Source organism: Pinus tabuliformis, chromosome 2_1, assembly GCF_031772625.1.
Source record: "Pinus tabuliformis cultivar Carrire ecotype Pingquan chromosome 2_1, CPIR1, whole genome shotgun sequence".
NCBI lineage: Eukaryota > Viridiplantae > Streptophyta > Pinopsida > Pinales > Pinaceae > Pinus > Pinus tabuliformis.
Genome location: NC_142299.1, coordinates 705,394,332 through 705,516,227, shown reverse-complemented (window position 1 = coordinate 705,516,227; position 121,896 = coordinate 705,394,332). Strand labels below are relative to the sequence as shown.

Below are 121,896 nucleotides of genomic sequence, written 5' to 3'. Positions count from 1 at the left end.
AGTGATATTTTCTCTGAGTCTGTAAGTCCGAGTCGTGGTTGGTGGTAGTAAGAGTAGGCTCTGTAGCTGTGTGCGCAGAGGCCTGGTAAAGTCTGCAATTGTGTGCATGAACCCCTGCAGCTGCGTGTGCAGGGTGGAATTGGATTGTACTAGAACAGAAGGTTAACGAAAGATAAGTTGATTCTGGAATATTGTGCATATTATTTATTTGTTTATGTTTCGGTTACATCTTTGCATCTCTTTATAGCTTATGCTTGTGCGCACTAATTATAAAGGTTAATTGAGTAATTAAGAATATGCAGCACATAAAATTAAGTCATATCTATAATAATAACATACTAAGGGTAAGGGATCTAGACAACGCCTCTTCGCGCTCGATACAAGGGCTACGCGAAGGTCGAATAGCTGCGCGGAACACTACAAGTGCACCAGATCAGTTCGCAAACTTCCCAGACCTCATCAAGACATCCCTAGGGTGTGGAAACCTGGTTCCAGCATCCTCCCATACTACCTTGGGTGAGACTTCAGTCCACGCTCCATGGACTGTTGCCAATAGGGCCGGTAGTGTAGGATCTATTTGGCTAAAACACTTTTGAACCTGGCTTTAGATACTAGCCTTCGGGAGCCTGAGGAGGAGGTTGAACATGATGCTGAGAACCCACAGGATGGTGAGGAGCACATCGATATACCAGGTGTGGCACAGGAGTCACCTTTAATAGAGACCTCTTTGATAGCTCTAGTTGACACCTTGGTGGAGAAGATAGAGCCTACACACATAGAGCCATCTGTTGAGGAGGAGCCACCCATGGACGAGATTGCAACAATTGTTAAGGTATTTGGAGCTATGGCAGAGTTTACAGGTGATAGAGGCCCACGACAGTTCCACTAGTTTTAGGCCGAACTTCTAGCATTAATAAGGAAGGTCACATTAGTGCGTGAGGCTATTTTGCATTAGAACGAGGAGCTGGTGGGCATGAGAGTAGTTTATGTCGAGTCCATGGCCAAATTGACTCACATTGGGGAGCGGTTGAATTCCCTACTGGTGCAGCTAGGGTGCACATTGGAGCATGAGAGCTTCCCTCTTTGAGCATACATAGACAGGGCTAGAAATAGTGTTAGGTTACCTTGGCCCGTTGGATAGAGAGAGACAGAGTTACCTAGTCGGATTTTATATATTGGCCAGGATAGCAAAATGAAATGACCTACATGCTGGGTTGTTCTATGTGCAAGAGTTCATGCATTCGATCCCTCTCTTAGGGTTGGGTGGCAAGAGATTTTGAGTTGGTATTCAGAGGAGTGGGATATGGAGATGGTAGTGGACCCAAGTGGAGCTCAACAGGAGTTTCCAGGCATCCACCTATAATTTCCTAGATATACCTATTGACTATGACCTAGAGGGCATAGTTGACCTAGAAGTTGTGAAAATTCCTAATCCTCAAGGAACCCCTACTGCAACAAATCTAAATCTACTTCACCTACTTGATTTTAATATACATTCATGAAGTTATTCTTTGGAAACTGAAACAAATTACTTCTATAGCCTACACTACTTTAATATTTGATTACATGAAACAAAAAAACTAAACAAAGAACAAGATACATAGGACACCATTATTTTTGGACAAAATAGTCCCTAGAAAAACCCAATGTGGGAAAACCTGTGCAACAACTCTGTGGGTTTATTATTATGCAGGAGAAAATTCTAAATACAAATCTAGGATGTTTAAATAACAATCCTTACAGAGAAAATATTGGACAAAAGACTGGTGAAATGATCTCACCCTATCACTAGAGAATCAATGACTGATCCTTAGCTCTAGGAGACTCTGTGTCACCTTGTGATGGCCTTTGCATCAAACTGTGTCACCCTGGGTAGCTTCTGCATCACCCCTACTAGGTATTATGCTGCCTCTCTACTCTGGATCTTCTGTTGGCTGAGAAATCGACTTTCTAGCCTCCAGTCTCACACCCTGGCTTTCGGAAAATGAAATTTGAATTCCCTCTGCAGCAACTCGACTTCCCCTCACTGACTGCGATGCCTCTCCATCAGCACTACGTAGGCCAACATCATCCCTCCTCTGGACGTCATTCCTTCCTCTCTCTATGTTGTATTCTATGGAAATTCCTTCTCCCCGATTCTCACTGCCCCTCTGCTACAATATCTCCCCAAACAATCTTCCTCCTGAGAACTTCTCACCTCAGAAAATCAATTTCCTCAATCTCTCTATGTATTTCTAAACGAACCCCAAGCCTCCTTCTTATACTTTTCCTGTTGAGACTTCAACGACTTAGATTAAGTCTCTAATCAATGGCTAAGATTAAAACATGACTTGATCTGCCTCTAGATCATCCTCACCCATATTTTGATTAATACCAGTGTTCCACAGGGACTTGCCCCCACCCCTAGGGGTCTAGTTTCCTAGATCCCCAGTGCTCCAAGGACTTGGGGACGAGAAGGGGTCATTTCCCCACGCTCCCGAAAAACAAGGTACGCAGGGGGATGTGCTAGGGGGACGTTTCCATGTGCTGAGGGGTCGTTTCCGAAAAGGGGGTCGTGAGGGGTCGTGGGGGGTCGTGGGGGCGGGGTCGAGGGGGGATGTGGGGGGTCAAGGGGGGATGAGGGGGGATGTGGGGGATCAAGGGCGGATGAGGGGGGACATGGGGGGTCGAGGGGCCCGATTTGTTTAAATAAACTTTTGTTTATAATTAAAATTTAACATTATTTTTAATACTTTAGGATTTCAATTCGTTTTCTTATAAATTGAATTCATTATTCGCAAGATGATCCTAGTTCCTCTACAACAGAGAGGAATTGGTCCACATATAGCTTCATCCACTCTATCAAGAGGAACAAACTTACCTCTAAAAGAGAAGAAAAGTTAATTGTTGTGCACAGTGCCCTACGTCTTGAGCATAGGAAGACACCTGAGTATTTGAAGGGACCAACAACACAATGGGATGTTGATCCAGAGGATGATGCACATGTAGATATGGAGGAGAGACTTGATGAGAGACAGATGGGGTTGGTTGGTGTACCACTTAGCATGTTTGAGAATGCTAGTGATTCAAATTTAGCTGGTGATATGGTTGATCCTTATTTATTCATGCAGTAACTTGATGCAGAGACTAGCATGGCATTACCTTGAGGCTTGAGCAAAATTATGCTCATTTATCTTTCGATATGTTGATGTTCTTATGTTATTCTGACTCTATAAAATTTTGACTCTTGATGTATCATACTTGACTTTTATAATTTTATGGCAATATTCATTGTTCAGTATTCAATGTTCATAGTGGGAAGTGGAACACCAATATGGTTTAAACTTTAATCATAATGTATGATGTATTATTATAAATTAGAATTTTAAATTTATATGATATTAGATAATGATATTCCTATCAATGATCATGCTTTGTATCTTTTCAATTCAAACCCAATTGTCATAGTGGATTCAATTTATAAATTATATTTTATATTTATAAGCTTTTAAGACCTTGACATTCCCCCCACATTTCCTAAAAATTGGCGGGGAGCTTTTGCATAGGCCGCTCTCACGTATCCTCGCTCCCTCGCCCCCTCATCCTGAAACCTTGGTGGAACATTGATTAATACCCATTAATATTTTAATTTTCCTAAGTTTAGACTTAGGAACCCCATTAAAAATATTAATTATTTCAATGAAATAAAATCCAGGTGGCATTTCACCAAACGGTTTCTGGGTTCTTTAGAACTCATGTTCCTTAGCCTCTCCACCAATTTTCATGGCTAGAGCATAACCGATGCTACCAAAAACTAACACTCCCTCTTAGCGAAGAAAGTGCTCCAACAACAATGTCCAACTACATGTTGCTCTATATTTGAGGCATCTCCTTTCTAGATTGTTGCTGCTGCTACTCTACTGCTGCCCATGACACTGCCGCTGCCACTGTTGCATCTGTACTACAACTCCCTCTCAAATGATGCATCTTCTATGTTGCTAGCACTACATTCGTACTGCAACTCAGTTGCTAAGAGAAGCAACTGAAAAACATCCAAAATTAACTAAACTTAACTGTGTTCAGCATAAAGCCATGAATGTTGGAATCTGACTGCCTTAGTTTCTGACCCTTTGAATCTTCTACGCTGCTACTGACTTCTGCATTGCTGCCAACCTTACTCTGCACTGATTAGTCTCTGGTCTCCGGCTACTGCATCTGTCTTTCCAAACAATCCATTGCATCATCTAACACTAATTCCATCTTGCTACTACTGAATCTCGGGCTCCCGTAGCAAAGAATTGATCCAAAAGGTGGACTCCTCAAGGATCCTGCCCACATGTAGTCCTCCCGACTACAGGTCAATATCGCCCCATTTCCCTCCTGAAGATGCGTGGCCACTCATGGCAAACTCATCTTCGTCAATCTTTGTTGGAGTAGTGTTAGGATCATGTTTCTCATACTTATCCTTTTGTTTTAAAGGACACTGGGATGCAAAGTGGCCTATCTCGCCACATCTGAAACATTCCACCTTCGAAATATCCTTCTTCCACTTTTGCTTCTGCTGTCCCTTTAATGCTAGAGTTGTGTTCTCCTCCTCCTCCTTGGTCTTCGTGTCACTCTCACTGTTTCCGTTGAGTTTGACCTCAACTAGGTCATTCCTTAATTCCTCTTGTTGAAGAGTCGCCCACATCTCCTCCCATGAAGGTAGTCTTTATGTGCCTAATATACTTTGGACGAAGACTTTCCATTCATCTGAGACTCCATTTAGGGTTGTCCTTAGCATTGCAGTAGACTGAGAAATAGACCCCACTATAGCAAGTTGGTCTCTAGTGTCTTGAAGACATTGAATATAGGAGAATTCATTGAAGATAGAAGTTAACTCCTTCTCCCTTCTTACATCAATGTCCGCTACAACTTTTATTCTAGGTACATCTTCCGATGTTCGGAAGAACCTTCATACAGTGAAAACAAAGCTTCCCATATCTCTCTGGCTATATCTTTTCCCTATAAGTGTAAGACCACATGATCTCGAATTCCATCGAGTATGAACCTCTTTGTCTTCCCCTGCTCAGCCTTGTACATCTTCTTTTTATCATTGTCAATGGGAATAGCCACAACACTCTTGATGTAGGCTTTGAGATTGTAATCCTCCAGAATATCTAAGATTATGGTCTTCCATATGACATTGTTGGAAGCTCTTTCCAACCTGTCCTGATCTCTGAGCCCATGCAATGCCATATCACCCAACTGTCGAACCAACTCCTCTAGTCACTGCTCAACACTGTTGCTTGACAAGTGATAAATTTGAACTTTTGGCGAGAAAAGATCTCTGAGGAGAAAATTCCCCTTTTATGTGTCTTCGCTCTTTTTCTGATGGATTTCTGGCCCCACAGAAACTGCACCCTTCAAGCACTACATTGAGGCTCTATGCCACTCCCTCCGCCTCTACAAACTCACGAACTGGAAATCGTACCTCTATGTCAACTCTCTCAGAGATTTCCTCGAAATCTTTGCATCCCGGCAAGGACTGCGCAATCCCTTCAAGGGGATTCGAATTACTGTCAAGTGTAGCTTTTGGCCTCTCTGCTCAGCACTGGAACTGTTCTTCCTGTTTCAAAATCAATGCTCTGATACATTGTGAAAATTCCTAATTCTCAAGGAACCCCTACTACAACAAATTTGGATCTACTTCACCTACTTGATTTTAATATACATTCATGAAGTTATTCTTTGAATACTGAAGAAAATTACTTCTACATCCTACACTACTTTAATATTTGATTACATGAAACAAAAAAACTGAGCAAAGAACAAGATACATAGGACACCGATATTTTTGGAAAAAATATTTCTCGGAAAAACCCAAGGCGGGAAAACTGATGCAACAGCTATGAGGGTTTATTATTATGCAAGAGAAAATTTTGAATACAAATCTAGGATGCTCAACTAGCAATCCTTACAAAGAAAATACTGGATAGAAGACTGGTGAAATGATCTCACCCTATCACTGGAGAATCAGTGACTGATCCTCAGCTCTGGAGGCTCTGCATCACCTTCTGATGGCCTCTGCATCAAACAACATCACCTTGGGCAACTTTTACGTCACCCCTCCCGGGTATTACGCTGCCTCTCTACTCTGGATCTTCTACTAGCTAAGAAATCGACTTTGTTACCTCTAGTCTCACACCCTAGCTTCCAGCAACTGAAATTCAAATTCCCTCTGAAGAAACTCGACTTCCCCTCACTGATTGCACTGCCTCTCGGTCAGCACTACGTAGGCCAACGTCAGCCCTCCTCTGGACGTCTTTCTATCCTCTCTCTATCTTGTATTCTCCGGAAATTCCTTCTCCTGAATTCTCACTACCCCTCTGCTGCAAGATCTCCTGAATCAATTTTCCTCAGAACTCACTTCAGAAAATCGATTTCCTCAATCTCTTTGTGTGTATTTCTAAATGAACCCGAAGCCTCTTTCTTATACTTTTCTAGTTGAGACTTCAACAACCGAGATTACTCTAATCAAGGGCTCAGATTAAAACATGACTTGATCCGCCTTCTAAATCATTCTCACCCATATTTTGATTAAAACCCATTAATATTTTAATTTTCCTAAGTTTAGACTTAGGAACCCCATTAAAAATATTAATTATTTTAATGAAATACAATCCGAGTGGCATTTCACCAAAAGGTTTCTGGGTTCTTTAGAACTCATGTTCTGTAGCGTCTCCACCAAATTTCATGGCTAAAGCACAACCAATGCTACCAAAAACTAACAGTCCCTCTCAGTGAAGAAAGTACTCCAGCAACAATGTCCAACTGCATGCTGCTTTGTATCTGAAGCATATCCTTTCTGCATTGTTGCTGCCAACAACACTGTGTTGCTGCTGCTACTGTACCGCTACCCATGACACTGCCAATGTCACTGTTGCATCTGTACTACAACTCCCTCTAAAATTTTTCATCTGCTATGCTGCTAGCACTGCATTCATACTACAACTCAGTTGCTGAGAGAAGCAATTGAAAAACATCCAAAATTAACTGAAATTTACTGTGTTCAGCATAAAACCATGAATGTTGGAATATGACTGCTCTAGTTTCTAACTCTCTGAATCTTCTGTGTTGCTGCTGACTTCTGCACTGTGCCAACTGCACTGGTGTCAACCTTGCTCTGCGCTGATCAATCTCTGGTATCCGGCTACTGCATATGTCTTTCCAAAAAATCCACTGCATCATCTGACACTATGTCAATCTTGCTACTACTAAATCTCGGGCTCCTGTAGCAAGGAATTGATCCAATAGGTGGACTCCTCAAGAATCCTGCCCACATGTAGTCCTCCTGACTACATTTCAATATCGCCCCATTTCCCTCCTCGATATGAGTGGGCACTCATGGAAAACTTATTTTTGTTAATATTTCCTGGAGCAGCCTTAGGATCATGTTTCTCATCCTTATCCTTTTGTTTCAAAGGACACTGGGATGCAAAGTGGCCCATCTCGCCACATCTGAAACATTTCACCTTTGAAATGTCCTTCTTACGTTTCTACTTTTTTTGTCCCTTTGATGCTAGAGTTGCATTCTCCTCCTCCTCCTCCTCGGTCTTCATGCCACTCCCACTGCTACCATTGAGGTTGACCTTAACTGGGTCCTTCCTTAATTCCTATTGTTGAAGAGCCACCCACATCTCCTCCCATGAAGGTAGTCTTTCCCTGCCCAATATACTTTGGACAAAGACATGCCATTCATTCGAGACTCCATTTAGGGTTGTCCTTACCATCGCGGTAGACTGAGGAGTAGACCCCAATGCAGCAAGCTGGTCTCTGGCGTCCCGAAGACATTGAAGATATGAGTTAACTCGTTGAAGATAGGAGTTAACTCCTTCTCTCTTCTTGCATCAATGTTCGCTACAACTTTTGTTCTAGGTACATCTTCCGCTATTCGGAAGAACCTTCATATAGTGAAGACAAAGTGTCCCACATCTCTCTGGCCGTATCTTTGCCCTACAAGAGTGAGACCACATGATCTTGAACTCCATTGAGTATGAACCTCTTTGCCTTCCCCTGCTCGGCCTTGTACTTCTTCTTTTGATCATTATCAATAGTAATAGCCACAACACTCTTGATGTAGGCTTCGAGGTTGTACTCCTCTAGAACAGCTAAGATTATGGTCTTCCATATGACATAGTTGGAAGCTCCTTCAAACCTGTCCTAATATTTGAGCCCATGCGATTCCATCTCACCCAACTGTTGAATTGACTCCTCTAGTCACTGCGCAGCACTGCTGCACGACAAGTGAGAGATTCAAACTTTTAGTGAGAAAAGTTCTTTGAGGAGAAAATTCCCCTTCTATGTGTCTTCACTCTTTTTCCGAGGGATTTATGTCTCAGTAGAAACTGTGCCCTTCAAGCACTGTGTTGAGGCTCTGCGTCACTCCCTCTGCCTTTGCAAACTCACAAACTGGAAATCGTATTTCTCTGTCGACTCTCTCAGAGAGAGATTTCCTCGGAATCCCTGCTTCTTAGTAAGCATTGCACAATCCCTTCAAGGGGATTCAAATTGCTGCCAAGTGCAGTTTTTGGTCTCTCTTCTCAGCATTGGATCTTCTCTTCCTATTTCAAAACCAATGATCTCATACATTGTGGAAATTCCTAATCCTCAACGAACCCCTACTGCAGCAAATTTTGATCTACTTCACCTACTTGATTTTAATATAGATTCATGAAGTTATTCTTTGAATACTGAAGCAAATTACTTTTGTTGCCTACACTACTTTAATATTTGATTACATGAAACAGAAAACTGAGCAAAGGACAAGATACATAGGACACCGTTATTTTTGGACAAAATAGTCCCCGGAAAAACCCAATGCGGAAAAACTGGTGCAATAGCTCTGAGGGTTTATTATTATGCTGGAGAAAATTTTGAATACAAATCTAGGATGATCAACTAGCAATCCTTACAGACAAAATACTGGACAAAAGATTGGTGAAATGATCTCACCCTGTCACTGGAGAATCAATGATTGATCCTCAGCTCTGGGAGGCTCTGTGTCACCTTCTAATGGCCTCTGTGTTAAGCTACGTCACCCTCGTTAGCTTCTATGTCACCCCTCCTAGTTATTACTCTATCTCTCTGCTCTGGATCTTCTGTCGGCTGAGAAATCGACTTTCTTGCCTCCAATCTCACACCCTGGCTTCTGGCAATTGAAATTCGAATTCCCTCTACAGAAACTCGACTTCCCCTCACTGACTGCACTACCTCTATGTCAGCACTGCATAGGCTAGTGTCAGCCCTCCTTTGGACGTCTTTCTGTCCTCTCTTTGTCTTGTATTCTCCAAAAATTCCTTCGCCTGAATTCTCACTGCCGCTCTGCTGCAAGATCTCCCCAATCAGTTTTCCTCCTAAGAACTTCTCACCTCAAAAAATCGATTTCCTCAATCTCTCTGTGTGTATTTCTAAATGAACCCCAAGCCTCCTTCTTATACTTTTCCTATTGTGACCTCAACGACCGAGATTAATACTCTAATCAACGACTAAGATTAAAACATGACTTGATTTACCTTCTAGATCATTCTTACCCATATTTTTATTAATACCCATTAATATTTTAAGTTTCCTAAGTTTAGACTTAGGAAAACCATTAAAAATACTAATTGTTTTAATAAAATACAGTTTGGGTTGAATTTCACCAAACAGTTTCTGGGTTCTTTAGAACTCATGTGTCTTAGCCTCTCTGCCAATTTTCATGGCTAGAACGCATCTAATGCTACCAAAAACTAATAGCAGTCGAGCGTGCACCTTCGCTAGGAGAGTTTTTGTCAGCACCAGTGGTCAACCAGTTTATGGACAGGCTTCTTAGGTTAACCTGGTACGATGTTTGTACATAGGATCATGGGGTGATCAACACACTCTAGTAGGAGTTTGTCGGAGGAGGTGGCATTGGAAAGCCACCAAATGGTGCCTTATATAGAGTTGGGGATTCTTCACTTTTGTTTGGGATACAGACGATGCAGAGGAGTAACGCAGGGGTAGCATCACTGCTGACACATAGGGAGATTCAATTCTCAAATCACTCAAGGAGAATTTGGAGTGAAGATCCATTCACCGAAGGGTATGATGATGCAATGATGGAGGTGATGATACCAGTCGGGTGTGGGTCGACGCATAGGGATGCAACTTTAGGCCATCTCATTCAGGGATGGGTAGCAACATCTAGCATGGAGCATTGGTTTGCAGATGGGCATGGAGACGCATGGGGGAGTGCCTCACATCGCATTGAGTACATGAGGGGAGTGATCGGTGCAGTGACACAGGATGGTACAGGATGGCATAGCCATAGTCAAGGATATCTAGTGGTGTATAGGGACAGGTTGCGGCATACAGTGGCATGCCGAAGAATGCGGTGTTTCTTGGTGGTGTGCAGTGACGCATGGTGCAACTGAGCGAGCTCTTCAAGCGTTCCTCCAAGGAGACATATGGACAAGGGCATTAGGTGTGCCATTGGATCCATCTCACCTAAGATCGACGAGTACATTGTTGAGCATCTAGGGACACCATGCTTGGCGGAGACAAGGCTTCGAGGGAGTTATCAGCAGACCTGAGGCGGAGAGAGTGTCGTTTGTAGGATCAGTCTTGGGCATTCTGACAAAATTTTTATCATACAGTTTGGGACATACCCACCCATCATCCTCCAGTGTTGCTTATAGTCATAGAGTGTTTGGTTGTTTCCCCTTGAGACCCTCCATTCAGGCAGTAGGGTATGGGAGGCTCACCCTAGATAGTTGGTGTTGATTTGGGTAGCATCAGATGTGCTCTAGCTCCAAAATTTTGTGGAGGGGATAGAATATATGAGATCTTTAGAACCCAAAAATCGTTTGTAGAAATTCCACCCAGATCAGGAGTTATTAAAATAATTAATATTTTTATTGGATTCCTAAGTCTAAACTTAGGAAAATAACATATTAATGGATATTAATAAGAATATGGCTGAGAAAATTCTAAGTGACAAGGATCAAGTTTGTTTTAATCTTAGTTGTTGATTAGGGACTTAATCTTGGCCATTGATTCATCAACAGGAAAAGTATAAGAGGAGGCTTGAGGGTCAATTCGAGATACATTGGTGAGATCAGAGAGTTCGATTTTTTTGGGGTGAGGATTGCTGAGAAAATCAAGCTAGTGATCTGAGTTGCAGTGAGAGGGGTATTCAGAAGAGGGACTTCAGTCCAAGGCCGAGAATACATAGTAGAGAGGCAAAGCAACACTAGGAGAGACAGTGCAACTCCAGAGAAGGTGATGCAGAAGCCAGAGGGGCTGACGCAGTCATTTAGAGGTAACACTAGGGTTTCTGTGAGGCAGAGAGAGCAACAGTTCAACATATTGATTTCTTAGCAAGGAAGGCTCACTAGGAGGGTGATGCATCTCCTAGAGGAGGTGACGTAGTTCCAGCGCAAAGCTTGGAGCAACCATCGCTGCCCAACACTAGGAACAACATTATCATCTTTAGAGTTTGATCATCCAGTTGTTGGATTTGCCAAAATATATGTCTCCAGATAGAGGTACTTCTGCGAGGTTTATTCTCTGTTGGGTGAGCCAGATTTGGCACCCTAGTTGTATTTAGAAATCTGCTTAATAATACAAACCCTCTATATGTTTCACTGGTTTTCCCAAACTGGGTTTTTCCACGGATGATTGTCCAAAAATAATGGTGTCCCTTATGTGATTGTCTCATTTTATTTCAGTTCATAATCTGTATGTTTGTGTAGTTTGCAATAGTGTTTTCATCGAATTATTGACCAGAGAATCCACAATATGAACATTTTTATTCCAACGTTTCAAATCCCAAATGGGATCCATCTTCAGGGTATAAATGATCCCATTTGGGATTTGAAACGTTGGAATAAAAATGTTCATATTGTGGATTCTCCGGTCAATAATTCGAAAGATACAAACCACAAAAGTGTTTTCATCGATGTTTAAATAGTTTAATAACTTGATGAATGTAAAGAACAAGCAGGATATGATAAACCAATGATTGCAGTATGATTTCTGATGTGTAGATTCAGAAATTCTCACATGGTATCAGAGGATTGTAGATCATAAGAGACTGTAGACATCGGCAAAGAGATCCAAAGAATTTTCTGCAGAGAAGTGGTTGTCCCGAGTGACAACACTGTTTCATGGGCAGAGGAGTAGCTACAAGAGTGCCGCAGAGCCAGAGGAGTGACACAGAGGCTCACATAGTGCCTACGTCAACATTTCGAGCCTGCAGAGGGTGACTTAGAGCTAGAGAGGAGCCCAACGTCAACTCTCTAAGCTAGTGCAGAGCCTAAAAGGTTCAAATTATCCAGTTGCCAGGGTTAGAGGAGTAGAGCAGATTTAATTTGAGGAGCTGGTTGGACATTGTTTCTGAGAAAATTGAGCTAATGATCTGAGTTGCAGTGAGAGGGATAGTTCGGCAGAGGAACTTTAGTCCAAGGCCAAGAATACATAGCAGAGAGGAAAAGCAGCACCAAGAGAGACAATGCAGCTCCAAAGAGGGTGACATAGAAACCAGAGGGGTTGACACAATCATTTAGAGGTAGCACTGGGGTTTCTATGAGGCAGAGAGAGAAGTAATTCAGCATATCGATTTCTAAGCAAGGAAGGCTCACTCGGAGGGTGACGCAACTCTTAGAGGAGGCGAAACAGTTCCAGTGCAGAGCTTGGAGCATCCATCATTGCCCAGCACTAGAAACAACATTGTCATCTGTGGGGTTTGATCATCCAGTTGTTGGATTTGCCAAAATATCTTTCTTCAAATAGAGGTACTTTTTCTAGGTTTATTCTCTATTGGGTGAGTTGTATTTGGCACCCTAGTTGTATTAAAAAAAATTCTTGATAATACAAACCCTTTATATGCTGCACCAGTTTTCCCGAATTAGGTTTTTTCGGGGATGATTGTCCAAAAATAATAGTGTCAGTTGTGTGATTGTCTCATTTTATTTTAGTTCATTATCTGTATGTATGTGTAGTATGCATAGTATGCAATAGTGTTTTCATCATTGTTTAAATAATTAAATAACTTGTTGAATGTAAAGAACAAGCACGAGATGATAAACCAGTGATTGCAGTAGGATTTCTGATGTGTAGATTCAGAAATTCTCACATGGTATCAGAGGATTGCAAATCATAAGAGACTATAGACACAGGTAGAGAGATCTAGAGAATTTGTTGCAGAGAAGTAGCTGTCCCGAGTGACAACATTATTTCAGAGGCAAAGGAGTAGCTGCAGGAGTGATGCAGAGGCTCACGTAGTGCCTCCATCATAATTTTGAGCCTGCAGAGGGTAACGCAGAGCCAGAGAGGAGCCCACGCAGTGACTGCATCACCTCTCTAGGCCAGCACAGAGCCTGAAAGTTCGAATCATTCAGTTTCTAGGGTTGGAGGAGCAGAGCAGATTCAATTTGAGGAGCTGGTGGGATGTTGTTTCTATTGGTGTAGAACAATGTCTGTGGAGATAGAGCCAAGGTAGAGGGAGTCATTGCCTTGACAAATTTCTAGACAAAGAAATCTAGATTTTGGGTTGCAGTGACAAAGGGGGATTGGAAAGAAGTGATTCAACATTTGGCTGGAGGATTTCCATGAAGGAAATCAGAACTCAAAAGGAGTCTAGAGGAGCTTGTTCCTTAGAGGGTTTTGTGTGCAAAATAAATCCAGATCCAAGTATTGCTAGATTGACAACAAGAGAGGGAGAAGAGAACCAGTCCTATTTTTTTTTTAGCAGAGATGGCAGTGAATGGGTTGAGGGCTCAGGACAGATTGGATGGAGCATTCCATTTTTTCATCTAGAAAGTTAGGATCCTAGCAATCCTAGAAAACAAATTGCATCAACGACTATGACTTGAAAGTAGTTGTTGTTCCGGTTGATGTTGATCCATTAAATAAGTATGAGGAGGCCTAGGCGAAGGCCAAGTGCATGATCTGAGACAGGGTAAAATATCATGTAGCACCACATATTGCCGAGAAGGAAACAACAAGGGAAATGTGGGAGTTGTTGACCACCTTGTACCAGGCCTCTTCCGTCCAATGGAAGATGCTATTAGAAGATCACCTGAGAGAGTACGAGATGCAGAAGGGAGAGGAGATTGATCCCTTCCTTCTCAGGTTGCAAGGGATTCGTGACCAGTTGATTTCCATGGGGTCTACACCAGATCCTGAGTTCATGGTCAGGACTACCCTATATGCAGTTATTGAGGACTGGGAGACTTTTGTCCAAAGCATCTTGGGCAGAGTGACTCTACCCAGTTGGGAGGAGATTTGGGCAGCACTTCAACAAGAAGAGCTCGGGAGGATCACCAAAACAGGGAGTAGCGGCAAGGGAGCCTAGGTCAAGAAGGAGAAGGAGGATTCAGCTCTCGCATCATCGAGACAACAAGGGCAGTAGAAGCGAAAGAAGAAGGATATTTCCAAGGTCAGATGCTTCAAGTGTGGGGAACTTAGACATTATGCCACTCAGTTCCCTCAGAAGAAGGGCGAGGAGGAAGCTTTTGAATAGAAGGCTACTCCAGTGAAAGATGACAGGGAAGGCAGGGATGACGATTATGCCATGAGTGTTCATGCGCCTACGGAGAAGAGGTGGGGCGACATGGAGTTGTAGTCGAGAGGACTACATGATGGGCAAGATCCCTGAGGTACCCAAACTCTTTGATCACATATGGCTATGGGAGCCCTTAAGAACAATAGAAAAATGATGGGTGTCAGTTGGAGCAAGGTGTGATGGAGCGACAGTGGTAGAGCTAGAGTGCCAAATTCTGAGGCAATGTAATGGATGTTGTAGCAGTGCGAGAGGCACATAGCAGTGCAGTAGCAGTAGAGGGTTAACACAGATTAACAGTAGAGGTAGCTTCAACATCAAGAGGCATCCATACTGACCAACGTGTCAGTTTTTGGGTAAAGTTTCAGTTGCTTACTTCTCAGCAACTGAGTTGCAGTGCAATAGTTAGTAGTGGCATTGCTATGGGTAGCATGATGCAACATATTGAGAGGGAGTTGTAGTACAAATGTAACAGTGGCAGTGGCAGAGTCATGGGCAGCAGTATAGGAAGCAACAGTGCAGTGGATGAAGGGCAGCGGGCCAAGCATCAGCAGCACAGAGGACTGATGTCATGGATCAGTGTGATACTTCTGTTGTGAAGTATTGCTAGAGCATAATCCTCGCTAAGAGGGAGTGTTGATTTTGGGTAGCATCGGATGTGCTATAGCTCCAAAATTTTGTGGAGGGGCTAGAATACATGAGATCTATAGAACCCAAAAATCATTTGGAGAAATTCCACCCGAATGAGGAGTTATTAAAATAATTAATATTTTAATGGGTTCCTAAGTCTAAACTTAGGAAAATAAAAATATTAATGGGTATTAATAAGAATATGGGTGAGAAACTTCTAAGTGGCGAGGATCAAGTCTGTTTTAATTTTAGCCATTGATTAGGGACTTCATCTCGGCCGTTGATTCATCAACATGAAAAGTATAAGAGGAGGCGTGAGGGTCACTTAGAGATACACTGGTGAGATCAGAGAGTTCAATTTTTCTGGGGTGAGGTTTGATGAGAAAATCGTGCTAATGATCTGAATTGCAGTGAGAGGGCAAGTTCGGAAGAAAGACTTTAGTCCAAGGCTGAGAATACATGACAGAGAGGTAAAGTAGTGCCAAGAGAGACAACGCAACTCCAGAGAGGGTGACGCAAAAGCCAGAGGGGTTGACGCAGTTATTTAGAGGCAACGCTGGGGTTTCTATGAGGCAAATAGAGCAACAGTTCAGCATATTGATTTCTGAGCAAGGAAGGCTCACTGGGAGGGTGATGCAGCTCCTAGAGGAGGTGACGCAGTTCTAGCGCAGAGCTTGGAGCAGCCATCGTTGCCCAGCACTGGGAACAACATTGTCATCTGTGGGGTTTGATCATCCAGTTGCTGGATTTGCCAAAATATTTGTCTCTGGATAGAGGTACTTCTGCCAGGTTTATTCTCTATCGGTGAGTCAGATTTGGAACCCTAGTTGTATTTAGAAATTTGCTTAATAATACAAACCCTCTATATGCTGCACCAGATTTCCCGAATTGGGTTTTTCCAGAGACGATTGTCCAAAAATAACATTGTCCCTTGTGTGATTGTCTCATTTTATTTTAGTTCATGATCTGTATGTATGTGTAGTCTACAATAGTGTTTTCATCGTTGTTTAAATAATTAAATAGCTTGTAAAATGTAAAGAACAAGTAGGAGATGATAAACCAGTGATTGCAGTAGGATTTCTGATGTGTAGATTCAAAAATTCTCACAGTTGGATGAGACACCACGTACCATGAGCCAGGAGGAGGCTCTCCAATTGAGACCCTTGGTAGGTGCACGAGTTGTCAAATAAAGGCTTAGGGATGACATGGTTGATAGCCGAGGTAGCATATATTCTGCCCCTGACCTCACACTTGAGGGACGGTGGATGGTAGATTTCATCTATAGGAGGGTACCCAGTCTCTGAGCAGTGTCGACGTGTATCATCAAGAGTAGGGATAGTGGATTCCATTGCGTGGTTTGGCAAGAGCAGGGTAGGTTCACAGGCATGAGACCTATTCCTTATACTTTGGGTCCACCCAAGGAATACATACAAGGATCGAAGATGAGGGCCAAATGGGTTCTAGCTGGTAATCACGTTATGTAGTGACATCCTGTGAGTTGTGGGAGTTATGAGATTCCCATATGTTTGGGGAATCCGGTTAGTGAGAAGATCACTCCACTTTGTGACGAGCAGGTTCATGGCAGAGGATGATCCAGTTCACTTTGGGTTTGACACATGGGGGATCACTAATACCTCCACTGCATGGTGAGGTAGACTTGTCTTGTTATGGCTCAGAGTTGACATTTGTAGTGGAGGGGTAGATATTGGCATCATGGAGATGCTTGGGCAGGATGAGCTTGACTCTGACATATTTTTCGCCACTAGGCTTCAAGAGGGGAGGATATTGTTTGCGCACGATGGGGATTATGTCATAATCAGAGTAGCGTACCGTCAACATAGTGGAAGCACTTCGGGACTAGCAGTGAACTGGGGCATCACAACCCTTCACAACTCAATAACCTTTAGGGATGTGCTAGCTACTACATGGGGGGATCACACGGATCTTCCAGTGGGCTTTAGTGAGTCACTGATGGAGTAGGGGACTTTTGGTACTTGCATTGGGCAGGATAATGAGTGGAGTGAGGGGAGCTTCATGTTGGACAGGATGGCCAGGGATCTTGGTATTAAAGGATTCTTTCATATCAGGACAGTGCAGAGGTCAAGCATGATCCAGTGGCACATCTGGGACCCTAACACATTTTGTAGTGAGAGTGGGGAGCAACAGTTAGATAGGATGCATGCTTAGACATTACTTGAGGACAAGTGATTTTTAGTGCATTCGAGGAGCTTTCCGGATGAGGATGTTACTTGGGAGGGTGAGCGCATATTTGAGCATCCAACAGTAAAGTTTCTTGGGGACAAACAACATTTGGGAGGGGAGGACTGTAATGTCCCTTCCTAAATTATTTTGGAACATGATTAATTTCTACATTTTGGGGCCGATTTTAGAGGTGATGGGCCCATTAAGTTATTTTGATGTGATTAATTTGTACGTGGGGGCCATCCACACTAGGAGAATACACATTCTCTAGTTCGATTTGCATGGAGGGGAAATCAATGGTTAAGTGAGGGACTCATGATGGAGGGAAAATAAGCTCCACGAAATATATATAAGGAAGGCAAATCTCCTCATTTCAGCATCATATATTTTGACATATTGAACTCAATCTTAGTTGCACGAGCTGCTTAGCCAGGTTACTATGTTGTTTAGCACACGAGTGTTTCCGAGCGGAGGTCTCAACCCTTACTTCGGTGGACTTTGAGTGCCATCCCTAGAAGGGATTTCTTCTTCATCTCAGTTCGTAGCAGCAACAAGGAGATGAGCTACAACAACTGTAAGTTGAGTACCAGCGGCAGGGGGAGTAACAACAACGTAGGGATTGCACAGTCACAGTGTGAGGCACTTCAGAAAGTTGGGGAGATAGGGGCATCCTCCATCATTTTCAGGAGTATAGATGGTAGCTACAGACAAGAGGGCCATCCTACACGCAACTCTAATTTCGTCACATGTAGGAGTGCGTTATCTCCTCCATGAATGCGCAATCATTGGAGTGAGACTCTTTGGAGTAGCACCATCCAGAGGAGTTTGGAGCTGAGAGGTTGGGGGATCATTTGGAGGGCCATTTGAGGAGTATTTTTGGAGTTGGGAGAGAATAGATTTACAAAATCAATCACAACAACAAAATTTGAAATTGGAGGAGGGTCAAGATATGAAGGGTCAATTTTTGAAGTTTGGAAACAATGGAAACCCTTTCTGTGTTTTTTTGGGTTTTGGGCAAGGATCACACTCCTAATTTTATATAATTTTCTGGGCATATCAAGGGGTCAAACAGGGGTCCCAACTCAGCTAGCAGCTAGAGGAGCTAAGGGGAATTTGGGCCAAAATTTCGAGGTCAACATTTGGCCAATTGCTTCGTGGGTTATTCTGGGTATTTGGTGGAGAGGACGGGCTTAATTTTCTGTAATTTTTTGAGCACCGGAGGTGGTGTTTCCAGCAGAATCTTTGTAGCAGATAACACAGTTTCACAAGGATAGCATATGGCATCATTGCAGCAGTTATTTGTGCCATATGGACTTGACATATTACCACCTGGGCTTGATCACGCTTGCCATTGAGGCAAGCCTAGGTGCACCACTTCCATATTATTGTACTTTTCTCCCAGATTATAATAAAATGGCTCATCTGTTGGTTATTCCTGGACTTTTTATGTGTGTGCACTGAATGTTTCAATTTTATGGTGTTGTTTTTATTGTTTTCTTTGCATAACACAATTTTTCCTAGTTTGGAACATTACATTTTTCATGGTAGTGCTTTAAAGCTTGTATGCTTTCTTCTTCTAAGCTTATATTCCATCACAAGAAGTATAATTTGGCACATGGAACCTCATATTTCACCATTTTTTAGCAATTATGTTCATTTTTCATATCTCTATAATTATTTTTATTTTTATTCAATTCATTGAAATTATCTACTGCAGAGTAATGGTTGTTGGTTGTGTTGTGATTGAATGGATGTTATTCATTGTTTGGTAGATCATTGTATGTTTAATGCTTTTTCTTTTTATATTTCTGTTACACTTAGCTATTTTGGCCGCCAATATATGAACATTATTGAGGATTTGTGATCTTATATTACTGGAGCATTAGCCATAGTAAGCTAAAATTAAAATCAGAGTTAAAAATAAAGCCTGCTTTTTTGAAATTATGCCAAATTTTAATGAGTTTTATGAAGTGAAGAATTGTGTTGCATGATGATTTGATAAAATTTGTTGGATTGAAATGATTAATGCTTCATTTATAAAACCTACAATATAGAATTAGGGCCTTTATTTTCAACCTAAAGAGTGCTCCTCCCCAGAGAATTAGGGACTTCCTTTTGAGTTTAATGTTTAGTATTTTTTATTCTGCATGGTTTCCACTCTTTTGTTTTTCCTTCGATTCTGATTTCTTTTCCCTAATTTAAATTTATTGTTTTTTGTATTTACAGAATCATGGAAATGGGTATGATTAAGCCCATGAAGGCTGGACTTGAGGACCCAAGGAAGAATTGTACTGAATCAAGATTACTTTGTCTTCTAAAAATGTAAAGAATCTTGAAAAAGGTATGCACTTTTACTATAAACATTTTACTATGTCGGCAAGATAGATATAAGTTGCTTGTAGAACTTGTAAGGCATTCACACATTGATTATTTTTGTGATTTTTGAGGCACATATAAGCCTAACCCAATCTGATCTTGTGCATGGTGTGAAAGACAAACATTTGAAGGTCAAGGGACCTGTCAGAATGCCAACAAAGGTCCTTAATCATACAATTTAAAAGTATCCTTGTGGAGAAGGTATTGTCTTTTTATATATTTTGTTTGAAACTATTAGTTATGATATCTTTGTTCTAAGAGCTAGCTCCTATAGAGTAGTTTGTTAGATTTAATCTTAGATGATAGTGAATGTGCTTGGACATAACCCCAAGGGTGTAATGTGAAGGGGATGAAGTATTTCAAGCTCTCAAAACTCTATGGTTGTATTCTTTTAGAAAAAGAATATATATTTATTTTTGAATCTTGATTCCCCATACGAGTGAAGGTGCTTGGGCTTTAAGTAGATTAGATACTGCATAACGAATGCAATGAGGTGCTTATGTGATGTTTGTTATTTGTTGAAATTCATTTTTTGAAACACAATGAAAACTGAAAGAAACATACATTTGTTCTCTCCTTGAAATTTAGAACCTAACTAGCACTAGTCTAGTATGCATAATCTAAATTCTTGGCATGAGGTATCTGATGAAGCCAATGGCTAGGTTATATGTTGCTAGTGTATGTTATGCTAAATTATTACTTTTGTTTTTGGTTAGAAACTGGGAACTTCACCACAACATCATACTAGTATGTAAAATCTGAATTACTTGCTGTGAGAAAACCAACATCTAGGATATCAGCTAGGCTTGAGTAGCAAGGGTGACCTTAAACTTGAATGACCTTTTGGATTAGGTCTAGATCTTTTTAGGGAATTCTTCAAATAGAGCCTTTATATCTTTGATCATGCCTTCTTTACTTTGCCATGTGAAATGGAGATGTCCCTGCAAATTTGAAAATGCGGTAGCCACTACATGTTTCCTTGAAATTGTTTTCACATATAGATTGGCAACTGTTAACTGTTAATTGACATCTTCACTGTAGCAAGGAAATATTCTGCTAATGGAAAATTTTCATTGACATCTGTTGTCAAGGTCCAAGATTCCTCTCTCTCACATTGCTTGAACAAAATATAGTCAAATGTTTTCCTTAATCCAGATTCCAGAATCTATTATTGCATTGTCATGGATATTAAAAGATGGTGTTAAGGGACTTGATGTGAGACTTGAAAGTAAATTGTGGGAAAATGTTACTCTCTAGATTCTAGACATTGGTATAGCCATCTCCATGCAAGCCTGCCAATTCCACCCATTTTTTCCATGAGGATCAACATTGACATCATTACATTTTCTTCTCTTGTATAGTTATAACAACCACTGACACCAAACTATCAATCACTTTTTCAGACCTCTCTTATTGGGTAGGTAGACAATAACATGGAGAAACTAGCTAGATATGGATAGTCCATCACAACAAGGTTACTATATGCTGATCTTAGCCAAACTTTGTATTTTGTCTATGTTGTTCATATCGCTTCTCAAGTGAAACTTCTTGCTAATATTTTACAACCCTTCATCTCTTTCACCATAAGTATCCATTTCCTTCCATGGTTCCTATATCATTTTGAAAAAATTCTCCTTTTCCTGCTTGAAATCATTGGAAATAAGATCATGGAATATATCAGATGGTACAATGCCTTCAAACTGCAATGGTGATGCAGCTAGTGCACCTGTGGATATTTCAATCTCATCCAAGCAGCTAACATTCCATGTAAGAACCATCAAACAATGAAACTAGACAAGCCTTAGCAGATAGGTTCCTTTTTATGTCTAACATTGAAGTTGCAAAATAAGCCAGTGCTTGCTCATCTGTACATCTAAGTACATCTTCTGCTGCTCGGAAGTACCTTGGTATAGCGTGGAGAGAGTCTCCCACATTTCTTTGGCAGTATCTTTGCTAGCTATATGTGAGACGATATGATCCCAGACACCATCTAGGATCAAATTCTTTGCCCATGCCATCTCTTTCTTGTACTCTTTCAGCTGATTTGCATACGTGGGAACTGCAACAATATATGTTTTTGGGCCAAATTCATCTAGTAGGAAGGACATCCTTGCCTTCTAGATGATGTAGTTGGAAGCTCCATCTAACCTATCTTGATCACGAATCGTAGTAGTGGCCATCTCAACGAATTGTCAAAAACTTCCTCTTTCTTTCTGCTCAACTGTTGATCTGCTATTCACACTCCTTTCTGGAGTGAGAAGATCTGCTCACAGTGACTGCTAATTTGCAAATAAAAATTGAATTTCTTGAGACTAGGAGTTCCCTAAGGAAATATTTCCTTCTGTGTGTGCTCTTCTTCCTTCCGCTAAATGTTGGCTCTTCTCTAGCAAATTGCTACAAAAACACTATGTCCAGCTAGAGATTTGCCCAATGAAAGATCTGAATTTCTCCCTCTGCCTCTAGAATCAATCGATCTGGTAGGATCGAATTTTTCTACCCCTCACTCAGAAAAATCGATCCTCCACAATTAACTTGGCCTCTTGGAAGAATGACTGTGTTGCCCTTGGGAATTTCGGCCAGCTACCCACACTGAGCAATGAAATTCCTTCTCTTTTCATCTCTGAGCTCTTTGGATGATCAACTGTGCTCTGATACCATGTGAAAATTCCAAACTGGAATCCTACTGCAACAGCTGGAAATTATTCTCCTAACTGTTAATTTTATTTAACATTTTTTTTGTTGTTGTTTGCTACGGCGAATAATGAATAAATCACACTGCAATCTACACAAATAAAATTGCAGAAGAATAAATGTTGGAAGAAATGCTAGCAAACACACATAAAAATAACATAATTATTTTTGGACAAAAGCCCTTGGAAAAACCCAACTTGGGAAAACCGATGCAGCAAATGAGGGTTTTAATATTATTCAGCAGTGAAAAATTCGAGTACAATCTGGATGCTTGTAACTGGAAATCAAAGCGATAAAATATGGGCAAAATTGATCCGAATTGGATCCATGAAGATTATTAAAGAGACATGGCTATATCAAAACCAGATAGACTTTGAATTATGAGCACAGAGCATTCAAGAAGACCTTCTGGACAATGGCCATTTGCAGTCAGTGAGGAACGACCAGGACCTCGGTCAAAGCGCACTGATTGAGGCCCATGGAGACCGCGCAGGAGGCAAAACTTGCACTTGGGAAGTCCGGATTGGGAAACAGAGGGTATTTCTGATGCACGATTAGCGTTGGGAAAAACCCCTCGAGAAGGAAAAGCCCCGAAGCACTCGGTCACATGGAAGCTGGGAAAACCGTGGGGAAAGCACTAAGGAAAAAGGTGGGTCCTGCGCTCCAAAACCGGCAGTATATCAGGGGCATCCTCGGGTGCTAAGCGGATTTGGAGAAAAACGAGAAATTCCATTCAGTTCCCGATGCGTGGCAGCGGATGAGAGAGAAAACTGCCGCTCATCACCTGCTAACAGTTGAGCAAGTCAACCACGCGAAATGAGCGAATGTCGTAGGATCTTGGGGCTCCAGATCTAACGGTGGAGATTATGCCCAATGAAGAAACCAAATTTGACAGGGGAATTAAGCTGCAGCATAAAGAAGTTTGACGTTCGATTTGACCACTGAGTTGGCGGATGACTCATTCCACAATGTAAATGAAAAACTTAACCGTTGAGGAAGAGCTGGCACAGTTCATAAGAGGACAAGTGGCCACTCCTTGTGAGCCATTGATGAAGACACAGAGGCAGGGAAATCCAAGCGAATAGCAGCAGGCGAACTGAAGGGGTGGAAGAGGAAGCGAGCAGCCATGAGAGAGATTTGCTTTAAGCCATGAACAGACAGGGAACAGAACACGGAAGGAAGAAAACAGAGACAGAAGAGACAATAAAGCAAGAAGCAGAAAGACAGAGAGCCGAGCTGACCTGCAGCATAAGGCAACATCGAGCAGATAGAAACCTTGAGAGGTTCAAGCAATCCCTAAGAGGATCTGTCAGGAATTGAGCACCACATTGGGCTCCTCCCATTAAAGACCAGAGAGGTTGAGACTTGGATAGGAAAAGAGTCTGTGTACTCTAGTGGCCTGGGGAATCCAAGAACCACCCTGCCAAGCATCATTTCTGTTTTAGGATAGTCAAATTGAGCTCCTCATTGTAAATCTCCACTTTAAAGACACAATAGACACAATAAAAGAAGGCCACCATTGAAAGTTGGACCGGAGATGTAGCCCTAGAGAATAGGGTGAACTACTTATTAATTGTTGTGTTCTTGCATTTGCTTACTGTGTTTTCCTTACTGTTTTCCATTATCCAGTGTTTGTGTATTTTGCAATCTGATTGATCCGTTGCCTAAAATAACATAGACACACACCAACACATGAGTCTGTAATACCTTCATTCAATAAATATTTAACTGAGATAACTCAAGGGTGATTTTCAGATCAAGTGGTATCAAAGCTCTAGGCGGTTAAGGTTAGACAAGCTTGTGTTGGTTTAGCTATTGAATGCTAACTAGATCAAAGCTCAAGTTAGGAGGAGAGTTGGTTGAAACTAATCCTGAAATTGGGAGAGTCTATCCTTGGAAGACAATGTCAGAAGAAGGTTCTGTAGGACCAGACCCTCAATTCATAGATAGTTTCCTAGCCATAAAGTCCATGGTAGAGGAAATGTATAGGGACTTTAGAAAACATAAGGAGGAAGATTCATCAGGCTTCAAGCAAGACAAAGGAGAAGATGAGTCTCACTTCCATGACCACTCAAAAGGAAAAGGGAAAGAGGAAAGCTTTCTCACACCTCCTAATAGCCCTGAACACAAAAAGAAAGCATCTTTGATCAAACTAGATGTTAAATTTGATTTACCTATATATGATGGAGAGTTGAATGCAAAAAAGTTGGACAATTGGATTAGACAAATTGATGTTTATTGTAGAGTGCAGAGTATTGATTCAGACAAGAGCAAGATTCAGCTGGCAAGCCTACGCCTTGGAGGCACTGCCTTGGTTTGGTGGGAAGGTAGGACCCAAGCTGACATGAAGAGACATGGTAAGACTATCTCTGTCTGGAGTGAATTTGTTTCTGCAATCAAAAAGCAGTTCTATCCATTGGCCTACATGCAGCAAGCCATGATGAGTTGGCAAACTCTTCGATAGTTGAAAGGGAAAAGTGTGCAAGGGTATACTCAAGAATTTAGAAAGAGAGCATTGATTCTAGGAATTTCATTAGACTCACTTGAGACTCCGTTGAAGTAGGTGGTCTACACAACTACATGAGGCACACTATCCTCATGTTTAATCCCACTAGTATAGATGAGGTATCTATACAAGCTACTCATCTAGAAGCTAGAGGAAAGAATGGAAGTCCAGAAGTTGGGGGAGCATCCCAACCCACTGTAAGCAAGAATAAGGAGAAAAGAAAGTAGAAATGGAAAGCAAGGAAGGCTAACACTACACAGAAAAGCAAGGCTTCATGCACTCACTGTAAAAAGGATGGGCATGATGATGAGCACTATTGGATTCTGCATCCAGAGTTGAGACCTAAGAAGTTTTAGGGAAAGAAGAAAAAGACTGTTGTAGCTATTCAGAAGGATTTGGGGTCGGACTCAGGAGATGAGACAAATATTGCAGCCACAGGTATAAAAGTTAAGAATTCGGAAGCATCTACTAGTTATTCTGCACAATCTATTATTGATGAAGAAAATGAGAGAAAAAGACATGAGCTTTTCCATATTCGAGTTATTTCCAAACATCAAAAGATTGATACTTTGTTTGATAGTGGCTCACAAGTAAATTTAATTTTTGAAGCAATTGAAAAGAAGTTGGGATTAGTAACTACACCTCACAAGAAACCATACCGATTAGGATGGTTGAATGACAAAGAACAACTACAAGTGACTAGACAGTACAAACTCAAGTTTTCTTTTGGGTCATAATTTGTAGATGAGGTTGAGTTAGACATAATTCTTTTGGATATATGCGGAATTTTTTTAGGAAGTCCTTACTTGTATGACAGAAAAGCTATTTTCTATAGAGCTGAGAACAAGTATCTACTTGTTAAAGATGGAATCAAATACATTGTAAGAGCTCATAAGCTCAATAATAAGTATACTCTCATAAACTCAAGGCAGATGAAACGAATGATAAATTCATGGAAGCAATTCTTACTGATGGTTGTAAAGGAGAAGAAACCTAACAAAACCAATGCATTTGAGGCCTGTAATGCTGAACAGCAAGCTGATTTAGAAAAGGTTGTTTCAGAGTATGATATCTTGTTTCAAGAACCTAAATGTCTGCCACCTAAAAAGGAAATAGTACATGATATTATTTTGTAGCAAGATGCTCCATTGCCTAACATTGGAATGTATAGGTTGTCTACTTTAGAGAATGTTGAAATCAAGAAGCAGGTGCAAGAGTTGCTTGAGAAAGGGTTCATCAGACCTAGCACATCACCTTGTGGGTCACCAATCGTTTTGGTGAGAAAGAAAGATGGCTCGTGGAGAATGTGCATTGATCACCAAGCACTGAATAGGATAACAATAAAAAATCGTTATCCCCTTCCTCGCATAGATGATCTTTTAGATCAATTGAAGGAAGTTGTTTATTTTTCCAAGCCAGACTTGCATAGTGGATACCATTAGGTCAGAGTTGCAAAGCAAGATGCATGGAAGACTGCTTTCAAAACAAAGCAGGGATTGTATGAGTGGCTGGTTATGCCTTTCCACTTAACTAATGCTCCTGCTACTTTCATGAGATTAATGAATGATGTACTCAGACCTTTTCTTGATGATTTTGTTATTGTGTATCTGGATGACATTCTGATATTTAGAAAAACATGGGAAGAACACTTAAAGCATGTTAAGCAGATACTATATGTTTTGAAAAGAGAAAAACTTTATGCTAAACTCTCAAAATGTGAATTTGGCAAAACATCTCTGAATTATTTGGATCATATAGTAGGGGGTGGTGAATTGAAGATAGATCCCTCTAAAGTGGTAGTCATTGTGAACTGGCTTAAACCAAAATCTGCTACAGAAGTTAGAAGCTTCTTAGGAGTAGCACAATATTGGAGGAAGTTCATTTCTAACTTTTCCTTAATTGTAACTCCCTTACATGCTTTAACAGGATTGAACAAGGTGTTTCAATGGGGAGGCAAACAACATAAATCCTTTGACACCTTGAAAGGAAAGATTAGTACAACACCTGTACTAGCATTGCCTGATCTTCAAAGACCATTTGAGATCCAAACAGATGCTAGTGACTATGCCATGGGAGCAATGTTGACACAACACAGTAAACCCATATGTTATCATTCTGAGACATTTAATTCTGCAGTAGTTAACTATCCTACATATGATAAAGAATTGTATGCATTAGTGCAGAGTGTGAAAAAGTGGAAACATTACTTAATGGGCAAAGAGACAGTAATACATATTGATCATCAACCATTTCAATATCTACACTCCCAAACTAAGTTGCACCAATCAAGACACTATAGATGGATGGGTTTTCTACAACAATTTCATTTAGTTATCAGATATAAAAAGGGCATACATAATAAAGTTGCAGACATGCTATCTAGACCCATTATAAGTGCATATACTATACTTAAGCATAATTCTGTGTTACATGAGATTTACATTCAACAATATGCTCAAGACATAGACTTTAAAGATGTATATGCAACTTTAAGTCAAGGCAGAAGAGTAGAAGAATTGGACTATCATGTAAAGTACCGAGTCTTATACCATTGTGGGGAGTTATGCATTCCACAAATTGAAAGAGTAAAGATAATTCGAGAAGCACACACTTCTCTAATATCAGGTCACTTTGGGGTAAGTAAAATAGTTGCACAGCTGCAAAGATTTTGTTATTGGCAAAAAATGAATGAGACAGTTTCTAGATATGTAAGAGGGTGTACTATGTGTGCTAAGAGCAATCCCAGCAATAGAAAACTAGGCTTGTACACTCCATTACCAGTTCCTTCTCAACCTTGGGAAAGTGTTTCCATGGATTTGTTTGGAGGACTGCATAAATCTAGGAAAGGTCATGATTATCTATATGCTGTTGTGGATAGGTTCAACAAAATGTGTATTTTGATACCTTGTAATAAACAGATTACAGCTGAACAAACTGCAAAATTGTTCTTTGAACATGTATGGGTTTATTTTGGATTACCCACTTCCATTGTATCTGATCGAGACACCCGATTTGTGGGGAAGTTTTGGTCAAGTCTGTGGTAATTGATGGACACCAAACTGAAGAAAAGCACAGCTTTTCATCCACAAACTGATGGCCAGACAGAAGTAGTTAACAGGACAATGATCCAATTACTCAGAAGATATTGCAGCAAACATCCTAAGCTTTGGGATGAACACTTGTGTTATGTGCAACATGCTTACAAAAGAACAAAACACTCTTCTACACAGAGATATCCTTTTGAGACCTGTTTTGGTTTCACACAATGGTCTCCTTTGGATTTTGTCTTTGGTAAAGACACCACAGTTGCGGGACACAGTGATGTGGACAGGGAAACTAGGTTCATTGAACAAATCCAAGAGATCCACCAGGCAGTACAGGAATAGCTGGAAAAGAGCCAAGCCAAATACAAGGCAAGGCATGACAAGCATCGGATGGAACATAATTTCCAAGTTGGTGACCAAGTCTGGCTATACATCAACAAGAACAGGATGTAAGGTGAAGGTAAAAATCTAAAGGCCATCAGGTATGGACCTTTCAGGATACTTGAGAAGATTGGTGAGAATGATTTTTGCCTTGATCTACCAGCTTACATGCACATCTACTCAGTCGTAAATGCAGATTGCTTGAGATTGTTTGAACCTTCACTAATTGAGGATCTCGAAGAGCAAAGTCAATTGCCTTCTATTAATGACCTGCTACCTGAATATCTTAATGAATTGCAGGAAGACACAGTTCTAGACAGGAAGGTGAGGACAACGCACAGGGGAGATGTTGAGTACCTCAGAATTGGGCTCAAGGGTTCAAAGCCGAGCAGTGAAAAGTGGATAGAGATTGGACAAGTGAGACAATTGTACCCTCACTTAGTCGATGCTTGAAAACCAACTTTTGGTGGTCCAAAAGCTTCTTCAGTGGGAAGGTCGTGATCCAAATTAGATCCATGAAGATTATTAAAGAGCCATGGCTGTATCAAAATAGGACAGACTTCGAATTATGAGCATAGAGCGATTAGGAAGACCTCTGGACAATGGCAGTTTGCAACCAACGAGGAACGACGAGAACCTCGGTCAAAGCACGCTGACCGAGGCCCATGGAGATCGCGTAGGAGGAAAAACTGGCACTTGGGAAGCCCGGATTGGGAAACAGAGGGAATTTCTGATGCACAATTAGCGCTGGGAAAAACCCCTCAAGAAGGAAAAGCCTTGAAGCACTCGGTCACATGGAAGCTGGGAAAACCGTGGGCAAAGTGCTAAGGTGAAAGGTGGGTCCCATGCTCCAAAACCATTAGTATATCGGGGGCATCCTCGAGCGGTAAGTGGATTTGGAGAAAAATGAGCGATTCCATTCAGCGCCCGACACATGGTAGGCGGATGAGAGAGGAAACCACCGCTCATTGTACGCTAACAGTCGAGCAAGTCAACCGTGCGAAATGAGCGAATGTTGTAGGATCTGGGGCTCCAGATTTAATGGTGGAGATTACACCTGATGAAGAAACCAGATTTGACAGGGGAATTAAGCCATGGAATAAAGAAGTTTGACGTCCGATTTGACCGCTGAGTTGGTGGATGACTCATTCCACAGTGTAACCAAAAAACCAAACCATTGAGGAAGAGTTGGTGCAGTTCGTAAGAGGACAAGTGGTCACTCCCTGTGAGCCATTGATGAAGACGTAGAGGTAGGGAACTCCAAGCAAACACTGGCAGGTGAACTGAAGGGACGGAAGAGGAAGCGAGCAGTCATGAGATAGATTGGCTTTAAGCCATGAACAGATAGAGAATAGAACATGGAAGGAAGATGATCCAAATCGGATCCATAAACGACTGTCATAGAACCATGACTATATCGGGACAAAACAAATCACGAATGAAATCCAAAAAAGCAATCGAAAATACCCTAAACCAGTGGCCATGGCAGCCGGCGTGGAACGACGAGGACCTCAGTCAAAGCGCGCTGACCGAGGCCCATGGAGACTGCGCAGGAGGTCAAAATAGCCCCTGGGAGCCCCGGATCAGGAAAAGGAACTAATTTTCGATGCTAACGCGCATTGCTGGGAAAATAGGGCCAAAAAGGAGGAGCCTTAATCACTTCGTCACGTGGGGGAACCAGAGGATCGCGGGCGGAAAAAGATAAAGGCGCTAAAGTAAAAAGGCGGGACCTGCGCCCTAGAAACCGGCGATATTGATCAGGGTGCCCTCGAATGGTAAGCGGTTTTGGAGAAAGCGGAGCGATCAAACTCAGTGATCAACGCGTGGCAGTGGAGGTGAGAGAAAAACCACCATGATTGCGTGTTATTGGTCCAGAAAGTTAACCGCGGTCGATGTGCGAATGACGTTGGATCTGGAGGAGCCCAGATCAGACGACTGAGATTGCGCTCGATAGACAGAGCGGAATTGACAGGGAATTAAGCCACGATTTAAGGGGATTTGGAATCCGTTGACCACCACGGTGGAGAAAGAAACAAATTGACGAACAGGCTGGCGCTGTTCCGATGGAGACACATGGCTACTCCCTGAGCGTTCATGCTGATGCTGAACAGGTAATTCCAATCACGCAGGCGGCAAGCGAATCGACATAGGCAGGAGAGGAACTGAACAGGCCAAGGATCGAATGATTAAAACCATGAACGGAGACAGTCGAATGCAGATCGATATTTTAGGGGAAGAATCGTGAAGAGTCCGAGCGACCAAGAGAGGAAGTGAACAGTGAACCCTGAGAGGAGGACGAAACACAGAGAACAGTAAAGCGAGCAGAGGAGACAGAGGGCCTAGTTGACCACAGGCAGCATCGAGCACCAAAGAGCTTGAAGAATCAAGCCTTCCCATAGAGGAATCTGTCTGGATTGAGCATCACAGTTGGCTTTTTCCACTGTAGACCGAGGGTCACAGAGCTGGTAGGAAGAACAAGAGTCTGTGTACTCCAAGTGGCTTGGGGAATCCAAGAACCACCTGTTGTTGGGAAAAGTATCCAATACGGAATGACCCTATCCCACTCTAAGGGTGATAGTACCTCAGCAACAATCGAAGCAAAGCTATCTAAGATTTCTTCTTTATGAAAGTAAAATAGGGGAGAAAGAGATCCACTAACCGATGTCTTCCGCTAATGGTTGATCCAATCTTCTATCCTTGCTGCTTGCTCCCAGCTCCTTGCTCTTTCACTGGCCCAGCTACACCAAGATCCTTCAAAATGGCAAGAGAGGGAAACTACAAGAAGCATACATTCATAATTGATTCAAGGATTAGAATAAATCAAATACACAAGTATAACAATACATCATTGAGACACATGCATATAGAAGAACCTCAAATGCTTTATTAATGGAAGAAGTAAAGTTCAGGAAGTGATACAACCATAAAAGGCCCAATCCAGCATCACCTCCCAGCAGAAAGAAATCTCCTCTTCACCTCCTTCAAAGAAAATCACCCAATAGTTCTAAACTCAAACCAACAGCACTTCCTTACATTCACAAGATTCCAGCCTCCCTAGACCTCAAGAGAGAGATCTATATATAGGAGTTTTGGAGAAAGGATGAGTCAGCTTGAGAGCTGACTAGTGTCCTCTCCCACTTCAGTTATTCTTTAGTTCTTGAGTCCACTTGGAGGTTCTTGCTTCCACTTGGAGATCTAGACCCTCTTACTCATCACCAGTCGAATTCCCTGACCCAAGTGTCATTTTGGAAGCTTCCTGGGCATTGACACCTTCAGGAATGACTGTGCCACTTGTCCAAACTCGCCCAGCGCAGGTAGCCTTCTTTGTAGTTGACATTCAGCGCAGGTAGACAGTGGAGCAGTTGACATTCAGCGCAGATGCTCAGTGGAGCAGTTGACATGATCCAGAATTGCCTTGTTTTTGAGTGTTTTCAGGTGGAGAACTGCTATTCAGTGTTGTGGTTTGCTGACCTTGTTCCTCTAGGGGTAGGAACAACATGTTTAGGGACTTTGGATCCCTTAGATTATGGACATTTCATGCTTCATGCTGTAAGGCACAAAAATGTCTATAACAGTTGCCCCCTAAAGTATGAGGTCGTTTATTGGGTGAAATGCTTTATCAGGAGGATCCGAAGTTCATTCAATCGCTGAGAGGTGACCTGTAATAAAATACAATACAATACATTATTTTTAATTCTGTTTTCATGATCTAGCTGAGGCGGGCATTCCCATGCTCAGCTTTATAAATTCATTTTGGTACATAGAGCAGACGATCGTCTGATGGTAGACTGATAATTCTCTGCTGAAATTATCATCCTTTGAGTAGGATGATCATCTACTGCAATGATGTACATGTCAAATGTCTTTATATTTCCTGAATATATATCGCAGCCCGGATGGATGAAACTAGATCCGGGGTCTTCAAACTCGTTCAATCTTCACTCTAAGTACAAGTCGATCCATGTGAGAATTGCGCTGAAGTCAAACATGGAAAGACATCGCTTGATTACCGGTCAATGATGTAAACCGTTAACAAGCGCGAGAGGAATCACCGATAATGATAATGACCCTCAAGGTACTGCAGTACAATTCACGTGGTGTGAATATAGGACTTGGCGTCGAACACCACGGAAAGTCTTCTGGTCGAAGGTCATTGATGTATACCTGTCGCCGGAAGTGAGCAACTTGCCATTGAGGCATGCAAGCTTCAAAGTACTGAAGAGGTTGTTCCTAGATCAAATTCTTGGATAATGAGCTGAAGTCGACAAGAGGTGATCCGTCAAAGGAGGGCCTTAATGAATCAAACATCAGTGACACGGAACGGAGCTAATGATTTTAATGGAGATGAAAACAATCTGTGACATATGATTCAGGGTGGGGGTCATGGATGGATGAAGGATAATGTATGGCAGTGGATGGGACACGGTTGACTCTTTCTGAACAACATCTCTTGAACATATAACGACACTGATGCGATGGAACGGTAACATTACCCCAAATGCAGATGGTTTGGTGAGACCATGGTGATGACACCGGTGAATGAAACAACCCAACCCGATGTGATACGGAGGAAAAGTGTAATGTTCAAGAGTGACTTGCTACCATTAAAGCTTTGAGGTTCTCCCAATTTTTCCCCAGTCATTTCTGACCAATACCTCTTTATTTTTGTCAAACTTGAGGAGGATAACATATGCTTGTTCTATAACCTGCCTTTCGGGCAAGCCCATCGCTATGTTTTAACGAGCCTAGCGATAGGGAAACTCGTTCTTGTCTAAAGACAAGTTTGTTGCCATTTAATCATTTTAACGAGTCTAACGACAAGGAAAACTCGGTCCTTTTCATTTTTAGAGAGTCTGAAAAGGTACAGAAAGTTAACTCCAAAATTCCTTTTTCGTCATCTAATCCCTTAAGTCTGAAAAATTATAAAACAATACAGAAGGGATGAGTTTTCGATAACTTTAACGAGGCGAATAAAACAAGCGCTCGACCTTTTTGTGCAATAATCCCTCAGGTCCAAAAAGATTAAAACCTAGAGGAGGGATAGCTCTTTCGGTCACTTTAACGAACTGAAAGGCCAAAACTCGGCAAACTTTTCATATTTTACGAGTCAATTGAAAAGAGCTCAAAGAAGACTCGTCTTTTGAGGAACGAGTGATAAACGGGGATAGCAGCAGATTCCAAGTACAGGTTGGAATTTTCCAATCACGGCAGTGTCACAAGGATGGCTAGGTGAAATCACTCTTCGCAGTTGTTCCTCAAAATGGGTAAACAATCATATGGAGGTGAACGATCTGCCAAATGACAGTGGAGGTGGCAGGTGCAAACACAACCAAGGCTTTTTATGGCTGATAAATTTACGATCACAGAGGTTATTTACCGGAATAGGTTCATTTTTTATGTAAAAATGAGCTTAAACTCTGGGGGAAACATTGCTCACTGCTTTTATTTATTTTTTAACGAGCATGAAGACCGCATTAAAACTGCTCGGATCTTGCGTTTATTTTTTAACGAGCATGAACTTTATGCTAAAACTGCTCGATATACCAGTCATAAGATAAGAAATGTCTCCTGTGAGATCTCTATTTTTTAAGGAGTTTCATCTTCACTAAGCTTTACTCCATATCCTTTCTTTATGCAAGTTCGGAAACGACTAATCCAAAAAACAGATAAATAACCGCTCTTTGCTTGCACTCCAAAAGGTTTGCATGCTCCCAGGTATAAAATACAATTTCAAGGCTGCCCCTACTTATCCATCAAAACATTTGTTTTAAAGGGTGAGGCTTACCTCTTTCTGGTTACCCAAAGATTGTTTCGTTAATCTTTCAAACAAAACATTTCCTCGGCACTGTCTACCGAAATAGACAAGGGTGAATGACTGTTGTCAAACACGTAACCTTGACAAGAGAATCCTATTCCAGAACAACCCCTCTTCCATCCACGGACGGGGTACAGACTAGTCATATTCTCTCGCGGAAATTCTATCTTACACCCAAAGTTTTCTCTGCCCTAAGCAGAGCAGGATGCATGCCCCCTGGGTTCCATTCCCATCTTTCTGAATCACTCGCACTCATCGGGAAGGAGGACTGGGGGTGGAGACATTTCTTGATTGAATAGACCATTCAAGGTTGGTATGTGACTATTTGCGATGCGTGATCCCGGAAATGAAAGTTGGTCTACGAGCTTGATCATTCTTCCTTCGTGTGGAAAACACATTACTCTAAAGAGTGAGGAGACTATTGCTCCCATGCAATATATATAGTCTCGTCCAAGGAGTAGGTTATAATCCAAGGGTCCTTGAACGACCATCATGTTCATTTGAACGGTCTTCCCTTTCAATGTTATAGGCACATTGGGGAGGATCCCTAATGGTCGACTGGTTCCTTTATCGAAACCCGAGAGATTTCTTATCTCAGGCAAAAGCGTCGGGGAACCCAGTGCTTTCCAAGCAATAGAGGAAAGGATACTCAGAGATGCCCCTTCATCAATGATAGTGCCAGCCATTACCATTCTGTATATTTGGACCATGATTCTGAATGGTATACTGGCTGGCAACCGGGGTCTACCTATTTGATTCCAATCAAAGGATACAACCAGGTTGCTTGGTGGTGGGACCGAATATACGGCCGGATATGACCCTGACGATGTTCCTTCCTGCGATAAAGGAATGGGCGCATTGCCCTGATGCTCATCAGAGTCTGTGTTGATGAAAAGAATCTGGATGGTGTCATCCTTATTCTCTTCAGTGAGGGTGTCATTTGAAGATGAAACTTCTGAAGGAAGAACCGGGTCAACTGCCGTTTCGACCTTTGGAATTTCGTCCGATCTGGATTCAGTAGGTTCATTTTCAATGATTGATGCTTTAGCTGACCATTTGAGCGGGCCAGCTGTATTCTCAACCAATGAAGAACTCGGTATGAGTTTTTTGTATCCAGGAGGAAGTCTCAACGGTGAAACCGGACGATCTTCCAAAACTCTCTTCGCTTCGTCTAAGAAGGGACAACGGTAGATGGCGTGATCGCCTTCACACAGTCTGCAGGGGGATCTTGCTCCCCCTCTTTGTCTTGAACCTTCACTTTCGCTGGTTGACGGTAAGCATTCAACATGGTTATCAGAGGTTGATGCTCCCAAATTGTGCAAACGAGGGGACCAGTCCCTTAGTATCCGGGGAATACAGGGACAATCTCTATGGAAGTGGTCTCCTCTACATATGACACATGGCGATTTAGGCCCGGTCTGTGCTGTGTGTGGATTTTTGTCAGATGTCTTTTGCTTGCCCCCAGTCGCCTTAGGCTCCTTCTTCTTCTTCTCTCTCTTCTTCTTCTCCTTCTTCTCCATGGGAGCTTGGCTTTTGTCGGCTCTACCTTACGAAGACGAGGGATTGGAGGAAGAGTTATAGGAAGTAGAAGGCTGGTGGACAGCTCTAGACTGATCTAACTGTTGACTCGACTGTTCAGGAACCATGGTGTTTTGAACTACATTAGTTGAGAATAGCCAAATTGGCAGGCCAATTGTCAGTCCTGGAAGCGACAATGTGGCCATGTGGGGCGCACCAACTTCTCCCCAAGAGGAGAAAGGACTAGGATTTCCATCATGGGGAATTCCTTGGTTGGGTCGTTCCATGTTCTCAACCTACAGATCAACGTGGGAATAGGAGGTGATTATGTTCCGTTTAAAATAAATTTTATAACGACGCTTTAGACACAACTTGCTTTTTCACTTTTTAAGAGTCGAGAAAAAGCTAAAGATGATTCTAGTCTCCTTCGATGTTTTAACGAGCCCGAAGTGAAAAATTCTCGGCCGGACTTTTTCAGTTATAGAGTTTGAAAAAGGCCAAAAGAAACTGCTCTGGAGATCTAGGCAGAGGGTGTGCCAAACTTTTCGCAAAACCACAGAATACGTTTTACGGTACGGGTGGTCGATCTTCGTGAATGTTGTGTTCACTGCATTGCGATTAGTAGGGCGGCCGACATGGCTTCCTTTGGATAAAGGCTTTGTTCCTATTGGGGTCTCCCAATATATACGTGACGGTACGTGGGAGCACAAGTCCGTATTGATACTTATCGCTTCACCGTGGAGGAATCACCCAACCACTCAACGCTAAGATATCACGTTTAACGACACCGGAACATGTCTCTAGCTTAGACCTCTATGTGTTTGCGTTATGTTTCAAAGCATTGTTATGTAAATTCAATTCATTTTAAGTTGATCTTGTTTAGCAGTTTGCCTTTATGGATCACCACGAGATGTATAATACAACTTCCTAAATGCAGTCTAAGATGATAAGCAAGCTTTTCAATCTTTCAACTTTGAAAATCTTAACTACTGAGGGAAAAGAAAGACATCATCTTTTCACACAGATCATAGAGCACACACTAATGCACTTTTCCCTAAATCAACATACAAGTTGTCAAAATGCACATGCACAATGCAGGTATTTCTTTTCTCTTTCTTAATGTTGATGTATTACAAAAAGAAAGCTGTTGTATAATTTTGAATTCAATTTCAAGTGAAAGCAAACAAGATTTGTCCAAAATCAAAAGACACCTTAAGATTTACTTGTGTCAACACTAGAAATGTATAAATTCAAACCATATGACGAAAGAAAAAGCTCAATCAGCTATGAACAGCAAACAAACTAACTCTTAAGATCAAAACGACACTTATCACAGGTCTAGATCTAAGAGGCCACAACAAGACTAGTTCACTTTCGTTATGGGAAACTGCGATTGATATAAGAAATACACAAAGAACAAATACAGTTTCTTTATACAACCGAGGCGGAATAGTGGCAAAGAAAGGTGGTTTCAGATAGGTACATTGACTGATAATAGGCTGCAAAAACAAGAATGAAAACAGGGCAATAAACAGCAGGGAACCCCAGTTGCACAAGACAAAACTGGTTCAGCGCAGGTAGTACACTGTCAGTTTGACATTCAGCGTAGGTAGCCCCTTCGGGACCTGTGATGAAATGCAGACTGCCTTCACAGTGCCTGCAATGAAGAGAGAAACTCTCGTTTCTCTTGGTTTCCGGGTTACAGATTGCTCAAAAATTCACAGTTTTTGGCCAAATCAAAAGCTATCAATCAAGTACACACTAAAGGGTAATTAGGAGGATGAAAAGCTATCACTAAGATCTGTTCAAAGTCCTTGTGGATCAGCTCTTCAAATCATAAACATGCCCAGAAATTGAGCTAGAGTAGCTGCCCTCTACTTTGCATTTGAAAGATCCAAATGCAGTTCGATTCGGTACTGCCTGTGTTTAGGAAATGAATAGAAAAAACACAAACAACCAACAAGATACGATCCCCAGCGGAGTTGCCAATTTGTTGTTGGGAAAAGTATCCAATACGGAATGACCCTATCCCACTCTAAGGGTGATAGTACCTCAGCAACAATCGAAGCAAAGCTATCTAAGATTTCTTCTTTATGAAAGTAAAATAGGGGAGAAAGAGATCCACTAACCGATGTCTTCCGCTAATTGTTGATCCAATCTTCTATCCTTGCTGCTTGCTCCCAGCTCCTTGCTCTTTCACTGGCCCAGCTACACCAAGATCCTGTAAAATGGCAAGAGAGGGAAACTACAAGAAGCATACATTCATAATTGATTCAAGGATTAGAATAAATCAAATACACAAGTATAACAATACATCATTGAGACACATGCATATAGAAGAACCTCAAATGCTTTATTAATGGAAGAAGTAAAGTTCAAGAAGTGATACAACCATAAAAGGCCCAATCCAGCATCACCTCCCAGCAGAAAGAAATCTCCTCTTCACCTCCTTCAAAGCAAATCACCCAATAGTTCTAAACTCAAACCAACAGCACTTCCTTACATTCACAAGATTCCAGCCTCCCTAAACCTCAAGAGAGAGATCTATATATAGGAGTTTTGGAGAAAGGATGAGTCAGCTTGAGAGCTTACTAGTGTCCTCTCCGACTTCAGTTATTCTTCAGTTCTTGAGTCCACTTGGAGGTTCTTGCTTCCACTTGGAGATCTAGACCCTCTTACTCATCACCAGTCGAATTCCCTGATCCAAGTGTCATTTTGGAAGCTTCCTCGGCATTGACACCTTGAGGAATGAATGTGCCACTTGTCCAAACTCGCCCAGCGCAGGTAGCCTTCTTTGCAGTTGACATTCAGTGCAGGTAGACAGTGGAGCAGTTGACATTTAGCGCAGATGCTCAGTGGAGCAGTTGACATGATCCAGAATTGCCTTGTTTTTTAGTGTTTTCAGGTGGAGAACTGCTATTCAGTGTTGTGGTTTGCTAACCTTGTTCCTCTAGGGGTAGGAACAAAATGTTTAGGGACTTTGGATCCCTTAGATTATGGACATTTCATGCTTCATGCTGTAAGGCACAAAAATGTCTATAACACCACCCTGCCAAGCAAAATCTTCTTTAGGAGAACTCATATTGAGTCCCTGCATTGTAATTTCTCTGTTGAAAGACACAATAAAACAAGGCCACCACTAAAGATAGACTGGAGACGTAGCCCTGGATAATAGGGTGAACTCCTTATTAAAAATTGCTTGTGTCTTTGTGTTGCTCACTATGTTTCTCTGTTGTCTTTCCATTTAAAATGTCTGTGTATTGGAAATCTGATCGATCTGTTGTTTCAATAACACAGAACACACACACCAACACATGAGTCTGTAATACCTTTTGTTTAATAAATCTTCAACTGAGGTCACTCATAGGGTGATTTTCAGATCAAGTGGTATCAGATCTCTAGGCTGTAAGGTTAGACAAGCTTGTGTTGGTTTAGCTGTGAATGCTCACTAGATCAAAGCTCAAATTAGGAGAAGGAGAGTTAGTGGAAATTAATCCTGAAATTGGGAGAGTCTATTCTCGAAAGACAATGTCAAAATAAGGTTCTATAGGGCTAGACCTGTTACAGAGTAATTTGTCACCGTTTGTCACCATTCCTGTTACCCCTCTCCCGCACGCTGGAGGACTCATTCCGGGACCTGTGAGAAGTGACATGACCTGAAACGACTTGAATTATATTCCTCTAAGTGTGAGCTTCATATGCCCTGAAGACATATCCTGTAGTATACCCATAAACACATCCCTTTTTGCATTAGCGCGGGTCCACAGTGTATTCCCACGCCAACGAGGGAAATCCTCTAAAGAGGGCGCGCCAGTTGGCGCTCTGTCTCAGAGTCGCACTCGCGCCAACCCAGTTGGGTAAAGTTTTTAACAAACAAAATTCCGAAGGTTCTCCTTAACCCATTCACCAACTGAATCCGTGTTGAGTTAGGATGGTTTGGCTTTGAATCTCCATAGAAGGGAAGTGGTTTGCCACCTTTCATGGAAGCTTCTAAGTGATAAAGCCAATCCCATGGAAATTGTGGTTGATCCTATCTCCTTCCCCTCTATCTATAAAAGCTTGTTCTTTTGCCTTGAGCAAGCTAGTTCCAGCATAGTGATAGAGAATTCCAGGAGTTCAAGAGTTTGAAGCTGCAAGAGCCTTCTTTGCACCCATAAGGGCAAATCTAAGTGAGGAGATTCTTGTCACCCAAGAGAGAGAGGCTTGTTTCCCATCCCAACAAGCTTTGCAAGACTTGTGTAGCTGACCACCCAACCAAAGGAGGATTTGACGTCAGAACTATGGTTGTATTCTTCTTTGTTGTTTATCAATAATAGATGATCATTATGGTTCCACTCTCATTGTCCTTCGTAATGATTGATGTTGAGTTATATCTTTTCTGACTGATATATAATTGCATCTATTGGATTTTATGCTTGTATTTGTGTTGTTCTTTGCATGTGCAGGTGTCCAATCATGGAGATCGTGGGGATCGTGACCGGCCGAAGCAAAGGAACGAGAGCAACATCTCTTCTACGAATACTAGCGTTGGAATCCAAGTAGGTTCTCATCATCCACCTTTAATTTTCAATTAGGAACTTGCGTGATAGCATTGTTTGATTATTGCTAGACCCGGTCTGGGATAGTAGGGATCGTCTCTATCCGCAGAGGGGATTTACCTCCACCAAAATTTGGCGACTCCGCTGGGGAGTTAGCTTGTTGTTTGATTTGTAAACAACTTGGAGTTTGTCTTGTCTCTTTGGTTTCTCTTGTTTTGATTGCTTAGATAGCTTTACAAATCACACTTGCATTCTCAATTCTCTTGCATAGATCACACTTGCATAATTAGAATTCTCATTTTTAGGATATGAATGAAAAGTGTGCATAGATTACATTTGCATACTTTGGGTGTTTTCCATTTTCCACCGATTTCACATTTTAGCCCTAGGGCATCTAGTGGCTTTGTGCATCGAGCCTTCCTTAGGAGTTTTGGTCTTTTGTTGGTCTAGTCAACTTTTTGGTTACTCTCTTGCACTTGTTCAGTGATTGTTAAACTTTTTATTGCATTATTCAAGTGATTCTCTTCTTTTTGCTTGGATTTCGCTTGGCTTCATTTGGGCTTAGATCACATAGCTCATAGAGGTCTTTGTGTTTTCTTTCTGGTTTGAAGGACTGCCTTGGCGTTTTGGGGACTTGATTGCATTCTCATTGAGCGAAGTTTGTCTCTTTTACTCGGTGTTATTATCTCTCAAAATTTGTTTAGTGCACTTTGCCATTGAAAAGAAAACGAACAGTCTCTTTTGCGTTGAACTAGTTAATGGAAATTAGAGCTTTTCAAAGATTTGTGACTTCAAAGAAAAGTTTCGTTTATTGCCATTAGATGCATTAGAGTGGTTCTTGATTGTTTATGGTCATTTTGTTTCATTGAAAAGTTCTCAACTCTCTCGTAGTTAGTGTTCATCGAACGAAATGATACTTTTTGGCATATAGCTTGCATGTAGGGAATTGTTAGAGATTACATACGGTAAGGTCTAAAAATTGAAACCTAATCAAAGATCAACCGTAAAATGAACTGAATAAACTTAACAATGCATTGGAACTTAACGCACACATCTAGAGGTCTAGGCTAGAGACGTGTTCTGGCATTGTTAAACCTAGTCACTGTTGTTTCACATTATGGTTGGGTGATTCCTCCTTTTGTGACTCGATAGTGGTCTAACACGGATTTGTGCTCCCACGTACTGTCGAGTATATGGGGAGACCCCACTAGGTTATCATCCTTGATCCACAGGAAGCCGTGTCTGCCGCCTTACAAGCCGTAACGCACCGAACACAGCATTCGGGAAGATTGACTGCCGTACGGAAAGTCCTTGGTTTTCATATGATTGCCAAGGTGTATATGCAGTTTTACAGATTTTTTTGGTAAACCCTTGCCTAGTTTCTCCAGAGTAGTCACTTTTGATCCTTTTCAGACTCCTTAAAAGAAAAGGCTTACTTGAGCAGTTTGTCACTTTGGGCTCACAAAACATTCGAAGGCAACTAGAGTCACCTTTTTGTCCTTTTCTCAACTCTTAAAACATGAAAAGGTCAAGTTCAGTTCCTTTGTCTTAAAATTTATTCGGCCACGTTCAGATTTACCTGTTTAGATCTTGTTTGCGTTAGCTTGATAGGCTTCTTTTTCATTCTCGATGGCAACTTTTCCAGGGTTCACCAACCCAGGGATCCCCTTTGACGAGAACCCTGGTCATTTCGCTCCTTTTGGAAATGTTGGTGCTCCTTATATGGCAATGTTGTCCATCCCAGGGTTAACTGTTGGGTTGCCGGTTTGGTTGTTCTCAACCTCTTTGGTCCCTGCCGTCTCACCGTCTAGTCAATCCGTCCCTCCACCTGAACAACATCATGTTGATTCTAAGGTGGATCTCTCCCCTTCTACGCCCACTTCTACGTCCTCATCTTCTACTTCACCTGGTGAAAGTCTAGATTCGAGTAACCAGGTGGCTAAGAAGAAGAAGAAGAAGACGAAGAAGAAGAAGGCTCCTAAGGGAGAGGTTACAAGTGCAGCTACCCCCTCGAGTACACCTGAAGTCGGGCCCCCTTCCGCTCCTCCGCGGAAGGTCAAGTTTCCTTGTCGATTATGCAAGGAGGACCATCTTCTTCGCGATTGTCCTGGCATCCCCAGGGTCTTAGAAGTATGGTCTCGTGATCCGACCTGCCCCTCATCGTCCACTGAGGCTCACGGCGATGTTCCCTTATCAACTCACAAAGGTAAGGAGAAAGGGAAGATTCGAATCCCCTGTAGACTTTGCGACGGCAATCATCCCCTTCACCTTTGTCCGCTCATGGATAAAGCCTCCGTTGTCTTGGAAAGTCTTACAGCTCCTTCACCCCAACTACCCATTGGCTATCAACCTCTCTCTGCAGCCGCAGATCATCTCCCTGCTGACAACGAGATCATTTCAAATCCTTCTCGTGTCCAGACTTCTCTTCCCAAACCTGGCTGTGCCCAGCCTATTCCGAATCAACCATTGGTTGGAAAGAGTGTCGACTCGAGTTCACCACCCGTCGACCACTCTGTTTCGGAAGAGCATCACTCCCATCTTCTTCTTGTCTCCTCAGATTCTACTGAGTCTGGAAATGACTGTCCTATCCCAGCTGCTCCTGAGAGTCCTGCATCAGTTCCTTTAGTGCAGGGGGTCAATCATATGATTCCCCCACCAAGTAGTTCAGTCGTTTCCTTCGACTGGAGTCGTTTGACTACCTCCCCCCTTCCATCCCATGTGCCTTTTTGGGTCACGGTACATGCCGATAATAAGGCGCTCCATGGCACTGCGTTGGATGAGGGAGCATCGGCTAGTCTTATGCCTGCCACTACTTGGCAAGCCTTGGGTTCCCCACAGCTTGTGCCAGTCGCGCTGAATCTGACGGCTTTTGACGAAGGAACTAGTCAACCATTAGGGATCCTTCAACAATTCCCTGTTACTTTGGGAGGCAAGACCGTCTATATATATGTATCGGTTACCCAAGGTGCTTTAGACTTTAGTCTTCTCCTTGGCCGTGACTATGTTTATGCCATGGGGGCCCAAGTCTCTTCACTTTTCCGGGTGGTTTGCTTTCCACACGATGGAAGAATCGTGACGATAGATCAATTATCGTTCGTCCGTCCTCGGGTGCCTCCTGCGCAGTTGTACTCCCCTCCTGGTTTTCATCCACCAGTTGCATCTGCCCCATCACAGATCAACTACGTGGCCACCTATCCCATGCCTGGATCTAGTGATGCTGCCATCGTGCATAGTGTCCTGGGGGCATTGGGCCCTGACTTCCAAGATGTTTCCCTTCCACTGAGAGTGGCAATCTTGGAAGCCCCGACTTTCTATTCATTATGATGAAGTACGGGTGGAGCATAGTTCCTTTTCGGTGTCAAGCTCCTTAGGAAATGAAACTAGGTTTGGTCGGAGCATAGTTCCTTTCCTATGTCAAGCTCCTTAAAAAATGAAACTAGGCTTGGTTGGAGCACAGTTCCTTGTCTTGTGTCAAGCTCGTTAAAAAAAGAAACAAGGGTTATGAGGATAGTTCTTTTACTGTGTCAACCTCATCAAAAAATGAAACAACTCCCTTTCCAAATCGAGTCTTTGATTAAGATCTCGTAAAATACAAGTCGAGTCTTTCATAGATCTCGAGAGTGAACCTTCATTCCATCCACTTTGTTGAATGCAATGAAGCTTGGGGGGCATGTACCTCGATTTGCGTATTGACTCGTTAAAGAAAATAAAAATGGAGGTCTACTTTCAGCTCTTTTCCGACTTTTTAAAGATGAAAAGATTGCCGAGTTTTACCTTTTAACTCATTATATGGAATAAGAGGCAGTCGCCTTTAAGCTCTTTTCCGACCGTATAAATGCGAAAAGATTGTTGGACCCTTGTTGTTTCAGGTTCGTTAATGGTTACGAAGCGACGTAGTTTCGATCGCTTTTTTACTTTTTCAGGTCGAAATCACTACTCATGAAAAGTACTCCTCGATCGTAATGGTCGGGCGGTTCTTTCGAGCATTGTTTTATACTTTTCCGGGCTCGCGAGACACAACTTTACGAAAAAGGACACCCTTGGAGTTTTCTTTTCTGCTGTCTTTTCAAACTCTCTAAACATGAAAAGACGCCGAGTTCTTCCTCTGTCAGACTCGTTAAAACTTGATGACATTGGAGTCCGTCGAGATGATGCTTTACAAGCATATGCTATCCCCATCAAGCTTGTTAATAAAAATAACTGGGGTACTCGCCAGAAATGGTGGGGAAAATGGACTCATAATTATTGTCGTGTAGGCAGTATGTCGCTTTTGAACATGGCACTTGTCTGCTTTCGTGTCTAGGTGGCGACATCTCATCTCGTTTTTCACTAGCCTCCGTGGGTTTTGGGTGATCTTGTTTCACCTCTCATCTACTCATTGCCTCGTCACCATGACCTTTGATCCGTTTATGTCAAATACTGCCAAGTCCACCGTCGTGCCGCCGATATGTTCAGGAGAAGTTGACCTCTGCAGAATTACAACCTCCCTCTGATACCTCACATAATTCTGATTCACCACAACATTCTTCCTCTATCTCGTGTCAATGATGTGGGAAATACTGTGGCCCACCTTTGATCAAGGTCACTTCCTGTCGACTTCAACTCATTATCCAAGAAGCTGATCTAGAGACTCCCTTCCGGTGCCTTGGATCCTGCATGCCTCAATGGCAGGTTCTTCGTGTTTGACGAGAGGTTTTCATCATTGGCCTCTGATCGAATGATTCTACGGGTGTTCGACACCAGCTCACTTATTCGCACGTCGTAGATTGTACCTATAGTACCTTGAGGGCCATTGTCATTATTGGTGGTACCTCTCGCGTCTGTTAACAATTTTCACTATTGGCTGGTAATCAGACGATGTTCATGCATGTTCGACTCCAACTCATGTATTCGCATGCCTGAACTTGTACTCTGTTCGGGTTGAGATGGAGCGCAAGACCCTGGATTTTGTTTGTTGGAATCCAGGCTGCGATTTGTGGCTTATTATGATCATTACATGACTCATTCACTGGATGGCTGCAACCATGCCTGAGTCTCTTTATCGATCCTCACTGGATGGCTGCGCCCATACCTTGGATCTAGATTATTATGTACTCTGTTATGGATTGCTGCGCCCATACTACATATCATGTACTTGAGATATTAGTTGTACTTCTTTACGCAGGTTCTCCGACGGCAGTGTTTTCAGTTACGCATGTTCTTGTAAAGCATTTCACCCCTCTCTCCCTCTGTCAGGCAGAAAGAGTCAATTGTGTGGACACAACCAACCTCCCTAGGAGCCTAAGACTCTCTAGTGAAAAACAAGACAAACAAGAGCAATCCTTCTCTAAACATGCATTTACTATACGGGAAATCAAGTGTTTAGATCCTACCTGTAATCCAACGCTGTTGTAGCAGTCCAGCTCCGTTGATTCGGATGAGCTCCTCCTTCACTTTGAAACCTGCATACACTAACAATCAAACGATTAAATAGCACTTGATAATCTCATAGAATAAAACATATTTAACACATAGACCAAGGAGTACATGAAACAACTCATAAATAACAAGTTATTGAGAAGAATGGACTCATTTGCATTAATAGGTAACAAAAGGAACAAATACAACTTGAGCCTTGGTGTTGTGCAAGTCCCTCCCAGGGTCCATCAAGAATTCTCCTTTACTTTGACAAAGCTCACCCACTTCCAAATAGAACAAGCAAATATGGAAATCTCTCCTCACAAGCTTCCAAATGGGAGTCCTAATTCCTGCAGCATTTACCCTTAGAAATGTATAGCTTTTAACCTCTTCTCCTTCTGGCCCAATGCCTGTATTTATAGTGCTCAAGAGGAAGTTAATCAGGTCCACCATCAATGGGATAATCCCCTCTTTGAATGGGATAGCTCCCCTATTGATGGGATAAGTTCCTCTTTGGTAGGAGTGCATGAACCATCTGGAGGCGCTCAATACACGTCGAACAACCTTCTAGAATGCTCTAGAAATGACCACAAGTGACTTTTTAAAGATGAAACTTGCGCATTTTAACCTTTACAGGGGGACGCACCTGCCCCTTTACATACAGAGCATCCAAAGACGCGGCTTCTGTGAACATTGGGTGCATCCCCACAGGTAAGGTTGAGAGAACCTGCGTCCTCAGCGATAAATACATTTAGAAAGACTTTCTCTCTTTTTTGGAGTTTGACATGGAGAGCAGAGGCATAAGACTTGCCTAAGAGGGTAGCATGACTGTTGATAGAGTCATCCTAACTGTAAATAGTCATGGTGACATTTTTTAGTGTAACAGATTGCCCCGTAAAGTGTGAAGCCTGAAATAGATTAGGGTTTTGTATTATCTAGGAAGGGTGAAGCGCTTTATCATTTCAAGGATTATCTCATGGAGAGCCTGGTCAGAACCTGCAATTTTCAACACAAAATACATGTATAAGATTATATCATTACTGAGGTAGGCATTCCCATACTCAGATTAAAACTTTAACTAACAGGCTAACTACTCTGATACAGGAATGATCTTGCAGTACATCATAATCATAGACTTTTGTAGACACAGTATGGGCGCAGCCATCTGTTTATGATTAGTCTACTTAGATAATGAATACAAAACTCCTTGCAGCCTGGATGGTGGAAACTAGATCCAGGGTCTTCATTTCTACTTCTCGAATTGGTACGATTCTAGCCATGCGAATAAATGAGTTGATGTCGAACATGGTAGAAACCACTTGATTACCAGTCGATGATGAAAACTGTTAACAAGCGTGAGAGAGACCACCAATAATGTCAATGGTTCTCAAAGTACCCAGTACAATCCATGAGATGTGAATGAATGAGTTGATGTCGAACATTTCACGGAATCCTTTGATCGAAAGTCAATGATGTAAACTGACGTCAAAGGCGAGAAACCTGCCATTGATGCATGCAGACTTCAAGGTACTGACGATTTCTAAGTCATCTCTCTAGATAATGTGCTGATGTCAATAGAAAGTGACCTGTTGCAGGCAAGCCTGCAACACGAAATCATTGTTCAAGTTGAAGAAATGTTGCTGTAAGGACTGACTCAGGGATGGTCAAATGGATGACAAGTATTTTGAAGATGAAAGTTTTTCTTGCAGACCTCTTGAACACATGACAACACGACAGATGGCTTGGTGCTGAATAACTCAAAGTTAATCCCCGGAACCCGGCTGAAGACTTTCAAAGTGGTTTGATCAACTGTGAGGTAAAGGATTTCCCAACCCAGGTGAATAAAAAGTGTCGTGTTCAAGAGTGGTAATAAAGTTTCTTCTGAGACAAAAGGTAACAAATAGGCTCATTCTTCTCTCTTTTCCCCCACCATATCTGGCAAGTACCTCTTTATTTTTAACAAGCTTGAGGAGGATAACATATGCTTGATTATAAGCTCATCCTTCGGATGAGTCCAACCTAGTTTTGATTCGAACCCTAGGAAGGAGTGGTTCGTTCCTGTTTGTAATTGAACAGGTCCTTTACTGTGAAATGTTTAACGAGCCCAGTATAGGAGAAACTCGGCGTTTTTCAATTTTAGAGAGTCTGAAAAACTTAAGAAGACTCCAAGTTGAACTTTTTCGTAGATTTGTGTCCCTCAAGCCCGAAAAAGTATAAAATAATACCTGGGGGAACCGCTTGATCTTGCGACCAAGGAGTACTTTCATAATTAGTGTCACTGACCTGAAAAGTAAAAAGCAATCAAGGACACGTCGTTTTATTTCCGTATCGAGTTTGAAACGACAAAAACCCGGCAATCTTTTCCTGATTCTACGATCAGAAAAGAGCTATAAGGGGACCGTCTTTTAATTCCATTTTAACGAGTGTAAAAGAAACGCTCGGCAATCTTTTCATTTTTAGGAGTTAGAAAAGGGCTTAAAAGATGACTCTGATATTTTGGTTCGTGAAAAATGAAAATTTTCCCTCTAAGTCCCTTTGTCCTGCACAAAAACAACACATTACTCATACCTGTTTAAGATAGGAAAAAATACATCGAAAAACATCCTTCCATGGTGAAAAATGAACAAATTCATCCAAAAAACCTATAAAAAGACTTTTTACCATGTCATTTTCACCATTTTACTGTTGAGGTTGAAAAAAGGGCTTTTGGCAAGAAACTTCCCGTGGTCGCTGTGGAAAATCCGACCGTCAGAATCGAACGCCGTCTCTTCCAGGTATTTTACAACATCCTACTCTTCAATTTCATTGGATTAAAATTGTATTTTAGGTTTTAGTTTTGTTTTTTGGGGGGGGTTTAGGTTTCAAAATGTGCTCTGCAGTGGACGCAGGTGCCCTTCGGGTGACTTGCGTCCCCTGAATTTTTCCTATACAGGAAAATGGTCGGGGGACGCAGCCCACCTTCAGGCCAGCTGCGTCCGGACGCCCTGTGTTCTAAACGCGGGGTGCGTCCTCCGTGGAATGCGGAAATTGAAACCCCAATCCTCAGAAACAACCATTCAAATTTCCCCAAATTAATTCTAATCATTGTTTCTTGGTGTGTAGGGCACTCACCATGTTGGATTGGAGAGAAAGAGAGCATGAGGACGTTGATTTAGCTGCAATTGAACATCAACCTTCCATTGATGCCCTAAAAGCATGCAGGCTATATAAATACTGGGCCATACCTGGCATGAGGGCTCAGGTGAGATTCTTAGAATGGCTGGTTGAGAGATGGAACGTTCAAGAGCAATGCTTTTACATAGGAGGGCACCAGCTCGAGATAGAGCCCTCTGATGTATACTTTCTCACTGGCTTGCCAAATAGAGGCGAGCAACTCAATCTAGCCGGGACTAGGCCGGGTGGCCAATCCCTTGTTAGTCTCCGGGAAGATTGGTGCACACCCAATGCACACCATGCGAAAGGCGTGGAAATAAAACACATCTCTCTGCGTGAACTCAAAGTTATAGCTTTCACGGTTACCAGAATTTGCGGCGCAGCTGCTTTACATATTGCTTCCGGGTCCCAAATGCGGATGGCGATTGACTGTTACCAAGGCACCATTTTCAACTGGTGTGATGCTGTGTCGGCTAATATGAAGAGCCAACTGACTAAGGCAAAGAACGGACGACTGAAAACTTTTGGATATGGGCCTTTAGTCGTGAGCTTTGCCTTAGAGAGAGTTTCGATGCTGATCCCTCAGCAACTCACTGTTGATATCTTGGGTCCTCGGGAGCCAAAGATGGTACGATGGGTTGCGGTGATGGCCCCGCATCCTGACGAGGGCGCGGCGGTTGTTCGATTCTCTGATAGTTATTTTCACTGGTTAGAGGACCAGGTTTTTTCGATCCAGGACTTTCCATATGCCAGAGTAGATTTTCGAGGTGATCCGGACACGGTTCTTCCACAGGGAGAACAATGGGACGACAGAGGTACTTTATTTTTCACAAGTTTTTAAATTATGTATTTTTTTTGTTTTTTATATATATCGTCTCAAAACTGACAGTAAAAATTTTCAAAATGCAGATGTTGGTCCACAGCACCCAGCCAACCTCCGGCCTTTTGAAAGGAGACATCCAGTTGCACCGGTACCGGCCCCACAGGACGCGGCTGCAGAGGTACTAGTTGAGTTGGAGCATGATCTAGAGCGTCTGACGGCGGATATGCCTTAGACTACTATGGATGATATTCCTATCAGGCTTCAACACTATGTAGTCGCAGTCCCTGGACCGTTTAGGAGATTTTTGCGTAAGGTAGCCCGTGCAGTGGTGTCGTATAGGGAGCACCACCAGTGATTGGTTAGTCACTTTGTAGACACATGTGACATTTTTGACTTTTTGTACTTTATCATTTTTGCCGATCATAAGGTATTTTTCAACCTATGATCGAAGACGATGTATATTTTTTGACACACTCCTATCTATATATATATCACTATTACCGGCTTATCTTGTTTAACATATGTGATGAAATGTTTTTAAATTTACTTGCATGATTATCATAAATGTCTGTCCAACACTCGAGAAGCAATTGCATCTGCTAATGTATTTAAAGACCTTGGAATATGCTGATATTCAATGTAATCAAATTCACGTTCCAAGAGACGCACTCTCAAAAACAACCTTAATAACACAGGATTTCTAATGGCATAAACTCTATTAAGCTGTAATACAACAAGTTCAGAATCTAATCTCACTATCAAACGTCGAATTCCAAATGAAATAGATTCGGATAATAATTCAACCACTGCACTGTATTCTGCAATGTTGTTTGTTGTTTGACCGAGGCTTACCCCATGCATAGAAACTAACTCGTCAGAGGGTGAATAGATAACCCAAGCTGCGGAAGAGATATTCCATGTATTACGACAAGCACCATCAGCAAATCCAATGTATGTTTGGAGAGGCGTCGACATCTGCAATATCAAGAGTAAAACCAAGATAAGCCAGAATAACGACGAAAAACACACTCGCTAAGCTAAGCACACTGACTAACTAACAAACATACTAGCTAGAAAGAAAACCTAACCTAACTAAAACTTCTCCATACCCACCATTTAAGCATAATACCTCTTTAGGTAAAGTCCATTTCTGGGTTTACCCAAAGAGTCCCCATCAAAATCTACCAGCTCATAAGCCCCTTTTGCTAGCTTTCGCTTTACAATATAGGGTCCATGCCACATAGGAACAAATTTTCCAGCACCTAGCTTATCGTTAGCTTGATCATATAATAGCACTAGGTCTCCCTCCGAAAAACTTCGAGGGGTCACATTTCTATCATACTGAGCTTTCATTCGCTTCGCGTGAGTCTCGATTGCCAATGCAGCGTCACGTCGAGTCTCATCTAATTTAGCTAAGTACAATAAACGTTTCTCCTCTTCGGAAGTAGCTGGGAGTAATTCGACAGCCATTTGAAGTGATGGGATTTCGCATTCAATGGGTAACACAGCTTCCAAGCCATAAACTAGCTGGAAAGGAGTGAACCCTGTTGAAGTTTTCACTGAGGTTCGGTATGCCCATAGTGCCGAAAATAACATGTTGTGCCAATTTGACCGATGAATACCAATGGTTCGTCGGATCATGATAACCAAAACTTTGTTGATAGACTCAACCAAACCGTTGGCTTGCGGATAATAAGGAGTAGAGCTATCGTGGCGCAAACCAAGCTGGCTTGTAAGCTCAGTCATCATGATGTTTCGAAAATGGCTCCCATGGTCAGTAATGATTGCTTGTGGGACACCAAACCTAGTTATAATATGATTGAATACGAAAACTGCAGCTGTTTTGCCGCTTGCGTCGAATGTAGGCATCGCCTCGGCCCATTTAGTGAAATAATCAACCGCGAGGATGATATACGCATGCCCCCCGGCCGAGTGAGGGTTACAAGTAATTAAGTCGATACCCCATTTGGCGAATGGACCAACGGCAATTATAGGGTGGAGAGGAGCAGGTGGTGCGCGCATCTTTCGATCAAACACTTGGCAGTTGTGGCACTTCCGGACTGCAATGATACAATATTTAAACATAGATGGCCAGAAGTAACCAGCGCGCAACACCTTCTGAGCTGTGGCATACCCAGACATATGACCGCCACATGCTCCAGAGTGACAATCATTCAAAACCCTCTCAGCCTCTTCGTGAGTTAAACAACGTCGAAAAACTAAGTCTGCCCCCCGGCGATAAAGTGTATCTCCAATAATTTTGTATTGCTGGGATTGAAACCGAATTTTTCGACGTTCCGCCTTTGAAGCTTCAGGCCGAAAGGTTTGGGTTTGGAGATAGATGATTATATCCCCGTACCATGGATCTAAAGTACTGATAAGAAACAAAGATTCGTCCGCAATGGACTCCTCTGCCACAGTCCCTGTGTCAGCACGCGGGAAATCACACATCAATTCCGCAAAAACTAAGGATTTCTTAGACTTGGACTTCTCGAACTCCAAGTCGAACTCTTGCAGGATAACGATCCATTTAGAGTACTTGCCCCCTAGCAGTTGTTTTGTCAAAATGTAAATCATAGGGTTGCAATCCGAAATAACTGTAGTTTTACGGAGAAGAATGTAGTGACGAAAACGCTGGACATCTTGAACGGCTGCCAGGGCCAATTTCTCCACATGTGAATATTTTAGCTCAGTGGGATTTAAGGTCCTACTGAGATAATATATCACATGTTCCGCTCCGAATTCATCTTCTTGAACTAACACCATTCCAATGGTGGAATGCGAAGCTGCGAGGTATAAGAAGTAGTCCTGGTTGTAGTTGGGAGGATGCAACAACGGTGCATGGGTCAACGTGTGTTTAAGTGCATCAAAAGATTGTTGGGCAATCTCGTCCCAAAAGAATTGAGCGTTCTATTTCAACAACCGTGTAAAACCTTTAGTGACCTCGGCGTAGTTTGGGATGAATCGGCGTAAAAAGTTCGCTTTCCCTTGCAAACTTTGGAGTTGGCGCAAACTCGAAGGAGGAGGCAATTTGATGATAGCTTCGACTTTCGAGGGATCGACGCGAATGCCAGCTTTTGAAACAACAAATCCCAGCAATCGACCTGTTTCTATACAGAAAACACATTTGTGGGGATTCAACCGAATTCGATAATGCCTACACCTCATAAAGATTGCGCGTAAGTGGACAAGGTGATCAGCTCGATGTAATGAATGAGCAGGCAAATCATCGAGATACGGTTGCACAATGTGCTTGATGTCATGAAATGCGTAAGACATTGCCCGTTGAAAAGTGGCCCCGACATTCTTAAGCCTAAAAGGTAATTTTCAATAAGAAAATGTCCCCCATGGACAAATGAATGCCGTTTTTGGTTGGTCGACAGGTAGAATATTGATTTGATTATAGCCCGAAAAACCATCCATGAAGGAAAAAATTTGACTTCCGACACAATCATCAATAATTTGATCGATATAAGGCGTAGGATAGTTGTCTTTTGGACAAGCTCGATTGATATCCCTATAGTAGATACAGATTCTTATTGTTCCTTGTTTCTTATTGACCGGAACAATATTCGATACCCAATCCGTTAACGGGATCGGATAAATGAAACCTGCTTTCAACAACTTTTCGACTTCTGCTTTAATCGCAGCCGCTTTTCGAGGGTGAATCTGACGCAAGCGTTGCCGGACGGGTTTAGCATCCGGGTAGGTATTTATTTCATGAACAACAATGGCAGGATCGATTCCCGACATTTCCTCGTAAGACCAGGCAAACACATCGTGGAATTCTTGGAATAGGGCCTTGTAAGTTTGGATTTCATCTTCTGTACATGCGGCACCTATATGAATGTTCTCCTCAATTTCGGGCTTCACTGAAATATCAATGGGAATAGTGCGAGAAATATTCCCTAAATTCAACTCTGAATCAGAATGTTTCGTTGGATCCTGAGCGTCTTTGACATATTCAGTGGTAAAGATAGATGAAAAATCATTTTCAAATGCATCATCCTTAGGTAAAAACGAAGATCTGTGATGGAGATCTTCCCATGGTAGATCGTCTACACTTAGGATTTCGCGAAGTTGTTCGTCAGATGACACGACTTCGGGAAACGCTATCCGTTCTAAGGTTGAGGTGAAAAGTGATTCTTCACTGACCACATTCATTTGGTCGATCTCGGTTGAATGAGAGTCGGTAAAAGACATGAGAGCTTCATAAGCAATTTCATATGGACTCAAAGGCATAGCATCACCGAATGAGTCTATCTCAGAGTCAGATGGGACAATCCAAGGATCATCATAAATAATTTTTTCTGATGTAATCATATGAATTGTTGCAAATGAAGGTTCTATGCTGAGTGGAGGGAGAGGAAAAGTTCCTAGTAAACCGGAATCCTTAACTAAACCTACACCAACGTCCCTATAAGGGATTGTCGTCTTACCGACATGCTGGATACTCTCTGAAGAGGCTGGGTCGGATGAAAAGTATGTCAGCTGATCAATAGTCACGATCTTGCCGTTATGTGGAAACTTAATTACTCTGAAGACCGATGAAACGACCGCCGTCATAGCATATGACCAACTTCGACCCAAAAGAAGGTTGTAGTCTAGAGGGGCATCAACCACTTCCACATCCAGACTAACGGTTTTACCTTCTACCCCTATAGGAAATTCCTGTAGAATACCAAACAGACGGAACCCACGGCCATCAAAGGCCTTAAGGATGGTGGGGGATTGGTTCAACGAAGGAGAACCAAGGGATCTCCAACATTGAATCGACATAATACACGTAGAAGCTCCCTCATCAATCACAGTCCTATGAATAGGCCTGTTTTTTACTATCATTGGAATTTGGAAAGCCATTTGATGGGGGAGACGAGGTGTACTATTTTCTAGATCGAAGATTATTAGATTCGGGTCCTGAACATCAATAGCTCCTATAGTCGACAAAAGCAATTTTCGTTGTGTTGGGCATGATTGCAACACTTCTAATGCCGACATTACTGAGGGTGAAACAGCTACGTCCTCAACAATGTTGTAATTCTGGGCTGCTCTCGCATGTGGATTGAAAGCAGACCTTCGAAGTACACCCTTGGCGGGCAGTTTAATTACTAATTCCGGGTTAGGTTTCTCGATCTGTAGTGGATCGGAACCAGGAGCTGAGGTTGATGGGTTAGAGTGAGAAGATTCTGCTTCCTTACCATCAATAGGATTCTTACTACCATAATATTGCGATCGAGTCGCAATCCTTACATGAGACATCATCAAAATGGGTTCTTCACTTGCATTCGAGGAAAAACCTATCATCTTATTCTCCTGCTCCGGAAATGGATTTTTTAACACAGCAGGAGTGGGAGAACCTTTGACTATTTTCACAACCTCGGCCCGATGAGGGAAATCTCTCGTAAAATGATCCTCTTCACAAATAAGACAAGGATATCGAGGTTTGCGCTTTTCGTCATTGGTTTCCGACTTTTCTGTTTTCTCCTTCGGAGCCTTGTCTGCTTTAGTCTTCTTCTTTCCTTTCTTCTTTCCGCCGTTTTTTTATTTGGCCATAGATGACTCTACAGCGTGAATATCGGCGGTAAGTTCAGGAGAAGACTCTCCTGTCGGGGAATCGGGCAAAGTGATAATAGGAGTAGTTGAAGCCTTGGAAGACTTCTTCTTGCTCTTTGTATTCACGATACCAATCATACCATCAGCGGCATGAGATCCCGAAGGAGCAGCAGCGATTTGATTCGACTTTGGAAGATCCTGAATCTTCTCGTGTAACGTACCCGACTGAGTGTAAACTAAGTCAAGGTATTGCGCCTGAGCAATGACTTGCTCCTCAGTAACTACTCCGGCCTTAGCTACATCTTCAGTAATCTTCGGTAATAATGATTTAACAAACCATTCAGCTAAGATTTGGTCCGGGATAAAAACTTTCACTAGCCTTCTTCGACGTCTCCACTCATGAATGTGATCAGAAATATACATGGACGTTGATTGTTTTAGTGAAGTTAATAACTCCGTGCCGTTATCGTATCTGACCGGCAACTGAAAGTGAGTTAAGAACGAGGTAGCTATCTGGCTAAAATTGTAAAAAGAGGCCCATGGTAACTCAATGTACCACTTGGTCGCGAGACCAATGAGTGTACGCTGGAAAAGATGTAAGCGGATCGAATCATCCGAGATAGAATTTGAAGCACACCAGAGGTGGTAAGTCATCACGTGATTGGACGGATCCTCTCCAGACTTACCTTCGAACTTGGGTATATCGCTGGGCAACTTATTTGGCATTGGCGGCCAGAACGGAAGATATTGAATTGGATCGTTCGTTAGGCGCGTCAAGTCTGGTAAATCCAAAGTTGCGATAAACGGTAACTGCTGGTTAGGATCTCTAAAACTCTGGGTCACAATACCGGCCCCAGGAGGAGGATATCCAGGATAACTAGGAACAGGAGTCGCATTTGGGATATTATATCCTCCTGGAAAACCAGGATTAACCGGACCGTACTAGGGTTGTTGAGGTTGTTGATAAGTGTACCCAGGATACGGTTGATACTGGTAAACCGGTTGTTGGACAGCTTGCCCAGGTTGGTACTGTCCCTGGTACGGTTGGTGAACAAATTGAGTTTGAGTAGTGACAACCGTACTTATACCAGGCTGGCCTGCAGGCATCTGGACCGTGGTTTGAATCGTAGATCCAGACAACGGTAAAGATGTCTGAGGAGTGGTTACAGAGACAGTAGAAACTGGAGCCGTCAATACTCCAGAAGTAAGTATGGTAGATGTAGCGGTAGTTGCAGCAACCGTTTGAGATGGAGTACTAGGTGCAATTGGCGGCTGAGTAACTACCGAAGTTACAGAAGTGTGAACACTTGACTGGATAGGTTGCGGTTGCTGGGGTGGACCAGAAACTATGGGTTGTCCAGCTTGAGGTACCAACTGTATACTTGGCTGCAACACCTGTTGACCCTGTGACGGATCCCACACTAACATTCCAGGGTATTGACCCGTAACAGGTTGAGGATACTGAGATCCATAGCCGAATTGAGGATAGGATTGATAATTGTAAGGTGCAGTTCCCATACCTTGACCATATGATTGACCTTGAGGTGGTTGATAACCTTGACCTGAGTATTGACCTTGAGGTTGATAACCTTGAGGTAAATACGGATACTGGGGTTGACCTTGACCTTGAGGTTGGTACCCTTGAGGTTGATACCCTTGGGGTTGCCATCCTTGAGGTTTCCATCCTTGAGGTTGATATTGATACTGAGGTTGACCCTGGGGTACATATTGAGGTTGGGGTTGTCCTTGAGGTATGTATTGCACCATAGGCGCATACTGACCTTGAGGTTGCCCCCCAGACACAAATGATGTACCTTGAGGTTGCCCCCCAGGCGTTAACTGAGGCTGCCCCCCAGGCGGTAATTGGCCACCTTGAGGTTGGGAAATGGGAACTGAACCTGACATCATGTAAATGTCTCCTACACCCAATGGTATATTACCACTGTTTCCAACTAATAACCCATGATCAACGGGTTGAGGAGATGCCCCCGCAAAGGTACCAGAAAGAGATTGATACCCAGTGGGAACAGAAGGACCACCATGTAAAAAAGATTCAGGACTTTGAGAAAACACGGACGACGGACCAGCCATATTTACAAGAGTGTGAATACCTCCAGGTGGAAAAGGAGTACGAGGTGTAGAAAAACCTAGCCCAAAGTTGTCTAAATAATTGGATAACGAAAGGTACCAAGTAGTACTTCTAGGAGGACTGTAAAAGATAGATTCACACTCCCTTAGATCAATAGTAAGTTGATCTTCAAGGTTAGAGACGCCTATTTCTTCCTCTCGAGCAAGTTCTTCGATAGCAATCAAACCAGTAGGAAGATTTTCGGTGATAATTCTTTCTATTCTCGGTGAATCAGGAACACTAGAAGTCGGAGTAACAGGTTCAGATATTCCTGGTTCTTCGCTTGTATCACTAGCAGATGAAAAACTACCAACAAGCTCAGAGACTGTAATAGCTTCGGGATTATAACCTGTCTCTAAGCCTTGGTAATCTGAATGGACTACCAAGGAAGATTCTCCTTCTTCAGGTGAACCTACTCTACTGCCACTAGGAGGAGTTACAAGGACCTTTAAACCTTCTATATTACCTAGGTCGTCTCGAGGAGGTGATCCCCTAAGCCTACGGGATCTTCTCAACAATTCGGCCACAGAAACAACTTCAAGAGACTGGCCCCGAAGTCTACGGGACTGTCTCGGTAATTCCACCACAGCTAAAAATTTTTAACTAATACACACGAAAACAAAATAAAATTTCAAATCAAACCACCTAAAGTCTCTAAAGAACCAAACAAATTTGAATCACACGCCTAAAGAATCTAGGGCGTCAAACCACGCATGAACAGTAGCCTTCCAGACCGAAAGCGCTAGTTGGTGATGAAGCCCAACATCGCTGGATTCAGTACAGAAGTGGTGGGTGGAACAGTTACCCCGAAAACCTGCTTAATGAATAGACTGGACCAAGTTCCTCCACTTTAACCGTCTCGAGTGAAGTGAACCCCCCAGAAAATCCAAGTGAGTCTAGCCAACGTCTGCTCCAGGTACAGTGGGACCTTCCCTCCACCGTCACCTCGGTAGAATCCTAAAGATAATGGTCACTAAGGTTACCAACTGCAACAAATGCACTTGGGGGAACAGTCTAAACTCCGACAGCACGCAAGGGCAGAGTAGCAAGCTCAATCCCCTTGCCGGCTCCTTGACAATAATCCAAGGTTTACCGACAAGTGACCCCTGGCTCCTCGACAATGGTTAATCCGAGGTTTACCGTTTGTAATACGTGCGTTTCTGGCGTCGTTCCCAACGAGGGGGGATTGATCCCCTCACTGGTTCGGACACGAGCTCGTGCTTCTCCTTTAAGAAGAGCTTTCCCAGAGTACAAGTGAGACAATTGGATTTATTCTATCACAAGATAAGCTACTTGTTTGGTTTTGTTGTCTTGGAGAGTTAATTACTCACCTACTCCAAGACACTAGCCTAATCTAAATTGGTGTTTCAGAGCCCTAGTAAATAAAAGTTACTACGTCGATTTTACTTTAAGCGTCAATTTTATGGTTTTTCTTAAAGACAAAAGGTAGCGGAAGTGAAACCAATGGTGTGTAGACTCGACTCAAACCACTACAAAGATGCACCTAAGATGATTTACGCTACTTTCCTTTTTCAATGAAATTCTTAACTAAGAGAGTTGAGAGATGCAAATTTTATAGAAAACCACTTCCTTAGAAAAGACAATCAAAGAAACAATTCTCTTTATCTTTTCAAGCATACAAACATGACCACTCCTTACGTGCACGAAAAAACTCTTTTTCTTTCAAAACTTTTCAAAGCTACTTGAAACAAAACTTTTCAAAGGAGATTTTTTTGTATTTTCTCTTTTTAATTAAGCATATAAACCTATCTTAACAAAAAACAATCTCAAAAGCTATAAAATCTATGAAAACTGGACTCACAAGCAAATCAAAAGGGAAATTACTCTAAGCAAACCTAACAAGGCAAAAGCTCACAAAGATGATTCTAGGCTGTTTTACTTGACCAAAATCAAATCAAGGACCAGCTAATGCGGAATCAAAAGACTAGTCAAAACAAAACTCAAATCTTTTTGTTCTTTTTGTAAAATGGAATTCAAGACTCAATCAACAAGCACTTCAAAATTTGCCCAAAGAGACAACTCAATGGTAAGTTGCTCTCACAGGTAGACTTTATGACAGGTTTGACTTCTTAGAATGCTGACAAAACCAGAGATATCTAAGGCTTGACAACTTCTACCGCCAAAGTCACTACAAGACCTACATAAAATCAAACCCTAGGGCTTACACTTCGATGAAATCCACTAAAACACTCAATTCTATCGAAATAAGTTCAGGTGAAGATATTTGACAAGGGACTAATGAATCTGGGCAGTAAAAAGTAAGAAAAAACAAAATCTAAGAGCAAAACTGCAAAAAATGGGATTTTCTCAAATTTTAGTAGGGGACGCAGGCGACCCGTTAGAACAGGTGCGGGCTCGCTCTGTGCACACAGCAACAGTGCGTCCAGGGACGCACTGTGCAACACTCAGAGGGTGCGTCCTACTAAAAAACTCAAGAAAAACCAAAATGAATCTAATCCTAAGCTAACCCACCCAAAGACAAAGTCACAAAGTCAAAACCAGAAAAATAAACCAATTTTCTCAGAGCAAAGTTCACACAAAGGAAAAGAATTTTCACATCAATGGAGTCCCCAGTATGGTTGCCAATTTGTCAAGCGGAAAGAGTCGATTGTGCGGACACAACCAACCTCCCTAGGAGCCTAAGACTCTCTAGTGACAAACAAGACAAACAAGAGCAATCCTTCTCTAAACATGCATTTACTATACGGGAAATCAAGTGTTTAGATCCTACCTGTAATCCAACGCTGTTGTAGCAGTCCAGCTCCGCTGATCCGGATGAGATCCTCCTTCACTTTGAAACCTGCATACACTAACAGTCAAACGATTAAATAACACTTGATAATCTCATAGAATAAAACATATTTAACACATAGACCAAGGAGTACATGAAACAACTCATAAATAACAAGTTATTGAGAAGAATGGACTCATTTGCATTAATAGGTAACAAAAGGAACAAATACAACCTGAGCCTTGGTGTTGTGCAAGTCCCTCCCAGGGTCCATCAAGAATTCTCCTTTACTTTGACAAAGCTCACCCACTTCCAAATAGAACAAGCAAAGATGGCAATCTCTCCTCACAAGCTTCTAAATGGGAGTCCTAATTCCTGCAGCATTTACCCTTAGAAATGTATAGCTTTTAACCTCTTCTCCTTCTGGCCCAATGCCTGTATTTATAGTGCTCAAGAGGAAGTTAATCAGGTCCACCATCAATGGGATAATCCCCTCTTTGAATGGGATAGCTCCCCTATTGATGGGATAAGTTCCTCTTTGGTAGGAGTGCATGAACCATCTAGAGGCGCTCAATACACGTCGAACAACCTTCTAGAATGCTCTAGAAATGAACACAAGTGACTTTTTAAAGATGAAACTTGCGCATTTTAACCTTTACAGGGGGACGCACCTGCCCCTTTACATACAGAGTGTCCAAAGACGCGGCTTCTGTGAACATTGGGTGCGTCCCCGCAGGTAAGTTGAGAGAACCTGCGTCCCCAGAGATAAATACATTTAGAAAGACTTTCTCTCTTTTTTGGAGTTTGACATGGAGAGCAGAGGCATAAGACTTGCCTAAGAGGGTAGCATGACTATTGATAGAGTCATCCTAACTCTAAATAGTCATGGTGACATTTTTTAGTGTAACACCCTCGGGCCTCATGCTTTAGGGGGCATCTGTTACACAGTAATTTGTCACCATTTGTCACCGTCCCTGTTACCCCTCTCCCGCACGCTGGAGGACTCATTCCGGGACCTGTGAGAAGTGACATGACCTGAAACGACTTGCATTATATTCCTCTAAGTGTGATCTTCATATGCCCTGAAGACATCTCCTGCAGTATACCCATAAACACAACCCTTTTTGCATTAGCGTGGGTCCACAGTGTACTTCCCGTGCCAATGGGGGAAATCCTCTAAAGAGGGCGCGCCAGTTGGCGCTCTGTCTCAGAGTCGCACTCGCGCCAACCCAGTTGGGTAAATTTTTTAACAAACAAACTTCTGAAGGTTCTCCTTAACCCATTCACCAACTGAATCCGTGTTGAGTTAGGATGGTTTGGCTTTGAATCTCCATAGAAGGGAAGTGGTTTGCCACCTTTCATGGAAGCTTCTAAGTGATAAAGCCAATCCCATGGAAATTGTGGTTGATCCTATCTCCTTCCCCTCTATCTATAAAAGCTTGTTCTTTTGCCTTGAGCAAGCTAGTTCCAGCATAATGATAGAGAATTCCATGAGTTCAAGAGTTTGAAGTTGCAAGAGCCTTCTTTGCACCCATAAGGCCAAATCTAAGTGAGGAGATTCTTGTCACCCAAGAGAGAGAGGCTTGTTTCCCATCCCAACAAGCTTTGCAAGACTTGTGTAGCTGACCACCCAGCCAAAGGAGGATTTGACGTCAGAACTATGGTTGTATTCTTCTTTGTTGTTTATCAATAATAGATGACTATCATTATGGTTCCACTCTCATTGTCCTTCGTAATGATTGATGTTGAGTTATATCTTTTCTGACTGATATATAATTGCATCTATTGGATTTTATGCTTGTATTTGTGTTGTTCTTTGCATGTGCAGGTGTCCAATCACGAAGATCGTGGGGATCGTGACCGGCCGAAGCAAAGGAACGAGAGCGATGTCTCTTCTACGAATACTAGCATTGGAATCCAAGTAGGTTCTCATCATCCACCTTTAATTTGCAATTAGGAACTTGCGTGATAGCATTGTTTGATTGTTGCTAGACCTGGTCTGGGCTAGTAGGGATCGTCTCTGTCCACAGAGGGGATTTACCTCCAGAACAAGACCCTCAATTCATAGAAAGTTTCCTAGCTATAAAGTCCATGGTGGAAGAAATGTATAGGGAATTTAGAAAGCATAAGGGTGAAGATTCATCAGGCTCTAAGAAAGATAAAGAAGAAGATGAATCTCATTCCCATGACCACTCCAAAGGAAAGGGGAAAGAGGAAAGCTTTCTCACACCTCCTAATAGCCCTGTGCATAATAAGAAAGAATCTTTGATTAAGTTAGATGTTAAATTTGATTTGACCATATATGACGGAGAGTTAAATGCTGAAAAGTTGGACAACTGGATAAGACAAATCGATGTGTATTGCAGGGTACAAAACATAGACTCAGACAAGAGTAAGATTTAGCTGGCAAGCCTACACCTAGGAGGCACTGCCTTGGTTTGGTGGGAAGGAAGAACCCAAGATGATATGAGGAAGCATGGTAAGACCATCTCTATCTGGAGTGACTTTGTTTTTTCCATCAAGAAGCAGTTATATCCATTGGCCTACATGCAACAAGCCATGATGAGTTGGCAAACTCTTCAGCAGTTGAAAGGGAAAAGTGTACAAGGGTATACTCAAGAGTTCCGAAAGAGAGCATTGATGTTGGGTATTTCATTAGACTCACTAGAAACTCTTTTGAAGTACATTGGTGGTCTACACAACTACATGAGGCATACCATCCTCATGTTTAATCCCACTAGTATAGATGAGGTATCTGTACAAGCTACTCATCTAGAAGCTAAAGGAAAGAATGGAAATCCAGAAGTTGGGGGACCATCCCAACCCACTGTAAGCAAGAGAAAGGAGAAAAGAAAGCAGAAATGGAAAGCAAGGAAGGCTAACGCTGCACAAAAGGGAAAAGCTTCATGCACTCACTGTAAAAAGGAGGGGCATGATGATGAGCACTGTTGGATTCTGCATCTAGAGCTGAGGCCTAAGAAGTCCGAGGGCAAGACGAAGAAGACTGTTGCAGCTATTCAGAAGGATTTGGGGTCAGAATTGGGAGATGAAACAATCATTGTAGCCACAGGTATAAAAGGTAAGAATTCTAAAGCATCTACTAGTAATTCTACTTAATCTGTTATTGATGAAGAACACGAGAGAAAAAGACGTGAGCTTTTCCATATTAGAGTTGTTTCCAAAAATCAAAAGATTGATACTTTGTTTGATAGTGGCTCACAAGTAAATCTGGTTTCTGAAGCAATTGTAAAGAAATTGGGATTCGTAACTACCCCTCATAAAAAGCCATACCCATTAGGATGGTTGAATGATAAAGCACAACTAAAGTGACTAGACAGTGCAAACTCAAGTTTTCTTTTGGGTCAGCATTTGTAGATGAGGTTGAGTTAGATGTAATTCCTTTGGATATATGTGGAATTTTTTTAGGAAGTCCTTACTTGTATGATAGAAAGGCTATTTTCTATAGAGCTAAGAACAAGTATCTACTTGTTAAAGATGGAATCGAATACTTTGTAAGAGCTCATAAGCTCAAGAATAATTATACTCTCATAAACTCAGGATAGATGAAAAGAATGATAAATTCATGAAAACAGTTTTTACTAATGGTTGTAAAGGAAAAGAAAACTGATAAAACCAATGTATTTGAGGGTTTTAATTCTGATCAGCAAGCTGATATAGAAAAGATTGTTTCAGAGTATGATGTCTTGTTTCAAGAACCTCAAGGGCTACCACCCAAAAAAGGAATAGTACATGATATTATTTTGCAGCAAGATGTTCCTTTGCCTAACGTTGGGATGTACAGGTTATCTGCTTTAGAGAATGCTGAAATCAAGAAGCAGGTGCAGGAGTTGCTTGAGAAAGGGTTCATCAAGCCTAGCACATCACCATGCGGGTCACCAATCATTTTGGTGAGAAAGAAAGATGGCTCGTGGAGAATGTACATCGATTACCAAGCACTGAATAAAATAACGTTAAAAAATCGTTATCCCCTTCCTCGCATAGATGATCTTTTAGATCAATTGAAGGAAGCTGTTTATTTCACCAAGCTGGATTTGCATAGTGGATACCATCAGGTCAGAGTTGCAGAGCAAGATGCATGGAAGACTGCTTTCAAAACAAAGCAGGGATTGTATGAATGGCTGGTTATGCCTTCTGGCTTGACCAATGCCCCTGCTACTTTCATGAGATTAATGAATGATGCACTCAGACCTTTTCTTGATGATTTTTTTTATTGTGTATCTGGATAAAATTTTTGATTTTTAGTAAAACGTGGGAAGAACATTTAAAGCGTGTTAAGCAGACATTAGATGTTTTGAAAAGAGAAAAACTTTATGTTAAACTCTCCAAATGTGAATTTGGAAAAACCTCTCTAAATTATTTGGGTCACATAGTAGGGGGAGGTGAGTTGAAAATAGATCCCTCTAAAGTGGCAGCGATTGTAAACTAGCCTAAACCCAAGCCTGTTACAGAAGTGAGAAGCTTTTTAGGAGCAACACAATATTGGAGGAAGTTCATTTCAAATTTTTTCTCAATTGCAGCTCCCTTACATGCTTTGACAGGATTGAACAAGGTGTTTCAGTGGGGAGGCAAACAGAAGAAAGCCTTCGACACCTTGAAAGAAAAAATTAGTACAACACCTGTACTAGCATTGCCAGATCTACAAAGACCATTTGAGATCCAAACTGATGCCAGTGACTATGCCATGGGAGCAGTGTTGACACAACATGGTAAACCCATATGTCATCATTCTGAGACTTTTAATCTTGCAGTAGTCAACTATCCTACATATGATAAAGAATTGTATGCATTAGTTCAGAGTGTGAAAAAGTGGAAACATTACTTAATGGGCAAAGAAACAGTAATACATACTGGTCATCAGCCACTTCAATATCTACACTCCCAAACTAAGTTGCAACAATCAAGATATTACAGATGGATGGGTTTTCTACAACAGTTTCATTCAGTCATCAGATATAAAAAGGGCATACATAACAAGGTTGCAGACATGTTATCTAGACCCATTATAAATGTATCTACCATACTTAAGCATAATTCTGTGCTACATGAAAGCTACATAGAATAGTATGCTCAGGATATGGACTTTAAAGATGTATATGCAACTTTGAGTCAAGGCAAAAGAGTAGAAGAATTGGACTATCATGTAAAGGACTGACTCTTATATCATTGTGGGAGACTCTACATTCCACAAACTGAGAGAGCAAAGATAATTAGGGAAGCACACACTTATCTGATATCAGGTCACTTTGGGGTAAGTAAAACAGTTGCACAGCTGCAAAGTTTCTGCTATTGGCCAAAAATGAGTGAGATAGTTTCTAGATATGTAAAGGGGTGTGCTATGTGTGCTAAAAGCAAGCCCAGCAACAGAGAACTAGGCTTGTACACTCCATTGCCAATTCCTTCTCACCCTTGGGAAATAATTTCCATGGATTTTGTTGGAGGACTGCCTAAATCTAGGAAAGGTCATGATTATCTATATGTTGTTGTGGATAGGTTCAGTAAAATGTGTATTTCGATACCCTGTAGTAAACATATTACAGCTGAACAAACTGCAAAATTATTCTTTGAACATGTATGTGTTCATTTTGGATTACCCACTTCTATTATATCTGATCGAGACACCCAATTTGTGGGAAAGTTTTGGTCCAGTCCATGGGAACTAATGGACACCAAATTAAATAAAAGCATAGCTTTTCATCCAAAAAGAGATGGCCAGACATAAGTAGTTAACAGGAAAGTGATCCAGTTACTAAGAGGATATTGCAGCAAACATCTTAAGCTTTGGGATGAGCACTTGCGTTATGTGTAGCATGCTTACAATAGAGCCAAACACTCTTCTACACAGAGATCTCCTTTTGAGACCTGTTTTGGTTTCATACCAAGGTCTCCCTTGGATTTTTTCTTTGGTAAAGATACCATGGTTGATGGAAACAGTGATGTGGACAAAGCAACTAGGTTCATTGAATAGATCCAGGAGATCCACCAGGCAATACAGGAACAACTGGAAAAGAGCCAGGCCAAGTACAAGGCTAGGCATGATAAGCATCGTATGGAGCATAGTTTTCAAGTCGGAGACCAATTCTAGTTGTATATCAGCAAGGACATGATGCATGGTGAAGGCAAGAAGCTAAAACCTATCAGGTATGGACCCTTCAGGATACTTAAGAAGATTGGTGAAAATGCTTTTCACCTTGATATGCCAGCTTACATGCACATCTACTCAGTCATGAATGCGGATTGATTGAAGATGTTTGAACCTTCAATGATTGAGGACCCTGAAGAGCAGAGTCAATTGCCTTCTGTTGATGACCTGCTACCTGAATATCTTAATGAGTTGCAGGAAGATACAGTGCTAGACAGGAAGGTAAGGACGACGCGCAGTGGACAGGTGGAATACCTTAGAATTGGGCTTAAAGGTTCGAAGCCGAGTAGTTCGAAGTGGATTGAGATTGGACAAGTGAGACAACAGTTTCCTCACTTAGTCGATGCTTGAAGAAAACCAACTTTTGGTGGTCCAAAAGCTTTTCAGTTGGGAGGCCATGATCCAAATCGAATCCATAAACGACTGTCATAGAACCATGACTATATCGAGACGAAACAAATCTCAAATGAAATCCAAAACATCAATCGAAAACACCCTAAACCAGTGGCCATGGTAGCCAGCGCGGAATTACGAGGACTTCGGTCAAAGCGCGCTAACCGAGGCCCATGGAGACTACGCAGGAGGTCAAAATAGCCCCTGGGAGCCCCCGATCGGGAAAAGGAGCTGATTTTCGATGCTAACACGTATCGCTGGGAAAACAGGGCTAAAAAGGAGGAGCCTTAAGCACTCAGTCACATGGGGAACCAGAGGACCGCGGGTGGAAAAAGATAAAGGCGCTAAAGTACAAAGGTGGGACCTGCGCCCTAGAAACTGGCGGTATTGATTAGGGTGCCCTTAAATGGTAAGCGGTTTTGGAGAAAGCGGAGCGATCACACTTAGCGATCGATGCATGTCAGCGGAGGTGAGAGAAAAACAGTTGTGATCGTGCGTTATCGGTCGAGAAAGTCAACCGCGCTCAACGTGCGAATGACGTTGGATCTGGAGGAGCCCAGATCGGACGACTGAGATTGCACTCGATAGACATAGTGGAATTGACAGGGAAATAAGTCGTGATTCAAGGGGATTTGGAATCCGTTGACCGCCACGGTGGAGAAAGAAACGAATCGACAAACAGGCTGGCGTTGTTCCGATGGAGACACGTGGCTACTCCTTGAGTGTTCATGTTGACTCCGAACAGGGAATTCCAAGCACACAAGCGGTAGGCGAATCGATGTAGGCGGGAGAGGAACCAAACAGGCCGAGGATCGAATGACTAAAACCGTGAACAGAGACAGTTGAATGCAGATCGAGATTTCAGGGGAAGAATCGCGAAGAGTCCGAGTGACTAAGAGAGACAGTGAACAGTGAACCCTGAGAGGAGGACTGAACACAGGGAACAATAAAGCGAGCAGAGGAGATAGAGGGTCGAGCTGACCACAGGCAACATCGAGCACTAGAGAGCTTGAAGAATCAAGCTTTGCCATAGAGGAATCTGTCTGGATTGAGCATCACAGTTGGCTCTTTCCACTGTAGACCGAGGGTCACAGAGCTGGTAGGAAGAACAAGAGTCTGCGTACTCCAAGTGGCTTGGGGAATCCAAGAACCACCCTGCCAAGCAAAATCTGCTTCAGGAGAACTGATATTGAGTCCCTGCATTATAATTTCTCTGCTGAAAGACACAATAAAACAAGGCCACCACTGAAGCTGGACTGGAGACGTAGCCCTGGAGAATAGGGTGAACTCCTTATTAAAAATTGCTTGTGTCTTTGTGTTGCTTACTATATTTCTCTACTGTCTTTCCATTTAAAATGTCTGTGTATTGGCAATATGATCGATCTATTGTTTCAATAACATAGAACACACACACCAACACATGAGTCTATAATACCTTTTGTTTAATAAATCTTCAACTGAGGTCACTCATAGGGTGATTTTCAGATCAGAAGAAAACAGAGACATAAGAGATAGTAAAGCAAGCAGTAGAAAGATAGAGAGCTGAGCTGACCTGCAGCATAAGGCAGCATCGAGCAGATAGAAAGCTTGAGAGGTTCAAGAAATCCCTAAGAGGATCCGTCAGGAATTGAGCACCACATTGGGCTCCTCCAATTAAAGACCAGAGAGGTTGAGACTTGGATAGGAAGAGAGTCTATGTAGTCTAGTGGCTTGGAGAATCCAAGAACCACCCTGTCAAGCATCATTTCTATTTCAGGAGACTCAAATTGAGCTCCTCATTGTAAATCTCTACTTTAAAGGCACAATAAAAGAAGGCCACCACTGAAAGCTGGACTGGAGATGTAGCCTTGGAGAATAGGGTGAACTCCTTATTAATTTTTGTGTTCTTGCATTTTCTTACTGTGTTTTCTTTACTATTTTCCATTATCCAGTGTCTGTGTATTTTGAAATATGATCAATTCGTTGCCTAAAATAACATAGACACACACCAGCACATGAGTTTGTAATACCTTCATTCAATAAATATTTAACTGAGATCACTCAAGGGTGATTTTCAGATCAAAAATACTGAAGGGAATTTCCATTCTCCCACAAGCAATCTCTGGCATGACTTTCCTTCAGCAAACTGGCCGTCCAAACCACAACGTGAGCCCTTCTGTGTTGTCTCCCACATGTGTGGCTCAAAACTGCCTTTGATGAAGTTGTTCTACCTCCAGCTATTGAGGAAATCGTCTTTCCAGCTTTCTGGAACCTTTGCTCGGCCTTTGGAACTGAGTACAATTTTTCTCACCATCAAATCGATCTGCCTTGTTGAAGCTACCGTGCAGAGCCTCTACACTACCACTCTAGGATAACTCGGCCCTTTTGCTGCTGCCTCTCCGGATTTGGAAATCTTTCCTCCAAACTCACTGTTTCTGCCCCTCTCACACTACTTCGATCTTTAGCTCTCTCTTCGACAACTGACCGATCACTTCTCTTTGAAAATATTTTGTTGATTTGTTGACTTTTGTAAGGAATTCGACTCTGTCATGAGAGAGGCTTTGTTTTAGAGGTGATACGGCATTGGATTCTATCATGAAACTATATGAGTCTATGCTTGGTCATTTCTGTACTATCCAGATCTTCTTAGACTACCTTTGGAGTACTGTAGAGGTCAAATAGGAATTCCCTCTCTCACTAATTCTCTTTGGGTTCTATATCGATGAGATAGATTTCTTTCTTAGGAGCACATATAAGATGGTGTTGATTGTCTTCTACCCGATGTCTTGATCTCCTTTCTTTTAGTTTTCAACAACATGATCCTCTTGGCACCTCACCTAAGGGGTTGTAGAGACAAATTGATGCCTTATCCAACTCTTGTGATCTTTGATAGTTGACATTTGAACTTAGTAAGACTAAGGTTATGATCTTCAGCATGTCTCAGCATGCTCTCTTTGACTACCATTTTTACGTTGGAGGGGATGGGATTGAGATTACTACAACCTACACATACTTGGGGGTCAGATCTTAGGAGTCTAGCTTAGCTTGAGGCATGCTTTCTAGCCCCAAATTAATAAGGAATATGGTTTTCTTGGCTAAAGAGATAGTGCTCTAGGACATCTTTTTACGATGCTCCTCTTTGGACATGATCATTAGAGCCATGACCCTTTATGGCTTCAAGGTCTGGGGACCTGACTTGCTTTGGGTTGATTGGGCTAGGATAGAGAGATTCTAAACCCTTATATTACAATGCTTCATCTGCTACAAACATGCAATTCCTTAGTCTATCATCTAGGTGGAGTTCAGGGTATTGCTTCAATAGATCCCTGTTGGTGTAATTGTTGTGGGTTATACTTTATTTCTTCAGTTAGTGGCCATTTCTATCAATCAACTTGCCCTTTTTACATAATCTTTAGGCACTCTAGGTCAGTTCCTACTATCTAAATGAGACTTAACCTAGGAGATTAGAGAGGATATCTACAATCTACATCCAAATCACTTGGATTTCCCTCCTTGAAGGCGTAAGGTTGAATATCTCATTTTATTATTTTGAGTGTTTTATGTAGGTAAGTGATTCTTATTGTTAGGCCTATCTATATTAATAGACAGTGGATGCACAACCTTAGGATTCCCCTTGGTTCATTCAGAGTGGGTCCCACTAGCTTTGGTTTGAGATAGCCACCACATTACACACCTCAACAAGAATTTTCAGCTATGTGACTTGCAAAAGATCAAGTTGGAAGAGCACATTGTCTTCAAATGTTCCATCTAGTAGGAGATAGTGCTGTTACATATTTATTTGATCAATTCTTGACTGATAACACTTTCTGTTTGGTTATTTTGTCATGACTTGCATCTTATTCATCCATTTTAAAAATTTTTTTGTTGCCTAGAGCCTATAGCCCAGGGAATAGGCACTAGGTCTTGCCTAGCATTCCATTTTAAATCTTAAAAGACAAAAACGATATCATTTTGCAAATCTATTTTTTTAGCATTTGAAGGACAGATCTGTAAGCTTATCATGGATTCCTCCCTTGTGTTGGAGGAGAGATAGCCTAAAGTGAGAAGGATGATCACCATGGTGACAATGGTTGATGTTCTTAACTATGGGGTTTTTTAGTTGATAATTGAATATATATTTTGAAGCACAGATTTTAGAGGTCGTAATGAACTGATTTTCTCCTTGGATTGATGGAATGAGTTTAAGCACTTATTCCATTTTTCACAAACCATCATTTGGCTGATGTTATGGCTCTTTTGCTTTTGAGGAAAAAGATGCCGCAAGATATTTGAAAGCTTGTGGTTGCCTCAAAGGCTAGATCAAAGGAGGAGATGGAGCCACCCCTGCTCAGGGAAGTCATGGATGACCCTCAAAATAGAGAACTTGAGAGAGAAAACATAGCTCTACAAGATGTCGTTTCTATTAATTGTAGGATTTGAACAATCAAATTTATCTTTGACATGATATTTAGCTTTGAACAATATGCTTAATGTAGGTGCTTTTTCGTAAAGTAATAGCCTGCAGTATTTTGTATTAATTGGGACATTGCTACATTCTATAAGTTAAAAAACTTTCAGTTATTGTGGCACTCCTTTTTACCATTTAGAAAGACATAAAAACTAAGGTGATTAGACATTTGTGTCAATTGTGCCATTTTCCTGAATGCATATATTTGTGATATGTTGTAGTTTTCATCTGTAGTGTGCTGATGGTCTTCCACTCAGTGTCACCCGGAAAGGGATCAAATTGTCAGTTCTGTAGTCTAAAATAAGCCATTTGGAAGGATATGAAAATAATAACTGGTTTTCATATGTGAGAACCATTGCAACAAAAACATCTTGTTCTTGTTTCTATTTGGAACCTTTTCTTTGTAATATTGTAGATATTTTCTCAGACATCTGTATTATTCAGGGTTTAGCGTGCCCACTAATTTTGATCATCAATAGTCACAAGGTTATCTACATGGTAAAATTTCATGCTAGTATGTTGTGATAAATACAAATCTTAACAACATTCTTCATGCTTTATAGTGATAAAAGTACTTCTGTAAATTTTTTGTGACACTGATTACACTATAACTTTGTTTACATTATATATTGTATTGTTGACAACTTGATAGGATGAGCTTCAATATGTGCATGATTATGTAGGGGTTAGTACAAGCATTGGGCTGACACCATCTCCAATAACACATTTCTTAGGAGTAATTGGAAACGAGAATTTTTCTGTAGGGGGTGAAATTGCTTTTGACACTGCATCAGGAAACTTCTTGAAATATGATGCAGGCTTGAGTATTTCAAAGCTTGATTTTGTTTCTTCTTTGACCTTGTAAGACTTGGTCCTTGCCATTATTGTAAACTGAAATAGTGAATTTTAGTGGGTTTTCTGGTACAATATAGGGGCAATTGCAAACTTTTTTATGAAGCATTGCATAGAAAGTTTTATGGTGTCATACTAAAAGTGACCCATGCTTTGCAGAACTGGTAAGGGTGATACCTTGAAGGCATCTTACTTGCACACTGAGTTGTCTAACAATGACTGCTATTGGAGCAGAGATATCACATAGCTTTTTAAGGAACAAGAATACGTTCACCATAGGCACTTAGCAAGCTTTGGACGCAATAACAACAGTTAAGGGGTGCCTCATTAATTATGGAAGGGCAGCTGCACTACTTCAGCATGAGTGGAGGCCTAAAAGTTTTGTTACTCTTTCTGGTGAGGTGGACACCAAAGCCCTTCACAACAGTGCAAAGGTGGGGTTATCTTTGGTTTTGAAGCCTTGAAGGATCTGTCATGGCTATGCACTATTTAGTACAGATTTAAGCGAAGGTCTATGCCAAATTTTGATTGGAGTTTTCAAGTTTTTCCTTTCAAAATAATTATTTCAGTGCCTGTGTTTTCTATTGAGGCACAGGGCAGCTAAGCACCTTGACTTAATTAGCTATGTAATTTTGTGAAATCAAATGCTGTTAATTTTTTAAGGCATATGCTCTTGAAATGGGTGTTGCCAGACATGGTTGGCTGGAGCTTCAATCTGGTTGAAAAGTTGTGAAACATTTTTGGTTTTAGGTAATGGTAAGATTATTAACTGAGCTCTTTAGTATTTGATATGGGTGGGGTTTTGTTCAGGCCCTTTTGTAAAAATGCATACTAATCAAGAAGGGAGCTCTAACAACCAACTCCATATCCCAATCAGATTTCTCTCTGCACCTACTACAACAATATTTCTTCTTATAATCAGTTTAACTAGAAAGAGTCTAAAATTGTATATATCATGTTTTGATGTAAAAGGTGTTTGTTGATAGATAGTCAGGGTCACTATCATCATATGCTTCCTTCAGGATTGAATTCCACCCTTAAAATATTTGTTCTTTGGGAATTCCAAAATCTACTATGCTTGCTCTCATAAGATGGTTTAACAATATATTGGCGGAATTAATGCTATGATGCACAAATAGTGGTACAACCCCATAAAATACTCAACTTTGACTGATCAACTGCTACAAGCTGGCAAAAAAAACCTGATTTTGGACCCATTTAAGGAATCATTCAGACCTGTAGATACAATTAGCTAGCATGATAGGAACAAGTCTCAGAGTGCATGCTTGGCTGATCCAACAAAGGCAATACGTCAAGCCCTACAGGAAGCCATTTTAGCATTTTCATCTTCCATAGTTGATGCCATTAAAAGCCTCTGAAAAGTCTCAGCTTGGTCTCCACCTCCAATATGCGCATCCTAATCACTACACTGCTAGAATGAATGCCCCAAAATGCAGATGCATTTTGACGAGTAAGAGGAGGCTTCCTTTGACGCTTACCCCAGTTGTGAGAATTTCTGAATCTACACATCAGAATCCCTACTGCAATCACTAGTTTATCATCTCTTAATTGTTCCTTACATTTAACAAGTTATTTAATTACTTAAACAATGATGAAAACACTATTCCAACCTATACATACATACAGATCATGAACTAAAATAAACTGAGACAATCACACAAGGGACACCATTACTTTTGGACAATCGTCCTGAGAAAAACCCAATGCGGGAAAACCGGTGCAACATATAGAGGGTTTGTATTATTAAGCAGATTTCTGAATACAACTAGGGTGCCAAATCCGACTCACTCAACAGAGAATAAACATGATAGAAGTACCTCCATCAGAAGACAAATGTTTCGACAATTCCAGCAACTAGATGATCAAACCCCACAAATGACAATGTTGTTCCCAGTGCTGGGCAGTGATGGCTGCTCCAAGCTCTGCACTGGAACTATGCCGTCTCCTCTAGGAGGTGCGTCACCTTCCTAGTGAGCCTCCCTTGCTCAGAAGTCGATTTGTTGAATTGCTACGCTCTCTGCCCCACATAAAATCCCAGCGTTGCCTCTAAGGGATTGCGTCAGCCCCTCTAGCTTTTGCGTTACCCTCTCTGGAGTTGTGTTTTCCCTCCTGCTACTGATTTGATTCTCTGATATGTATCCTCGGCCTTGGACTCAGGTCCCTTTACCGAAAATCCCTTCACACTGCAACTCAGCTCACTTAGCTCGACTTTCTCAACAAACCACGCCCAGAAAAATCGAAATCTTTGATCTCTTGGTGTATCTCCAATTGACCCGCAAGCCTCTTCTTATACTTTTCCTGTTGATGAATCAACGATCGTGATCTAACTCTAATCAACGACTAAGATTAGAATAGGCTTGATCCTCGTCACTTAGAACCTTCTCACCCATATTTTTATCAATACACATTAATATTTTTATTTTCCTAAGTTTAGACTTAGGAACTCATTAAAAATATTAATTATTTTAATAACTCCTCATCTGGGTGGAATTCCTTCAAATGATTTTTGGGTTCTGGAGATCTCATGTATTCTAGCCCCTCCATAAAATCTTGGAGCTAGAGCACATCCAATGCTACCCAAAATCAAGACCAGTCCCTGACACAATATGACACTACACCATGTCCTTATCCTTGACCTCTGCCCCATGAATTGTTGGTTTGAAAAACAGGGAGAACTCCAAACACATCTCCATTTTTCTATTTTTCATGATCAGTCCATTCTTCACAGCTTGAAGGCCTCCACCACTCACTAAGTGCTCCTTTTCCTATCTAGGTTGCTCTCATGAGTCATTACTTATTCTTGCATACTACCACCATCTATGATTTCTATGGACAACCTCTAGTGTGCATCGCTCCACTTCGTTTTTATTGTTATATATTTTCTAGTTCAACCTTGGGAGGGACATCAAGATTATGAGTGAGAAAAATCTGTGATGTGATTCCCTACTGTAGCGACTGATTTGTTGATTTGGGTGTAGAGTCCCTACTTTACACCTTATCCTCCATCATTACCTACTGTTTTCATCACTTTCCTCTCTCTTTTACCTCATTTTCCACCCAGATCATTACATTAGTTGTCATTAAACATGATCAAGTGAGCTTTGCTAATGGATAATTGTTTTGTTTAGTTTTTGATATACTTGCAGGTATTCCGTAGCTTTCTACTGATTCCGCAGCCATCTGCTGATTCCGCAGCCATCTGATGATCCCGCAGCCATTTTGTTGTTCTCAAGGTTCCACGTGCTATTTTGCAGAATGAGCCACGTGGGCATGTTGGAATATACATGCTCGAGGTTCCTATGCCATCAGTTCAGCCGGCCACGTCATTTGTACCTCCAGTCAAAGGGGGTCAAGTTTCGGTCAAATAAAGACAACTCAACGTGGATACGTAAGCTGTTTGATCACGTCGGTGGAAAAGGTGACCTGTCCATGTTTTGAAAGCCGTGGGGGACATGATCTAATGTTAGATTCATTGCCCATATCGACCAGGACCTCCAGCTTGACCACGAAGCCTATGACGTGTTAATTGCACCTTTAATACGCATGACAGTTAGTTCATTTTCTGTTTTTATGTTTACGTATTAGGCCATCTTACAGATGCCTATATATACTTGCGTCTGCGTACGCTAAGGTTACCTTTTCAGATGCTGTAGTGTATGTATTTGTGAGAATTTTGGCACGTTTTCAAACTCTGTTTTTATAAGAGTTGTTCCAGCACTTTTGGATTATGTATCTTTGCATATAAAGTAATGGAAACGTTGTTTTGAAGTCTTAAGAGCATCTGAGTTTTCTGTGGATAATATGAATGGAGGGCCCCTGTTCGTATTAGCCTTGTAAAGTATTTTCATGTTCATATTTCTGCAATTTCTTTATTTTACAAACATAATTTCTTTTCTTGAGTTATGTACAATTTGATTTCTCTTTATTGCTGTAGCCTTTATTTTCACTGATCAGATTTACTTCTTTGCAGGTTTCCACCCGGGATTAAGTGTGTTGTGTTTGCTTTAAAATCTAATGGTAGTTGCAGTTGTCTTGTTCATGATGCTGCCCTTTTTACTCTGTTTTCTAGACTAGTTTTAGCTTAGTTTTACAAGTTGGATGCTAACTAATTTATGCTCTCTTTATCATGAATAGCTTATATTTCAAGAGAACAGAACACTAATTAATTGCAGCTTGTATTTGAGTAGTCTTGGCTTGTGATACTAATACTTTTTCCACTTGTTACACATAATCACATATGTAGGAAGCAATATGTTGGAAAAGGCTTAGTAGTGTTACAATTTGTCAATTAGAGTAGATTAGAGTTTTTATCAATTCTTGGATTTGTTTTCAGCTACCTCCTAATCGTGTTTTACGCAGTACTATGTGGTAGAAGCAGGGAGTTAGGAGGAGATAATCATTAACATCAATCCTTGAAGTGATTTTCTTGTTTCTTTTATTTGCAGCAGTATGGATAGAGACTAATGCCATTAGAACGTGGTCATTTACTTTCAAGTCATTTTAATTTATTCATTTCTTTCAAGTTCTTTTTCTTTACAAATTCAGCAAGTAATTAGAAATCACCTTCACACACACACTTTCACTCATCTAGAACTCACTTTTCACACACTTGCACTCATCTGTTTATAATCATCACTCCATCTTAGGAAGATAAGTTAACCATAAAACAACACCCCCAAACGACAAAAGCTCTAAGAAAGTTACTTAAGTACATATAGTACACCCTCACTTCATCAGCTTATGAGCCCGGGTTGACAATTAATGACATCAATTTAGGAACACTAAATTGACTAAACATTTTGGCGCCGTTGCCGGGGAAGTGAAATTAAGTAACCATACTTAGGGAAAAAAAACATAAAAAAAATTTCAAGGAAAGAAGTTAATAACCTATCCAAGTATGCTCTCCTCTTGCACTTTAAAGTGATCTGGAGGATCAGAAAGGAGAACGTTATTGATTTAATAGTCTCTTGAGTATGCTCTCTTCTTGCACCTAGAGTGAACTGGAAGATCAGAAAAAGAACTATTAACTTGACTTGAAGAGAAAAATAAAAAATGACATGCATAGAGCTAGAGATTCTAGAGGACGGTTTTTAGCTAGAGCTCGAAGTTCAATTTTTACAAGTCCATCTGCTTCAAGGGAAAGACAAGAGACACCCCCCTTATCTCCAACCGAAACTCCTAGTCCTAGAATTCTTGAAATTCAAGAGCCAAGAGTTGACTCTCCTACACCTTCTATTGAGTTTGAACCAGGAGGAGACTCTTCTCTTTCTCCTACAGGAAGACCAATTATAATTGAGGAATTGGAATCATCTAAAGAAGAAGGAGAAATCCCTTCTCATTCACCTTTTGTAGAGGAACCAGAAGATTTTGAAATCCCTAGGAGAATCATCATGGCAGAGGAAGAAGGAGGAGGTAGAGGTAGAGGTGGAGGAGGAGGAAATAACAATAAAAATAATGGAGGTAGAGGTCCCATTGGAGGAGGAAATAGAAATGGGGATAATTCATTTGGGTTTCCCATTGTTAATGAGGATTCCCGAGCCACTATGAAAAACATATCACCATCTGTCCTCCCTAACTTCCATGGGTTAAGGACTGAGGACCCTGAAACATTCTTATTTGAGTTTGAAGTGGTATGTCGAACTTATGACTACCTGGATGACTCTCAGAAACTCAAGTTGTTCCCTTCAACACTGAAGGATCAAGCCTTGAAATGGTTTATTGGGTTACTCACTCAATCCATTAGGACTTGGGATGAGATGAAACAGACATTTTTGGATAGGTATTTAGACTATTGCATGCCTACTAATCACAAGGACGAGGTTTTTAAAATGGTACAAAAAGAGGATGAGAGTCTAGAAGATTTACTTGAAAGGTTTCAATATAACTTGAAAAGAGCAAAGATGAACACCTTGGATGAAGAGACCTTAAAAGCCCTCTTATTAAAAGCCATCAGGGATGAATGGATAGACATCTTAAACATGATGGGGAAAGGGGATATTTCTCAACTTTCTCTCAATGATATAGCAGAACTTTGTATCCATCTCTCAAGGGGCAAATCAAAAACTCAAAAAGGGCCTAGAGATCCTTCTCTCCTTAGGGCAAATAAATCTGCAACAGGATCAGTGAGTAGGGCTGAAATCGGCAGTATGCTTGATGAGTTTAAAACTGACATCTTAGGGAGTCTTAGTGAACAACTTGATACCCTTAAGATTCACAATAAACAAAAAGCAGAAGCCGAAGCTTTGGCTATCTTTTGCCCGAAATGTAGAAAGAAACATGCTTTAAGGGAATGTCCCTTAGATGCACACGTTGTAGAAACATGTGTAATTTGCTCAGAAACTCATGAGACCAAGGATTGTCCTTCAATCCCTGGCCTCAAGGCAGTTTTTCAAGAGGATCCAGATACACTCGAATCTCTCTGTTTTATTGCAAGGAGACCTTGGCAAGGACAACAGAATCAAGGGTTTAACAACTCTATGAATTCTCAATGCCAACCAAGTTGGAATCCTTGGCAACAACCTTGGCCTCAACCTCAAAATGCTTTCCAAGCATGGATGCAAAGCATGCAAAATCCTTATGGGAGATTTGCACAATTCTATCAATATCCTCCATCATTTCAGAATCAGCAAGCTCCACAACTTCCAAACCAAGGTCAACAACTATCATTTCCATACCCTCAACAACAACAAACTCCTCCACAAAATCAAAATTCTCAATTAGCACTTCAATCCCAACAGAAATCTAACCAACTTCCCTCTCAGCCATTACCGAATCCAAATAATAGGAACCCTCAAAATGCTTATATGATGGAAGGTCAACCATTCCCTACCTACATGGTTGTTCCTCTTAATGAAGTACAACTTAGATCAGGTAGAATCCTAGATCAACCTTCCACAAGTGTTCAACAACCAAGCATTTCTGAGGAAGAATCTCTCAAAGTCAATAAAGGTTCTGAAGTATCACTTCAAACCCAAAATATCCAAAAAGAAAAAGAAAAAGAATCAATCTCTACAACTCCCCTAGTTGAGCAACCTACACCTACAGCTACACCTCCCTTTCCTGAAAGATTGCAAATTGATAAAGGGGTAGAAAAGCAGATATGGGTGCCTGACTATAACTTCCTAGATGAATTGAAAAATGTATGTATCAAGATTCCCTTGTTACAGGCCATTAAGGAAATTCCCATTCTAGCGAAGACAATAAAGGAGTTGAGTTTGAAGAAAACAGTAAAAAGAACCAAAGATACTAAAAGGATACATCTAGTTGGAAAAATTGCAGACATAATGATGGGTAAGATTACCATGCAAAAGTATGTAGATCCCGGTAGCCCTATTGTCAAAACTCATATTAATGGGGTTGAAATCCCAAATACTCTTATTGACTTAGGGGCCGCGATCAACATCATGAGTAGACAGACCATGGATCAGTTAAAGCTTCCTAACCTTCTCTTTACACCCACTCTACTGCAACTTGCAGATAGATCAATCATTAAACCTGATGGTGTATTGTGTTATCACTTAGAATTGTAGTCAATGTATGTAATGATGTCCAAAAAATTTCATATTCAAAAAAGAGTTGTCTAGTGGTTATGTTCCTATGTGTGTTACTTAGGGATCATGTTTTAAAAAGGTATTGATGTGAGTCATTTTCAAAAAAACGTTTATCATCCTCTATCATAATTGTTTGAGGCATGTCTTGTCTTGTTTGTGTCATTGGTCCTTTGCGCAGTTTCGCAGCGCAGTCTGATTGGCCAATTTGGCAGCGCAATAATGTTTCCGCCTTTTCGTAGCGTGTCAATAATCAGCCATTTCGTAGCGCATTTCGTTAATTTTTAACTGTCTGCGCTACGAAATCGGGGATTCGGGGTTTTTGCAGCGCGTTTTCTTGAAATGTCAAATCTGGGGGGATGAGTCATTAGGTCCGTCCATATATTGTCAGTTGATGTCCTCTCCAGGTCATTATGAGTCATCATTCCGCCATGAGGTTCAGAACCACGCACATAAACATCATTCAAAGTGATTTTATGATGTATGGTAGTGTCATGATATTTGTTATTAGTGCGTGAACTGACTTGCTTGTATGACAAGATTATTGAAGCGAAAAGGAGCCCGAGTTTTTATTTAAAAGGACCTGATTGCAAGCGAGCCTGCATTCCAAAGTTTGAAGTTGCCTTCTGAGTTGAAGCTGCTGTTAGTTCTCTGTCCGAAAGTTTTTAAAGTAAAATGGAGAAAAGGGAACATCGATCCGGTAGGTGCCAAAGAACAGAACCGGAGGGGCTTGATATTACGTTAAAGGATGAAGGTGTGGCAAGAGCTTTTAAAAGTGCTGGTTGCTGGAGGTTTTGTGAGAAGTTGCAAGGAGGGCACGCAGAGGTAACAAAAGCTTTTGCATTGAATTTTACTGGTTTAAACTCTAAGGTGTCAATGCTAGAATTCCCTGTATCCCCGGAAGCCATTTCTAATGTGAATGAGATTCCTAGAGGTGGACATGAATGGTTCAAAAATTTTAAATTCGACATGAGCCCCTGTAAGGAATTTTTGAAGGAGCCTTATGTAAATGAGGATCTCACAAAAGTTGTGCCAAGGAGTTACGTGAAGGAACATTTTGCCCTGCTCCTCACATGCATCCAAAAATATTTAACATGCGAAGGGAGGTATAACAAAGTTTATTCATATCATTTTAAACTTTTGTTACATTTAATAGGCAAAGCATCAATAGATATCCCTTTCTACTTGTTCAGAAGCCTCAGTAAAATGTGTGATAAAATTCAACTGAAAAAAGATGACTGTGAAACATCACTGTTTCATCATGGTTTGGTAAAGTTGTTAGTGTTAGATGGTTTGCAGAAGATTGGTAAAGATTGGGACTCCCTTATTTTTATGGCTGGCTTTCAGAGCAAGACAGGCCTTACTCCATTGCCTGTTAGGGAAAGAGAAAAAGCAATTGAAGAACCTACTCTTGCTGAGCTCAGAAAGGAGGTGAAAGATCAGAAGAAGTCCAAAACCAAGTTGAAGAAACCAGTGAAGCCTTTGGTGATCAAGGAGACACCTCAATCATCATCAAAAGAGAAGGTCAAAAAGAAGAAGGATGCACCTGCACCAAGTGAAGTTGAAAAGGTATCAAGAGTAAAAACCAGAGGTCAGTTAAGCAAGGAAAAGGGCAAGTCAATTGCTGTTGAAGAAATTCCTATGTCAAAAGCTAGTCTAACTGATTTACTTGAAGCAATTGAACTTGAACAAGATCAGTCAGTGCAGATTGAGCCAATACAGTTTGAGCAGGACCAGCCAATGCAACCAATGCACATTGACTTAACCCAATCCTCACCAGAGAGCATGAAGAAGTCAAAGGCTTCAAAAAGGTTATGGTTTGAGGAGCCTAGTGAAGAATATGTGTTCAAGCCACGGAGGCCAATTACAAGAAGACAAATGAAAGAGGCCGAGAAAGTGCATAAAGAGGAGGCAGTTGTAAAAATGCCTAGTACAGAGTTTCTTGAAGTTTTGACTAAAACAGTGCATGCAGCCAAGAGTAAAGATAAGAGTAAAAAGGTTATTATTAGCCAAGGAGGAAATGTCATTGCTATCAAGAACCAGGCAGGAACAACTCAGGAAAAAGTGGCTCAGATAAAGAGTTTTTCTAGAGAACGTGCAGTGAGATATGCTAGTTATAGAAGGGCTGTATTGAAAGGTAGCACAAGTCTACTGGGGAAAGCTGACTCAAGGTCTGATGTGTTTTCATGGATGGTACCAGCACTTAAGCAAGCAAAACTCATAAGAAAGATGAACATGAGCCTGAGATCAGAAAATAAGGCTTTGAAGAAAGAGGTTAGCAGTTTGAAGGAGAAGCTAGGTAAACTAGCTCACTGATTTAAAAGGAAAGGTGTTTTTCAAGTTTTGATAAATTTTGGTTTAAGCTCCATCATTTTGAAACTATTTAGGTCCCTAACACCTGTACAAAATGTCTGAAGAAATCATGAGTTTAAGCAGAAAGCGCTTCAAGATAAATATGTTTTGTTTTGACAAAAACAGTAGTTTCGTAGCGCGCTACGAAACTACTGTAGATGCTGTTTTATAAGAAAACAATGAATTTGAGGATGAGGTCAGCGAATTTTGAAAGGAATGCCTCGAGGACAGGAGGGAGATCATACAAGGCTATCATAGCACTTCAAACAATGACAGGTGTAAGTCTTGAAGAAAAAGTGAAATATTTTGTTTTTTGCTAAAAGTTTTCTTAAAGGCACTTTATGACCGAATTACTAGGGTTCTGGTAGGGTTACCGGGATTTTTGGTTTGTACACCTGTTCAGTCCTCAGGGCATCCAGATCATGAGGCATATGGTGTTATGCGTTGTTATGGAAGGATTAAAGAGCTTGGAGCGTGGTCTTTAAATAGTAAAGAAGAATGGAAGACAGGGGCCGTGAAAATAGGGTACTCATCTTTTCTAATTAATGAGCCATCTACACAGCTAGTACCCGAGGCCAGCTTGTTCAGTGAATGTTCCTCCAACATATCTCAGCCACAACAGAAAATGTACAGGTGTCAAAGCTCAAGAAAGGCATCATGCATACGAGGAGATAGAGTTGGACTTTCAATGTAATTAGGACTCTATGTATTTACAGCACAATACCTTATGTATTTAATAAGTTTGTTTAAAAATAGATAAGGTTAGTTAATGATCATCGAGCTCTCCCCTCATGCTTGAGGAGGAGACTCAAGGTAGTTTTAGTTTTGGTTTTCCTATATATAGTGAAAACTCTGATGTAAGTAGGGTTGGAGATTTATGAAAAAACAGAGTTTTGTATATCAGCTTATGTAAAAGACTTTTGACAGTAATATAAAGATTACTTTTTCTTCCCAAGATTCATCATGTGTTCAAGTGCTCAGAATATATGTGGCTTTGTTTTTATCCTTTTATGTTTTACAGCTCACTAAATATGCAATCACTCTGAATTCACCTAGTGCTCAGACTTCCTGTGTATATTTATGAGTTGAGGTTCCTTTTGAGAAATGTTCTGAGTGTTTAACATTATATGCCTTGGCTTCCATGATTAAGTAGTTAATAGTTTACTGCAGAGGTGTTTGACTCCATGAGCCCAATAGAAGAAATGTTATTTTGTTGTTCCAACCAGCTTACTTTCATAAACTGTTTGAAGAGTTAGCCATCTTTTCTTATTAATAATTCCTATCAAAAATCTGTGAGAGAACCCTCTCTGACTAAGGAGGCTAAGCCTTAGTCTAAAGCCTGGTTTGAAGTAGTTACATGAGATCTTGCTAAGTAGCAGCCCTTAGTACACGATTTTGTGATAACATATTGGAAGACATTCCAGTCTCTCTAGATTCTTGGGAATATCCTGTTGATTTTATGATTTTAACTCCCAAGAACAATCTAGGAGGACATCCTCTTATTTTAGGAAGACCTTGGCTGGCCACAGCTGATGCTTTCATAAGCTGTAGGTCTGGAGACATCTATATATCAGATGGGAATTCCACCAAGAAGTTCAACTTGTATCCCCCAGCAAAAGCCATAACAGAAATAGGAGAAGATGAATGGGTAGAGGATGAAGATACTATACAACCAGTTCTAACCATCTCTGAGATCAGTGAGGATAGTCAAATTCTAAATACATTAGAAAATTTTGAAGTATCTTTAGAATATGACTCTGAACATTTTCAGATAGATGCAGACATTGAATATCTCTCCTCTAGACAAATGTCTCTCTTCTCAATGGAAGAGTTTGGTAGTTCTACAGTTGAAATCCTCCCAGGAAAAACATTAAACATTAACAAAAACTTGGGAAGACCACAACAAGAAGAATTAACTAAACTGTTGCAAAAACATTCCACTGCCTTTGCATGGGAATACACTGACATGAAAGGAATCGATCCTAAGACTTGTATTCATCAGATCTACATTGAAGAGAATAGCAGACCTATTAGGCAACCAAAAAAGAAGGATGAATCCAAATCTTAGGGAAATTGTGAAAGAAGAACTGCAGAAATTGCTCAAGGTAAACTTCATTTACCCCATCTCAGATAGCCAATGGGTTTCTCCCTTGGTAATAGTGCCCAAAAAGAATGGTAAATGGAGAGTTTGCATTGATTATCGAGAATTGAACAAAGCAACATTAAAGGATCATTTTCCTTTACCTTTTATTGATCAGGTACTAGACACCTTAGCAGGTAAAAAGTATTTCTCATTCCTGGACGGTTTTAGTGGGTACAATCAAATTCAGGTAGCACCTGAAGATCAAGACAAAACCACATTTACTTGTCCTTGGGGAACTTTTGCCTACCGAGTACTCCCTTTTGGATTGTGCAATGCACCTGCTACCTTTCAAAGGGCTGTATTAGGAATCTTTTCAGATTTGATTCATGATTGTGTAGAGGTATACATGGACGATTTCACAGTTTATGGTAATACATTTGAAGAAGCTTTGGAAAATTTGGAAAAAGTACTGGTAAGATGTAAGGAAACAAATCTTTCTTTAAGTCATGAAAAGTGTTTTATGATGTTTACTGAAGGGATTGTTTTAGGACATCATATTTCAGGAGATGGGATCAAGGTTGATAAATCCAAAGTTGAAGTCATCTCTAAGTTACCTGTTCCAAATTTCCAAAAGGATGTTAGAAGTTTTCTTGGGTTTTCTGGGTATTACAGAAGATTTATTGAAAACTTCACTAGGATAGCATCCCCTCTTTTCAAATTGCTTACCAAGGACTGTGAGTTTAAGTGGGATCCTGAATGTCAATCTGCCTTTGAAGCTTTAAAGTCTAGAATATCTGAAGCACCCATCTTAAGGGGGCCAAATTGGAAACTCCCTTTCCACATCTCTACTGATGCTTCAGATACAGCTCTAGGAGTTGTTTTGGGACAAAAGGATTTGATCCCTTATGCCATTTATTACACAAGTAAGAATTTGACTCCTACTGAGTTAAATTATACTGTTACAGAAAAAGAGTTCTTAGCTGTGGTACATGCAATCAACAAGTTTAGACATTACATAACCGGCTATGAAACCTTTGTCCATACTGATCACTCTGCCATAAGATACTTAATGAACAAACCTGTCACTAATGGTAGAGTTACAAGATGGCTTTTACTCTTGCAAGAATTCAACATTACTGTGTTAGATAGACCTGGAAAGCAAAACACAGTAGCTGATTTCTTGTCTAGAATCCAAAACACTAATGAGGATTCTCCAGTAGAAGATAAGTTCCCAGATGAATACTTGTTTGCAGTGACTACCAAGACACCTTGGTATGCAGATATGGCTAATTATCTTGTTACAGGGAAACTTCCTCTACACTTATTTCCTAATGAGAAAAAGAAAATCATTTGGGAGAGTTCACATTATTCTTGGATTTCTAATGAATTGTTCAAAACAGGGCCAGATTGTATAATCAGAAGGTGTGTTCGGGAAGATGAAATGCCTGACATCCTTAAGGCATCTCATGATGAACCATGCGGCAGGCACTTTGCGGACAAGAGGACAGCCTATAAAATCCTTTCTCTAGGATATTATTGGCCTTCTCTCTTTAAAGATGCAAAGAAGTATGTTAAAAGGTGTGACAGCTGCCAAAGAGTTGGGAAACCAACTCCTTCAAATGAAATGCCTCTACAGCCTCAGGTATGCATCGAACCCTTTGAGAAATGGGCTCTAGATTTCGTTGGACCAATTAATCCACCATCAAAGCAAAAGAAATATATACTAGTTTGTACTGATTATGTTACTAAGTGGGTAGAAGCAAAAGCATTGCCTTCTGCCACTGAAAATTCAGTTGTTCAATTTCTTTTTGAGGATATCTTCACTCGTTTTGGTGTCCCAAGGGAAATTGTGACAGATCAAGGCAGCCAGTTTACATCTAATTTGATGGAGAAGCTGATGGAGGAATATAAGATCAAGCACAGAACATCTACTCCCTACCATCCGCAATCTAATGGTCAAGTGGAATCTACCAATAAAGTTCTTGAAGGCATTATCACCAAGACTGTTCATCTTCATAGAAGAGATTGGGCGGAAAGGCTCCCTGAAGCCTTATGGGCCTATAGGACCACATGGAAGAACACAACAGGACATTCCCCCTATGAACTTGTTTATGGGAAGGAAGTCCTGCTTCCTATTAAGTTCCAAATCAAGACCTTCAAGATGGCAGTCCAATTGGGAATGAGCCTCTCAGAAGCTCAAAGACACAGAATGGACTAGCTAAATGAGCTAGATGAAATGAGACAAGATACAATCCTAAGGACCGATCTAGTTCAGCACCAAAGATCTAAATGGCATGATCGTCGTATCAAAGAAAGAAAGTTTCAGAAAGGAGATTGGGCTCTATTGTTTGATTCAAAATTCAAAGACTTCAAAGGAAAGTTTCAAACTCATTGGCTTGGGCCATATGAGATTGATGAAGTCTTTAACAATGGAGCAGTTCGAGTAAAAACTATCGATGAATTTCATACTCCTCTTATTGTGAATGGCCACCGCTTGAAAATCTATCAGAAGCCATTCTCAAAAGAAGAGTTTGTCAAATTGTTCAAAGGAGATTCTGCAATCAGGCTGGTGGAGAAAGATTCTTCTCCTCCATCAGCCTAAAGCTTTGGTTTTTGAAAAATAAAAAATAAAAAAAGAGAAAGAAAAAAAAAAAAGAAAAAAAAAAAAGAATAAATGTATGAGCCTGAAAACCAATCTCTGATTGGCAGTCTCATACAGAAAACTTGAGGTGAAAATCAGGGTCACCTGACACCTCATGTTTTCTAAAGAAAAAAAATTCTCTTTCTTCCCTTATTTCATTTTATCCTCACCACCATTTCACCCACCATTTCATTCATTTTCCACTCCACCTCATTTGTTTTCATTCATCCATCCACCCACTACACTCCATCTCATCAATAAAGTCATTTTTTTTTTACAACTAAAGTTGCTTTTGTGCAGTTAGAGGCTACTACTGCAGATTCCGCAGCCATCTGAGGATTCTGCAGCCATCTAATGATTCTGCAGCTCTCAGTACCTGCACAAATAAAAAAACACAATCTGTTTGAAATTTCTCTATAGCAGTAGTCATCAATAATAAAATGGAAAATAGTCATGCAAAAATCAGTGAAGGGTTAAGTGGCAAGTTATCAGAGACAAAACTAAGCGGGAATCTGAGGTATGTTTCAAATCCTAAGCTAACAGTTATTCCATTATGTAAAGTTCTCTAAATTATGTTTCTTGCCACTAAGTGTAATGATTGCCTAGCCATGAGACCATATATCCACGTATCATCCACGACTATCAGTCCTTGATTACCATGATTTTAAATCCCACTGCCGGCTGCTTCTTCCATTAAGATCTCGTACTTAGGTGACGTAACCTAATGTACTACGTCTCCACTCACGCAGCCAAGTGTAATTTCGAAGCCGAGATCTAAGGACATAGCCGTTGTTTATTCATTAACCCTTCTACCCTCTTACGCTCATATCATTTCACTCCCATTTCCACTCGCATGTTTCATTCCATCTACGCTGCTACCACACTCTGTTATGCTGGGCTCACTACGCTGCCATTCACCATACTCTGTTTTTTTTCCTCTCCGCTAATTCGAAACACCAGTGGAGGTCTGTTACGGCCGTTTTCAAAGTTGAACCCATAATCCCCTGTGTTGAGGCCGTAAATTCACTGTGTAAGGCCATTTTAAAGCCAAGCTCCAAAACAGAACCGTGAATTCACTGTGTAATACCCTTGTTGAAGCCGTGTTCCAGAACAGAGTTGTGAATTTACTGTGTAAAACCCTTGTTGAAGCCGTGTTCTGAAACCAAAGCCGTGAATTGACTGTGTGAAGCCGTTTAAAGCCGTGTTTCAAATAGAACAGAGCCGTAAAAGCAAATGGGAAAGCTCTTGAGGGCAGAACCGGAAGGTTCAAAGTTTTTGGAAGGTTATCCTCAGGTCAAGGAGGCTTTACAAAAGGCAAATTGGTTACAATGTGTACAGAAGTTCAAAGGCTACCATAAGGAGGTGACAAAGGCCTTTGCAAGGTCCTTCAGAGAAAAAGATGGTCACGTGGAGATAGGAGACTTACAATTCACAGTCAATGAAAGCAGCATAGCTCAAGCTACCTCACTTCCACAGACAGGAGAAAGGTGGTTTAAGAACCGGGCAGTCCAAGATCAGCAGTGGAAACGAATTTTGAAAAACCCAGGTATGGACACAAGTATCTTTACCAAAGGAATTCCGGTTTCTTATGTTAAAGAAGAGTGGACCACTTTACTCTTGTTAGTGCAGAAATTTTTCACTTGTGAAGGAAGATTTGGGGTCTTATATGTTTATCATGCAAAGGTTATGATGCATTTTCTAGGTGATGACATTAATCTCCCTTACTTTCTATTTTCAAGTCTTAAGAAAATGTGTGCAATGGTCCAAAAAAACCCTAGAAATGCTGAAGCACATTTATGTCATCACGGTCTTGTGAAATTGCTGGTAGAGGAACAATTAAAATCAAAAAGAGACTCATGGGAGAGGTTTCTCATAAGGAACCATTTTCAAGAGTTAGGAGAAACTTCTCGAGGATCCCCTCAAGTGCCAAAAAGAAGTAGAAGGAAAAGAGGAGAGGGGGTTAACCAAGAAACCACTGCCCAAATAGAAACCATTGTTCCTGATACTACTATGCCTGAAACAACTGCCCAAGAGGAAACAGTTCAAGACCAGTTTGATGAGGAAACTGATATACAACATTCTGGACAGGATATTGATCCTGGATTTACTGAAGATGATAACCAAGCAGCCCAAGGAATTATCTCTGAAACCCTTTCAGAACTTGCTCAAGAAATTGCTCAGAAAAGGAAAGAAGGGAAGAAGAAACGTAAGCAAGATAAGGGTAAATCTGTAGTCCAAGAAACTCCCCTCATCCCTGAAGATACTAGTGAGGAAGACACTCAACCCTTAGCTCAGAGAATGGCCAAACTTCACAAAACTGCTCTTTCCAAAAAGGAGACAAAACAGAAGCAAAAAGTACCAAAAGAAAAACAACAGAAGGTACCAAAAGAAAAACAGAGTGCCACCTCTGTAAGAAGGAGCAGCAGATTGCAAAATAGAAAAGTAGGGGCCACAAAGGGTAAACAGTCATTCTTCATTGACTTAAGCTCACCTCAAAAAGGTGCTACAAGTCCTCCACACGCTGAGCACATTGAGACTACTCCTCCACGTGAGGAAAGTCCGTTTGAACATGAACTTGAGCATGAACATGGATCTGAATTTGATTATGAACCAAGTCCCAAAAAGTCACCTGAAGTGGACCCGGAACAGCAAAAAGTGTATAATTATCTGGAAACATTGGAGCAAGCAGCCGCTGGCCCTAGTAATGTTTAGCCTTTAGAACAACAAGTCCACTCCTTGAAACAGGAACTTTTTGAGATTGAGGTTCTAAATCGACATATCACGCAAGAAAATGAGAAGTTGAAAGAGCAAGCCAAATTGGATAAGATGATTCATGATAACACCATGTTACATTTGGGCCTGTGGCAAAGAAATAACAAGAAGTTAAGGAAGAGATGCAAAAATCTCAACAGATCCTTGATCAACCTAAAGTTCAGATGCTTAGTAAAGAAGCCAAGGGTGAATGTGTCTACACAGAGAAAGAAGAGGAGATTGGATGTCTTGGCAGAGGCATCACAACAGGTTGATTGATCAGTGTTTTTGCATGAGGACATGCAATGCCCTCGTAGTGGGGGTATGTAGAGTCCCTACTTTACACCTTATCCTCCATCATTACCTACTGTTTTCATCACTTTCCTCTCTCTTTTACCTAATTTTCCACCCAGATCATTACATTAGTTTTCATTAAACATGATCAAGTGAGATTTGCTAATGGATAATTGTTTTGTTTAGTTTTTGATATACTTGCAGGTATTCCACAGCTTTCTGCTGATTCCGCAGCCATCTGCTGATTCCGCAGCCATCTGATGATCCCGCAGCCATTTTGTTGTTCTCAAGGTTCCACGTGCTATTTTGCAGAATGAGCCACGTGGGCATGTTGGAATATACATGCTCGAGGTTCCTGTGCCATCAGTTCAGCCGGCCACGTCATTTGTACCTCCGGTCAAAGGGGGTCAAGTTTCGGTCAAATAAAGACAGCTCAACGTGGATACGTAAGCTGTTTGATCACGTCGGTGGAAAAGGTGACCTGTCCATGTTTTGAAAACCGTGGGGGACATTATCTAATGTTAGATTCATTGCCCATATCGACCAGGACCTCCAGCTTGACCACGAAGCCTACGACGTGTTAATTGCACCTTTAATACACATGACAGTTAGTTCATTTTCTGTTTTTATGTTTACGTATTAGGCCATCTTATAGATGCCTATATATACTTGCGTCTGCGTACGCTAAGGTTACCTTTTCAGATGCTGTAGTGTATGTATTTGTGAGAATTTTGGCACGTTTTCAAACTCTGTTTTTATAAGAGTTGTTCCAGCACTTTTGGATTATGTATCTTTGCATATAAAGTAATGGAAACGTTGTTTTGAAGTCTTAAGAGCATCTGAGTTTTCTGTGGATAATATGAATGGAGGGCCCCTATTCGTATTAGCCTTGTAAAGTATTTTCATGTTCATATTTCTGCAATTTCTTTATTTTACAAACAAAACTTCTTTTCTTGAGTTATGTACAGCTTGATTTCTCTTTATTGCTGCAACCTTTATTTTCACTGATCAGATTTACTTCTTTGCAGGTTTCCACCCGGGATTAAGTGTGTTGTGTTTGCTTTAAAATCTAATGGTAGTTGCAGTTGTCTTGTTCATGATGCTACCCTTTTTACTCTGTTTTCTAGACTAGTTTTAGCTTAGTTTTACAAGTTGGATGCTAACTAATTTATGCTCTCTTTATCATGAATAGCTTATATTTCAAGAGAACAGAACACTAATTAATTGCAGCTTGTATTTGAGTAGTCTTGGCTTGTGATACTAATACTTTTTCCACTTGTTACACATAATCACATATGTAGGAAGCAGTATGATCCGGATTTAAGCAGGAACGCAATAGATTACATAGATAACCATAAATACAGAGATGCGATAACCATAAAAACAGAGATGCAACAGAAATAATAATATGCGATAACCATAAAAACAGAGATGCCGCGGAAATAATACTTCATTTCATTAATGGAGAATACTGAAATATGCTTACAAATAGAAATAACCCAGCTAGGGCGATGGTAGCTTATCTCTGAGAAGAGATGTGTCGGCTACATGCCTCTGAACTGTTTTGAACTGTGTTACAATGAGGCTCGAGGGCCTATTTATAGTTGAGAAACAATGGAAAACCCTTCACATTCCAAAACCTAACCCTAGAAGATGAAAACGCCAAACTATGGGCCCCGTTTGGGTAAATTGGTACATCAACTTCCCGGGGTCGTAACTTTGGCATACGATCTCCGTTTTACGCGCATGATAGCCCGTTGAAAAGATCTTTCTGAGGACTATAACGCAAACAACGATTTTTTATCTAAAAAATCGCAGGGAGCGGGATTTCCCAAAAAACATCGTTTAGGGCCTCAAAACGGCTCCTGAAGTTTAGGACCCGAAAACTGCTAAAAATAGTAAATTGTGCTATAATTAAGGAAACTGAAAATGTCAAGAGGGACAATGGTGGGGGTCTAGGTGGACTTGGCAGGTGGCCACCAATATCCACCTGGATCACAGTATGTTGGAAAAGGCTTAGTAGTGTTACAATTTGTCAATTAGAGTAGATTAGAGTTTTTATCAATTCTTGGATTTGTTTTCAGCTACCTCCTAATCGTGTTTTACGCAGTACTATGTGGTAGAAGCAGGGAGTTAGGAGGAGATAATCATTAACATCAATCCTTGAAGTGATTTTCTTGTTTCTTTTATTTGCAGCAGTATGGATAGAGACTAATGCCATTAGAACGTGGTCATTTACTTTCAAGTCATTTTAATTTATTCATTTCTTTCAAGTTCTTTTTCTTTACAAATTCAGCAAGTAATTAGAAATCACCTTCACACACACACTTTCACTCATCTAGAACTCACTTTTCACACACTTGCACTCATCTGTTTATAATCATCACTCCATCTTAGGAAGATAAGTTAACCATAAAACAACACCCCCAAACGACAAAAGCTCTAAGAAAGTTACTTAAGTACATATAGTACACCCTCACTTCATCAGCTTACGAGCCCCAAGTTGACAATTAATGACATCAATTTAGGAACACTAAATTGACTAAACATTGGGGTAGCATCAAATGTGCTCTAGCAATGAAAATTGGTGGAGAGGCTAAATCACATGAGATCTCCAAGACCCAAAGAGGGTTTGGGTAGATTCTAACTGGTTTGGGAGATATGAAAATAATTAATATCTTTAATGAAGTTTCTAACTCTAAACTTAGAAAAAATAAAATATTAATAAGGATCAAGCCAAACCTAATCTTAGCCATTGATTAGAGATTTAATCTCGACCATTGAAGGACCAATGAGAAAAGTATAAGAAGAGGGACTATGTCATCTACACAGAGGTTGCTGGAGTGACGCAAAGGGTCCCAGAGGTTGCATAGTCCCTCAGAGGGCTGACGCAGAGGGTCCTGGGGCTGACACAGAGGCCAAAAGTGCTAGCGTTGAGCTTCAATTGTGTTGGAGAGGGTTTCGTGGGACATTTTTTCTGAATACCTGTTTCTGAATATAGAGGTATTTCTCCCATGTATTTTTTTCCTGTCAGGTGAACCGATTAGGCACCCAGTTGTACTCAGATAGACTGCATAGTAATATACCCTCAGAATAGTTGCACCGTTTCTCTAGCATTGGGTTTTTCTGGGGACATTTGTCCAAAATAACGATGTCACTTGCGTGCTTGTTTTCTTTCAGTTGTTGATCTATATATGTTGTGAATGTATTATGTTTATTTCGGTATTTAAAGATATTAAATAACTTGTTTGAATTTAAACAAGTAGAAGAAATAAACCAGTAGAATATATATTAATTTTCTAACGGATAGACTTAGAAAATTAAACATGGTATCAGAGCATGGTTGTAGATCACGGGAAAGTTGAAGGCATCAACTGAGCAGAGCATTTGCAGCAGATTCAGCTATCCTGAGTGACAAAGTTGATCCTTGCAGAAGCAACAATGGAAGGGTTGACATAGAGGCTCAGTCCTTCAGTTGCTAGGGTGAAGGAAGTCGTGAGAATTTTGCAGGAGCAAGTTGGTGGGGTATTGTGGTCAGAATAGTACTTAACAGGGCAAGACCAAGGTAGAGTGAGTTGTTGCCAAACCGAATTTCTAGCCATGGAATCCGGGTCAGTGTTGCAGTTGCACAGATGATTGGAGAGCGGCAACTTGACGTTAGCAGAAGGATTTCTAGGAGGAAAATTGGGACTCAGAGGGAGTCCAGAAGAGAACTTCCAAATGGGAAGTAGAGAGACTCAGCAGGAGTCGAATAGAGGACTTCTAGGAGGGAAGTAGAGGGACTCAATAGGAGTCGAATAAAGGACTTCTAGGAGGGAAGTAGAGAGACTTGAAGGAGTCGATAGAAGAGAAGAAAGATGGCCATGAATGGGCTGAGAGATCAGGACAGGTTGGACGGAGCGTCCAACTTTGTGGTCTGGAAGGCCAGGATCTTGTCCATTCTAGATAGACATCGCATCAAGGCCTTCGCCTTGAGAGTAATGGCTATCCCAGTTGACCTGCTAGCTAATGAAGGGTACGAGGAGGCAATGTCTAAGGCAAAGTGCATCATCCTTGATGGGGTAAAGGATCATGTGGTCCAACATATTGTTGAGAAGGAAATGACAAAGGAGATGTGGGACACTTTGAAGACATTGTACCAACATACTTATGTGCAGAGGAACATGCTCTTGGAGAATCAACTAAGGTCATACCAAATGAAGAAAGGAGAGCAAATAGATCACTTCCTCAGTAGGTTGCAGGAGATCCGAGACCAATTGAACTCCATAGGGGCTAGGAATGATCAGGATTTGATGGTAAGGACCGCACTTAACGTAGTTTTTGAGGATTGGGAGATATTTGTCCAGATCATACTAGGTAGGGCGAGTCTTTGAGATTGGGAAGAACTGTGGGCGACTCTTCGTCAAGAAGAGATCAGACGGCTAACCAAGATGGGAGGTAGCAGCAAAGGAGTCAGGATCAAGAAGGAAGAGGAAGCGGATGTAGCTCTAGCATCTGCGAGAAAGCAGGACAAGAGGAAGAAGAAGGACCTCTCCAAGGTCAAGTGCTTCCACTGTGGGGAACTGGGTCACTATGCGAACCAGTGTCCAAGGAAGAAGATTAAGGGAGAGGCTTCTGACTCGAAGATAGTGAAGGCTGAGAAATAAGTCAAGTAGGATGACGATTGTGCCATGAGTGCTCATGTGCCACTGAGAAGAATTGAGGAGACATCGAGCTATAGTTAGGAAGACTACAGGCGATGAGGGGCAGAATCCTTGAGGTACCCAACCTCTTGGATTATACCTTGCTACAAGAGCCCTAAAGAGAGAGTAGCAAGACTGGCGGATGTGGGTAGAGACAGATGTGGATGAAGCGGCAAAGAGTGCTACAATGCAGGAGTCCCCGGGCAACACGAAGCTAGTAGACTACAATAGTGTGAGAGGCACGAGAGTGTTTCACCAGTGTAGGATGGCACAAAGAGGTGTACAAACGTGCGAGATGCAAGGATTTGTTGCAGCAGCGTAGAGGTTAGTAGAGGGAGAACTTGTTAGTGGCAGAGGGAGCTTCAACATCAGGAGTGTTTCTAGCCTGATAAGGTTGTCAGAAGTTGGGTGGATCAGTTACTTACTTCTCAGTAACTGAGTTGTAGTGCAGTAGCAGTATGCAGTAGCACGATGTAGCATGATGAGAGGGGGATGCAGTGTTGGGAGTATGGACTAGTAACAACACATATGCAAAGGGATCTACCGTACAGATGCAACAGTGGTCGTGGCGAGGCTAGGCAACAGCACAAGATCTATAAATGTAGAGGATGTTGGGTGGGGAGGCTTAGTATCAGCACAGGTATCAGTGCCAGATAATAAGAGTGATACTCAATGTGGAGTATTACTAGAGCACAGTCCTCACTAAGAGGGAGTGTTGATTTGGGGTAGCATCGATTGTTCTCTAGCCATGAAAGTTGGTGGAGAGGCTAAAGCACATCAGATCTCCAAGACCCAAAAAGAGTTTGGGCAGATTCTATCGGTTTGGGAGATATTAAAATAGTTAATATGTTTAATGGAGTTCCTAATTCTGAACTTTGGAAAAATAAAATATTAATGGGGTATTAATATAAAACTAGGTTAGAATGTTTTGAAGGATAAGGATCAAGCCAAATCTAATCTTAGCCATTGATTAGAGATTTAATCTCGACTGTTAAAGGACCAACAAGAAAATTATAAGAAGAGGCTCGAGGGTCAGCTGGAGAATACACCAGAGTGATCAGTCATTCATTTAGTTAGAGCGGGGTTGCTAAGAAAAGTTGAATTAGTGATCAGTAGCGAGGGGTAGTAAGTACGAGGCAGATAGGCAGATAGGCAGAGAGAGTACTAAGAGACCAACACAGAAGCAGAGAGAGCGAGAGAAGCATCCAGTCCAGGCTACACAAAGCCCAACAGAGTCAGCGCAGAGGCTAGAGGGATTGCGTCATCCACATAGAAGCTGCTGGAGTGACACAGAGGGTCCCAGAGGCTACACAGTGCCTCAGAGGGATGACGCAGAGGGTCCTGGGGCTGACGCAGGTCAGTAGGAGGCTGACGCAGAGGCCAGAGGAGCGAGCACTGAGCTTCAATTGTGTCAGAGAGGGTTTCATGGGAGAGGTTTTATAAATACCTATTTCCGAATATAGAGGTATTGTTGTCATGTATTTTTCTCTATCGGGTGAGCCGGTTAGGCACCCAGTTGTACTCAGATAGACTACATAAAAATATACCCTCAGAATAGTTGCACCGGTCCCGCATTGGGTTTTTTTGGGGATATTTTTCAAAAAATAAATGTGTCACTTGCGTGCTTGTTTTCTTTCATTTGTTGATCTATATATCTTGTGACTGTATTGTGTTTATTTCGATATTTAAATGTATTAAATAACTTGTTCGAATTTAAACACGTAGAAGATATAAACCAGTAGAATAAAAATTTATTTTCTAATGGATAGACTTAGAAACTTCAACATGGTATCAGAGCATGGTTGCAGATCACAAGAAAGTTGAAGGCATCAGTTGAGCAGAGAATTTGCAACAAATTCAGTCAGGGAAAATTTTAAGAACCCCCCCTAAATTTATAAATATAATAAATGGGCGAATCTCCATGGTATATAGGAAAAGTGGAAGGCGATTTTATCAATAATATAATATTTATATATAATTTTTTGGCGAATCTCTCACCAGGCATGGCGAATATTTTACTCAATTATAAAATCTTGTAAGATCTTGGCGAGTCTTTCACTAAATAATAAAACTTTGTAAAGTCCTAGTGAATCTTAGCATAGGCTACATGCTGGTTTAATTCCCCCATTTAAATAGGCTACATTCCAGGTGAATACCATGGGTCAATACCATGTGCCATTTTTGTGAATACCATGGGTCAATACCATGTGCCATTTTTATTTTCATTAATTCTAATATTAGGGTTAGTAATGGTTTTTTGCATGGTATTAATAACAATCTAGTCCATGGTATTTGTCCCATAGTATTTTGGCCATAGGTTTCACCAAAATATAACCCATTTTTTGAGTGTCCTTAAATATAAGGTGACATATGGAGTAAATATAAAAAAATGTTTTATTTGTTTACCATACCTCTCGTTTATTTATATTTTTATTAATTTACCATACCTCTTTTACAAATATGGTATTTGGCCCATAGGATTCACTTAAATAAAACCTCTTTCTTGAGCCTTCATAAATAGAACGAGGGTTATGGACTAAATATAAAAAGAGGTTTTATTTATTTACGATACGTCTAGTTTATTATTATTTATTTACCATACCTTTTGAGTAAGTATAAAAAGACGTTTTATTTATTTACCATACCTCCACTTTACTTATATTTTATTTGTTTACACCCTTACATGTATATAAGGTGACTTATGGAGTAAATATAAAAAATGTTTTATTTATTTACCATACCTCTCATTTATTTATATTTTTATTAATTTACCATACCTCTTTTATAAATATGGTATTTGGCCCATAGGATTCACTTAAATAAAACCTATTCTTGAAAATGGGCGAATGGATTCACTTAAATAAAACCTATTCTTGAAAATGGGCAAATGGAAGGTTGTAAGTCCTAATTTCAAGGGCTAATTTTACCTTTTTTACCCTCTCCCTTAAAATAAGGTGGGCTATTTGAGGTGATTTGTAAAAATGTACTATGATACAAAATATTCGCCCACTAAAAATTTAAAACCCCTTAATTTCGCCAAAGGGCGAACATTCGCCCCTAAAATTATCCTTGAATTCAGTTGTTCCGAGTTACAGAGTTGATCCTTGTAGAACCAACAGAGGAAGGGTTGACGCAGAGGGACTCTGTCATCAGTTCGGGCCAGAGAGAGGCCAGTGTAGAGGCTGAGGAGGGCAGAAACAGGCTCATACAGAGGTTAGGAGGGCTGACGCAATTGGCCGAGGGAGTTGTTTAGCCAGTGTCAGGATTGTGCAGAGCTTAGAGGCTCAGTCTTTCAATTTTTGGGGCAAAGCAAGCTATGGGTAGTTTTCAGGAGCAAAGTTGGTGGGGTACTGTGATTAGAATAGTACTTAATAGGGAAAGACCAAGGCAGAGGGAGTTGCTATCGAAGCGGATTTCTAGCCAAGGAATTCAGATCAGTGTTGCAGTTTCATAGACGATCGAAGAGGGGCAACTTGACGTTGGCAGAAGGATTTCCAGGAGGGAAATCAGGACTCAAAGGGAGTCCAAAAGAGAACGTCTAGATGGGAAGTAGAGAGACTCAGCAGGAGTCAAATAGAGAACTTCCACGAGGGAAGTAGATAGACTCGGAGGAGTCGACAGAAGAGAATCGAGATGGCTGTGAATGGGCTGAGAGATAAGGACAGGCTAGATGGAGCATCCAACCTTGGGGTCTGGAAGGCCAGGATCTTGTCCATTCTAGATAGATATCGCATCAAGGGCTTCACCTTGAGAGTAATGGCTATCCCAGTTTACCCGGTAGCTAATGAAAGGTACGAGGAGGCAATGGCTAAGGAAAAGTACATCATCCTTGATGGGGTCAAGGATCATGTGGTCCAACATATTGCCGAGAAGGAAAGGAAAAAGGAGATGTGGGACACTTTGAAGACATTGTACTAGCATACTTCTGTGTAGAGGAAGAGGCCAGAAGGGCTAGCACTGAGCTTCAGTTGTGTCGGAGAGGGTTTCATGGGACAAGTTTTCTGAATACCTATTTTTGAATATAGAAGTATTGCTGTCGTGTATTTTTTCTCTATCGGGTGAGTCAGTTAGGAACTTGGTTGTATTTATATAGACTACATAATAATATACCCTTAGAATAGCTACACCGGTTTTCTCGCATAGGGTTTTTTCGGGGACATTTGTCCAAAAATAATTGTCACTTGTGTGCTTGTTTTCTTTCAGTTGTTGATATGTAGATGTTGTGACTGTATTGTGTTTATTTTGGTATTTAAATGTATTAAATAACTTGATTTAATTTAAACATGTCGAATAAATAAACCAGCAGAATACAGATTAATTTTCTAACGGATAGACTTAGAAAATTCAACATGATTAAATTTCTCCTACTTGTTAATTTCAGAATCAAGTAATTTACAATGTTACATAGTAAACATCGAAATAAAATCTATTGTAGCCTTCACAACACAAAATACTGCGGAAATAAAATACTGCATAGGAGAGAAGTAAACACACACACAAATACACCATTATTTTTTGAAAAACGTCCCTAGTAAAACCCAATGTGGGAAAACCCAATCGCTGAGGGTTTTATTATTAAGCAGTATTTTTCTAAGTACAAATCATTGCATGCCCAAACTGGTTATTCGATAAAGAGAATAAATTGAAAAATAGGTAGTGAGAAATATTCTCACACTGTCATTGGTGATCCGACTCTGATCCAGGCTCTGGATGGCTAGCCCCACGTTGCCTTTGCATGGGCTAACGCTGCCTCTGCATCACAACTTCTAGGAGTTGCATCACCCTTCCAGCTAATCGATTTGCTGGCTGGAACTCTACTCTCTAACTCTCTGGTCTCTCACCCCAGCTTTTGGCACTAGATCTCGTCTACTTCCAGCAAAATTATGGACTCCCTTTGAAGCACTTTGTTGCCTCTCTAAACCTCTCGTTGCTTTCTCGGCCTTGCACTCTATGGAACTGCAAAAATCCCCTCTGGTCTACTATCCATGCCCCTCATTACAAGAAGATCACTTGATATCTCTTTGGGAACTCAGTGTTGCTACTCTTGAGACATTCAATCTCTAGATCTCACTATCTCAGTGTGTTCTCCAATTACCTATCAAGCTCATTCTTATAATCTCCTATTGGATCTTCAACAGCCAAGATTAAAACATAGTCAAAGGCTAAGATTAACTGGGAGTTGAGCCTCGTCTTCTTCTAGAAGATTCACACCAAATTTAATTAATACCCTTTAATAAATCACATTTCCTAAGTTTAGACTTAGGAATACATTAAAAATGATTAATTATTTTGATTAAACCATCTCTAGGTGGATTTTTCCCAAATGATTTCTAGGTTTTGGAGAATACATGTGCCTTAGCCTCTTTGCAAAATCTCAAGGCTAGAACACATCTGATGCTATAGAAATCAACAATAAGCACTAGTAGCACTACTGATGGGGAAGCCTCTTAGGTTGATTTCCTCAAGTATGGTATTCATCCCCTTGACTCGCACATTGTTGATTTGTTTAATCATGTTGTTTGTTTAGGTTTCTCTTTGTGATGGCTCCACCATATCATCCACTCCAATTTTAAGTTGGGGTTGGTTAAGACCAAAAAAATTATCAGACCATCATGATTGCACACACATTTGCCAAGCTCTATGATACACTACCCCACGTGATTATTAAATGAGCTAGAGTGGAGGAACTCTAGAGCTAGAATGTAGCTAGGGTTCTACAAGGGGTACCAAACCACTGACCACATCTTTCACTCTTTGTGCTATTATTGGAGAGGCCCACCATTTCTCTTTGAAAATATTTTGTTGAATTGTTGACTTTTGTAAGGAATTTGACTCTATCATGAGAGAGGCCTTGTTTTAGAAGTGATATAGCATTGGATTCTATCACAAGGCTAGATGAGTTAGTGCTTGGTCATTATGCACTATCCACATCTTCTTAGAATACCTTAGGAGTACTATAGAAGTAAAATAGGAATTCTCTCTCTCACTAACTCTCTTTGGGTTCTGTTACCACTCAAACTAGCAGGGGTCCTAAAAGGGGATCCTTGAAGGGCTACTACTAGATTAAGGGAAATAATGGAGCAATAGCCCACTATCACCTCGGCTATGGATCCATACTCTTTACAGAATTTCACCAATGGGAGGAGACCTGATATAATAAGGATCACGAAATAAATAGACTAATGATATGGTGAGGGGTGATCCTAAGGGACCAATCCACAAGAGAGGCTCAAAAGAATGGCTTGATTTATTTGGAAGGCAAGGTTAAAGGCTCTCAAGGAATGGCTCAAGGATACTTTAAAGGTTGAGTTTAGGGTATGTATCTTATGATGGAGGCCCTCAAACCCTAGAATTCTTGCTATGGCTTAGATTCCAAGTGATCCTTGAATAATTGTCCTTAATGAAGTATGGGACCACGCAGGACCAATTAGACCCTGAGTTAGGTCAAGGGGGGAGGGTTTGGCAACCAATGATATGCTTTACCTAATCTGGAGAGAGAAAGGGACCAAAGAACAAATTTTCAACACAAGAAAAAATGACGATCCTAATGAGGTCTTTAGGCCTAAGGAAACCAAGGGCAAGATTAATGTTTAGGCTAGGGCTTGAGGTATCTCACAATCCAACTATTGGAATTGCTTCAAAATTGGAGGGTACCTAGGAGAAACCCAATGCAAAGGATGTCAAGAGATCGATTTTTTCCAGTGGGTGGTTTGCAAGATAAATGATGCCCATGGAGACCTATAGGGCTAGACCTAGAAAAGAGAAGGTGACAGAAGGAAAGAATTTTAAAGTGATCACCCTTATGGTGGACCAGTTCCTGGTCCTTTGGGAGATTTTGGAGTCAAAAGTAATTATGACTATGGATATCAAATTTTCTACGTCAAGGAGGCCTCAAAGACAACTTCACATAGCATTAGGGCAACAACAAAAGCACCTTCAAGTGATTTATACTTAGTTTTGCAATATAGATGGCTTATCAGGATGAATTTCACTGAAGAAGCATCTCTAGGAACATTCTTTAATAATACATGGCCCATACATGAAGCATCACTATCTAGAAACCAAATTTCCACAACTTCGCATAAATGGATGTAGTAAATTATCCCTAGTATAGCGAAATCCCAGCAACAATATATGTGACAAAAATAGAAAGAGAAAATAACATTAAAATGTACTTACATGTATTAAGAGTATATCCAACCATCAAAACTTTGCCAATCAAGAAGCTCCAAGACAAGAGAAAATAATCCAAACATCAAAATTCATTCCATGCTCCAAAAATTCATCCTCCTAGAAGGATAACGAAGTTCTCTAAAGAGATACAAGTCCAATCCATATGATGATTCTAAAATGAATTCATGTCACTTGTATTTATGCACTTCTAATGAATTCAATTTAGCTAATTAGGCCTTCCTTAACCCCTAGAATAAAGTAATGTCAAATAACTAACTTTTGATGACAAGCCCACCAAACTAGCTCATAAACAAAAGAATAAGTGTCTCAAGAGGTCAAATGATCAATAGTACATGAAGTTGGGCCTTAGAGGAGGCTCGATGAAGTCCATAAGTTCCATCATGGTGAATAGGGCTCCCAAAAGTAGTGGACAAGGGGTTGACCACTTGTTATATTAAATTTTCTGACTATTCTATGTTGTATCAGTTATTTTAGCCCAATTTACTTCTTCATTAACAATGCATCCAATTATTAGCAGTGTAACCAATCATAAATATAAATGAACCAAGAACAATATATGTAGTGACAAAGAAGACAATGACGCAAACATAAGAGACAACTGATTGGTCCAAGACCAAGGAAAAACCCCATAAGGGGGAAACCTTTTCAAATCTTCTTGTTTAATGGATCGTCATAAAACATTTTTAGCAAAGAATATAATGAGCCCAATACATATGTTTGCAGTAGATATTTGCAAATCAGATCTACAGATATACAAATCTATATAATAGTAGAGAGAAACCCAGATCCACCAGATCACTGAAGCCAACCGAAGACAAAATGTCAAACCTTGAATTTGAACCCTGGACGCTCTCATCAAAACTAATTACGTGCGTCTGAAACTTCCTGGACACTCTCTCGTACACTGTATGAGGGCATCTATGATTGCCCAGACGCTCTCAGGAAGACTTTGTGCATGCATCCAGGGTAAAACACACCAAAAACATTTCGATGCTCCCTTACAGTTACTATGTGTGTATTTGGGATGGCCTGGATGCTCTCAAGACCACTCTGTGGGAGCGCCCGAGGACTTATGCAGCTTGATCTATCTCTGAACCCCTGGATGCTCCCATAAGCCTGTGTGCTAGCGTCTTGAGCTCTCTGGACGTTGTCTTGACCAGTATGTGATAGCGTCCAAGAACTAAAATTCCTTGTTTTGTGACAACGTTTGGGAATCAGAAAACCCTAAGTCAGAGTGAGCACGAACTCCTGATATTTCATGCCTTTGCACGATCTCCTTCCGTCGAACATGTGCGAGCCAAGACAAAAGAGAAGAATAGAAGATTGCTTGTTCATTGTGATCAAATAATCTTGAGGTCACTTCTATTTATAGGCTTTCCTGAGGGTCCTCTTTGGGTTAAGGCTGACCTAAGTAGTTACACATGTGGTTAGGGCCAACCCATTCCATAGTACATGTATGAATAAAATAATTCAAAACTTTACTTCTGCTTGAAAAAATTGGGTGGTCTTTAGGTCGATTTTGGTCCTCTCGAAAAGAGGAATTTAATGCAAGCATCATCTCGGTCATCCGAGCTATCCAATGTAGAACTTGACCCTAGTTGCAAAAATTAGCACTCCCTCTCAACCAAGAAGAATTCCACTTGCCAATATCTGTCAATTGATCTTCACATCATCCTGTCATGTTGTCATAATGCTTTGACTATCTCTACTCAACTCTATTTGCTGAAACTTTCTTATATCTAAAAGAAGAAGAATCGGGGAGCAATAGCTTCCACCCATATCAAGCAATAGGATAACTCAACATACATGGGAGCACATCTTCGACCCTGGAATCTCATTAGGAGCTCATCCTCAACCCGGAATCTCAAAAGGGGAGCACCATCTTAACCTAATCCTATTACCTACCGATCTTCCCATCAATGACTCTCAATAGTCATGTGGTCAAACACCTACATATAATCGACTTGGGTTGTACACTCCAAGTACACTCTCAACTTGTTGGCCAAATGACGATCGATATTCCTAACAAGCCCTACTTGTGGGTATTATGGAAACTAGGGTATACTCTGCAAAGACCAGACAAGGGAGAAAAATCCTTTGACCCTATGAATATAGGGGAACAATATCTTCAACCCTATGGGTAGCATATATGGGAGTACCCTATTGTTCAGAGATCCCTAAACCCCAGGAGCCCTCTATCTCAATTCCTCACCCTGGGAGCTCAAACAGGGTAGGAAGAGTTGGCTCACTGTCCTCAATCAACATTGCCCCTTATTCGAAGGGGCCACATCCATCAGTGCAAGCTGCTCTTTGAACATCAACAAATCTCCTTTTTGTAATGCCTTGGTGAGAATATATGAAACTTGTTCATATGACAATATGTGATGGAGCTTGATAGGTCCTCTCTACACCATGTCTCGAAGAAAGTGATATCGAATCTCAATGTGCTTGGACTTGTCATGGAACACAAGATTCTCTACCAAATAGATCCCACTCTTATTATCGCAGTATATCATTGTAGTGTCTAGGACCTACTCAAATAGCTCTCCAAAGAGCTTTGTTAGCCAAACTGCTTCGCAGCTAGCCATGATAGCGGCTATGTATTCTGCTTCAGCGATGCTCAATGCTACAGAATTTTGTTTCTTGCTCATCCAGGATATCATGGAAGATTCAAGGCTAAAACAACTTCCAGATGTACTCTTTCTATCGATAATATTTCTGGCCCAGTCAACATCAGTGTATCCATGAAGTTGAACATCTCCGATTGAATATCTCATGCCAAGTGTGATCGACCCATGCAAATATCTCAATATGTGTTTGGCAGTTATCCAATGTCTGTGGAAGGGCTCGGTCATGAATTGACTCAATGTGTTTACTACATAGTATATATCTGAACGGGTGTTCACAAGGAACATCAGAGCCCCAATCAATTGTCTATACTTGGATGGATTTTCCAAATCGGGTCCTACAACTTTTCCAAATAACTCCTTGAAGTTCATTTCCATCGATGTAACCATGGATTTGCATTCAGTCATTCCAAATCTTTCTAGCAGCTTCATAATGTATTTCCCTTGTGAAAGGAAAATCTCACTAGGCCTTTGCCACACCTCAAGGCGTAAGAAGTAGTGCATGAGACCAAGGTCTTTCATCTCAAATTCAAAGGCTAGTTTCCTCTTAGACTAGATCATCAGAGGCCCACTACTTGTCAAGAATAGATTGTCAACATATAAAACCAAAATTAATGGCATACCTTGGACTACTTTGAAGTAGAAGTTGGGATCAACATTGCTTCTTGTGAATCCAAACTTCACTAAGTAACTGTCAATGCATGCATACCAAGCTCGAGGAGCTTGCTTCAAACCATACAATGCCTTCTTCAACTTGGAAACATGTGTTCTTCGATCTTCCACTTCAAATACCTATGGTTTTTCAACATATACTTCCTCCTATAACATGCCATGAAGGAATTCAGTCTTTACATCCATCTGGTGAAGAGTCCATCCTTGACTTGTAGCAAGGATATCGAGCTACTGGAGAAAATATGCCATCATAATCTTCTCCCTCTTTCTGAGAGAATCCTCGAGCTATGAACCTTGCTTTATATTTCTTAATGTTGCCATCAATTCCATGTTTGATCTTGAATAACCACTTTTAAGTCGCAACAGACTTCCCATTCGGTCTACATACAACATCCCATACATCATTTTTCACAATCAATTCACATTCCTTGGCCATAGCATCCTTCCAAACTTGTTCTTTTACTTCTTCTTCGAATGAGGTCGGTTTGTCTTGAATCATAGTGATCATGGCTACAACATATCCCTGATACTTGCATGGTTTCTTCCTTTCTCTGAATGATCTACAAATGGGAACATTTCTTTCAGCATTTTGTAGAGTATCGCAGAGCTAAAATGGTGTCTTCCTAGTAGGAGGATCACTTAGAGGAGGATCTAACAGATCCATAGGCTCCATGGGATCATCAACCATATTGGACTCGAGCACGGAAGGACCATCTAGAATATCCTAATCATCATTTTGTTCCTTGGGAGGAGGAGGCGGAGGAAGATCTCTTGCTTTTCCAAGAGCTGCATCTTCATCAAATGTTACGTCCCTACTAATTTTGACCTTCTGCTGACCAGGAATATATATTCTATATGCTTTAGAGTTTTCACAATAACCCAAAAACATACCTTTTCTTATTGTAGCTTCCAATTTGTTCCTTTTGTTCTTCGACACATGAAAATATACTGGGCATCCAAATACACGAAGATGGCTAATATCAAGCTTTATACATGTGAATATTTCTTCAGGGGTGTTGTTTTCTAACGCTTGATAAAGCACCCTGTTTTGAACATATACGTTAGTAGATGTAGCTTCAGCCCAAAGGAACTTTGGCACTTTTGATCATGGAGCATAGCATAGGCAACTTGTAATATAGACCTATTCTTCCTTTCAACTAGACCATTATGTTCAGGAGTATATGGCACAATTATTTCCTTCTTAATCCATTCTTTCTTGCAAAATGCTATGAATTTGTTTGAGATGTATTCCCTTCCATTGTCGAACCTGAATATTTTGATTCTCTTTCCTAATTGATTTTCGGTTAAGGCTTTGAATTCCTTTAACATTTCAAAGGCTTCATCCTTGTGCTTATATCTATGGCCTTCTTGAGAAGTCGTCAATAAAGGTGATGTAGTAGAGATGACGACCAACATAATGTACAAGCATTGGACCACATATATCATAATGAATGAGATGGATGATGTCATATGTGTAACAGTACAAGTAAAAATAAGTTAATTTAAAAACATAAGCAGACAAATAAACTCATACCTATATTACCTGTGATCAAAGTCTGCCAGATGACAACAAGTCTGTGGTAGAAGTAGGCTTATCTAAACAAGGTTTTGGGGACGACTCTCCATCCCACCGTAGGCTCAATTGTGCAAGGCTTTGCTACAACTGGCCACCCCTGAGCTCTCAATCAACGTACTACTGCCAGTGACTCCTAAGTCTTGGAACACCATTCTCCCAAGAGAATGAAAGATAGAATCTCGGAAAGATGGAATGCAGGAATGCCTCTCACCTTCCTCACCATCTATTAAATAGAACAACATTGGAAGGGGAACCACATGCACACACTCCATGTGTCTACATGCAACTTTCTTTTGATTTTTAGCTTTCTTGTTTTATTTCTTTACTTTTCTTTTGATTTTTAGCTTTCTTGTTTTATTTTCTTCTTTTTGATAGTTTTCTTGTTTTATTTCTATTTATTCTTATTTAGAGCTTTAGTATGATTATTACTATTTTTATTTTTATTATTTTTATTTATTTTCTGGTATATATTTTTAATATCATTTATTATTTAACATTTATGATTTATGATTTTTATTATTTATTATTAAGTGATTTATTTATTATTATTTATTATTTATATTATTAATTATTATTTTTGTATTATTTATTATTTATATTATTTATTATTTATTATTTTATTTACTTCATGTTGCCAACACCCTCTCCTGAACTAGTATAACCAGCAGGCATCGAAAGTCCCCAACGCCCTGGGAAATATCAAGGAATCTCTGTCCTTTTTCCCACTTTCGGCACCAGGCATAAGCCTGACCCAGTCTGTATCCTAGTCCAAGGCTGGCTCCAAGGCTCGCGCCTGACTTCGACCTTAACTGCCCCAAGGCAGGCATCCAGTCCGGTACTCAATGACCCCGGGCATCTCGCAAGGCTGGCCCACTCCCTCCACAACTACTAAGGCGCAGAGCCCCAGGCATCGAAGTCCTTTAAAACCCTTCCAGACTTCGGCATCCCAATCCAATAACAGGCACCTAGCCTAGAACATCAAGCACTTGGCCTCCTCAAGATGGTCTCATAGCTCTTCAAGATATATCCATCAAGAGTTATACACAAGAAAAAGGAACCACTGGCATATGTAGTGTTGATTGATTTTTGTCCCCAACCCATATGGTGTTACTTATTCTCCCTCGTGCGTATGGGCTCGCACGAGATCATCAAATAAACCGGCCCTCTCGGCCCATTTGGGAAGTCCTGTCAATCCTCACACCTCAACATGCAACCAATGAATTAGCTATACCATCATAGTATCATAGAAAATAATCCACATGCCAAGTTTTTCATGTCATCATGATTCATCATTTTAATCGCAACATTATGAATGATAACGAACTGCATGCTCATGCATGTCATAAATTGGTACGCAACTATCACATGAATTCCATCATAAGTCAGAACATCAACATATTTCAACTGAACCACATTTCAATAACCTCATATTATAGCATCATAATTCCTATGCCATGTTATGCATATCATATCCATCATGAGTATTCAACATTAATTATCTATAATCACGTATTAAATGAATATAACATCATAATACATATGCATATCACTATCATCATAAGGATACATCATCACTATAAGAACCACATGTACATCATTATCCTCCTACCATTATATCATGAAACATCGTCAATATGAGAAACATCTCAATACTTATCAAATATAGAATAATACTCGATAAGAATTCTTATCATGATTCATCAAAAAAATCAATTTATTTTACTTTACAAACATTCAACTATGAACTAAGATTATTCAACATCCATCTAGGCTCTATGTTATCTCATCAGTGTTATTAGTGTTCGGTGTTGTGGTGTTATGTTTTCATCAAGATACCAATTAGTTTTTCAATAATCATTTCCACTTCTTCAACTAGGAAGTTGACCATTTACACCATAGGTATAATCATCTAAGTACATTGTAAAATTTCACATGAGCCTCATTTAACAATTATCATTTTCATCTAAAAATATTTCCTTATCTCGTCAAGTTCCTATCTCAATACCACTTGATTGCTTTATCATAAATTCACTCTTCATCAAGTTGGACAAGAGATTCTTGCTCATTAAATAGTATATTTAATTTAGATTTTGAAACAGTTGGAAATACTACTACTATCATTGTCCATGGAAAATTTAAATGTGTGGTGTTATGTGGAAACAATCCTCCTTTAACGCTTTGGGAACAAAAGTTCTTCACATTTTGAACAATGTGGATCATCACTGTGACCATTACCAATCATGTTTCTCACTATCCCTTCAATATTAAATGGATACTATTTTAAGAGCTATAATTATTTCTTCCAATTTGACTTCATTTGATGTGTACTCCTTAGGGGAGTGTACTTCTATTCTCATAGTTGTGTAAGTAATCAAGTATGGTTCTCATCCTTGCACATTTTCTGAATTCAAGTATAACTAATGTGAAAAACACCTTCATAGTTCAAGATGTATTTCCTTGAATTCATCACTTGATCTTAATTTCATGGAAACTTCATCAATCTATTTCCTTTGTTCTATGTTTATATCTTTGTTTTAAACCCTCGTAAAAATATTAAAATCCAACTTTTACCAATTTCCAAAGTTCACAAGAATTTGAATAAGTAAGATGATTTGATTGATAGTAATTATGCTATTCTTGGAAAAATATAACCCTAATAATTTATCAGTTATAAAAGTAAAATAAAAATTACATAAATATATGTGATTTGTACCTGATCCTCTCAATATTGTCCTAATCTTACTTGTTGAGATATTAAACAATATATAAACTTAGCATATAACACATCATTAATTTTATATACATTGAAAAGTCATAGTATATAATACTATATAATCTGCTTTCCAATATCATATGGTGAATGGTCGAAGCATAAAACATATTTTTCTATCAATTCCAGTTCCTTCTTTTTCTTTTTTTTTTCCCTTTTTGGCTTGGAAATATCTTTCAGTAATAATAAAAAAAAACAGTACTTACAAGGTTATTTAACAATTTAAGAGAAACGACGTACCAAGGTAGGCTACCAGCTATTATAGCCAATGACCATACTTCATAAATTAAATATCAAAATGTGCCATGAAAAGATTAATTCTAGAAAATTAAAAATTGGTTCTCTAGGTTTCCATATGCACAACAATTATTATAATTTCATTAATTAAAATCCATCTGGCCAGTATTGGAAGTCTATTATTATCTTAAAAAGAACTCCACATTTAGGAATGATCTCATTCCTAGAATTAGCCTTTGTGGGATGTGTCGGTTCAGTTTTGTCGGATGCTATTAAATCATAACTAAAAGTACTAAAATATGTAGAAAAATATCATTCCTTATCCAAAAAATCAGTAAAGATCTTATGATGCATTGATGTTGGCAATAGCCATATTATTTGGGTTTTGATCAGATATTGAGTAAGCAATCTGTTTCTTCAATTCTTTCTTTTGAGATCACGAATGAAATATTGTCTTAGATGTTTTTTCCAAGCCCATTAGTAATCACGTTAACGACATGAAGCATGATGAAAAATGCAAAGCCATAAAAGATATTGCAAAAATGCATGGCTCTGAAGAAATATGTGAGCTATCTAAACTTCATGATCATCAGTGCTCTTTGCCTCAAGTATTTTCCTTTTCTTAGTATCACTAGCAAGGTGTCTTTAATTCGCATACACTGTTGGTTATATAAGTAGCAGTGTATATTGTTGGCACTGTGCATGTTACCTTGTTACCTACTGTTCTGAACTCTATATAATCAATATATATATAATATGCAAACAATCTTACTTGGATCATTCCAAATCAATTCAGCTGATGGAATTTTACCTATATTACCCCAAACTAACTTTGGTGAATTTTACCTATATATCATTTGATCGTATGAATGGGATGACATGATGCATTCAATATAAGTGAGACTCGCGTTGCCTTTTAAAGCATTGGTTAGATTATAGCAGAGTTTCCCGATATTCATAGATAGGTAAATCACCGAATAGAAAAAATTTCTGATTATTCACAGATAATTCCCACGCGCAACTACTTGAATGCAGCGATTACAATTATAAAAAAAAAAACTATGCAAAGTGACTCGAATCTAGGGATCATGGATCTAAACTTCTCATGCACAACTCCTCAAATCCAGGGATTGCATTTTCTATATTAGGTTTAAAAGAAGTGGAAAGAGTAGGAGTATGTCGTTGCATAGATTTAGGCGAGTATTTAAATGAGATTCCAGTTGGAGTTAAAGAGCTCGTGAACATGACCCCTTGCATTATGGAAAAGAAATTCTAATCTCCGAGTTTCCTAAGATTATGCTCTCCACTGAACACTATGACAAGCCTTAAAGACAACATCTAATTTTTCTGTTTATAAACCCTTTGTATAATGTTTCATGGTATTTTTTATCTTTTTGTCCATGGAAACTTCGTATACTCTTTCATGACTTTTGTTTAGCTGTTGATATTCGAGACCTGTGTGACGTGGTCATCAATTTCAAAGAGAACTTCTAAAATCGTTGTGAACGAGATCTCAAGACTGAAGAATATTGAAAAACTATGAAGTGTCTGAGAAATATTATTATAATCTAAGAGAGAGCTTATGCAGCGGAGTCGGTTGGGTTCAACGTTCTTTAATTCTGGCTTTATATTAACTTTCAGCAACTATAACTTTCAATGCACATGAAATCATCTCATATACAATGGATTTCTTCAATCCAATTTCAAGTAACAGGATTTCCCAGTAAGAGATAAACACGATTCCAAGCACAATTATTTGATTCATGCAAGTTTTAAGTGGGAAAGAAACTCAATTGTGGATCTGTCCACTCTTCAACTACAAATTAAAACAAGCGAACAGAAACCATCAACCCTGTAACTTTTTGAATTAGAAGTCTAAGCATTGAATCCCTTAGACTCTCAATACATTTATAAATTTACCTACGAAAACAATGAAGCATGCGAAAGTTTCTCTGTAACCCTTGCTCATGCAGGCCTAGGAGTTTCCATTGGTAGGCACCTGGAACTAGAAGGCATTTTCTACATATATTTATTTAAGCTAAGGACTCAGTAAGCTACAGGACTGTCTGTTTGTTGTATTGTTTTTGGTTGCAATGGCGAGTGGTGGCAAACGTTCACGTTCTAACGATGCCGATCGAAATAGTGAAAGAAAGCGACGGAATCCTGGTGGTCAAAGAGAGACGATGCCTGGTTTAGATGACACAGTCTACCGCTTGCTATGCCTCGGAGACAAAATTGGAGGTGTCATAGGAAAGGGCGGTGGTATTATCAAGTCCCTGAGGCAAAACTCACGAGCCAAGATTAAGGTTGTGGATGGCATTTCAGGGGTTGATGAGAGAGTTATCATCATTTTTAGTTCACCAAAAGAACGGAAGGCGGACCGGGACGATGAAGATGATGATGCTATATTAGTGGATGGTAAGAGTCCACTTTGTGCTGCTCAAGATGCGCTGTTTAGGGTGTTTAGAGCTGCATAAGGGTTTTTGGAAGAATTGTTGAGGAGGGAAGAGGATCTGATGATGAAGACGACGAGTCTGCTAAACAAGCAACTGTTCGCTTACTAGTTCCGAACAATCAAATTGGTTGTCTGCTTGGAAGAGGCGGAAAGGCTATTGAGAAAATGAGAACTGATACTGGTTCACAGATTAAAATTCTACCAAAGGAACAACTGCCCTCTTGCGCCATGGTTATTGATGAGCTTGTTCTTTTTAAGCAGAGACTAGAGATTACACAGGCTGGAATATCAAAGCCAAGCAGATGGGGAAAGTGCATGTCGATTACCAAAATTAAATAAACAAACCAAAAAAAAAATTGGACAAAAATGATCGCAGAAACAAATTATCTTTCAGAACCACAATATAAATAAATTTATGATAAACGAGCTTTATCTGATGCCTATCATAAAAACACACACCACTCGGTTTATGTTGTGGTAGAGCCTGCAAACAATTGTCAAAAATGGCTAACAAATTAATGAAAACAAATCAAAATTGCGAAAATCTAGAAACCCTGATTCCAAAGTTCAGTTGCCGTGGAAATTACTCGTAGGAAAGTAAGCATCCTGTAACTTTCAAAAACAAGTCAAGTTAAATATCCTAAATTTTTTTATGCCCATAGGTCCTAAGGGTTGAGCCCTGCTCTGATACCATATGTAACAGTACAAGTAAAAATAAGTTAATTTCTTAATTAAAAACATAAGCAGACAAATAAACTCATACCTATATTACCTGTGATCGAAGTGTGCTAGATGGCAACAAGTCTATGGTAGAAGTAGGCTTATCACAACAAGGTTTTGGGGATGACTCTCCACCCAACCGTAGGCTCAATTGTGCAAGGGTTTGCTACAACTGGCCACCCCCGAGCCCTCAATCAACATACTACTGCCAGTGACTCCTATGTCTTGGAACACCATTCTCCCAAGAGAATGAAAGATAGAATCTCGGAAAGATGGAATGAAGGAATGCCTCTCACCTTCCTCACCATCTATTAAATAGAACAACATTGGAAGGGGAACCACATGCACACACTCCATGTGTCTACGTGCAACTTTCTTTTGATTTTTAGCTTTCTTGTTTTATTTTCTTCTTTTTGATAGTTTTCTTGTTTTATTTCTATTTATTCTTATTTAGAGCTTTAGTATGATTATTACTATTTTTATTTTTATTATTTTTATTTATTTTCTGGTATATATTTTTAATATCATTTATTATTTAACATTTATGATTTATGATTTATATTATTTATTATTAAGTGATTTATTTATTATTATTTATTATTTATATTATTAATTATTATTTTTGTATTATTTATTATTTATTATTATATTATTATATTATTATTTATTATTAAGGGGAGGGATATTACAATATGTCTTGTTCTTTGTTGATTTGGTGTAGCATCAGATGTGCTCTAGCTATGAAAATTGGTGGAGAGGCTAAAGAACATGAGATCTCCAAGACCCAGAAAGGGTTTGGGCAGATTTTAACCAGTTTGGGAGATATTAAAATAATTAGTATTTTTAATGGAGTTCCTAAGTCTAAACTTAGGAAAAATAAAATATTAATGGATATTAATATAAAATTGGATTAGAATGTTCCAAAAGTCATGGATCAAGCCAAATATAATCTTAGTTGTTGATTAGAGATTTAATCTCGGTCGTTGATGGACAAATGAGAAAAGTGTAAGAGGAGGCTTGAGGGTCAGTTGGAGAACACACTAGAGTGATCAGTCATTCGATTTTCTAAAGCAGGCTTTGCTAAGAGAAATTGAATCAGTGATCAGTAGTGAGGGGTAGTGAATACATAGCAAAGAGGCAGAGTTAGTACCAGAGAGACAACGCAGAGCCTGGAGAGGTTGATGCAGAGGCAGCTAGGAGATGCGCAGAGCCAGGAGAGGCTAGCGTGGGTGACGCAGAGGGTCTAAGGGCTGACGCAGAGGCTTCAATAGCTATTCAGAGGCTAGCAGAGCTGACGCAAGGCCAAGAGGAAGCATTGGGAGGATTTCCATGGGGCATACTTGGTGCTGGTGAGCCGGGAAGGGTGATGTAGTCCCTATTAGAGTGATGCAAAGCAGTGGAAGCCACAATTGTTGCTGTGGGATTTTTGATCGAATGATTAATCAACCCGAATATCTGTCTCTGAGGAGAGGTACTATTGTTGAGGGAATTCTCTGTTGGGTGAGCCATTTCTGGCACCTTGGTTGTATTATGAAAACTGCATAATAATAAAACCCTCTGAATAGATGCATTGGTTTTCCCACATTGTGTTTTTCTAGGGACATTGGTCCAAAAATAACGGTGTCACTTGTGTGCTTGTTTTCTTTCAATTGATGATCTCTAGATGTTGATACTGTACTTGTGTTTATTTTGAGTATTTACATGGTAAATAACTTGTTAAGTAATTAAACAAGTAGGTGAAATAAACCAAATAGTATACGAAGAATTTCTAACGCGTTAAAATTAGAAATTCCAACATGGTATCATAGTGTGGTTGCATATCACAAGATAATTGAAGTCATTAGCTAACAGAGAAATAAAAGAAGATTTAGTTGTCCCGATTGACAGAGCTGATCTGTGCAAAAGGCGATAGAGGAAGGAGTGATGCAGAGAGATTACATCATCAGTCTAGGCCAGAGAGAGACCAACGCAGAGTTTATGGGAGGCAGAATCAGGCTCACGCAGAGCCACACAGAGGCCAGGAGGGCTGACGCAGTTGGCTGAGGGAGCTGATTCGCTGGTCCCAAGATTGCGCAAAGCCAAGTGGCTCAATCCTTCATTTGTTGGGGCATAGGAGGCTGTGGGTAGTTTGCGGGGCGAAGCTAGTGGGGTACTGTAGTCAGAACAATACCTAATAGGGAAAGACCAAGTTTAAGGAACTTGTTGCCGAGGCAGATTTCTAGCCAAGGAATCCCGATCAGTGTTAGATGACCAGAGTGGGGCAAATTGACATTGGCAGAAGGATCCCTAGAAGGGAAATCGAGACTCAGAGGGAGTCGAACCAAGAAATTCCAAATGGGAAGTTGAGAGACTCAGAGGAGTCGAAAGAAGAGCAACATAATGGTTTTGAATGGATTGAGAGATCAGAATAGGTTAGACGGAGCATCCAACTTCATGGTCTGGAAGGCTAGGATCTTGTCCATTCTAGACAGATATTACATCAAGGACTTCACCTTGAAAATAATAGCGATCCCAGTTGACCCAGCTGAAAATGAGAAGTACGGGGAGGCAATAGCCAGGGCGAAGTGCATCATCTTTGATGGGGTCAAGGATCATGTGGTGCCGCATATTGCCGAGAAGGATATGAAAAATGAGATGTGGGAGGCCCTGAAGAAATTTTACCAACATACTTCCATGCAGAGGAAGATTTTACTTGAAAATCAGCTACGGTCATAGTAGATGCAGAAGGGAGAGAAGATAGATATCTTCCTCGGTCAATTGAAGGAGATCTGTGACCAGCTAACTTCCATAGGGGCCATGTCAGATGAGGAATTGTTTGTGAGGACCACATTGAACGCAGTCTCATAGGATTGGGAGGTATTTGTCCAGAGCATACTGGGCAAGATGAGCCTTCTAGATTGGAAGGAACTGAGGGTAGCTCTTTTTCAAGAAGAGATCAGATGGGTGACCAAGGTGGAGAATAGCGGCAAAGGGGTCAGAATCAAGAAGGAGGAAGAAGAGTATGCGCTCTAGCATCTACAGAAAAGAAGGAGAAAAGAAAGAAGAAGGACTTCTCCAAGGTCAAGTGCTTCCATTGTGTGGAACTGGGTCATTTTGCGAACTGGTGTCCTAGGAAGAAGAGTAAGGGAGAGGCTTCTGAGACCAAGGCATCGTCAGTGAGGGCGGAGAAAGAAGTTGAGGAGGATGATGATTGTTCCATGAGTGCTCATGTACCACTTGCGAAGAAGTGGAGAGACATCGAGTTGTAGTCAGACGAACTACAGGTGATGAGGGGCAGGATCCTTGAGGCACCCAACCTCTTGGATTATACCTTTCTATGAGAGCCCTGAAGAAGAGTAGCAAGATTGGCAGATGTGGATAGAAATGGATGTGGATGAAGTGGCAGAGAGTGCTATAATGCAGGAGTCCCTAGGCAGCGTGAGGCTAGCAGTATGCAACAGTGAGAGAGGCACAGGAGTGTTACACTAGTGCAGGATCACACAAAGAGGTGTGCAATGGTGCGATATTTAGGGAGTTGTTGTAGAAATGTAGAGGTCATCAGAGGGAGCTTAAACATCGAGAGTGTTTCTAGCCTAATAGGGATGTCATATGTTGGGTGGATCAATTACTTATTTCTCAGTAACTGAGTTTTAGTGTAGTAGCAATATGCAGTAGCATGATGCAACATGATGAGAGGGGGATGCAGTGCTGAGAGTATGGACCAGCAGCAACATGGATGCAGAGGGAGCTGTCGTATAGATGCAATAGTGGAAGTGGTAGGGCCATGGGTAGCAGTATAGGATGCAACAGTGTAGAGGATGTTGGGCAGGTATGCCTAACATTAGCACAAAGACTAGTGATGGATAATCAGGGTGATACTCAGTGTGGAGTATTACTAGAGCACTGTCGTCGCTAAGAGGGAATATTGTTTAGGGTAGCATCGGATGTGCTCTAGCCATGAAACTTGGTGGAGAGGATAAAGCACATGAGATATCCAAGTCCCAGAAAGGGTTTGGGCAGATTCTAACTGGTTTGGGAGATATTAAAATAATTAATATTGGTAATGGAGTTCCTAAGTCTAAACTTAGGAAAAAAAAATATTAAAGGGTATTAATATAAAACTAGGTTAGAATGTTCCAAAAGTCATGGATCAAGCCAAATCTAATCTTAACCATTGATTAGAGATTTAATCTCGGTCACTGATGGACCAACGAGAAAATCATAAGAGGAGGTTTGAGGGTCAATTGGAGAACACACTAGAGTGATCAGTCATTCAATTTTCTAGAGCTGGGTTTGCTAAGAGAAATTGAATCAATGATCAGCAGCGAGGGGTAGTAAATACATAGCAGAGAGGTTGAGTTAGTAACAGAGATACAACGCAGATCTCGGTTACGTTGACGCAGAGACAACTAGGTGCTATGCAGAGGCAACTCGGAGCTGCACAGAGCCAGGAGAGGCTAGCATGGGTGACGCAAAGGGTCTAAGGGCTGACACAGAGGCTAGCAAAGCTGACGTGGGGCCAAGAGGCAGTGCTAGGAGGATTTTCATGGGGAAAACTGGGTGTTGGTGAGCCGGGAAGGGTGACGCAGTCCCTATTAGAGTGACGCAAAACAGTGGAAGTTGCAATTGTTGATGTGGGATCGTTCCTTTGGTGATTACTTAGCCAAAATATCTGTCTCCGAGGAGAGGTACTACTTCCGAGGGCATTCTCTGTTGGGTGAGCCATTTTTGGCACCCTGGTTGTATTCTAAACATTGCATAACAATAAAACCCTTTGAATAGCTGCACCAGTTTTCCTGCATTGGGTTTTTCCGGGGACATTGCTCCAAAAATAACAATGTCACTTGTGTGCTTGTTTTCTTTTAGTTTATGATTTGTAGATGTTGATACTGTAATTGTGTTTATTTTTAGTATTTACATGGTAAATAACTTGTTAAGTAATTAACAAGTAGGTGAACTAAAGCAGATAGTACAGGAAGAAGTTCTTACGCATTAAAATTAGAAATTCTAACATTATTACCAGAGGGAAATGGTCCCCTTGTTTTATTTCCACTTACACAACCTGGACAAATTCCATCATGATGAGCTTGAACATCGGGAATACCTGAAACCAATTTCTTCAACTTTTGAAGTGCGTCATGTTAATTTTTCATAGGACTACATTGTTCTTTGCTTTGATAATTGCATTTCTTCATTACTACTTTAAGTTCACCCCATATCATCATAACATTATTTAGATCTACATCATTATTCATGAGCATATGCAATTATATAGAAAGAATAACATCATCATCATCAATGCAGCGGAACATAAAGGAACAACAAAAGAAAATCATGCACACACATAGAGACACTAGGTTGGTCCAAGACCACGGAAAAACCCAATATGGGGAAAACCCTTGCAAATATTCTTCTTCTTAAATCGTCATCAAATGATTCAACAAAAGAGAGTAAATGATCCATAACTTTATCTATGCAACAAAACAACTATGGTATCCATGAAATGGATCTAATCATTCTTATAATCAAAACCCTCATATTGATGAATGTAATGAGTTGTCACAAATTGAATTCAGCTGTTGTATATTGTTGTCACTGTGTCAAACATTGTTGAATACTGCTATCACTGAGGGGAAATTTCATAATACAAAAATCTCATCTTTGAGTCTCGGACTCAGGGAGGAGGCATTGTGCAAGCGTCTATGGAAGTGTGAACGCTCCTAGGCCATTTTGTGCATGCGTCTGAGGACCAACTTACCAAATCTACCCAAAAACCATTGGACGCTCCCATGTAGTTACCATGCATGTGTCTGGGACAACGTGGACGCCCTCAGGACCACTCTATTCGAGCATCCGGGGACTGACACCTCTAGATTTTCCTTTGAAGCCCTAGATGCTCCCATAAGCCTCTGTGCCAACATCCAAGGCTCTCTAGACACTGTAATGACCACTGTGTGCTAGTGTCTAGGGACTAAAATGCCATTTTCTATGCCAACATTCAGAAATAAGAAAATCCTAACTCAGAGAAAACCTCATGCCTATGATTTCATACCCTTGTGAAAACTCCTTTCGTTGAACCTATGCGAACCAAGACAAAAGAGAAGAGAAGATAGCTTGATCAAATGTGTCCAAATGAGCTTGAAGTATCTCCTATTTATAGGATTTCAAGAGGGTCCACTTGGGGTTAAGGCTAACCCAAGCAGTTACACATGTGGTAAGGGCCAACCCATTCCATAATACATATATAAATAAAATAATTCATAACTCGAATTTTGCTTGACCAAATTGGGTGATATTTAGGTCGATTTTTGTCCCCTCAAAAAGAGGAATCTAATGAAATCATCATCTTGGTCATTTGAGTTATTCAAGGTGGAATTTGACCGTAGTTTCAAAAATTAACAATCCCTATCAACTAGGGAGAATTCCACCTGCTAATATCTGTCCATCGATCAATATGCCATTCTAAAATCTTCAAGTGTCATCATGTATCATCAATGATCATATATTTCATGTATTCATCGTGTCATGTCCATCTCAAGTGTCTCATCATCACAAATCATCATTGTACATCTCGATCTATCCTTCGCTTTTTATCTCTTAATTGTTCCTACTCGTATGCTGAACATTTTCGAACCTAGAGGAAGAAGAATTTGTTACCAGAGGGGAGCTCAAGCTACCACCCTCTATTTATCAGCCTACTACCCAGAATCTCTACCAATAGGCTGCTACGCAGAATATCACCATCGATCGTCATCAGAGAGCATATCATCAGGGAGCACATCTTAACCTGGAAACACATCAGGGAGCAATAGCTTCCACCCATACCGAGCAATAGGATAACTCATCATACTAGGGAGTACACCCTCGACCTTGGAATCTCATTGGAAAGCTTACCTTCAACCCAAAATTTCATCAGAGAGCTTACCCTCAACACGGAATCCTATTGCCTACCGATCTTCCCAACAATGACTCTTAGTAGTCATGTGGTAGAACACCTGAATCATAATTGCCTTAGGTTGTACATTGATCTAGGTGGATATTGGTGGCCACCCGCCAATTCCACTTGGACCCCCACCATTGTTTCTTTTGGTTTTTTAGTTTCCTTAATTGTAGAACAGTTTATTGTTTTTAGTAGCTTTTCGGGTCTTAAACTTTCAGAGCCATTTTGAGGCCCTAAACGACGTTTTTTTTTACAATCTATGCCAACTATTTTCTACCCAAAATTGTCATTTCCATCATATTCCTCGAAGAGATCTTTCCAATAGGTTATCATGTGTGTCAAACAGAGATAATATGACCAAGTCGCGACCTCGGGAAGTTGGCTATCCAACTCACCCTAGCGGGGCCCATAAACTCTCGGTGTTACATCTCCTCGGGTTAGGGTTTTGGTTGTTTAGGGTTTTCTCTTATTGTTCAATAATAAAAAGGCCCTTGAACCTCATTGTAAAGCAGTTCAGAGGCATGTAGCCATCACATCTCTTCTCAGAGATAAGCTACCATCGCCTGAGCTAGTCTTATTTCCATTCTGTTTGTAAGCATATTTTAGTATTTGATATTAATGAAATGAAGTGTTATTTCTACTGCATCTTTGTATTTATGGTTATATCTGTAATTTGTTGCATTCCTATTTAAATACAAATAAATGGTATCAGAGCGTCTGCTCTTTCTCTGTTTTTCTTTGCATGTCCCCAATGAGGTCGGGATATAAGGAGTTAGGGCTTGAATTGGTCAAACCTTTGCAAGACCAACCTCGCAAATCCCGACGACCTCCCATGGCGGTTAAAAAAAAATACGAGGGGCCAAGAGATCCTATCAAATCTTGCACGAGGAAGCCCTTGAGTGACAAAGGAACACGATGATGGACAACTTTTCCCAGGTCCTTTAGCGGCTACCTAGGGGCGATGCATCTACTTTCGATAGCTACTCTGGAATAGCCACACCCTTTAAGGTACAATTTAACATTTACATTCCAATATTTGAGGGTCGGATAGATGTAGATGTTGTAGATAAATGGTTAAATTTGCTAGAAGGATATTTTTCCATTCATAAATTTTCTAGACAAGAAAATATCACATTCTCACTTCTCAAAGCAGCCGCCCATGTCAAGGACTAGTGGGAAACTTACTGTGAGCAGAAGGATGAAAGTACGAATTCACTGTTTTCAGCTGCACCCACTTGGAACTTGTTCCGGGTGTTATCACTCAGGTTGTCCCTCAGGTTGTAAAAAGGGAGGCAGAGGTAACCACAGACCAACTTTGGACTGCAGGTTCTAGCCCACCTGTAGTCATAGAGGGCTCTCTCTTTCTGATTTAGATTTGTTGAAAATGATTTTAGGCTAGGTATTGGGTTTGAGGGGTTTTTGTTTTGATTTTGGCGGGAAAATTGATGTTTTCGGATAGAGAGGCAAGGCATAATCTGAAAGTTTCAAACCATTGGGCATGGAGTCGAGAGGAAAAATGGTGGTGCGCTTTCTTGGTCACAGGAGAGATATGTGGAGCAAGGTAGCTGCACATGAAGCAACGTTTTAGGTTTAAAGGATGGAATGAATGCTAAGGAATGAGAGGCAATCAAGAATCTCTCTTTCAGCTTAACAGAGGGAAGTAACATAGCTTTACCTAGGGGCAATAAAGAATCCCTAGACAATTGGCAAACACAAGGGAATTAGGGTAAATATGAGCCAGAAGGAATTCATATTCATTACCAATTCATTCAGAAGAAAACATATAGAAACAACAGAAATTGAGCATAGAGTGCTGTAAACAAATTCTAAGCTAATCTTTCTTTCTGCTATTCAGATAGTGGTTAACAATAAAACAGAGGTAAGATGCACTTATTGTTCCCGGTTGCAGCACAATAATTCCAAATTTAGTCTCCAAAAATCATTAATAACACATCAAACAGTGTCTTCTCCAAGCTTTCAGCAATCTTTGATTAAAGAAAAGAACTCAGATATACAGTGCGAGTCTCTAGTGAAAAATACCAATCGACCAACCCTTGAAACAATACAGTGGGTAGTATATATAGGGAAAACTCTTCAAAATTGCTTATTTGTAGTTTGACCTAAACAGGTCTGAAAGAAAGATGATTAATTTAACCTAATCCTATCCAGAAATAAATGCATAAAATATCTTGAGCTGCGCTGAGGGCCGCCGTATGGGGACTGAGTAAATGTGTTGTCCTCGGTGGCTTGGTGCAGTTGTCTCTGTAATAACTGTGCATGGGTCTTTGCTCCATTGTAGTTCGGTGGCTTTAAATGCTTCAACTGTGATTTGAGAGCTAGGATGGGCTTTCACCGCCTAATTTGACTTTGTTGGCGGCCATTCAATGTTAACCTGCTTTGGGAACTGTAGGTTTCTATTAAACAATTTAACTGGTACACTTTGTTGCTTCT

At 40.7% G+C, this 121,896-nt stretch overlaps 1 pseudogene; it reads left to right on the top strand.

Moving 5' to 3' along the window:
* The first annotated feature begins 805 nt into the window (after positions 1-805).
* On the top strand, positions 806-72,368 carry LOC149202531 (mitochondrial outer membrane protein porin of 36 kDa-like; annotated as a pseudogene).
* The last annotated feature ends 49,528 nt before the right edge of the window (positions 72,369-121,896 follow it).